This window comes from Netta rufina, assembly GCF_964035555.1.
Source record: "Netta rufina genome assembly, chromosome: Z".
NCBI lineage: Eukaryota > Metazoa > Chordata > Aves > Anseriformes > Anatidae > Netta > Netta rufina.
In genome coordinates this window covers 32,472,701-32,616,879 of record NC_140126.1, presented here as the reverse complement: position 1 = coordinate 32,616,879, position 144,179 = coordinate 32,472,701, and the positions used below count along the sequence as shown (strand labels likewise).

General features: G+C 39.7%; 3 protein-coding genes across 4 annotated transcripts; 1 reads left to right on the top strand and 2 right to left on the bottom strand.

Annotated features, from left to right (window-relative positions):
• Window positions 1–23,128: 23,128 nt before the first annotated feature.
• On the bottom strand, window positions 23,129–54,037 carry ACER2 (alkaline ceramidase 2). The gene is made up of 6 exons (XM_084305222.1): window positions 53,916–54,037; window positions 38,845–38,959; window positions 37,800–37,941; window positions 33,851–33,988; window positions 27,151–27,288; window positions 23,129–26,465 (listed from the first exon to the last, which is right to left on the bottom strand). Exons 1-6 carry the CDS (start codon window positions 54,021–54,023, stop codon window positions 26,279–26,281), a joined length of 828 nt encoding a protein of 275 aa, XP_084161348.1. The 5' UTR covers window positions 54,024–54,037; the 3' UTR covers window positions 23,129–26,278.
• A 2,044-nt stretch (window positions 54,038–56,081) lies between these two features.
• Window positions 56,082–60,745, top strand: RPS6 (ribosomal protein S6). Its single transcript, XM_084304676.1, has 6 exons — window positions 56,082–56,111; window positions 56,435–56,566; window positions 57,183–57,393; window positions 57,758–57,904; window positions 59,745–59,902; window positions 60,604–60,745. The coding sequence occupies exons 1-6, from the start codon at window positions 56,106–56,108 to the stop codon at window positions 60,697–60,699; spliced, it is 750 nt and encodes a 249-aa protein (XP_084160802.1). The 5' UTR covers window positions 56,082–56,105; the 3' UTR covers window positions 60,700–60,745.
• A 7,052-nt stretch (window positions 60,746–67,797) lies between these two features.
• DENND4C (DENN domain containing 4C) lies at window positions 67,798–135,796 on the bottom strand. Of its 2 annotated transcripts, XM_084305086.1 has the most exons (33): window positions 135,677–135,796; window positions 114,920–115,247; window positions 108,681–108,933; window positions 107,672–107,741; window positions 106,266–106,435; window positions 104,440–104,681; window positions 103,428–103,494; window positions 102,716–102,774; window positions 101,274–101,418; window positions 99,951–100,126; window positions 96,737–96,837; window positions 95,070–95,288; window positions 93,929–94,074; window positions 92,720–92,755; window positions 92,340–92,470; window positions 91,383–91,515; window positions 90,714–90,920; window positions 89,916–90,044; window positions 89,031–89,175; window positions 88,544–88,690; window positions 86,237–86,362; window positions 85,302–85,442; window positions 82,797–83,948; window positions 81,482–81,658; window positions 80,183–80,292; window positions 78,369–78,544; window positions 77,436–77,618; window positions 75,924–76,113; window positions 74,704–74,949; window positions 73,248–73,365; window positions 71,476–71,629; window positions 70,274–70,338; window positions 67,798–69,571 (listed from the first exon to the last, which is right to left on the bottom strand). In XM_084305086.1, exons 2-33 carry the CDS (start codon window positions 115,228–115,230, stop codon window positions 69,435–69,437), a joined length of 5,862 nt encoding a protein of 1,953 aa, XP_084161212.1. In that variant the 5' UTR covers window positions 115,231–115,247; window positions 135,677–135,796; the 3' UTR covers window positions 67,798–69,434. The 2 variants fall into 2 exon arrangements, with proteins under 2 accessions (XP_084161212.1, XP_084161211.1); XM_084305085.1 differs by lacking the exon at window positions 88,544–88,690.
• Between the last annotated feature and the right edge of the window lie 8,383 nt (window positions 135,797–144,179).

The following is a 144,179-nucleotide window of genomic DNA, read 5'->3' as shown; positions in this document are numbered from 1 at the left end:
TCATTGGAATTAAAGAAGAAAATGGGCCTCACCTGCAAAACACCATTGAAGTCCTGCAAGAATTTGCTGTTTTACACACAACCATAGCAAACCAGGCCAAACAAAAGCCCGCTTCCTCTTGCATAAGCCACCATGGTGGAATCTGTAGGGTAGATGCTATAGAAGTGCAATATGAGGATGGTTTCTTCAAGAACTACATGTAGACATGGGAAAAATTTTCAGCAAATTTCTGGGCATTTTAAAATTATCTATTCTACTGAGAGTTAGTGCTTTTGTGTAGTGCAGACAGGCTTTCTGTGCCGATATGCCTATGCTTATTTATTCAATAGATGTTGATGTCTGCATAATCCTCATGAACCATAAAGCACAGTGGGAGACAAAGAAACTTATCTAAATGTCATTTGATGTTTGTACTGGCAATGAACTTGCTATGTATTTTCCATATATGCTACTCTGAAGTAGTTTATGGTAACTGTCATTCATGGTACTGTTGTGTGTGGATATGAAGGTCCATAAAGAGGTAGGTAGATTAAACATGTGGTTAATCTATACTATAAGAAATAGATGCTTAGAAATATTTTTAATGTTTGGGCGTTTTTTAAGGGATTATTTCTCTGGTTGTCTTTTATTTCATTACATAATTAGAGAAATAGGGAAATACATTTTTTTTAATGCTTCTCCTTTCAGCAGTAATTCCTTAAGGTAGCATCTTGTGTTCCATCTTGGGTTCTAAATCAAATATGAGTCTGGATCAAATAGATTTATTTAATTTATAACAAAGAAATAATCCCTTCTCCAACAACTGGCCCACTGACATCCAGAAGCTTTCTGCCATTTACTTGGACAAGATACAGATTTTTATCCTAGGATCCTGTATTTCATAAATGCTCTCATGTAACACGCAGAATTGTCCTAGGAGCTATGTTCAAGGAGAAAAATTGCATTCACTTGTATTCTTGGAAACCATTTTACCTCTTGTAAATAACAATGACACAGCTAACTGAGAAAGAGGCATGCTTAGGTCCTCTGAGCTGTTCCTGAGAAGTTTGATGTGAGAACTTGTAGGTGAAGACATATCTGCAGAAGGTGATTGCCAGATTAGCAAATGGGATAGTTTGCACTGAATGGTGCAGAGTTCTGCTGCAGCTCTCCAACAGGGCTCCTGGCTGATGTTACAAATGTTCCTTCTTGGAGCTGTTGCTATCAGTTATGGTAGCAACTTATGTTGCTATCAGTTATCATTGCCGAGATACCAGTCATTTCCTTTGGGACTGGGGAGAGTAACTTCCAGACTGAATTTATACAATTTCTTGCACCATCAGATACCGAAGTCATATATGGATCACAGCCCCGTAGTCCAGACAAATCATGTGCACCTGCTGTGTGTTGCTAACTGACAGTGTACGGCATCTCAGGACTTGTCTGCCTGGGTGGGTGCAGGCAGCTTGCACGCCCTCCTTGCTCGAGCTCCAGCATGGCTGGACATAAGCCATCTCTTCTCCAGAAGCCATGTAACCACCTGAGCTTGGCGCTGAGCTGTGCTCCCAGCCAGCCAGATCTAAGTCAGCCCCAGCCTAGAAGCCATGTAACAACTTGGGTAGACCAAATGCACAGCTGGCCACATCGGTCCCAAATGAGCCATTAGCAGCCTAGGACAAGACTGAGTAAGAAATGATGTGAGTTGAAAATGGCAAATGAACTTTACATTCATGTAGATTTATTGTGAATTCACCCCTCATCAAATACAAAATCAATCTAAACTATGAAATTTGTATGCATTTTTAAAGATCTTGCACTTTACTACTTTTTTTACTTTTATTTTATGTCACATAGTTGTCTTAATGCAAAAAGAAGCCATAAAAACCCAGAAGACTAGCTTTGGGTTTCTAAATAAGGGGATAATTAATTTTAAGGTGAAGCATCCATTTCACATCTCTGTTTAAGGTATGATGTAAAATACTATCAAACAAATGTACAGTAAAGCAGGATCTGGTTTTGCCTTAGTGAAGCTGTGAGTAAATCAGAGGGAGTTTGCTTATACTCTTGAGATCCCCTGTGAGACTGTACAAAACACTGCACACTGCCTTTGCAGCAGGAGCTCAGTCCTGCCATCCTTGTTCACCCCAGAAGAGGGAATACAGTGGTCACAGAGTCAGGCCCAATGACAGAATTAAATCTTCCTGTCACTCTAATACTTTCTCCCACTGAGATCACTGTAAAGGAAATCCCTTGTATATTAGTGAGTTTACAAAAGTTGTATTATTTCTTTCACATCGTTTTTACAAAGAAATTAAGTATTTTAGGGTCAGGCTATATGATACTAATCAGGCACTTCTTTTAATCCCCTGTAAAAATCAAGTAATGGCAAAGGGATTTTGCTTGGTTTTCTCTTCATTTCCATTACCAAGATCTCTGTTACACAGTCCTAATTTTGCAGTTCTGACTCTGGGGAATTGACTTGTGTGAGTGAAAATTATTTCTGTCATAAAGGTGGCAAGATCAAGCCTCTGTATTGTCTTGTGAAAGTAATAGAAGCGTGTTATAATTGACAATCAGATGCTATTTTTGTAATAAAATTTTCTTAGCTTGATTGTTTCACTTTGTAGTTTTCATACTCTTCCATCTCTCATTTTCAACTTATTGAGAGAAAAATGTGAAGTCCCCCATTTTATTCATTTCAAACTTAAAATAAATAAATAAATAAATAAATTTATTACTGTGGAAGCTGGTCCAAGCAACCCCCAGAAAATTCCAGTTTTTCTCATGTGTTTGTGCTTATGGATCATCACTCACTATATGAAACTATCTTATCTCTAAATCAGTGTATTCTCTGTGCGTATAAGTTTGTACATAGTATGGAGGTTATATTTATTTGTACATAGGCTCTCGGAAATAATCCCTTCTATCAAAGGTCCTACTTCTCTCTATCTACAGAATGTTTCACTGTGTTGTGTACACTTTTTCACATAAATGTATGAACCTTATAATACTGATACAGAGTTCTTCATATAAGTCACTCTAAGTAATTAAGTTGTCTAAGTGTGGATAACAACAACAACAATAAACAATAATAATAAACAATAATAAAAAGACTTGACAGTCTTATTTTGTTCAGTATTTTGTCTTAATTGTTGTGGGCTTTCTATGGCTCTGAAAACAGTCTTTAACTGCATGCTCTGGGGTGAACAATGGTATACATGCACCGATGGGCTGAGGTCAACTGCATGAAGTTCAACAAAGCCAAGTGCCGGGTCCTGCACCTGGGGCGCAATACCCCAAGCAGCACTACAGGCTGGGAGATGAGTGGCTGGGAAGCTGCCAGGCAGAGAAGGACCTGGGAGTGGTGGTGGATAGTCGGCTGAATATGAGCCAGCAGTGTGCTCAGGTGGCCAAGAAGGCCAACGGCATCCTGGCTTGTATCAGGAACAGTGTGACCAGCAGGGCTAGGGAGGTGATCGTCCCCCTGTACTCAGCTCTGGTGAGGCCGCACCTCGAGTACTGTGTTCAGTTTTGGGCTCCTCACTACAAGAAGGACATCGAGGTGCTTGAGCGGGTGCAGAGAAGGGCGACAAAGCTGGTGAGGGGCCTGGAGAACAAGTCCTACGAGGAGCGGCTGAGGGAGCTGGGCTTGTTCAGCCTGGAGAAGAGGAGGCTCAGGGGCGACCTTATCGCTCTCTATAGGTACCTCAAGGGAGGCTGTAGCGAGGTGGGGGTTGGTCTGTTCTCCCACGTGCCTGGTGACAGGACGAGGGGGAATGGGCTTAAGTTGAGCCAGAGGAGTTTTAGGTTAGATGTTAGGAAGAACTTCTTTACTGAAAGGGTTGTGAGGCATTGGAACAGGCTGCCCAGGGAAGTGGTGGAGTCACCATCCCTGGAAGTCTTCAAAAGACATTTAGATGTAGAGCTTAGGGATATGGTTTAGTGGGGACTGTTAGTGTTAGGTCAGAGGTTGGACTCGATGATCTTGAGGTCTCTTCCAACCTAGAAATTCTGTGATTCTGTGATTTATAGCTACTCTTAATCATTAGCATTAAAGCAACAATCACTACTCTTTCCATGTCAGTGTCCTCTCTTGTGTGTGTACACATAGTGAAGAGAATATCTGTGTTACAGTGAGCTTAAAATCTATTTAAATGAGGAATTTTTTTTGTCTATGACCTGATGTGAATCCACCAGATATCTTCCCTGGAGTATATTGCCCCCTTTGGGCTAAGTTTCCCTACATTTCTGTACTGGCACATTTGCTTGCAGATTGTTTTGAAAGCAATTCTTCATTTCAACACCTTGTTGTTTACTTTTCAGTCTGACATCCTTGCAAGCTAAGATGTTTGCCTATTTTTGAGTCTGTGACTGGATGAATGATGCTTTTAAACAAAAGAATCTTCTTAATGAGAAAATCAGTAGCATTAAACATTTCCCATAATCAACATTTCCAACAACGATGATGTCACAAGTAATACAGAGTTGCACTCAGCAACTATATTTGATCAAATAGGCATTATTGCTTTCTCTCTTGTAATAGCCCAGAAAGTCTTTTTACACAGTGAATCAAGATATTTTTAATAAAGCACTGTGCAACCCTTAAAGGTGTGAAGCTCATGACAGAGGTCTTTAATTCATCTTCCATCAAAGACTGAAGATTTTTTATTGTAAAAACACAATAGGTTTACTAAAAGACTGAGTTGAGAATGGTGGTTATCTAGAGACATTTATGCCTGCCAACTGGGAAAAAAAAAAAAAAAAAAAAAAAGTCAAACACATCCTACAGAAATCTAAGCTGCAGTATGCCGCAAGTCACAGAAGCATGTGCGAGATGTTTTGAAATTTAGCTTGGAGGGGCAGAGTTTAAGGGAAAAGCCATGCTAGGTTTTATCTGCACAAAGAAGTGTGCCCAAACAGGTGCCCAAAGGTGTGTGCACAGATGTGTGTACATGTGCACTGGCCACCATGGGACTGTGTGCCTGTGCTGCTGCACCCCGCTGCTTGTTAATGTTTGATGTTGCTTCAGCTGTAGCCGCTTCTGAAAAAAGACAAAGGGTTTGAAATCCTTCATTACCACAGCAGGCCTTGATGACATAGGGCTGGTGGGAGCAGGGGAGGGAGAAAAATATGTTAATTCACCTCCTCAGTCCCTCCCAGGGGAAGGACGGAGAATGTCCTTGCCTTGTGTTTCCTCTTCTGCAAGCAAGTACTTCACTGCTTTGTCTATCATGTCTGAAAACAAAACAAAACAACAAAAAACTATGTTCGTTCACAATTGCTTTTTCATTTAGAAGGACTTTTCTTTGACAAAGAGAAAAATGATGTATGTTGTAAAACTAACTGCTTGATCTCCACTCTGGAAAGACTTCAGAGCTTCTCTTTAAAACAGGGAATTCCCTTCCTGTCAACACCTCTCTCAGAAATAAATATTGTGCCAAACTCTTGTAGAGAATAGAGGCTGTAGATTATTGCCCTAAAGAGATGTTTTAATCATCCTGTCATCTCCCTTTTATACAAATTTCCTTATCACAGTTTGTATAATATTCCTTTGTTGTGGGCAAGGGTTTTTTTTTGGAGCCAGATGATGAGATGCCTGTGATAGGGCCATAAATTTACGTTTTTTCCTCTGACGCCTCAAACTCAAACCAAACTTCTTGCACGCTAAATACAAGGGCTGCAGGCAGAGAAGTTCCCATTTGAACAGCACCAAGTCAGGCGCTTAAGCAACAAACCTCAGTTTTGGTGTCTTGGTGAGCCAGAGGCATACCCAGAGCTTTCGGTCTTCAGGGTACCTGCAGCCATGTTTCACTTGTCCACAGGCAATGATGAGTAACAACTCCCCCTTATGGGTCACCCCAAGCCACTACCATAAACACATGAAATCAGACATGCTTGTTCCTCTACAATGGATGGGTGCCTGCAGAGGAACTAGGTCAGGGCCTAGGAGGGGATCTGGTCTGCAGTCTGAGGCAGGGGAGGTGGGTGTGAGGTTTTCTCCCTGTACACTGTGTTGCCAGGCCACTTCACTGGACTTTCAGTTTCATGCTGTGTTGCAAGAATAGAGCAGGGTGCAGGGGGGTAAATATGAAGAAAACTGATAAGAAAATTACCAGTTATAATTTATTTCTAAAATCCCACTTCATAGACTGATTTCTGTCCTGTCTCCCTGCAGCCTGGTTTAATTGTATTGTAACATGCAGTTTGGTTTTCAATTTGATGACAGCAAAAACACTGACCCTACATGCTTATTTCCTATTTTTTTTTTTTTTTTTAACTAGGTTGAAGTAAAAGAAAAACTAATCCCAGAATTTTCTAACTGCCTTTGAACATCTAGATCGACTCTTGTTATCATTTATGGCCTACTTGCTCTGACTTGCTACCATGCCATGTTGCTGGTAGGAACTTGCCCCCCATGGTAATGACCAAATCTCTCTAATTTGGTATCTGCATTTTCTTTACTGAGGGGTTGTAGCATGATCCTTTGTAGCTAGCAGACACTGCTAGCCAAAGCTAACTCTAAAGAACTTGACTTAAGGACCTCACAACATGCAGGACTCCTCAGAGGAATTAGTTTTGGTATTGGAAATATTGGCTCATTTTTAGGCTAATATGTTGTATGTTTCAGCATTTGTGGCTCTGTCAGAAGGGTCAATAAACACATTTTTCCATAATATTTTATAGCCATGGCAGGAACAAACACAACGAAGCCAAACCTGCTCTGTCCTCAGCCCCATTTCTACTGCCCTGGGCCCCTCCACACCACTGTCATCTCAGCTCCCCACACTGCCCAGCATGATATAAATGCTGTTGCATGGGGGAGTCCCACAGATGAAGGCAGGCAATGCTCAGAGCATGAAGGGCTTAGGTCTTGTTTGCCTATTTTAAGGCTCAGGCAGTGGGAAGTGCCCTCGCCTAGAAAATTAAACCCACGGCCCTGGCCAAATGGGCATGAAAAACTCTTAGTGTAATTCAGATTCTGAGCTTGAAGTTTTGTTTTATTTTAAACTGGAAGTTTCAGACTTTTTCAGCTTAATTAGCATCTGAGGACACCTGTGCTTTTGTAATCTATCAGACTTCTGGGAGAAGTGCAGTTTTGCTTACAGGAAAGAGCCAAGCAAGGGATTGATGCCAACACAATACTCCTTCAGGTGCATTGCAGGCACTGCTGTCCTCCAGGGCAAGGCCAGTTTGCCCCAGCTAGCAGCATAAAAGATGACTATGTTAGCTGTCTTTGGTACCTCTTCATGGCTCTTACTACAGGGGTAAGGTCTGTAAACACCACCAGCCACCATGGTAGGAAAACATGGTAGGAAAACTGGCACAAGTGTTGATCTCTTGGTGTGCTCATTCATTTCACAGTGGGTTTGTGCCAAAGTCTGGATACCAATAGAAAGGAGGCACTACTTACATTCACTCACTGTTTCACCTGCTCTGGTGAACAGTACCACTCCTGGCTTATAGAAGAGAAACAGAAAAAATGCATTGGTGTAATGGTGCTCTGGCATTTGCTCTAGTTTGGCTGCTGCAGTCACAGAGCCCAGGATACATACCTTGTAAGCAGAAGAATCTAAGAAGGGGCAAACAAAAACAAACAAAAATCCACCCACCATCTCTACCACAAACTACAGCAGGAAGAGGCTGGTATGTTGACCTCGCAGAGAGGCACTAGTCTTAGGAAGTGCCAAGGCAGGTAGGTGGATTGTAGCACAAGCAGGTCATGTCCTCAGTATACGCAAGCTGGCTTATCTGGATTAATAACTGGTACAAGCATGGCTGCTCATTTTCTTGGAATTGCATTGACACCAAAGTGTCCTGCAGCAGGTGAGTTTGAGGACACTTTCAGGCAATCATCCCTACTGACAGAGATAATAATAAAACCTCTAACTCAGGAGAGAGCAAAGTGAAGCTAAGGCAAATACAGTAAGCAGGATAGTACACGTCTGTGTGTCCTTGTTCCAAATATACACATACCTTAGTGTTATAGCAGCTGTTCTCCTCCCCAGCCAAAATCCCTGCTGGCCTTCCTTGAAACCAAAGCATCATCTGGGCTCTGGGCTGTTTCAGTTCTGAATATTGCAGAGTAAGGACAATGATAGAGAGAACTGATAGACTATTTAATGCTGACTACACCTGCTAGTAAAGTGCAGGTGCCTAATCAAAGTTCTGGGTTCCTCCAGGTTTCCATTGCAGAGAGCAAACCTCAGCCCTAACACACACCTGTGAAGGTCTGTGGTTGGTGTTTTCCTTCTACAGTGACTTTCTTCTCCTGACCACAGTTTCCCTGAATGCACGTCACATAACTCAGCATATTCCATCACTTCCTCAATCGCACAGTGAAAGTCACTATACACCTGCAGGAGGACCCTAGGTGAAAACACACACATCATGCAGAGATGCATGAACTCTCAAAATGTAACTCACAACGTGCCAGCAGGAAGCACAGAGTGATTTGTCTGAGCCAGTTGTATCTGGAGGTGCAGGCCATGCTGATTTTTCCCCATTGGACTCCAGTGAGTCAGCAGCAGAGTCAAAAGGTCTTTGCTGTCTTTGAGAAGAAAGGACATGGAACTGTGTCATCCTTTGGACCCTACACAGAACTTGAAACAGTAAAGCCTCAATGAATCTCTTTTCCCTAGGTTCGAGTTGTGTTTTAATATGAATTTATTACTCTGAAGAACAAATACCTTTATCTGGCTCCAGAAAAGTCTGTCTAACCAGGAATAGGAGAAATTGCATGAGAATTTTTGAACTGAAATTTCACAGAATTAGGAGTCGCCATCTGGACATGTGAATATATTGATAGAAAGGTATTCTACATGCTGATGTGGAGGTATTTGCTGTGGGATAAGATAAATGTAATCCACTTTGTGATACTAAAATTGCAAACCCAAGCAGTGCACAGAATATCAGCCATTTGGGATATTTTAAGTAGTGCAAGTGCATGTTTGCTTCCACCAGCACTACAAAATAAGTATTAAAATATTTCTGTGCTTTATTGTATTTAATTCCCTTTAGGTGGAGTAAACCTCACCCTCAGGTAGCAGTGTCTTGTTAATTCACAGACACTCAGCCCATGTAAGTGGTGTAAGTGATGTAAGTGAAAGAAATTTCTGGCAACATGTTTCACATACACTGCTGTTCCTATATCAAGCTGAAATTTTCAGGCATTCAGTGTCTATGTGTTGCTTCCTGTGTATTATGTCCATCAGACTGCTGAAGGTCTAAGTATTTTCTGGTATAACTGTCTTGCTTAGCTATATTTTTTAGCCCGTGAGTTGTAGTACAGTGAGTTCTTGACGTCACAGCTCCTCTCATCTGCATTTATGCAGCCATTTAAATGAAGAAGCCATTTTTCATTTCATTTCATTTTATTTCATTTCATTTCATTTCATTTCATTTCATTTCAATGAAAGAAGCCATTTAAATGTTTGAACACTTGCTTTTTTTGTACTAAAGCCTCCTGCAGAGTTGCTCATATTTGTGAGTTGTGAGCATTTTTACTTTAGTGCAAAAGCCTCTTCTGGCATAAGAGAGCACCTTTCTCTGAACTACAGCAAGAAGGAACGCATAAGCCGATGGGACAGGAAATCTTGGTTCCCTTGCATTGGCCATTATCATCTTTCTACCCTGTTAACTGAAATGTAAAAGCTAATGCAGGACGAAAATGTAACAGACCAAACACAAGTATTTTCCATCTGCTTTATTAGGCTGAGATAGTTTCACACTTTAAAAATCAGATACTGCAGGAAACCAGTGCAACATTCTCTAAATGATAGGACACCCTCTGCTAAAACAGGTTTGAGGTAGATGGCATCTCTCAAATATAGCATTCCTGCTACCAGTGCCTCTTTAACCTGATACCATACACTCTTGTGCATTTCATCTTCCTTTTCATGGCAGCTGGTGAAAACCCATGACAAAAGATTATCTCTTGTCCCTGAGACATTTATCCAAAGAAACACATCGTGCATTTCCGTAAGTACTTCTTTTTACATTACTATGTCCGAAGGAAGGTCTTTCTGCTTTGGAGATAAAGAATGTTCTGACCTTAAGGCTGGAAAAGGGCTTTATGTTACCCTGACTGTGGGATGCTATCTGGGTCAGGGGCAATACTGGGAATCCTGGGATTCACAGCACAGGGAGGGAAGCGGGGGAGCATAATGCCCCTTGAATATCTCTGGAGAACCATCTATCTACTTTACCTTCAGTGTCTTTGGCCAAACAACAATGGGGAAAGTTTAGAAAAGAGAACTCAGAGATAGCTTAAAGCTTCAGAGAGCACAACTCTGCCACCTGGGAGATGATCACCCCACGGTCACAGACAGAAGGGGTCAGGGGGAGAACAACATAGCAGGGAGAGAGATGCAAGACGTAGAAGGTAAAGGGGGGAGGAGGGGGATAGTCCACCTCTTGTTGGATTGCTGCTTTCAGAGGTTGTACCACGTGTGACAAACACTCGCTAGCCAACAACACAGGCTCAGGAAAGGATCTTGGTGAAGTAATATTTTATTTGTGATTGCAATGGCAGGCATCTCGCAAACAGGAGAGCGCTTGTATATGCAATTTTCACACCTTCTATGCCCCGTTTCTCAATGCTTGCTCTCTTCCCTGGTTCCCCAGTGTCTGGGTACTACACATTTGCACACCGTCTGATGCTGGTCACTAGTTTCATACAAATATTATCAACCTTTAATACTTCCCTTTGTTTTTCTTATCTTTTGCAACCTTCTTACAGTTTTTAATGGCTTTTCAGCCTTTTGGTCACATACACCCGGTTAGTGCTTTTCCTTTGAATATCAATCTAGTACTTGTTTCCCTCCGTACATTGTGCAATCCCAGGAAGCAGCATGTCTGGCACTTCCTGTGCTTATGTTACCAATCCTGATGCAAAAACATTTTTGTTCCTACAGAAGAGAGCTGAAAACAAGATTAATCCATTAGTTAAAACAAAAGATTAAAAACATCCACGGATGAGTACAATTTGTCTGTGCAGTGCTTCTTAATGTACCAAAAGACTAGGGAGATAGTACATTGAGTTCAAATTCATTACTTTGCTGTAGGGAAAAAAAATCATCCTGTGGTATGATATTATGATATTGCTCATTTTATACAATCATTTCATCCTTGCAAGGTGTAATGAAGAAATATCCTGACAGTATGAAGTCCACTTCAGTCAAAATACTGGGGGATCAATAGGAAATACATTACCCAGATCTCTCAGTCTTCTCTGTTTCCTTTTAAAAAGTTCAATGATTTCTTAAGGAAACAAGGTGGGATACCTGTCTCTGAGCCTCTTACCATCAGGATTTTTTTCTACTATTTTACTCATTGGCTAGTTTCATTCAGATTTGACAGAATGGTGAAGGTGTTGAAGATAATGCAGTTCCCATGAGCTTCATGGAAGCAGTCACCTGAGGGCAAATGAAATGGTTGCTATCACATGCCTCTTCTTAAAATGAGGTGAAACACCTTCTGCACTATGAGACACGGAGAAGCCATGGAAGGGAGAATCAGAGACCTTACAAGTACCTTATCAACACAAAGTCTCTCATTTTGTGTGTAAGACACAGAACTACAGAACATCTGACCTTATCAGTTCACAGAGCTCCATTTGCTTTCCTTGTTTGTCTGGCTGGCTTGTACAGTGACTAAAGTCTCTCCTGTAACAGCAGTCCTGAAAGTAATATATGGGGCAAGGGACACTGTGAAGCATCAGAGGCTATGGGTTTGAACACATGGGATGTCTGCTACAAGTTCCTGCCCAAATCTCAGGCTGGCGGCTGGGGCAGGCACCACCCCAGAGGTGCACCAGCCATGGGCAGGTAGTATGGGGAGGAGGATTGATAGTTATCCCAGGTGATTTGGCAGTGCTGGGAATAAAATCAGCCTCCCAACAGGAAGCAATGTAAGAACTCCTCAACAAGGGGAAAAAAAAAACAGCTTGCATATCATGCTCCATTGTAATGTGTAACTTTTGGCCCACCCCTCTGCTGGTGCTGTACCACATACATCTGAGATGTGGTATGAACGTGGGTGGGTGAACCCACAAAAGTGTGGGTGAACATACATGAACATGTGGGTTTTTAAAGTACCATCAAAGGCTATTGGTTGTCAGAGACCTTTATTTGCTTAACAGGTTTCTTCAGCTAAAGTAGATGGAGAAACATCCTATATGTTAGGAAGCATTCTCTAACTCTTTATTTAAAAGACCATGGGGATTATGTTATGAAGGAAATTTAACACTTGATTTCTCTTATTGAAGATATCTGAAATAAAAAAAAGCAGAAAGATGACCTTTGTATCTGAATTGGATGGATGATGATATATTTGTAAAGTCATCCATTTTGGAAGGTTGCCTACTGGATTAATTGCCAGCCTTGTGATTAAAGTAGAGCCAAGCATATTTTGAGGGAGAAAAAAGATGAGCTCTCTCTCCCTAGTGATTAACTTCCATGGAAATGTATGGTTATCTGCCAGTCTCATTGGTTTTCTTATGGGTATCTAGTGGGAAAAGGATTAGACTCAATAGATGTTTATCGCAGCCTGAGGCTGATTGAATGTAGGAGGATCCTTGCAGCAAGTCTTCCCCCGCCAGTCACACAGTAATGGCTTCATGTGTTTGCATCATAAACCCTCACCAACTGAGTTTTTATTTTATCTTAAAGCCCAGCACCTCTTGCAGTGAGGAATGAATAATCTAGCTCACAGATTAGAAGCAGTCCTGTATGTTTTCAACAAACTCATTTTGACAACAGTGGCAGCACACCAAATTTAGCTCCAATAAACAGACTTCTATTTCCTATCTTGCCCTTGAAGAGCCTAAGAGAATTGCCAGATGCTTCCCCATGACTCTTCTAATTGCAGATTTGATTCCACGGGTACATCCCAGTGATGAAAGAAAGAGCACTGCTAACACTTAAAACCAGACATCCTCAACAAATGAAAATTACCACCACCTAAAACAACAAAATGCTCTCAGTAGTGCTCAGAAAGTTATTGCTAGACCCAACTAACCTCACAGACTGTATCTTAGTAGTTTACCATTCTTTATCTAGAAGCAAGCCCAATGAGATCTTTCTGAGGTACCCCTTACAGCCAGTTACTACAATTACCCTGTAGAGATATTCATACTGCTAGGTCTATTTATGGTTTTCAGGAAATAAAAATGTCAGACTCTGTCCTGAATGACAAATACATTTGAGTCATTTGCAAACTGTACCAAACAGACCATGAAAGAAAAATAATTGTTGTCAACTATTGCTTCATTTTAAAATGCCTTTCCAGTGGAGGAATAAAGAGAAAAGGTTGTTATTGCAGGTCCTATTTGGTGCTGATAAGTTTCATGTGAAGACAACAGAGACTCAAATGACAGAATATTTGTATGACTTGGATGGAACTAAAATGTCTGTCAGGCTTTGCATCATCCATCATCCTTCTTGCTATCTGAAGAACAGCAGCAGCCAGAAGTCAGTCATATGATTGATGATAAATCTAGTGCAGGTAAACTTACAGGTGGTGCTAAGGTAAAGGCAAAAGCAAACGGTGAATATTTTGCTGCTTGGATTTAACCCTCCACTGGTCATTTATTTAGCCAGGAACAAAAACCATTACAGCCCCCATAACTTTTTTTATTAATCACATGAAATTTCGAGTTCTCATGTTTGTCCATTCCCTACAGTGACATTTCATGGTGTGGGAGCAACACCTGCAAAATCACAGCCTCAGAGCAACTCACTTCCCCTGGAGCTGTGCTAGGGGGATCACACAGATCACACCAACGTTTTTGGAAGGTCACATGGAGTGACTGAGCTGTTTGTGAGGTGCTCAGACCCAACAGCAGTTAGCAGCTATGATTAGCCCCCCTTCCCCCCCTTTTCCTCGCCACAAAGCTAAACAAAATGAACAATACCCACACTTCCTATAGAGTCCATAAGATGAGATGTGAGAAAAACAAATTTGAATGTCTGCGTATCATGGTTGCTTTCACTAGGTGAGTGATGAGAAGCAACAAAACTATAACATTTCCATATTTAACGGGAGTGGAACATCTTCCAGTTCTGAAAAAAAACACAATCCTGTGCCATAAGAAACAAAGTATCTATGCTACATGATATACGCACTGTTTCATCTTTTCTATCAGCTATCATGCATCCTTTGTACTGTGGTAAATCTAGAAAGCAATGTCTCATCCATTCATTTCTGCTTTGAACTTGTAAAACCTATTAGATCTTTCTGTTTTTAAAACAAGGTCAACCTTTTAAGAAGCCCATTTGTACCATGACAAATAATTCCATACATGCCTACGTTCACCACAGTTTTCTGCTGTGTGAGTCATCCTACTCCTATAACATTTGGAGTCAAAGAAGGGAGGAGCAATGGTAACAGAGTAAAACTTGCAGATTGTTTCAGATTTTTCAATTAAGATGTCAGTCCTTTCCAGATAATGTGGTTATTGCTAGGTACAGCTTAAGCATCAATCATGTATTCCATTATGCCACTTCTGCCTAAAATAAAAAGAACACAGAGACAGCTCTGCACAGGGAGAGCCTGATGCAGGCTCCCACTGAATACTTTACCTGGCATGGTGGTTAATTTCAGAGCTACTTCCACAGTCCAGGGATTTTTTCAGTATTATTTTTCACAGTATCATGATGGTATAACCCACCAATTCAAGGTAAATGATAACAGAAAGTGACAGTTCTTGTTGCATTTCTATCCCCTCCACTTTTTAATCCAGCTAAGGCACTAAATGGGCTGAAATTCCCAAGGTTGCAAATACTTCTGAAGCATGTGTGGGTCCAATAAATAACATAGCTAATGCAGCATGTGGGGCCTTTTCTGTGATACACACATTTGAACTGCCACAAATGCCAGTCAGAGATGCTAGGTGGAAGGGCTTCTGTGATCTTGCCCAGTCTGTCCTCCACTCTGTTACATTTGTCATTGCTGCCTATGCTATAGCTTAGATTACTGCAGTTACCAGTGAGTTACACAGACAATGAATTGCATTGCAAACACCATACCTAAGCTTAGAGAAAGAAATCAACAGATAGTACACATCTCTAGTGCTATATAAGCAAGAAACAAGCAGTGGTTAATTAAAATTGTAAGAATTATTTGTTTATCTAAATGCTCAGTTTTATTAGAAAAAAAGTAATTGAACACCATAGTAAAACCTAGTCTTTGCATCTAATTACTGACCAGCTAAAATATACATTTAAAAATTATGTTAATTACTCTCCTTTATTGTTGGTAATTATCAGCTATAAAGCAACATTTTATAGGGTCTGAGGACAGACAAATTTAGACTTATTACTGATTCCCTTCCCCCTCCCCCGCCCCCCCAGTATAAAAATCAAAAGATTTAGCACTCAAAAAAAAAGGGGGGTGGGGGGTGGGGAGCACCTTTCTCTTTCTGTTTAGGCCCGGGGTGATCATTCCTTGTTGAGAGGTTTTTACATTGCAGCTTACAATATAATTTCTAGTGCTTTGTACACTCTGTGCAATGCTCAGGAATAGCCAGCGTGCGCCTCACCCTGCGCCGGGTCTCATTGCCCTGAGCTCTGCAGCACCTCTGTGCTTTACTGCTAATTGCAGTGCCCTGTCAGGCACAGCCCCAGCTCCACTGCAATCACAACTGGTTATTAGGCTATGTAGGTATTACCAGGCCTCTGAGCACTACAGCTACGAACTGCCACCAGTAACAACAGGTTAGAAAGTATCATGTGTATCCTGTCTGTATTAGTTTTCAGTTCCACAGTCACTGTAAAGCAGCCACTGGACAGGCAGAGAATTGAAGACTGAATAGCTGCTGCCACAGATACTGCCTTAGAAGCCAGGCCATAGCCATTTTATTTGTGCAGAGAGAAAGAGAGATTGGAAAAGAGAAGTTCAAAGAAATGTTGGATTGGACAACCACATATCAGGGTAACAAGCAAAACAGAATGGCAAGATTGGAGGAAAAATCACTGAAGAGTGAGTCCAAAGGACAAAGCTGCTGGGTCCCACAGCCTCTGTAAATCACAATGAACACTCTCACCAACATCAATTACAATGCTGTCTTCTTTTTAGCTTCCTGTATGTTTTCCTCTGTACTGCTTTTCTCCCTTTGTGCAGACAAGCTAAAAAACATAACCATTCTACTCTGGCGTGCTGGGCTCTTCCACTCCCCGGACTAATTATACCTTTCCCTCAGTGGAAATACATAGTGCTGTCCATCACAATTTGGGAAATGACATGAAATAAACACAGAGCGTGAAGTAAGCACTGAGCATTTGTTTGACAGATGTAAAAGATGTACCTGCCCCTTTCCTGGGTGCCTTGCTTCATGCCCTGTAAGGCATCGCTCCCTGTCATTATCTCTGTTCCTCTCACTTGTGTCTGTGGAGACGACTGCTGCTTTCCCAGTCTGCTGCTCATGAACTCATCTGAGTAAAGACACCCTGTGGTGGAAACCCGGTGCAGGTTTCCTTATCTCTAAACCTCTGATGTATGCACCTCATTTTGAGAAGGGCACATTCCTGCAGCTCTAAAAGAAGCATGCACTCTCTGGGAATTGATATCATGCTGTAATTTAGAACCAGGAGACAAGAGATGGAAAGGACTTAATTCTGAATGAGTGGAGGGACACTCAAACTCCCTGATGATCTGTCTGAGTTCTGTGCATGGATTGTGGGATCTGGATACATACAACTATCACATGAATATGATATACCAGTCCAGTCCCATTGGTCATTTGTTTTTCAAGGCACTGGAAGCCTCTGCTTCATGCCACCTTTCAAAAGTGGGACTGTACCTTAACATAGCCACACCAAAAAATAAAAATAAAAAAAAAATTCAACAGCTCCATGAATGCCAGGAAAACCAAAAGTTATGGCATTTAGAGATGGAGAGCTCAGGATGCATTGTACTAGCATTGCAACTTACAAAGCTGAAGACTTCTGACAAAACTCAGAAGTATTAAAGAGCATATATTGAGGGGCAAGGAGTAGGCGAGTAGGCTAGGACAGGTTATAGTCTTGTTCATGGGTTTAACATTTTGTTCTTCCAATGCCCCTGATGACTGCCAAGTGTTTACAGAAACCAAGATAAAACATCCTATTTTGTAAAACTGAAAAGGGCATGTTCCAGAAACAGATTGCTTCAGCCCAGGTGGTGAAATAATCTATTGTTTGCATTGCTACCTCTTGCGTTGACTTTTTCCAAATACTATAATGAGACTTCAGAGATAGCTGCCATTGCATGCTCCCTTTTTCTGGGTCAGGTTTTATTTGGACAGAAGAAGTGGATTTAGTTAAACTCATGTTATCCCTGCAACTATTTGTTTCTACAGGATGATGTAATAGGCATCACATAATTTAGTGAGTACCTTTGGTGATGTTTTATTTCCTTTTTCTTTCCTCTATTATTATTTTTTATGGTTTAATTTAGAAGATAAACCTAAGCTGGAATCTTCACAGACTTTGCCAGACTCATGCCTTTTACTATAGTTTGCACAGGTGGAAAATTAGCTGGCACATTAACCAGGGTGCTTCAGCACTCTTAAAGCTCTGACACAGCCAGAAATGTGAGTGCAGGACCAGCAGAGAGGCCTTCCCCCACTGCAACCTTCTTATTTCTACAATATAAACGTGTTGATAGTGAGACACTTGCAGTCTGCTTGTCCAGTGGTCCTTCTGTTCTGATTGGAACCAAGAGCAGATGTGGGTACTTGGAGCACAGCAAGTTTTGAAGAACAAGCTAGACAGGTGTTTTCCTGGGATACTTTGAAGGGCTGACTCTGCTTTTGAGCTGCTGGTGGTTTAGGTGACTTATGAAGAACCCTCCCGGACCTATTTTCCTATAACTTCTTGAAAGCAGACTTCATACATTGCTGTCTCAGTCAACCATGCTCATTTTAGCAAGCAAGATCAGCAAAGATTTAGCAAAGCAATTAGCAGAGATAGCCCAGGCACCCCAGTCAGCAAGAGAGACTACGCCACTCCTCTGCGGAGACACTGTGTGCAGCTGGGACAGTGTGACACTGAATCTGGTTATCTGTTTGCTCAGCACTCTATGATCACTGCTCAGTGTGCTGCCAGGTAAGCCGACCACGTCCCTGTAGACAGACGCATAATGAGCACATCACTCCAACACACTCGTGTGGAGAATCACAGTGCAGTGCTGGATGGGTTTCTCCAATAAAATAGGTCATGTTCCTTCCCCGCAGTCCTTACAATTCCCACTTCTCCTTTGAGTTTTTTCCTTTCGCAGTCTGTCTCTAAGCAGCTGTCTGCTTACGACTTTTTCCCTTTTACCTACCAGTAAGGCTGCCATTCACGGCTTGCTTCCCATTTCTCTCATAAGCAACTTAGTTTCTTATTGTCAGTGGAACAATTCCCTGAGCTCACAGTCATTTCCTCCACAGCCCTCTCTTTTTATTAAAATAATAATAATAATTGAAACTGAAATGTATTTAAATAAATTTATATTTTTTAAAAAGTCACAGGGATGTCTTTCAGCTCCTTATGGGCTCTTTAAGGGCTAAGGAGGCTCCTTCTGGCACCCTGCAAAAGAGGCTGTGAAGTTTCTTCTTGCCTGGGCAGCATGCGGGAAGTCCTGAGACAGCCAGAGCTCACCCCACCACAGCTTATGCTACCAGCCATTTGGGACATCAGCATTTGGGAGCTTAGTGAAGAGGAAAACCAGCAGTTAATATGCAGAGTGTCTCCAAAGGCTCTCCCATAGAATAAGAAGACGTTGTGCCAGAACCCAGAACCCAGCTGCACTCAAGCTGGCTGCCCATGCCTCTGAGTCTCTCCTGCTTGTGTCCACTCCTCCTGCCCTTCAGACTGGTGCTTTTGTTTTCTGCACACAGTTTGTTCACAACTTGAACAAACCAGGTGGAAATGACCTCTTTCCATACCCTTGCTAGAAATAATGGAGATCTAGGATCACAGGGCAATTGCAGCATCTAGCAGAGGATGATACAGGACATGAAATTAAATAACAACTGGAGGCATAACAGAATGAGAATTCAATCGTTAGTTCAGCAAAACCATACAGGCAGGCCTTTTATTTTTTTTACAGTTCAGTAATAATCAGGCCAATCAGATACTGGGTAATACCAGAGACACAAGGTAGGGAAGACAGGACAATGTCTGAAAAACCTGTGAGATGCTATGAGACTAAGCTTTAAACCTCATGTTTAATTACCTTATTGGGTATTACCCTATCCAATTGTCTTACACAGATCAAGATATCTTTATTAATAGTCATTGAAGTAATAAAACAGTTTTTGCACAGATGGCATTCCTCCAGCCTAGAACTTGTGCTTTCCAAATCTCTCAAGTCTGCTCTGTGAGGTTCATCTTTTTTTATAACCTATTCAGACAGAAAATACTGTCTCCCTATCTGCTTTTATCTTTTTATGTCAGTCTATTTTTTTTTCACACATTTGTTTTCATTTTGTACTTAAAACATTTACTGATAATGTATCTTTTATCACAAGACTTTGCCATGCCCTGTCTGCATTGCATTGTTTTATTCTTGACCAAAATGTTTTATGTTTTATCCAGTCCTGTTCAAGTAATTCAAAAAGCACTTCTAGACTCTTTGGATTCCTTGAATTCTCCAGGTTTCCTGCTCATATGAAGGTTATACAGAACATGAGCACTAAAACAACATTTTTAGAATTTTATTCTTGCTCTTGTGAGTTGCAGATATGTTCCTTCCTTTTTTTTTAGCGTGTATTAAGCTGGTTACTTTGTAAGCATAAGAATATGTATCATATAATTTATGTGATAAACAAATAATACATTTTGCAGGATTAACTGAATTAACAAAATCCATGAAAAAAAAAAATAATAAGGGGACTATACTTACTTTGGCATTGAGGGAGGAATCCTGACATAAACAAATATATTTGGGATAATGTGAAGAGAGACAGAACCATAGTACTTCTCAATATTTTGTGAGATGCTACAGAGAGGACTCAGAGTAACTCCTCTGGCAACTTTTCAAAGTTAATTGAGATTATTTAAGTAGACATTTTCAGACTCTGGTAGAAGTAGGCATAAAAATTAATGAACTCAAAGAATTCTAGTCAAACATATACACAAGAGACATGGTTAGCTACTAAGTTATGTAGGAAAATTGCAGATTTCAGATCTCATTTTAGAATTCTAAAGACAATGCAGAAAAGTAGGTTGTATACTTTAAAAAGGAGTCTGTTTTTTGACACTTTAAAAGCTGACACTGAGTACTTCAGAAAGACAAATGCTGTTGTGTCACAGACTGAACCAATTAACATATGTGATAATGTGACAGATACAATCTAGTTTCTAAGTTGGCAGTCAAGTGTGTCATGGTCAGCAAGAAGTTATGCCATACAGCATGTTTTCTCTCACTTAGTCACTTGGGACACCCTCTTCCAAATTAAATTGTGATCCAGGGGGGAACACTTGAGACCCCTAAAATAATTACAATGATGAATGGAGGAGTGCATCAGGTCTCCTGCAGTATGGGAAAGTATGTGGACTAAGTTAGGAGAATTCACGCACACAGAGGTCTAGTAGCCATGGCTGTGCTTACGGGAAACGGGCAGAAGCACGGACAATTTACAAAGCCCAGTCTCTCTGGAGAACACATATGCTCTTATTTACAGTTAGTAAGTCTGATTGCCCTGGCAGAGACTAAGTCCTCATCTACATCTCTGTCCACAGCTCATTTTCTGTCCAGCCCGCGTACATTAGCATAGAAATGAGTGGGAAAACATTTAGTTGTCTCATTCCCTGGGCTGCCACCAACCACCCCTGGGACACTTCTTGTCCCAGGGCAGGATCAGCAGCTATGCCTATGACCTAGAAGACTGTTTCTCCAACTGCTCCTTAAACATCTATCTCCATCAAGAGAGAGAAGCTCTGAGCCTCCAGTCACTCTATCCCAATGCCTTCTTCACCTCATTTCTCCTCAGGCCCAGTCTGTACCTTTGCAAGCTCCCTTCTGCAGACTTACAACCCGTAAAGGCCCACCTCACACTGTCTTTTAAGGGTGACTGAGCCTATTTCTCCATACAGGCCAGGTTCCTCCAACTAATTCTCATTGCTATCCTTTTCCAGACACTCTTCAGCCATTTCCTGCTTCCTTTTGAAGTTTGGTGTCCGTGAGTAGTCCAGCTCCCCAGTCACATTGTAAAAAACTAACACCAGGCAGAGGGAAAGGATTTCTGACTGATTTACAGGTCTGATTTTCTCCCAGTGATGTTGTATTTTTTTCCTTTTTAATGCAGTGATGTCACATTGCATTATATTTGGCTTCTGATTTACTAATCCTTCAGTTTCTCGCAAGAACTGTTCCTTCCCTAGTTTTTCTGCAACCAGCATTGTTGATGATGCCTATATATAATCCTTCACTATTACTCAATTTTGATTTATTTTCTACAATTCAGCAAGCTGCATTTGGATTGCAGACCTATTTTTGATGGTGCTCATGGATCTTCCCAGACTTCAGTTTACCAATACCTTCCATGTGGTTATTACTGAACGACTAAAGGCAAGCTGACCAAAAGATCCTGCTGAATGTCACTTGACACCTTTTTCTGGCTTGATAATAGACCGCTGAGAACAGCCCAGAAGCAGCCATCGAAACAATTTCACACTAATCCACAGAATTTTCATCAAACCCAGATTTTCTAGCACTTTTATAATAACATCCTGTCAAACAATGCTAGAAATCTCATCAGTGTCAAAAATCTAACGTAATACTGTTTTCTTCCATAGTCACGGGGACTGCAAATACCCTTTTGCAGAAGAAAACTAAATTAGGCAGACACAATTTGCTCTTGACAAACTCCTACTCACCTCCTTGCTATATGCTGGGAGTTTGCAAACAACATTTTTTTTTTTTTCATTGTTCCTGAGTTTGCAGGCACAGAAGGCCTTTATATTTCTGTCTTGCTCAGCTGGCACTGTGTTTAACTGAAAGCCAGAAGGGTGTATGGTGATCTAAGACTTTCGATTGTCCCTTTTTGGGAAGCATCTGAAGATGCTTAAAGATCCTCTTAAGATTGGGGAAAACAGCAGGTTCCTGAATGTTACAAAGAAGAAGTTCTGCCATCTCTGGAACACAAGCCTGTGAAACTCCTTCCTACAGCTCTTTCCCATGTGTAACCAGTTAGGGATGCTGTAAACTGATATGAGCTGCAATTAAAGCCCATCCAGAACCTGAACATCAGTCTGGTTTCCTCCCTGGGTCGGTTTCTGGTTTTTAATAACAAGGTTCATGGGGCAGCTTGTCTCACAGGCCTGGCTTCTCTACCTATTTTTTTTACACAGCCCATAGGAAATTATCTCTACAGCTCTTCTCTCTGTCAGATTTGGTCAAAATATGACAGGAGCTCTGAATTTGTCAGATAAATGCAGTGTTCCCCTTCTTTCCACAAGAAACAACATCAATAGTTTCCAGACAGAGCAGGCTGAGTGACAGAACAATGTATGAGCCAATCCACCGGGTGTTTGTGACACCTTGCCAACTACAAACATCAACCGAGTGTGTAATGTTCTGGAATTACAGCTACACTTTCACAACAGTTTCAAACTCAACAGTGGCTTATGGGGATCCACAAATGTTTCAGAGAAGGTTTTTCTGTGGAGCTGGATGAACTTTGGTAACAGGGAAGCAAGAAGGGAGAAGTAGGTAGAAAGAGCATTGTTTCCCTAAGTTGAGAGCACTATCTTCGGTAATGAATGCTGGAGATTTGCACTTTGTTCTCTCAGACTTACTCATTCAGGCACACTTTTCCAGATTTGTGTTAATACGGTCCACTCATTTTTAGATGTTTCTTGCTACTCATCCCAGTTGCAAGTGCTTGCAAGTGAATCAAGTACTTGTTCTACTCAGTGATTACTTTGCTTGGCAAACCGATTTTTATTTTTTATTTTGCCATCTAATGCAGAGTTTCTCCTCCTCTAAACTGTTCTTACCTTTGTGAAAGAGAAGTTACCCTCACTATCGACCATCCTGCTTCGAAGTATTATATTGGCAGCTGCATTCCTCTCCACAAACATGATACATGAAAAGGCAAACAGCATTTGTTCTGAATACGATTTAATGTTGCGAAGTATTACATGCTTTCCACAAATATTCAGTATACAGACTTCAACTGAGATGGAAAACAAAACAAAATAAAACAACCCCTTATATACTATTTACTGTATTTTTAGTAACTGTGAATTGGGCAAGTGTTTGCCATTGCTTGAGAGCTAAACATCCTTTCTTAAATACTGTTAAAGCTTAACATTCAAGGAATGATGGATATCACACACCAATATACAGAACCTACATTATGCCCAACACATTACTGCATCCCACTAGTTAAACTAAAATACTAATTGAACCTTTCATCCAGGAACCCAATCGCTTCCCGCCAGCAATGGAAGAAAGAATTCCAGGATTTTAAAAGCTGAGGGTGCAGATACATCACTTCATACTCCAGTATAATATGGCTACTTGTGCGCTTCTCTATTCATCTGTATGATCAGGGCAGTGCACAAACCCTTAGTGTGCCAATCACATACTTCTTTGGGTACTGATGTTATCCTGAATTGGAGCCTTAGTCCAAAATATAATCTCTAAAGCTGAGAATCTGGTAAAAACTGCGTGTTTTTTTCTTTTTGGAAATAAAGGTGGCTTCTGCCAGAACATTTAAGTTAATATTAACTTAAGGTAAAGTGCAATAACTGTATCTAAAAATGCTGGACTGCTGTTACAAAAGAAAAACTCCTAATCAGTTCTACAGTGGAGTTCTGCACAACAGATAGAGACGTTTGTTAACAGAATCTCTCTGAACAATATGAAGGTTAGAGATCAGTCAGTAAATATGCAGGAGATGATTCTTGGCTTGTACCAGCATACATTCACTTCTGCAGTAGCTGAATGCACTGCTGCCATTTTTTAAGTTATAAAATCACTTATTTGTGAGCAGTAAGACTCTAAAGGGCAGAAAACAGCAGTTGTTAGGAGGTGGATTAGAACCCTTTAAGTCAGGTTTCCTTCAGATAAAATATTAAGTAGGAAGGCTCCAGTCATTTTGAACAGTACATACATCTGCAGTTACTAATTCCCCAAACAATACTGAAAATAACTTATTTATTGTAACATAATAATTTAATAAACAATATTGCAGAAATCTTACTCAAAGTAGGGCCATGTCAGGCAACCTTAACTGGGTTCCAGCCAGTAAGCCTATCTGTATAAGGTTCTCATCATAAGATTAATACCTGAGAAGTGTTTGAAACTGAGCATTTCATATTTATGGAGAGAGGAAGAAAAAAGGAAAAAAGCAGCTGTCTTTCAATGAGTAGCAACCATTACTGTGTGAATTGTTACAAAGTTTGTTTCATACAAAAAGTGTTCAAAAAACACATTTCTCCCAGACAAATCTACTAGCAAGTGGTATAAATTTTCATTGTTCCAGTGAAGTAAACAGATTTGACTGCTTTTGTGATCCATTAATCAATCTGAGAGTAGGCTACTTACCCGCTTTGAAGTTCTCAAGAAGTTATCTTTACTAACAACTTGGGTTTAAGTGTAATAGCATACACCTCAGAAAACATACACTTGTTTTCTGTGCATAAATTTGAATACAAAAGTTATCTGAAAGTTTTCACAATGCTTGAAAGGCTAATTAACCCTAAAGTTCTTGTTAAAAGCCATTTTCCTAAAGATGATACTGTATACAGTATGTTTTCACACTGAGGAAAAGTAAGTATAACATGAGACTTACTAGCAAAGCACAGAGGAAATATTATTTCCTGGTCTAGTACTCAAAAAAGAAATAGCACTTTACTAAAGATGTACATCCAAATCCTTAACCTGCTTACAGTTCTGGTATTTGGAGGAATGTAAGCAGACCCCATGTTCTCCAAGACTGCAGCTGTTACAGCTACAACTCCTAAGATTTAAAAAACAAAACAAAACAAAACAAAACACACCTTCACTTTGCATCATTTTGTTATCAGACCTAGTGTTAATAGCTTGCAAGAACCATAGCAATTCCTGAACCTCAGTCTCAAAGTACAATATTAAAACTGGATCTAAACATCCCTTATCTTTACAAAACAAGCTGAAAACAAACAGAAAACCTGAATCTACTATTCCTTTGTAGGAATGCCAGACTGAATGTCACATTTCATCGATTATTCAAATCTAATTTTTATCTTTGTTTTTAAGAAGTTATCTACTTGTCCTGGTTTCAGGAAATTAACTCTGTCCTAACTGAAACCAGGATACTACGTTATCTACTTTTCCCTAAATATAACTAGCAGAGCACTGGACTATTGTTCATGTCACTTTGCAAAACTTTGGTGAGAAGTTAACTCTCGAATTAGACATAGAGCTAGGCACATAGGAATCTTAATAATTTAACCACACTGTCTGTCAGTCCTTGCTGACCTGTGCTCTGATGGAAGTTAATCCTCACACTTCCGTGTGAGTTTCAATGACAAACTGAAGACCAAATGTGTCGGCAGAGGTAGAAAGGGATTTCCATAACATTCCTGTAAGAAGAAAATATGCAGTATACAAATGTCCACAGATCAGTGGAAATACAGAAACTTTAAAACCCCCTGAATTCCTATTTAGTTTTAGGGACTGAATCTTCTGTCAGCTATTTTCACTTTTACACTGCCTAACTGCACTGATCCAGATGCCCAGTGATAATCACTTTGCACAGGTCTCCTGCTGTACTTGGGGAAACAACCACATGCTCTGTGATTCAAGCTGATGCACACACACCCAGCCTCCCCATGTTACCCTCCTGGCTGGGAGGAACATGTGCTCTGAGCACACTCTTGTGGTTGTGTGCAAGTACATCCAAATGAGAGCTGAGAAGGACACAAAGATGGCATGTAGGCATCTTTGACAGACTTCTTTTACAAGGAAGGCCTCGAGCCAAGAGTTAACAAAAGTAAATCAAGCACCGGAAGTGACCTACTGCAGAAACATCATTTCTTGACCCTGATATTTGGAAATAACTTTCATCAAGTGAAATGCTACATTAAAAACAAAGTGCAAAATAGAGTCAACCAGAGAAGACCAGAAAGTTGTTACTTTAGTGTTCAAGAGCCTCCACCTTCCTGCAGTCTCTCTCATCTCCAGAAAGAGGGGAAAGAACACACTTGCCATGTGTTTCTATGACACCTGGAAGTGCTGCATATCTGAAAAAGAGGATAAAATACAACCCTATTCACTTATCATTATTTAGATACTGTCTGTGCTGGAATGTAAGTTGAAAATCCATCCCGTTCTGTGGCTAACTTCATGTGATTTTCACAGCTGACTTCTTGTGCGCGCAGAGGAGGGTGACGTAGGGAACGCCGATGAATGCCCATCTCTCACTGGGCCAGAACTTTATGACAGGGCCCTGCTCAGGGATCTCAGAGGCAGCGTCAAAGTAAGCGAAACAGACACAGCCGAGGTACGCCGCAAGGCAAATCAAAATGTGCCTGAAAATAGACACCCCCCCCAGAAAAAAAAGAAAAGTTCAGTAACATGAACAAAACTTCAGTAAAGCTATCAAACACATCATTATTCTTTAAAATCAGTCTGTCCTTCACCTTCTTCCCCAAATCCCCCATAGGGCTGTTGCATACCCTTTGCCTGCAGGCAAAGAATACAGAGAATAAGGAAAACTACAAAACCCTAGCTTATCCTCAGTCTAAACCGTCTGCAGCTTTTTGGTCTCTTTCCACCTTACAGAGTTGGCCACAAATGCTGAGATTCAGCACTTTGGATAAGAGACCACAATTTGCTGGATGATAAAAGAGAAAAGGCATCAAAGCCATTCACTGCTCCCACTTCATACCCAGCTGCTAACAGTGGATGTTTGAGCTTTTATAGTCTCTGCTCCAGCTGAGCAGTGCTGTAGGATTTTTAGCAACCCATACGGCAAGGAATTCAGTTGCAATTAATCAACTTAGTGCCTGTAGAATCTGATCAGGCCGAAGAGCCTCCTAAATCTGCCACCCTGGATAGTGTGAGACTTGCTCCTGGCTTACAATTTTACCAGTAAATCTGTTTAGCGCTAACCAGAAATAGCCACCAGCAGCCTACGCACTCAGCACAGAATGGTGCAGTGGTGAGGACCTGTCACGTATGAATCAAACTGTGGAGTTTATGTGCAACGCTTACCATACACAATGTAAATAGGGGAAGTTAAACGAGGACCAGATCTCACAAAAAACTTTGTCACTGATCCAGCAGAAAAGTGCTAGCATCCACCAAAGACCTGAAAACAGACCCAGTTTGTACACACGCAGGTTTTCGCACCTGAGGAGAAAAATGCAAAGAAACTGTTGTAAAACAAAACAAAGTTTGCTTCATGCTGTTTGGCTGTATGCATTTCAGAAATGGGATTTATAAAGCCTCACACTCCTTTAAATGGCTCCACTAAAAATGTCCTGAAGAGAGTCACTTTATTTGCAATAAATATGACTCTGATACAAGGCACTGGTGAGGTCACAAAAGAAACATTTTAATCAGCAGCTGTGTTTTGGGTGTTGTCTTAAATACTGGGCAAGTGGTGGGCAAACACTGAAGCATTCCCATACTAAGGAGATAACGTAAGAGAACAAGAGATTAGTTACGCATTCTGTCTGGTAACAATCAGCCACTCAGCAAGTGCTCAGATTTGTTCACATTCTGTTTCCCATTGAATTTTTACTATAAAAGATTGGCAATATAAAGGAACTGGATGAACTGTTGTTTTGTTTTGTTGGTGGTGTTTTTTTTAATTGGTTTGTTGAATTTCCCCCCCCTACTATGCAGCAGTTCCAGAGAACTATGGAATAGGAACCTCTTCCCAGAGGACCCAAACAAGCATGCTTCATCAGGTGGTGCCAGCACCCACAACTCACACAGAATTCCTCACAGTGCCTAAGATGCAGTGCTCTCCTTCCACAAGAAACCACACCCGTTCACACAGAGGTACACTACAGAGACAAAGAGCACGGTCACTTGCTGTGGTCACACACAGCATGGCCTGCCGTTGATCATCACTAAATAAAACAGATGCAAGGCTACCTGCACAGCAGTATCTGTGTGGCAGGTCTACTCAAAAGCTCAGTTTTATTCCCCGATAAGATGCTTTGTTCTTTCCCATGTCTTGGAACTATCCTAAGAAATGCACAGCTTTGCTCAAAGAGTAAAATCAAAGCAGAAGAAAAAAGGTTATAAATATAATCCAGTTCCAGAATGCTATTGAAGTCAATAGTCTGATCTCTACCTACACTTGCTATTTTGAGGTTAGGCCTCTTGGTGCCACTAGATGCAGCTCTGCTGTTACTGAGATATATAATGCAAAGCTAGACTGGGATGTGATGAGCACTATGTGCTCAGCTTCCCTACCTTCTGCAAGAGCAAAGCTATGCTTTGGGGTTTTTTCCCATGCTTTTTGTTTGTTTGGTTGGTTGGTTTTAGTTAATTGTTAAACTCCCAGTGATTTTCCCAGGGATCTGTGATCCTTCCAGTGCTACTAGACAACTCATGCTTCAATGAACTGCCCTTCTCATGTCAGTGATGTATACAGTAAGCACTCCCAAACCTACTAATCGGATGACAGAGTAATTTGTCTAAAGTTACTTGTCTGAGCTATATATCAAGTGTCAAGCCAATCGGCCAGGCAGAATGATAAGGAAAATTCACTGGGGGTTAGAAGCCCCTGCCTTGTTCTACATCCTAACAGGAAAATAAGTCAATGCCAAGTGCCCCACAATCCCAACCTCTGTCCCAAGGTCCTCAGGAGGGGCTCCTCTAATCTGCAGCTGTCTTCTTACACCTTTCCCAAAAAGTTATTGAGAATGTTTCCATGTTCTTCTCCCATGCTGATTTACCTCACATGGGAGATGAGCGAAGCCTGGCAAATTGATCCTATAAAGGAACACCTCACCTTGTGACACTCAGAAGCAATCAAAATGTGTACCTCTGGAGCAGTGGGTAGGAATATGCAAGCACTTCTTTATTCTGTGCAATGCAATGCTATTTATGGTCCCTGATCATCTTTATATGCAACTGTCCTTGACATATGAAAAATGCAGTCTTCTCATAGCACAGCACAGCACAAACCAAAATGCTCTTTGGTTCTTCTTTTTCCACACCAAATATTTGGCAGTCTGAAATCTGTTGTTCTAGTTTGATACATTCACAGAGTTTACAAGATTTTTCATTACATCCTTCCTCAGGTGTGAGATGCTCTCTTAATTACTTAGTATCAAGCAGCAACAAGGATACCGACAATGCCTCCTGCCTCTCTGTGGTGGAAAAACAGAACTGCAACTGCTGCCATGGCTTTGCTAACAGAGTCTAGCTAGGCATTCAGATAAATCAGAAACACACACGAAGTACTCTGTCCAGGAACACTTTGCAGCCAGTGCAGCAGTCTACATGGCTACGATGTATTGCAAGCTAAAAAAATTCTGCAGCTTCTCCCACCAATCTACTGGAAATTTTTCACTCTTGAAATGCTGTTTCAGTTGACATTTTAACAGGCATTAGGGATTAAGAAACTCCCAAGGGTGAGTGGGAGGCTCCTTTTTAGGTAGCAGATTAATAACAAAAAAGCTACCTGCTACTTAGTGATGTTGACAAACTAATTTTCTCCAGAGTCCTTTGCACAAGCTGGCTTTAAGGTCTGGCATTATTTATAGATGGCTTAAGAAGGTAATGACACATTCAAAATTATCGCAGCTCTTTATTTATTAGGTTAAAAAAAAAAAAAAAAAAAAAAAGCTTCAACTACTGTCTAAACTCTAATCTCCTCCAGAAATAGATATTACAATAGTTGTTTCCATGACAAAGACACCTACATGACTTCCACAAAAAAAAAAAAAAAAAAGTATTTCACATAGCATATAAACCAAAGTGACTTCTTTCTTGGAACTGAATTTTGCTAACCATTTGACAAACAAAAAACACACCATTAGAGGAGACAGGGCTGGCCCACAATAGCTTCAAGATAGCTTGTGCTGTGTACTGTAAAAAAGGTATCTTTCTTCCTCCTCTGAAATAGTAGTTTTAATCTTTAAAGGCTATAAAGAGCAAGAAGAAAAGGATAAGGAGATTTTTGAGTTGCATATGAAGTTCCAGAGCACAGATACAAGAATTCTTCCTCTTATGAGGCAACCCAGTAAGAAATATACCCACAATCTGGCACAGTTTTATAAGTAAAATTATACTGGTTTACTAATCCTCCTGCCTTTCAAAAAGTAAAACTAGACTGCTACTCAGGGCAATTCTGCATTCTGACAGAGCAAAGGGTATGTGTACTGAGAAGCCTTTTGTGTGTATGTAGCCTTTCCTGGACTTGTCTGAAGGATATAAACAAACATATGCACTTGCATCCTATTTAAGATAAGAGGCTTGACCTCAAATAGACAGCTCCTTTAGTCAGTGACCATGCCTGCTAACATCTGAGTAGTTTGAATACCAAGAAGAGAGAACAAGTACCCTGCATGGTTCAAAGAGTTCAAGGTTGCAAAGGAAAAATGAAAGCTTATTGAAAGAAACTTTCCTATCACAAGATCAGGTATAGAACTGGTATAGACTGTAATGACAGGTCAGTACCACCATCAGGAATTGCAGTTTATTTTTACAGCCTTAAAACACCAGCAGGGTGTGCTGGAAAACACTATTCTGAGGAAAAAAAAAAAAAAAAAAAAAGTCAATAACAATTAGCTGAGCACAGATTGTTAATCTGTGCAATACTGCTGGGTTTTCTGTGATCACCCATCATAGAGTCTTCAGCTCCTGCTGTAATCATACTTATGTGCTGAGGAAATGCATGCTAACAAGAAAACTGCAAAGCTACATACCTGCCACTGTTTTTACCACAGTGAAGAGAGGCATTGCAAACACTACCTGGACACTGGCAAGACACAAACCAGTCACTTCCTTTACTTCTATATAGACACTGACAGTGATGTTTGAAAGAAGCACTGAAATGGAAGCTGTCAGCTAGGGGTCTAAAAGTGCTGCTCATCCTGCTGTGCATAGATCTATGACATGCTCCTACCCTAGCTCAGTCTAGAAGAAGCTAGACCACAAAAGCCTGCATTTTCGTTAGCCTCTTTTGCCTACACAATGAGCGGTGTTCTCTGTTTTAACACAAACAGCCACTATTTAAATACCGGAGCCTCTTCAAACACTGGTGTACCCCAGGCATTTGCTATATGAGGGTCTGTGCTGGTGCACACTTCCAACAGCATTATCTTCCAAAGTCATGACATCCCCAACAAAACATACCAGCTCTTCTTCACACCAGTGCAGTTTCTGGATGTTAACAGCTTGATTTTGACACAGGTATCTCCATTTACACCCTAATAATGGTTTTGAACTTTTAACTAATTTAACCTTCTAATTAAGGGAAAAAGATAACTTTGGGCAAGCTGTGACAATGAAGTAGGGTTCCTCCACACCTAGATATCTAGTAGGAGAATCAAATATGAGCAGACAGACTTCAAGGTAGGGTGAGCCTTCACTGCTCAAGATTCAGATGCCAGCTGAGCAACAACACCTTACTGTCTGCTCAGGGAGATAGTTACACACCTGATGACGACCCACTAAATCACACTAATTTGATGATACTATGATCTCCGTTGTTTGTTGGCTTGGACCTGCAAACAACAGGATCCACACCTGCTTTCTCCATGATCTCATCCCCTAAGAGAGCTCAATATTTTTCTATGAAACACATGAAGGGATCTTTTTTTGGACAGAAATAAGAATGAAGTGTTAGAATTTCCTTGTTTTTCAGGAGCAAGTGTGCATTTAACCACCTTTTGCTGTTTTGATCATCTCACATCCACAGTACTTTCAAGCAGGGTGTCAAACCTACTAGTTCTGCATTTAAGAGCACAATGCTCCATAGTTACAGCAGTCTCTCCTCACCAAGGATGAATGAGAGGCAGAAAATTCTCATTTGAAGACAAAGTGCTTTTGATTCACTGAAATTCTGTACCAGATTTACAACAGCCTAGAAAGATAACACCACAACAACGTATTAGACCAAAACACCAACTTCAGCAATGAACAGAGGAAACTACTCTGAAGGTTCTTTTCCTTCTTTCCCAAAATAGCTTTCACAGACTAAGATCCACTGTAGTATGCCAGGATTCATATATGTAGCCCCCTACCATCTCTGGTAGTGGAGAATAGGAGAATCACAGGCATTTTACATAACTAATGTTATCTTTTTCTTCTGAGAAGGAGATGAGTCAATCCCTCTGGGTTTACAAGAATTTATCTCATTTAAATTTCCCAGAGAACAGCATGGCTGTTCTCAATCAAATGTGTAATTATTTGCCTTTTACATTTAGAAATTCATCAAGAAACATCATAGGTATTAAATCATCTCGATACACAATTGGCCATATGTCACTCTAGGTCCCTTTGGAATCATGAGTTCAGAAGGTTTCTTTGTGCCCATAATTCTCAAAAAAAACAGGTAAACTCCACACATTTTAATGACCTTCCACAAGTTCAGTGAGTTTCAACAACAGAGTCTCAAAAAGCAAGTACATGTAGCCATATGAATTCCCAGATATGATCCAATAGCATTTAAATTATAATACACTAACCATTTCTCCTCTCAAGTTACTCAGGAGCTCACGCCTCAAAACCTGGACTGTAGCGAGGTCACATAGATTGCTCACTGACACAATCAGATCTTCTACTGCTCTGTCAGTGGTTTCCTGCTGCTTTCATCAAAATGAGATGCCTCCACTAGCATCTACTGACTTTCTTCTCCACAGCTAACTTCTGTGCTGTTTCCCAAGTTTCTCTGACAACAAAAATAGCTGCTGCTTAGCAGGCCATCTAACAAGAAAAGACTCAAGAACACTTCAAAAAACACATTACTAGCAGAGGCTTCCACTCCATGGGGAAGTAGTGGCAGCACAGGGAAAGGTGGGAAACAGGAAAAGTTCCCTGTTCTAACAAAAGCAGTTAGAATGTGGGCATTTTGTCCCACTCGTTTATTTCAATGGACATTTACAGATGCAGTGTGTAAGAGAATATCCCAAGTTGGAAGGGGCCTACAGGAATCACAAGGACCATCAAGTCCAACTCCTTGGTCCACACAGGACCACCCAAAAATCAGACCATATGTCTGAGCATCATCCAAATGCTTCATGAACTCCAACAGGCTCACCTGGAGACCTCCTCCAGGCCACCTTCCCGGAGAGCCTGACTAAGTGTCTGACCACCCTCTTTATGAGCAACCTTTTCCTAACACCCAGCCTGACCCTACCCTGTCCCAGCTCCATGCCATTTCCTCAGGTCTTAAGACCAATCTCAGGTTCTTCTCAATTTGCATCCTGGTTTCATGACAGGTAGGTATCCTCTGCAACCTAGTGATTATGTTTATCTTTGTTGGTCTGACACTACCATATTACCTGTGTTAGAAAACAAAGTAGTGAAGACTCACAATAAGCTTTGAGATCTGGCACATCTTCCATGCATGCTTGAGCCTCAAACCCTGTTCCCTCCACTACCCAGACTGTGATTATCTCACCCCTATGCAGACTTTATGTCAGAAAAGCTGTCACTGAAACAAAACTCTTGCCATGATTCCACAATAAATAAACAAATTCTGGTTAGAACAGGTCACAGGAAGAGATATGCTGCAAGAAGACAGACAATATCTGACCCAGTATATTCATCTACGGAAAAAAAAAAAATCCTTGCCAAAAATGTCTGACCTGGCAGAGCAAGCTTATACCAGATCTCTGTGAGGGTGCTCTGCTCTCATAAGCACCGAAGCCAGATCTACTCTATAATCATGTGGTAGCCTAAGGACCTCTGAAGACAAAACTTTAGTCAGGAGAAAAATACTCACCTCTTCAGCTCAGCAATGAGCAAAGCTGTGCAGGGAACGCCCAGAGTCATTAGTGAGATGTTGTTGATGGCAGGCTTAATGAAGGCAAGGCAGGTAGTAACTCCAGACAGGACACCCACAGCAGCTTTAAACCTGCTCCTGAAGAGTTTTGGTGTTTTTTTGGGGGGGAGGGTAGGGGTAGGGGAGAAAAAGTGTTTTTAATTCCAAGCTTTTAATTAGTAAAACTAGAAATCTTAGTATGACTCTAACAGTGTAACAAAACTTAAGTTTCTTTAGGTGTGTTCAGAAGGTGCAATGACTGTGCATACGGTGCACGTGGATCCTGCATTGGCTTGTGTACATACAGCGTTAATGATATAGATAAATCTTTTCCAGGCTAGTCTTCTGAAGCAGCCACGTACATGTATACACACACATGCACAAACAGAAACTCACATTAATCACTGGTTTCAAAACACTAAGGTCCCATTCCCATTTTCCTTCTCACGAAAGAAGACAAAAACAAGACAATTTCTGTACCAGCACTGTACTCAAAACAGTTTTGTGTTATCCTTCTTCATGCTTTCAACATTGATTTTTAGGATTGTTTTTTATTATTATTATTATTATTACTAATGTCCCAGCTTCTAGAGCCAGGTTGCAGGCTGTTTGGTATATTCGTCGTATAAACAAAATCAGTTATGCCACATATAGACAGCCTGACAACTTTGAAATTAAACATATATTAATTGTTTAAAATTCAAATTTGGAATTTAAACAACCCATTTCTAGACTGTGGCAGGACTATGGCAAGTAGAGGTTCATCATGCTGTCCCTGAACTACAGTCCCACAGCTGTATAAAACTAGTTGATGTTGAAGGATGGCTCTTCTCTTCTTAGGTCTAAGTTTCAAGTAGGGTCTCAGCATATTTGTGCAGCGCCATTCCCTGGTCACCAGTGTCATCACCCTCATGTTCACCAAGCTCGTTACATGTACATTTGGCTTTAAAGATTTTATTTTTACTGGAAGGCAAAAAGTTACTTAAGTAGGAAATTTTTATCTGGTGTAAGTGCCTTCATGACTGAGGACACCACAAATCAGTCATGGTAGATGGTAACACTTTCAACATTCAAAATCTGAGTGTGAAAAGGATGAAGAATGTAAAGACCACAGCTGAGAACAAAGGGCAGGTATAATTCTAGAAGAATGTTAGGCAAAGCAAAACATATAAAAATACATATCACAGCATCACAGAATTGTCTAGATTGGAAGAGACTTCCAAGATCACCTAGTCCAACCCCTGACCTAACACTAACAGTCCTCCACTAAACCATATCCCTAAGCTCTACATCTAAATGTCTTTCAAAGACCTCCAGGGATGGTGACTCCACCACTTCCCTGGGCAGCCTGTTCCAATGCCTAACAGCCCTCTCAGTAAAGAAGATCTTCTTAACATCCAACCTAAAACACCCCTGGCACAACTTGAGCCCATTCCCCCTCGTCCTGTCACCAGGCACGTGGGAGAATAGACCAACCTCCACCTCACTACAGCCTCCTTTAAGGTACCTGTAAATAGCAATAAGGTCGCCCCTGAGCCTCCTCCAGGCTGAACAAGCCCAGCTCCCTCAGCCGCTCCTCGTAGGACTTGTTCTCCAGGCCCCTCACCAGCTTCGTCGCCCTTCTCTGGACTCGCTCGAGCACCTCCATGTCCTTCTTGTAGCGAGGGGCCCAAAACTGAACACAGTACTCGAGGTGCGGCCTCACCAGAGCCGAGTACAGGGGGACAATCACTTCCCTAAACCTGCTGACCACACTGCTTCTTATGTAAACCAGGATGCCGTTGGCCTTCTTGGCCACCTGAGCACACTGCTGGCTCATATTCAGCCGACTATCCACCATCACTCCCAGGTCCTTCTCTGCCTGGCAGCTCTCCAACCACTCATCTCCCAGCCTGTAGCTCTGCTTGGGGTTATTGCGCCCCAGGTGCAGGACCCGGCACTTGGCCTTGTTGAACTTCATGCAGTTGACCTCAGCCCATCGGTGCAGCCTATCCAGATCCTCTTGCAGAGCCTTCCTACCCTCGAGCAGATTGACACACGCACCTAACTTGGTGTCATCTGTGAACTTACTGAGGGTGCACTCGATGCCCTCATCCAGATCATCGATGAAGATATTAAAGAGGACCGGCCCCAGTACCAAGCCCTGGCGGATGCCACCAGTGACCAGCCTCCAACTGGACTTGGCTCCATTCACCACGACTCTTTGGCCCCGGCTATCCAGCCAGTTTTTAACCCAGCAAAGCGTACGCCAGTCCAAGCCAAGAGCAGCCAGTTTCTTGAGGAGAATGCTGTGGGAGACGGTGTCAAAAGCCTTGCTGAAGTCAAGGTAGACCACATCCACAGCCTTTCCCTCATCCACCCAGCGCGTCACTTTGTCATAGAATGGTCATTTTATCATAGAAGGAAATGCAGAGAAGGAAAATATATGTGCTTGTGTGTAAATCAGACCTGTTCTGGGTTAGGCTTTTTTGCCACCCAGTAAAATCCTTCCTCTGCACACTTCAGAAAGGAATCAAGACCTTAAGAAGTAACCTCCCTGACAGACTCTAGGGAGGAAGTATTCTGAGAAATTTAGGATGAGGGATATCCTTCACCTCATCTCAGTCTTTTTATGGATCTGTTATAACCTGGCAGATTATTATTTACAGTTTTACAACCAAGTTCAAAAGAAACAGGATTTCACCCTAGAAATGCTACTATTCCTTTTAAAAAGAATACAGCTTAACTTTGTGGGCAATTCTACAAATCTACTAAGTAAACTAGCAGAAGGTAGTGATAGATTACATACAAGAATTCCTTTAGGCTTTTGAGGAATAATTTACATGCAGTCTGAAAAAATATTCAAGAGACAGAACTGTCCTTTATTTGAAGTATTTGAAGTAAAAGATATTTTATCTATCTTATAACCCCAGTAAAACCCATTTGCCTCTTAAGCTGCGGGGGTCCAGTGATAGCACTGTACACCATTAAGATAGCAATATGCAAAAGTGCTAAATTCACACTAACTTGACAAAAGCATTAGACCACAGTCTGTACACTGTAATTCAACATACACTTTTCTCAGTGCAAGTTATTTTAATGAATAGTCAATACAGGCACCAACCTTCCCTACAGACCCCTGACCCCAGCAACTTCTAACTGGGTATATGTCAAGGAAAAAGAGAAGGGAAAGAAAAAAAAAAAAGAAAAAGACAACAATAGTATGAAAATGCTAGAGGTATAAGCCTTAGGCCTTAGCAGTTTTCAGAGGGCAAGAAATTGGTGATGTGATTCAAATGTCTCCATTACCTCAATTACTTTATGCATAGAAAAGCATTAAATACAAAGGTTACAGCATACATTTTTGGGGGGAACAAATCTTAAACAGATTCTTTAAACTGCCTATAAGGCTTTTTATTTTAACTCTGCAATAAAGCAAAATCCCCTTTGCAGCAACAAGAGACTTCTAAACAAACACCATGTGTAGCCTATACTTAAAAACTACTTTTAACCACTGGCTTAAAACTTAAGATGAAAATTAAGCTGAATTCCATAGGTTTACTCATATGTACACTCTAGGCTAGATAAAAGGAAGAGAGAAAGCAGGTTTCTGTTACCTTATTTTAGCTGCAACAAACTAATAGTATAACAAACTAATCATATAAATGTGTCTTTCAAGAATTAACAAGAACAGACACTTCCAGAGGCAATGAACTCCAGAATCTGAAGGTATATGGCATAAAATACACCACGAAGACTTGTAGACTCAGGACTTCCAAAGAACAAAATGCAATGTAAGCAACTGGAGGAAAGTTGAGTGAGAAAGATAGTGGCAGCAGTGGTAATGTTGGATGATCACTCACTATCATTACACGCAGGTTTATGTGAAATGTTTCAAGAGATAGGAATGTGTACCACATCACATGATTACCTGTCATTCCGAAAAACTCTTGGTAGGTATCTCCTAGGGAACCACATGGCAAGAGCACACATCAGCACCCAGAGAATAGCCAGCTCATCCAGCATCTGGCCCAGGAAACTGAGGGTGGCATGAAAGTAAACAGACCCAATTCCTGAAAAAGTCAGGCAAAAATTACAATCAATAGTTAGTGTTTCATTACATAGAATGAAAGCTCATGATCAGGACTGCATAGCAAATGGTCGATACCATTTGGTCAAGAAAAGGAAAAAAAAAGTCACCAGCTTTCCTAGAAAAGCAATCCAAATCATGAGCATTTCATATTAATTAAAAAACAAACACATTACAGAAACAGAAGCTAAAGATGTCATATCCTGCTAGAAAAGTAAATGCAAAAAAAAAAAAGGTAGTAAAGTTAGATGCAAAAAAAAAAAAAGAAAAATAATAAATTCAAATGCTTCTTCTGAATTTTCTCAATAGCACAAGAAAGGATAACACAAATGTGTAAAGCAGTATGTGATTATGTGATGACTTCTCTGTGATACAAGTTTACAGGTGGAAACTAGCTCACTTCCCCGCAGGGCTTTGAGTATCCCTTTACAAGTTCCGAGTGTTTTTAGGATTGAAAAGGCCTAACAATTTCCCATCTACAAAATGGGTAAACTTTTGGGTCTACTATTAAAATCTCTTGATACACAGCAAAATCTCTTATCCTCTCCCGTTTTGCTGAGCACTCCCAGCAATCTTGTATTCAATAACATCAGAGGATGGAGGGTCAGTGCTGTTCTAGAGTAAGCCCGGATACAAGTAAAAGAAGTTGTTCAAAGGAAAGACCGGAAGGGAAAAGAACTAAGGTCAAAGAACCCTCCAACCTCAAACTGCAAGAAGTGTTTTCCTTTCAGAAACTACATGTGCTCTAACTTCAAGCAAGTACAAGCAAACTCCTCTGCAGACGTCAGTGCTTCTTTGTTTTGCAGCAACAATCATGCGCAAGCAGGAAAAACTAATTTCCTCTCAGTTCGTGCACACACAGACAAACAGAGACTAATCAACTTACCGACCACAACTAGCAGAGTCCATATTAAATATATTCCACTGTTGAAGCAGGTTGCATATTGACGGAATAAGCACATACATATGGGTGGTAAAACAAAAAACAACACGTTGCTTATCTGTGAAAATAAAAAGTACCACAAAGACAGAAAATTAGCAAACATTTAATATCTACAGACTAAGACATCCATAAAAATACCGTCATCCAATGATGCCCCAACTCAACAAATTATGGCCCTCAGTTTCTGTCAAAGATTAAATGTTTTTTCAAAGCATCAATACACTTTGTTTAACTTTATTAAACTAATAATAGCATAAAAACGATAAGCAATGTCAAGTGTGGTTAGTCACATCTTTAAATCACCCTTCCAGTCTATTCCCTGAGCAGTTTTAGTGAGAATATACACATACTTGGACTGTTGTAATTCATGAAGCCTACAACAGCAAACAGGGAAATCTAGCAAGTGAACTCTCCACTCAACAGTTGTCAAATTCAGCATGGAAAAAAGGGGGTAGTCAAGCTTTGTTGAAGTCAAGTCACTGAAAAATAGCTATGGTCTGGCAGGTCTGAAATACAAAGTTAAGCTAACAGAGTTAGAACCATTATTTTGTAGGGTAAAGAAAGCCTGAAGTTGTAAATGTTTTTACACTTCATTTTTTCCTCTTGGTTCTCTATTACATAAACAATCAAATATGACTGAAAAGAAGTTATAGGAAGGCAAAAAGGTAATTCAGACCACTGCTAACTGTTTTTAAATTTAATACATAAGACTGGAACAAAGACATATTTCCTCTTGCTTACCAACAATATAAAGCACCATTCTTTAGCTAGAAAATGCTTTACCTGTGATTACCAGGAGCTGTCACTGCAGTATTATCTAGTTCTCTCAGTAAGGCACTGCCTGTGCTGAGGGCCAGCTATGGCCCGAGTTTAACCAAGCAGCCATAGAAGACTGCACTGCTGCTTCTCAATGGAACAAGGACAAGGGTGAGCTCCCGGACATTTTCCAATTTTTCCGGACATTTTCCCAGACATTTTCCAATTCAATTTTCCAGACATCTGTTGGGTAAGCAACTTGGCCAGGCACGCGCAGTCCAAATGGTTCCTACAATGCATTGAAGATAATTTTCTGATGCAGGTGGTGGAGGAGCCAACGAGGAGGGGGGTGCTCCCGGGCCTTGTCCTTACCAACAGGGATGGGCTTGTTAGGGATGTGAAGGTTGGGGGCAGCTTGGGATGCAGCGACCATGAGATGGTGGAGTTCAAGATAGAACTTGGTGGAAGAACTAAGGCTAAAAGCAGGATTGCTACCCTGGACTTCCGAAGAGCCAACTTCAACCTTTTCCAGGACCTGCTTGGGAGTATCTCATGGGATAGGTTGCTAGAAGGCAAGGGTGCTTGTGGGAGCTGGGCTACATTTAAACAGCATTTCTTCCAAGCTCAGGATCAGTGCATCCCTAAGAGTAGGAAATCGGGGAAGGGGGGCAGGAAACCTGCGTGGATGAGCAAGGAGCTCATCGATAAGATCAAAAGGAAGAGGAAGGTTTATCAAACGTGGAAAAAGGGCCTGTCCTCCCAAAAGGAGCATAGAAGTGTCAGGGCCTGCAGGGACACGACAAGGAAGGCTAAAGCCCACCTAGAGATGAGGCTTGCAAAAGAGATAAAAGATAGTAAGAAGGTTTTTTTTTTTAAGTACGTAAACAGTAAAAGGAAGACTAGGGATAATGTGGGTCCCTTGCTGAATGAGGGGGGTGTCCTGGTAACAGGAGACGCTGAGAAGGCAGAGATACCGAATGCTTTCTTTGCTTCGGTCTTTGCTTCAAGGACTCCCCCCCAGGACTCCTTGACCCTGGAGGGAGGAGAAAGAGTCTGGGAAGTGGAGATCTCCCACCTTGTTGACAAGAGAGTGGTCTGGGAGTGTCTGAGAGGGCTCAACGCACACAAATGCATGGGTCCTGATGGGATGCATCCACATGTGCTAAGGGAGTTGGCAGAGGTGATTGTCATACCACTCTCTATCATCTTTGAAAGGTCCTGGAGAAAAGGAGAGGTGCCTGAAGATTGGAAGATAGCCAATGTCACTCTGGTCTTCAAGAAGGGCAAGAAGGAGGATCCGGGAAACTACAGGCCAGTCAGTCTCACCTCTGTCCCTGGAAAGGTGTTGGAACTTGTTCTGGATGCCATCTCCAAGCAATTGGAAGAGAAGAAGGTTATGAGGAGCAGTCAGCATGGATTCACCAAGGGAAGTCGTGCTCAACCAACCTCGTTGCCTTCTATGATGGCATCACCAGCTGGGTAGATGAGGGGAGAGCAGTGGATGTCATCTACCTTGACTTTAGCAAGGCTTTCAATACTGTCTCTCATGACATCCTGATAGTAAAGCTGAGAAAGTGTGGGATAGAGGAGTGGACAGTAAGGTGGGTTGAGAACTGGCTGACTGGCCGAGCTCAGAGGGTGGTGATCGGCGGCGCAGAGTCCGGCTGGAGACCTGTGACTAGCGGTGCTCCCCAGGGGTCAGTGCTGGGTCCAGTCTTGTTCAACATCTTCACTGACGACCTTGATGAGAGAATAGTGTGTGCCCTCAGCAAGTACGCCGATGACACAAAGCTGGGAGGAGTGGCTGACACGCCAGAAGGCTGTGCTGCCATTCAGCGAGACCTGGACCGGCTGGAGAGATGGGCAGGAAGAAACCAAATGAGGTTTAATAAGAGCAAGTGTAGAGTCCTGCACCTGGGAAGAAACAACCACATCTATCAGTACAGGCTGGGGGATGACCTGCTGGAGAGGAGCTCCAAGGAGAAGGACCTGGGGGTCCTGGTGGATGACAGGTTGGCCATGAGCCAGCAGTGTGCCCTCATGGCCAAGAGGGCGAATGGGATCCTGGCATGCATTAAAAGGAGCGTGGCCAGCAGGTCAAGGGAGGTGATCCTCCCCTTCTACTCTGCACTGGTCAGGCCTCATCTGAAGTACTGTGTCCAGTTCTGGGCTCCCCAGTACAAAAAAAAAAAAAGACGGATCTCCTGGAAAGAGTCCAGCAGAGGGCCACAAAGATGATACGGGCCCTGGAGCATCTTCCCTCTGAGGAAAGGCTGAGAGACCTGGGTCTGTTCAGCCTGGAGAAGAGAAGACTGAGAGGGGATCTCATCAATGTGTATAAATACCTGAGGGGTGGGGGACAGAAGGATTTGGCCAACCTCTTTTCAGTGGTTTGCAGTGACAGGACAAGGAGTAATGGCCACAAAATGGAGCACAGGAAGTTCCACACCAACATGAGAAAGAACTTCTTCATGGTGACAGTGACAGAGCACTGGAACAGGCTGCCCAGGGAGGTTGTGGAGTCTCCTTCTCTGGAGATATTTAAGGCCCGTCTGGATGTCTACCTAGGCAGCCTGCTCTGAGGAACCTGCTTTGGCAGGGGGGTTGGATCCAATGATCTTTCGAAGTCCTTTACAACCCCTTCAATTCTGTGATTCTGTGATTCCCCAGCCTTGGTTTCCTCACAGTCGCCATGCCTATCCCAGGCACAAGACAATTATTGCCAGCAATATTCCCCTAAAATGGACACGTAAAACAACTCTGGGATAACAGCACTCCTTCGGGACAGATCCCCTTTTCTCAAACACTTACAGACTTTTACTGACATTAACAAAAATCTAATGGAAAAGCATTCATGAATGGCATACAAAGAAGGCATTTGTTCATTCAGCTACTGTCCACCACTCAACACAGTCTCAGCCAGTGTGAGAGTAGAGGCTGCAATGATTAAGACCAACACGTCTCATTTAACATTTGTGAGACTCATCACATCATACTCCTAGCTGGCACTCAAAATGACAATAACTACAGGAGCAGTTTCTCAGCGCTGCCTACTTCATGCATCACACCTTCCCTCACACTAAAGACACCTCCTCACAGACGAGCTGCATTTCCTTCAAAATTCTTGGCTAGATTTCATTCAAGTGAAATATGAAATACTTAGAAACATCTATAGTGCTCAGTTTAGAGCTGAAATATCCTACATCTTCTCTATGTAAAATAAAGCTAGAGCAGCCGCTAGATAAACAGCAGGGAGAAATTTTCCTGTCGACAGAAACCACCATCTTGTTCTCTTGACATTTTAGCAAGATCACATCCACAGCAGCGTGTGTCCTAATGCTGCATGAAGTGCACAGGTAATTCCACTGCTACGAGCACCTGGTTGCCTGGCAGCTGGTTGCGAGGGCAAGAGAAGGGAGAGGATGGACAGAAAGAGGACAGAAAGATCGTGGCTGCTTTTGTAGACAGCAGGCATGAGGCCTGCCACAAAGAGGAGAAGCCACCACGCTCTCTCCAGGTGGGCCACCAGTCAGCCTGGGAAAACTCCAGCAACCACTGGGCTGCCCTTCTAAACCAGTGAAGGGAAAGGTGAAATCCTTCTGCCAGTTACCATCTCCTACAGCTTGTTTTGTCAGACAGGTCTCCTCACAGACCCACATATTTTCACAAGGGGCATTCACGCTGCTCAGCTTCGGACACCTGGCTTACTCTGCCTGTCTCTCCGACTTCTTTAGCCTGTGGTAAAAGCTGCCCACTGCTGCAGGGAAGGCCAGAGCCCTACCAATTTCTTTCAAGCCCTTTCACAAACTGTCCTCTGATGAATACTCTCTCCTTTTCCGACAGCTGAAGAAGCAGGAAACCAGCCTCACAAACCAGATGGGAAAAAGCCATCGGGGCACGGACTGATGAGCAGCGCCACAGACTGATGAGCACCTCCCCAGCAGCAATAAGAGGACTCCTCTGATGGAAATCCTTCAGCCACCAAGGTGGCAATTTCTGCCTGCATAGTTCATACATTAAAGTGAACAAATTGACAGGTGGGAGGCACCTGGCAATGCCAGAGTGCAGGACACAGAATATCCCTGAGGAGACAAGGTGAAGAGCAAAGAGTTATTTATAGAGAAATGTTCTAAGGCAGATTTTAAGAGGCAGATGAATCTGCTTAAGTCACATAAAACCTACATGTTCAACTGATCAGGCTTAGTCAAAGCACCTTCTATTCGCATAAAAACTACCTGTCTTTGTGCAGCAGAGACCTACAGCAACATCTGGAATACAGTCATAGACAACAATTGTAGTGTTTTACCTGCATTTACAAGCACAAAGTGGTGTGAGGAATGTTTTAACAATTCGTGTCCATAAAGAACAATTCTGTTTGAAATGTTTGAATCCTGTCTGCCTCTGGGCCCTGCACTGGCAATTCAATGCTTGAACCACAGCTGCAGTGTGTCCCAGTCTCCCCCTCATTCCTCATTCTAGCCAATTTATCACTTCTTAAATTTATGAACCTGTTTGCTTTTGTTATTCCGGACTTCTATTTCTAACACTGCTATAGATGTGTCTGTGAATGGCTGGGGAAGAATGTTTTAATTACCCGTGTGTCTGGGAGTTTCAGAACAACTGATAACAACTAGTGACTGTTATGGGATACTATGTGGATCTTTGGTATCTGGTTAGGGGGGGGCCGAGAAAGAAGCTGAAAAGCGGCTGGGAGACAAGATTTGAAGAAGGTGTTTTGAAGAAGGTGTTCTGTAAACTTGGGATGGTGCCCAGTAAGTACAAAGGGGAAGAGGAAGACTGCGAGCCTTCAGCACGGAAGACCCCTAGAGACCCCCAGAAGAGACCCCAGAGGAGACTGCGCATGCTCCAGTAGGAGGGACTGCACCCCGGAAGCTAATTTTAATAATCTATTTTTTTAGAAGTAGTAATGAATATGTATTAGTCTAGGAGCATAAAAATCAGCTGCTTGATGTAACTGGGGTGCGTCCTGATGGAGCGGAGACTCCCGGTGCACCCAGCGCTGTTTGCTTACCTCTATTCCTTTATATTCTCTCAATAAATCCTATTTTTATTTTAATCCTAATTTGAATCCTGAGCCATTTATAACAATTTGGGGGCTCGTCCGGGATGGCTATAGTTCCTGAATTCTGATTTAATCTAGGAGGGGCGCCCCACCATTTGGTGGCTCCTGTTTGACTCAGATCGGGACTAATGCCATCCTGAACCTGAATAAAGGTAAGCAAAGAATTTGATTTTTTTGAGCTCCCTTGCCGGCTGTGTTTTTGTGCCCGTAATTCTGCGCGCGAAGATCCGGACGAAGACGACAGGGTCGTTTGGATACCGTTCGGTTGGATTCCGGTGTCCGGAATCGAACCGGATGAAGACGACAGTCGTTTGGATACCGTCTGGTTCGATCCCAGACGAAGACGCTTGTGGATACCGTCCGGTTGGACTCTGGACGAAGACGACTGATTCGTAAAATACCGTCCGGTTGGGTAAAGGTACGGTTGCCCGTGTTTGTGTGTGAGAGTGTAACTGAGACTTCTAAAGTCAGCGTGGAGGTCTTTTTGTTTTCTCACCAGTTCTAATCTCCTGTCGGGGGGGGCTGGGCTGGTGAATGGAGTGATACGTGGGTGGGTGATAGGTCCTAAACCCCCTGCAAGACACTCTCACTGGGGGCAACCAAGGGCTGTGGGAATTGCCACTAGTAAAATTCCCGGATGGGTCAGATAAAATCGAAGACCAAGGACCAGAAAGGGAGCAAATTACCAGATATATGACCAAAAAGTCCATTATGAATAATGATTAGAAATTGGAACAATAGGGGCCCCAGAAAATTAAAGAGTAAATTGAAAATGATCCAGTATTATATGATAGAATGACCAAAAGAACCCTTAAGACCCCATGTATTTTGATCCACGGAGGACGGGGTCTGTCAGGCTTTAAACATTAATAGTAGAATACCTGTGGATCCGGAAAAGAGCAAGCTGAAACAATGGAATTAGAAATTAGAGAGCAATTGATTAAGAATGAATATGTGCTGCATTTGTGCCTGCACTTATACCACCAGATAACAGGAGCCTCTCGGACCCCGAGAACCAGATCAAAAACAACCTCATGGTTCAGATTTTAATCAAGGGGTCTGAGATAAGGAGGACTGTTCACAAAGGGACAGGTTAGGAATATGTATATGTATAGGAATGTTTATGTATATGTAACTCTTTACTAAAGCAATTTGCCATGTTAGGCGTGTACGACTTTGGTGGGACTACCCGCCCCATGCTGCATGGAACTGAGTAAACATACCTACTTTACAATCTTACGGATTGTGGAGTCAGCTTTCTGTGAGCCAGGCAGGAGACACTCTGCTCGGCTGTGGGATCGGCTGCAGCGTGGACACCCCTAGGTGCACCCTGAGCGTTTTGCTCGGAGGGGACTCCACTCTCGGCTGCTCACCGCAGGAGCAGAGATCTCCCGAAACTGCAGACAAACGGTATGTTTTCAGCTGCTGGAGGGATACTAACTGGAGTGTTAATAATTGTATGTGTTTTTATGTATGTATTTTGTGTTGAAAGTATTTGTGTAAGTGTAAGGGTTTGAAACAAAGTGTTACAAGTCACTTCACGAAGAACACAGTCAGAGACAATACTTGTTTGGTTGGTTTGGTTGGTTATCATTCTAAATTATATTCCTGTAGTATGAATGAGATGTGCTGGAGGCCTCCGTGTGCGATTGTGCTGTGTGAGTGAGACGCAGCGTTGCTGCAAAGCGAGTGCAGAGTTCCGATCTGTGGTTCTGTACTCTCCGCAAGGGGAGTGGGCAGAGATGAACGAAGTGCTTGACAGACTGAAAAGAAGTGCTGTTTTATCCAAGTTTGAGTGGTGGTGCCTAATATATGGGCCCGGTGTATCTTGTGTATCTCGTGTATCCTATTTTTGCTCTTAAATGTTTTGACTGTGACAAGAACAAGGCAGGAGCATGATCTGACTCTACTGGTGCTTTCGGCTGTGCTTCCTGCAACATATGAGGCCCGCACAGGCCGAGACCTGGACTCGCTGAGACCTGAACAGGCCGAGAGACTGGAGCGGCGCCGAGAGACTGGAGAAACTACAGAGGGACTACCGCTGGATGGAGAGAGCCCTGGGACGCTGCAGAGCCACGGACGGCTCTGAGAGACAAAGAATAGACCTGACAGAAGCTGCAAAACGCGGGGAAATTGAAGTAATTGCGGAACATCCGAGATCGAGTTGCTACGGGAGATCAGAGGCGTCAGTGGACACCGGCAGTCGACTCTCACCGTGAGGCGAGTCGGCACAGAGCAGAGGGGCGGACATCAGGACCCTGCAGCCTGTCTGACGTAACCATGGAGGCAGCGGCAGCAGCGGCTGTGCTGCTTCACTCTAGCATTCTTTTTATAAAAGGTTTATCTTGCAATGCAAAAAGGACTATTAGTCCCCAGATTGGTGTTATAACCATTACTAATGACGACTTAGCTCTATTGCAGGGCAGGAGTGCAGAGACGCAGATTACACTGCCAAATGACCACCGGCAGGCTCTTTCACAAACCTAAGGTTGCAGCTGGCACTGCCTGCAGCCGTATAGCAGACGTTACACTCTCTTTCCTAACTAGTAATCATGTGTCTCATCCATTTGTGGTGAATGGTCAGTGGCAAAAAGAAAAGGAGGATGCCACTGACACTAACAGCATGGGTAATAGGAGTAGTATAAGTGACACAGGTGACGGTGCGGAGCGCTCTGCCTGTTGCTCACCTTCGCCTGACAATGTGACTTGTATCTACAAGAATGTATCTACAAGAAGTGGCGATGTGACAGAGATCCTTATTGTAAGGATGGAAGTGATGAAATTAACTGCCCTTCCTGGACCTGCAGGCCAGACCAGTTCAGATGTGAAGATGGGAACTGTGTCCATAGGAGTAGGCAGTGCAGTGGTGTGAGAGACTGTCTGGATGGCACTGATGAAACAATGTTATTCAGTGCTCTGGACCTGGCAAATTCAAGTGCAGAAGTGGAGAATGCATAGATATCAATAAAGTGTGTAACCAGCAGAGAGACTGCAAGGACTGGGGTGATGAGCCCCTGAAGGAATGCAACATAAATGAATGTGACTGTCCAGCTGAGTTTGAGTTTGTAAACAAGAGAAACTGTGGAGGTATTGATGAATGCCAAAACCCTGGTATCTGTAGTCAAATCTGTATCAACCTGAAAGGTGGCTACAAATGTGAATGTAGCCGTGGCTATCAGATGAATCCTGCTACAGGAACCTGGAAAGGGCCATACGGCAAAGCAAATTAGATAACTGTTATTTAACTTGTCAGAAGATAAGAAAGTGTTTCAACAAGCAGCCATGGGAGGGAAGAATCACTGAACCCCCGATGTGAGGGACTGTACCTTGTTTTACTGACTACTGAAACAGCTGTGAGAACTGCAGAAAGGGACCCACGCATCCAGAATAAAAGGACCAGTAACTACTGAAACTTGGAGGGTTGAGTCCGCTCCTGGGAAACTGAAACTCAAGCTAAGGGAGAACTAATATTCTGGCAACGAGGCTCTGCATGAATGAAGGATGCTAAATAAAGGGGACAAGCCTAAAGGGAGAAAACGGAGAAGGCAAGACCGGGGCAGGACCCTCCACTGCGGTGTGTATGGTCTACCGAGGGAGGCAACCCCTATGGGTATTGACTGCCGAGTGAGAGGGCCTCGACCGGACTTCTCCCACACTAAGATCAGGTTGTCCCGAGAAAATAACATAAAAAAACCTTTTTTTTTAAACCTATATAAAATTGTGATTCGTTTTACAGGAGCTGGATCACCCTGACAGGCCGAACGGTAACACAAGCCTGAAGTGACCCTGAAAGCGGGCCTAACTCCTTGACTGAAGGCGTTTGCCTATTATGATCCAGCTACGTGGGCAGAAGACAGATCCTGGGACTATAGGACCCCAGTATATATACTTAATAGAATAATTAGGTTATTAGCTGTAATAGAAATAGTTATAAATGATGAGAACTGATTTAAATGAGTTATAAAGATGAGAACTGCTTTGTATCAAAATTGCCTAGCTTTGGATTATTTACTAGCACAAGAAGGAGAAGTCTGTGGAAAATTTAGCTTTAGTAATTGCTGTTTAAAGATTGATAAAAAGGGTGTTTCTTCCTAGTAACTGATAGAATGTTATGTTCTGGTTTAGGATGAGAAGAATGTTAATAATATGCTGGTGTTTTAATTGTTTTTAATTGTTACAGAGCAGTGCTTACACCAAGCCAAGGACCAAGCCAAATTCAGCTTCTCACTGTCCTGTCAGCAGGCAGGCTGGGAGGAGAGCCGGACTGCTCGGGGTTAGGTTGGGCATCGGACAGCAGGTGGTGAGCAATTGCATTGTGCATCACTTGTTTCGTACACATTATTACTAGTAGTACTATTATCATCATTATTGTTATTATTATTATTGTTATTATTTTCTTGTTTTTATCTCAACTCACAGGCTTCACTTTCCCATTTCTCTCTCCCATCCCAGAGAAGGAAGGGGGGGAGGTGAGCGAGCAAACACAAACCTGGAAGGATATGGAATGGGATTTATTTTCATGGCTGCCTGGTGGACCATGGGTTAAAAGAGTGTTATTTTTATTGTCATGTGGTGTAATTATGTTATTGTATATACCTTGTATGATACCTTGTCTTACATTATTAATACACCGGGTGATAAATAGTACATTTGTAATAACTTCATTAAAAAGGGAAGGGGATATGTCAATTATGATGTTTAAGAATTGGACCCTCCAAGAACAAACTGATGAAATCCAATTATTAATAACAGAAGAGACACGAATTGGGGATATTGAAAAGAAGATAAGGGATTGTGAGGAATGTTTTAACAATTCGTGTCCATAAAGAACAATTCTGTTTGAAATGTTTGAATCCTGTCTGCCTCTGGGCCCTGCACTGGCAATTCAATGCTTGAACCACAGCTGCAGTGTGTCCCTGTCTCCCCCTCATTCCTCATTCTAGCCAATTTATCACTTCTTAAATTTATGAACCTGTTTGCTTTTGTTATTCCGGACTTCTATTTCTAACACTGCTATAGATGTGTCTGTGAATGGCTGGGGAAGAATGTTTTAATTACCCGTGTGTCTGGGAGTTTCAGAACAACTGATAACAACTAGTGACTGTTATGGGATACTATGTGGATCTTTGGTATCTGGTTAGGGGGGGGCCGAGAAAGAAGCTGAAAAGCGGCTGGGAGACAAGATTTGAAGAAGGTGTTTTGAAGAAGGTGTTCTGTAAACTTGGGATGGTGCCCAGTAAGTACAAAGGGGAAGAGGAAGACTGCGAGCCTTCAGCACGGAAGACCCCTAGAGACCCCCAGAAGAGACCCCAGAGGAGACTGCGCATGCTCCAGTAGGAGGGACTGCACCCCGGAAGCTAATTTTAATAATCTATTTTTTTAGAAGTAGTAATGAATATGTATTAGTCTAGGAGCAAAAAAATCAGCTGCTTGATGTAACTGGGGTGCGTCCTGATGGAGCGGAGACTCCCGGTGCACCCAGCGCTGTTTGCTTACCTCTATTCCTTTATATTCTCTCAATAAATCCTATTTTTATTTTAATCCTAATTTGAATCCTGAGCCATTTATAACAGTGGGAGGGCTCTCCTTACCCCCTAAAAAGTAGGAAACACGTACAATGACTGGTAGAAGGGACGATGTAACACGAGCAACTCCTCTGGGGACCTCAGAGTGCTCTATACATTTTCTGTTTTTAGCCACAGTTAAGTCAATGAAAGGTATCAATGGGGTGAAAAGAATAAAATAAATAAATAGATAGTTACAAACTAAGGAGTGTGAAAGAAACACTTTTCGTTTCTACAGCTCAAACTGACCGGTGAAATAAATCAGATTAGGTAATCACAACATATAAAAGTTAGGCTTGAAAGTCCTTATTCTGCCTAGAAACAAGATAAAGGAAATATGACTACTTGCCACACCTGTAACAACGCAGGTTTATATCACTGAGTAGATAACAAAGGAATGCTTCTGCCCTGCAGCAATGCTCTTCTGGCAATGAACTCCTCCTGTTCATGCTAAAGTAGTGCCTGCAAATCCAAGACCCTGCCAACCTGGAATTTGGCCATGATTTATACTCTTTACAGAGGCCACCACAAATATTTCCTATCATTGTAAAAGCCGAAATAATTCTGGAACTGAAATTCTTTCCTATTAAGTTTACAAAAACAAAACAAAACAAAACAAAACAAAACAAAACAAAACAAAACAACACATGATACTCATGTCTCTCTTTCATCCAATAGCTTAGTTCTGTTTCTTATATTCTATACATAGTAACTTCAAGTTATATTCAAATCAGAGCTCTGGAACACTTCCAAAATACATAGCTTAAGTTTTCTTAGATGCAAGTTCAGAACCAAATAGGTCAACATCAGAACTGACCTGCTGGTTTTCATTCCCTGGTATCAGCTCAGCTCCCTACAAGAACCACAATCCTAGATATAATACAACCATTAACACCATCCTTCCAAAGCAAGTGAGGCACTTATCTCTGGTTTCAGAAAGTATTTTGCATATGAAATTTCTGACCTAACACATGATTGGCCTGTATGATTTGATAATCTAAAATAATTTGATTATTTGATAACCTAAGAACAGGAATACTCCCAATTTCCTTTGGGATCTGCACAGGGCAGCAATTCAAAATTACAGTTCTGGAAAAAGGGCAAGTAGCCCATCAATAAAAGTCCATCCTCTGGCTTTACACAATTCTGGGCCTTTAGTTTTAATTTCCAGCTATCTACTTGTATGAAAGGAATATAGGACACAGGCCATAGACAGAACGCCAGAGCCCAGCTCAGATCTTGACCACATAATTTTGCTCACATCTGGCCACAGTCCCGACTCGTGATGTTTTCCGCAGTCCTACCAAAGATTAAGTATTATTTACTATTTGGTAAGACTCACAGCCAGCAGCCGCGTCATTCAGCCACTAAGGCAACGTGTAGCACGACCTCTCTGCGAGAAGGAAGCAAAAACAAAGCAACTCTGCAGTGAGATTAGAGGCTTTACATCTTCAGCTTCTCAAGAGCATGCCACTCACAAATGCTGGAAGGCTGCTGTAGTAAAAAAAATTCCTCCAGAACACAAGAATGCTCTTGCATTCCGAAGACAGTCCAGTATTTTTTTGAAAAAACATGTATCTCCTTTCTAGTAGGGAACAGAAGAGGAATAAAAACACTGGCAATTCTCTCTTAAAATGGAAATTTGGCAAGAAATGTGTATAAAATGCACAACTGAATGCAACAAACTGAACTGCAAAGTATGAGCTTCAGTGTTAACAGAATAATGTTACATTTTTCAGGTGTTTAAAACTAAAACAATACCTTTTTTTTTTAATTTTTATTTTTTTGCAATACCCCCACAAGCAGTAAGTTCTTTTAAGCACATGGAGGCAGTTGTTCATGTTTTAGAGTAGGGTTACATTTCATCAGGATTTTTTTTTTCCTAAAATTAATAAAAAGAAAAAGCTGGTCTTCCTATAACAACTCTTTTGCATTATGAAATATCTCATGGTCTCTTCACTTAGAGTGTGTAACATAAAATCCCATCACACTAATGTATGTTTTCAAAAATTGGTATGATCAATTTGTACAAAACCTCCGAACAGCTATTCTCCCACTGATTTAATCCTGGTGAGCACTTTAATTTGCTTTTTAACTACATCATGTTAAATTTATGCAAAATGTTAAGACTGGGACACAGAAGAATAATTAAATTGATCTTTCTAAATACATTTCAGATAAGCACAGTCCTGTGCTTACTTGTATACTGTGTGAGACCACAACTACAACTCTGACCTTAGCTGTGCCAATTTAAAATGCAGATTAGCAAGGTTTTAATCTACAGCTTCAAGACACAGATACCAGATTCAGGTCTGCGGTGGAGTCCATCCTGAAACTTAAAAAGGTTTTGAATCAGAACTGAGGCATCTCAGAAGGAATAACATTCAGCCTCCCTTTTTTGGTGCCTGTCAGAGCAGGAGAAATCTTCCCTACTGCCCTGTCAGCATCTGTCTTTTTAGGATGCTGTCACACAAGCCCATCAATACACTATGAATCCAACAGCCTTAATGTTCAGAATCTGCAAAGACAGAAGTCACACGATAACTTCACTACTGAAGAAAGGTGAAATACATCTACCCTCAACACAGCCTCTCTTCCACACCCCTTTGGTGTACAGCAAGCTGGTTTGTACATAGCTGCTTCAATACCAGGGGCTTCGGGGCAAACTTTTCAGTATGTGTCTCAGTGCTAATCTGTCTGGAAGCTCACTTATTCACCTGGACGTGCCTGCAGCTCCTAGCATTTTGCAAGCTTCTTTGCCACAGCTAATCAGCTCCGCACAGTCAGAAGGATATCCATCCCCCTGCATAGCCGGCTCCAAAATGCGTCACTTTCTTCAAGAAACTTCTTGTTTACCCTGACCTTTTTCCTCCCTTTGTTTTTGGTTCTTGCATGGTGACATCAAGAAACAAAGAAAGCAGGCAGTTTCCCCCCACACCCTCCAACCCCTCCAGCAGCACACACACACACACACACACAGAGAGAGCACTCCCCATGAGCAGCACTCCAGGCATCTTTTTCTTTCCTTCGCTGTAGCGCAGCGCTACCATCTGATGCACGCGGACAGGGAAACAGCTTGAAAGGGAAGGAGAGCTGAGACAAAGATGAGATTTGGAATAAAAATAAAATAAAATAAATCAAAGGCTGTTGTGATATAAAACACGGACAAAGCAGCTGCTGCCCCAGCTCCCTGTTTGTGCGCCCACCCGCCACCACAGCACAGCAACCCCGGAGCAGCCGTGCCGGGAGGTCACTCGCAGGGCTCCCTCCTGTTGATCGGCCCTTCACGGGCAGCCAGGCTGCCAGAAAGCCGGGTGCATGATCTCACTGCCTGGCGGAGCCGCCTGCCAAACTCCCGGGTACACAAACAAGGCGCACCCTGCTCCAGGATGCTGGCCGCCGGGCAGCCCGGCTCGGCTGCGGCTGGCAGCTCCCGGGCTGGCAGGAGGGGGCTCGGGGGTGCACGGCGGCTCGTTAGAAGCAGCGCTAATTACCCCACCGCCCCCGACCCGCCACTGCCCAGCGACCCACACCCGTGCAAAGGCTGGCACCCGGGGTGTGTGACCGGGGTGTGAGGCGGTCCCGCACGCTGCCCCCCGGCCCCCTCGCACCGTGTTGTAGAACTCGGCGATGGCGGGCACGATGGTGTAGTTGTCCTCGCACCAGTCCACCTCCGAGCTGCCGGCCCGCAGCTGGTCCCACCACAGCAGCGTGCCCATGGCTCCCCGCCGCGGCACGGCACGGCACGGCGAGGCGGCTGCTGCTGCTGCTCTTCCTCCTCCTGCTGCTGCTGCTGCTTTATCGCCTCCTCCTGCTGCTCTATCGCCGCCCCCTCCTGCTTTATCGCCGCCTCCTCCTCCTTCTCCTCTCGCCCCGCGGCCTTTTGGGGCCGGCGGCGCCCCGGGCTTGCGTGAGGCTTGGCCGGGGCCGCGCTGCCTGCCCCCACGGGGCTCCCAGCAGCCGGCTCCTCTGTGCAGCCCGCCCGGCCGCCTTCCTGCCTGCCCTCACCCCTCCTTCCTTCGTCTGCACTGAAAATGGGTTCCAAAGCAGCTGGCAGCTCCTCGTCTTCCCCTGTGCTGTGTTCACTCTGCACGGGTACTGACTTTTACACGGTCTACAGACAGGTGTACTGGAGAGGCAGCCAGCTGGGTGCGCATTTCATCCTCCGTGAAACATAAAGGCTTAGATATAAAAGCTCAGATTATATTTTTATTTCACTAATTGCCTTCCTGAGAAAGGTCACTTCCAGGTAACCTGCCTTCTTTCCTTACGCAGGAGGTGAGACACCTCACACACACACACACAGAGGTGGCTGATGGAGGCACGCTTCCAGCCAGCCGTCTGTCCATCCCCCTGTTCACCCAGCAGTTTTGGACATAACAGCAGAAGAGATCAATCAAGCTTCTGCTACCAGCTGCTGCCATCGAAAGCCCGGAGTTCCACCATGCAAGAACTCCCGGAACCAGGGCAACATTTACCAAGAGTTCTGCAAGGTTGTCATTCGAGGAAAGTTTACCTGATTGGAAGCTACTCGATTTATAGAAACACAGAAACACCTGCTCTTCTCCTCCGGAGCTGTGAAACATCACAAGTGCAAACAGTAGTGCCACTTTGTGCTTCAACAATGTCAACTGTTGCCACGTTCAGTTCTAGCATGGATGTTGTGGTGGTTTAACCCGGCTGGCAGCTCAACACCACACAGCCGTTCACTCACCCTCCTTCTCTGGGATGGGGGAGAGAAATGGGAAAGTGAAGCCTGTGAGTTGAGATAAAGACAGTTTATTAAGACAGGAAAATAATAATAACAATAATAATAATGATGATGATGATAGTACTAAGAATAATAATGTGTACGAAACAAGTGATGCACAATGCAATTGCTCACCACCCATTGACTGATGCCCAGCCTAACCCCGAGCAGCTGGCTCTCCCACCCCGGCTAGCCACCCCTGTGTATTGTTCAGCATGACCCCAGATGCTATGGAATACCCCTTTGACCAGTTTGGGTCAGCTGTGCTGGGTCTGTCCCCTCCCAGCTCTTGCTGCACCCCCAGCCTGCACACTGGCAGGACAGAGCAAGAAGCTGAAACAACCTTGGCTTGGTGTAAGCACTGCTCTGCAACAATTAAAACATCGGGGTGTTATCAGCACTTTTCTCATCCTAAGCCAAACATAGCATCCTACTAGGAGGAAAATTAACTCTGTCCTAACTGAAACCAGGACAGTTGTTTAGCCTGGAGTCTCTACGACTCCATTGTTTGTCTTTAAGTGAAAGAGGCATTTTTCTTTCTTCAAGTAAAACTGGAGAGAACAGCCATACTAAAGAGTCAGTGCAGAGCTTTTGAGCAAGTTTGCGCAAAATTTAACCCCGAACCCCCCCCACATAATCCTACGACACAGACACAGGCAGGGTTTTTCTCTGGCCATTTATTAGCACACTCGCACAGCGTGTGAGGGGAGCTGGGGGCCGGCCTCTCCTGGCGGGTAACTGGTGGTAAGGACTGGGGAATGGCCTCGGGCTGGGCCAGGGCAGGCTCAGGCTGGCAACGGGAGACTTTTCTGTCGCCCATATTGGCCCCGGCCCAGTACCACCGAGCGCGGGTCCGCCAAGAGGGACAGGCAGGGCCGGAAGCCGCCTCCTCCGCTGCCAGCTCCTCTTTGCCCCGCCCCCTTGCGGGCAAACCGCCGCTCGCCATTGGCTCCCCGCCACGGCGCGCGGCGCTCTCGCGAGGCTTGGCGGGTTATGTGCGGGCGGCGGGCGGAAGTGCGGCCTTTTCTGTCGGCGTCGCGGCGAGGGCAGGATGAAGGCAAGGCCGCGCGGCGGGGGCGGGCGGGCCCGCGCGGGGCCCGCGCCGCAGACGGGCCCGGCGCCTGCTGGCGGGGCGCGGGCACCGCCCGGGGGGGCGCGGGGCGCTGCGGGGGGCTGCGGGGGGCCGGATGGCGGCGGATCCCTGGCAGGGCCGCCATGGGGACGGCCGCCGCCATGGGGGCAGGCTGGCGGCTGGGCCTGCGGCTGGGGGCCGGCAGGGAGCCGGGGGGGGGGGGGGAGCTTGTGTGAAGGGCTGAGCTTGTGTGCAACGCGCGTTGTGAGGGCTCGAAGCTGACCGGCGCTCTCTGTTTGTCCGGTTAGCTCAACATCTCCTTCCCAGCCACCGGCTGCCAGAAGCTGATCGAAGTGGACGATGAGCGCAAGCTGAGGACGTTCTATGAGAAGCGGATGGCCACCGAGGTCGCGGCTGATTCTCTTGGTGAGGAGTGGAAGGTAAGGATCCGAAGGGCGTGCCAGCCACAGCCAACTGCTTAAGGTGCAAAGCCATTTCCAGGGTGTAGCTGTAGCATTTTAGGGTATTTGTATGGTGCTGGTTTGAAAGCTTCTCTTAAAGTACATACTGAATGCATTCTTCTTAATAAGTTAATTTCTGCTGGTGCTGTCTCCTCAGAAAAGAAAATAAAAGCTATTTTTCTCATTTTACATGTGTATTCATAACCCAGACTTTTATGTTGAATGCATATTTCTGGTTCGTGATGCTTATAGGCTTTGGTTAGGCTTAACGTTAAGGAGAAGAAAATACAAGGATGGATACCATTTAGTTTGATGGATCTTGCACAAAATTTGTAATGGTTAAGAATTTTATTTTTGGATATGCGTTTTTAAGAGAAGTAGAGTAAATGTAGATCATATCTTTGCGTGCTGTGTTTCATGTCTGTGTTAAACAAAAATCTTGAACTGTTGGCGTGGTGTTGCTTCAAGAAGCTCTTCATGTCTGCAGTAGTAGTGACTTCTGAACCACTGGCACAGCAGCTGTTCCAGACAGTGTGTTGTGATCTCTCCATGTCTGGGAGTAATAGAGATAAGATGTGTGTTTCTGTTTTCTCAGGGCTATGTTGTCCGAATCAGCGGTGGCAATGACAAGCAAGGCTTCCCCATGAAGCAAGGTGTCCTCACTCATGGACGTGTCCGCCTTCTGCTCAGCAAGGGCCACTCCTGCTACCGCCCCAGGAGAACTGGAGAAAGAAAACGCAAATCTGTCCGGGGCTGCATTGTTGATGCCAACTTGAGCGTTCTGAACTTGGTCATTGTGAAAAAGGGTAAGAGCCTGGGTGAAACAGTCAAAATGTAGAAATAGGCACCAGGGAAGAGCCTGTTTGCCAGAGTTCTGCAGAATGGGAACTTCACAGTCTTAGAGTGAAAATGTATCTTGAAATCCCTCTTGAGTGTTATGTTGTAACTTGAAAACTGGTCACTGGTTTCTGAAATGTTTTCATTGCTGCCAGCGCTACCATTGCATTAAATCATCAAAGCGTAGTCAGGGTTGTCGATACTGGCAGGTGTACCCCAAGGATTACCTAGTATTTGTTTTTTATGTATTTTAAATTCAGGACTGTTGATGAATTGAACAGGTGGTTAATAGATGCAGGATTTTTTACCATGTTTAAACTCATTCTCTCAAAGGTGAAAAGGATATTCCTGGGCTGACAGACACAACTGTGCCTCGTCGTCTTGGTCCCAAGAGGGCTAGCAGAATCCGCAAGCTGTTCAATCTCTCTAAGGAGGATGATGTCCGCCAGTATGTTGTGAGGAAACCTCTGAACAAGGAGGGTAAGAACTGAGACTTCCTAACTTTTGCCTTGCTTTCAGGTACTTTTCAGCAGAGAGGTGTCAAGTTTTCTGCATTTGTGGATGAGAAGTTGACACTAATGTGTTTTCCACTTTTCCATCCTCCATTTCACTCTCAATCTCTTGGCACGATTTATTTTTAAATATTTTATATACTCTGATGTTATTGGTGGTTCTAAGAAAGATTGAAAAATAATTTTAATAGAGTGAGGATAAATCAGGGATAGAATGATAGAATGTTTTTGAAATGTTTCGTAGATTCATAGGACCATCAAGGTTGGAAAAGACCTCCAAGATCACCTGGTCCAACTATCCCCCTACCACCAATATCACCCGCTAAACCATGCCCCTAAGCTCCACGTCCAGCCTTTCCTTGAACACCCCCAGGGACAGTGATGCCACCACCTCCCTGGTCAACCTGTTCCAATGCCTGACAGCTCCTTCTGAGAAGAAATGTCTCCTCATTTCCAACCTGAACCTCCTCTGGCACAACTTGAGGCCATTCCCTCTAGTCCTATCACTAGTTACTTGTGCGAAGAAGCTGAACCCTTGACTTCCTTTCAGGTAGTTGTAGGGAGGAATGAGGTCTCCCCTGAGCCTCCTGTTCTCCAGACTGAAAGATTCATATTATGTGGACATAGAAAACAAAATATAGAGCAGGTATTGGTAACACTTTTCCCCCATGCTTTTATGACAGCTTGCAAAACGAGCTGTTCTTGGGAGGTCAGTGTTCTGCTGTCTATCTGTCTCTTCTTGCAGTGTTTAATGTCTGGTTCTGTTGCATTTGATCAAAACATGAATGGTGAGGATTTTTAGAAAGAAAGACTCCGTTAAATGCAGGCACTAAGGGAAGTTACTGGGTAAAAGGCTGCGAAGAGAATTTTTTTCCATCATAGGAACCATACTGTCTGCTAAAGAGCGCAGTCCTGGTCGACTGGTGCAGACAGTTGCTTGTCACTTGAGTAGTGAAATTATACAGATGTTTGCATTCCTGTTTGATTGTTACGGAGTTGTGGATTTGTTTTCTGGAGATGAAACTTGAAAGTCTACGTAGAACTCTGAAGAGCTTTTTAAATCTGGAAATGCAGTAGCTTGGTCTGAAAGCTAAGTGATGGCTTTCCACATTCATTAAATATTTTAGGACTATGGGAAATGATTTAAGACAGACTTGCTGAGAAGCAAGGAATTTTCACAGAACTGGAGGGAGTTAAAAATGCATTGCAGTTGTGTAGCATTAACAAAACACAGTTTTAATGTCTGACAGTAACTGAATCACTTCTTGAAAAACCTGTTCCTGCTGAACCCTGTTTAAGTATGTAGTATGCTAAGTTATGTTCCGCTTGCTGTTATGGTGATGTTCTCTTTCAAGATAGTTAGGGGAGGAGGCTTAAGGTCTCTTTGGAAGAAATTTTGTCATTTCTGCCTTTCTACTGAGAGACCTCAGTGTGGCCTTTCAATATTTAAAGGGGGAATATAAAAAGGATGAGTAAATACTATTTTTATTTTTTTTTTCAGACATATGGGGTAATGGTTTTGAACTAAAAGAGAGGGGAGATGTAGGCTAGATGGTAGGAGTAAATTCTTCATTGTGAGGGTGGTGAGGCACTGGCACAAGCTGCCCAGAGCAGCTGTGGATGCCCCATTCCTGGAGGTGAGGTGTTCAAGGCCAGGCTGGATGGGGCTTTGGGCAGCCTGGTCTGGTGGGAGGTGTCCCTGCAGGGGGGTGGAACTGGGTGGGCTTTGGGGTTCCATCCAACTGGATGATCTTTGGGTTCCAACCTGGGCCATTTTGTGATTCTACTGACTCATAAGTCTATTCTAGGCAAGAAACCCAGGACCAAGGCTCCTAAGATCCAGCGACTGGTGACTCCCCGAGTTCTGCAACATAAGCGCAGACGTATTGCGCTGAAGAAGCAGCGCACTCAGAAGAACAAGGAGGAAGCAGCAGAATACGCCAAGCTCTTGGCAAAGAGGATGAAGGTATGTGCACCCCTCGTAACATGGCTGTTCAGAGTATCTTGCACTCTAGAAACAAAGGGATTTGATAAACCTGACTGTACACCTAAAATGGTACTGTAGTTAGCTGATTCTGACTAGCAATACCTGAATGTGAGCGTTCATTTTTGCCAGTCCTGGAAGAGTTGAATTAATAGGTCTGGTCTGTGAGAGCTGATTTTGAAGAAAATAATGGACAGTTACAGCCTGTGACAATGATAACATTTTTGTGGTAACAATTTTAGTTTAATTCTAGGTTAACTAGGGTGTGCGAGCGTGTGAGTGATTGTGTAGAGGAATTGCATCCAGTAGCTGGCCTGGATGGAAGGTAACTGGAAGGTAACTTGGCAAGAAGTTGTCTTGAACCTAAAGCAGCAGTGACTGCAGAAGCAATACTGTTACAATGTTTAGCATGGTACTCCAATGTTTTGAGACTCGTGGACTGTAATGGAATGTAGACAGAACTCCTGTATGTTCTGAGCTTGCATCAGTATTTTTTTCACTGCAGTTTTGGACACCGATGATCTGGATTGGTTAGAAATGTGTGTCGCTGTGGGTTTGGGTACTGGTAGCATTTCTTTGGTCTGGGAAGAAGGGAAGCTGGATTCTGCTTTAATGAGTGAAGGACTAAGAGCTTGATAGCATCTGACACAAGATTGCTCATTTCATGCTGTTTTGCTTTTCAGGAGGCCAAGGAAAAGCGCCAGGAGCAGATTGCTAAGAGGCGCCGGCTTTCTTCGTTGAGAGCTTCTACATCTAAGTCTGAGTCAAGTCAGAAGTAAAGATGTATGTGAAAGTAAAATAAACCCTTTTTGTGGTTGAATTTAACTGAGAGTCATGTGCGTGTTGTTCCCAGCTTTACCTTAGAAGGAAGAGCAGCCCAGACTAACTGCATCACCCAGACCTAAATGGATCCATAATCCTTGGTCTTGAATCTGTTCTCTTGAGAACTTGCAATGCATGTTCATGCTTTTTGTGAGAAGTTCCAGTTTGTAATAACTGTACATACATCCTGATTCTTAGAAGCAGAATTTACCTGCAACAGCAAAATCTTGTATTGTGGTTATGTAGTGGTTTAATATTTTTTTGGTCTTAAGTACAGGACAGTGTTTCCAGATGAGGAAGGAATACACTTGGCTTGGTACTGAGCATGTGATGGTAAAAATCTAAAGTCTGGGGATTCATAGAGTTAAGTGCAAGTATTTTGCCATTGTGCTTTTGAAGTTAATACTGAATACAGAGAATGAGTAAGCGGTCTACTAAAAGGTTTGCTGTAGCAGTTTCACTCAAGGGTAAATGCTAATAACCTGCATGTATTTAGAACCCGTTTTGTGGAGATTTATTAGGCTGGTGGGAATTCTATGATTTAGGAATATATAAAGTATTGGCGATGGATTAAGCTGTGTCTAAATAGATTCTTAGGTGCTCTTAAAATAGTAATCAGGATCCACCCCAGTTCTTTGTTCAGATAAGTTTGTGCTTCTATTGCCAATACAGAAGTTAAGAAACTTTAATTTTCTTGTGTGCGTAGCGAGGATATTTAAGCTAGGACTTCACCTGACTGGAAACAATTTTTGAATATCTTGAATGTGGAATCTGAACTCTGTGAAATGGGAGTTGCTGATCTTGGATGAGGGTAAAATTTGCAATGAAACAGGTGCATGTGGCTGAAGTCTCAGACAAAGAAAATTGCACAAAGCAGTTAATCCCAGCTGCCAGTCAAACTTCTATGACAGCTTGACTGCTCAGGTGGAAGAATTGTATGGACTATAATTGATTTGTAATTGGAAAAATGTAAGTAGAAAGTGCAAAGTAAATTGGGTTAACAATAGTATTTAAAGCACAAGTTAAATAAGAATGTTGGCTAATTTCATAAAGTGAAGTATCTAGATTTTAGCATTTTACATAAAAACCAAGCTGATAATTACAGTGTGTGTTTTTTTTTATGGAGGCCATGTTGGAAGGGTCACTTACTTCTTGGTCTTCCAAACCAGAGCAGCTGGTGCCAAAGTTCGGTTAGTGGCTGAAAAAAGGTGGTGGGATGCTGGCTGTCTTTGTCAAACTGTCCTTGAGAACGCATAGCCCTGTCAGAGCCAGGAAATTCAATTCTTGTAATACAGAAGCAGAGGCATTGTTATTTAGGCCATCAACAGCTCAGAGGTTAATGAGATACAGAACGTTGTCTGCGTGCACTTGACAGCTTTGCCACAGTAGGATCTGCACTAAAACTCTGCAAGGCCAGCTGCTGTGGGGGTCTTCTAACATCATAGTATGGAGGAGGGGATCCAGTGCACCCTCAGTAAGTTTGCAGACAACACCAAGTTAGGTGCGTGCCTCAATCTGCTTGAGGGTAGGAAGGCTCTGCAGGAGGATCTGGATAGGCTGCACCGATGGGCTGAGGTCAACTGCATGAAGTTCAACAAGGCCAAGTGCCGGGTCCTGCACCTGGGGCGCAATAACCCCAAGCAGAGCTACAGGCTGGGAGATGAGTGGTTGGAGAGCTGCCAGGCAGAGAAGGACCTGGGAGTGATGGTGGATAGTCGGCTGAATATGAGCCAGCAGTGTGCTCAGGTGGCCAAGAAGGCCAACGGCATCCTGGCTTGTATCAGGAACAGCGTGACCAGCAGGGCGAGGGAGGTGATCGTCCCCCTGTACTCAGCTCTGGTGAGGCCGCACCTCGAGTACTGTGTTCAGTTTTGGGCCCCTCGCTACAAGAAGGACATCGAGGTGCTTGAGCGGGTGCAGAGAAGGGCGACGAAGCTGGTGAGGGGCCTGGAGAACAAGTCCTACGAGGAGCGGCTGAGGGAGCTGGGCTTGTTCAGCCTGGAGAAGAGGAGGCTCAGGGGCAACCTTATCGCTTTCTGTAAGTACACTAAAGGAGGCTGTAGCAAGGTGGGGATTGGACTATTCTCCCACGTGCCTGGCAAAAGGATGAGGGGGAATGGGTTAAAGTTGCGCCAGGGGAGTTTTAGGTTGGATATTAAGAAGAACTTCTTTACCAAGAGGGCTGTTAGGCATTGGAACAGGCTGCCCAGGGAAGTGGTGGAGTCAGCATCCCTGGAGGTCTTTAAAAGGTGTTTAGATGTAGAGCTTAGGGATATGGTTTAGTGGGGACTGTTAGTGTTAGGTCAGAGGTTGGACTAGGTGATCTTGGAGGTCTCTTCCAACCTAGAAATTCTGTGATTTCCACAAGCCACTTCTGTTATACAGCTATTTCTTCAAACAGAAAGGTCTTTAGGGGTCTAGTATTATTTTTACTAGGAGATTAGTGAAGTAATTGCCATAGAGGAGGGAGTCTGAAAGATCCTCAATTGTGAAAGAAGGCCTGAAGCACTTGGCCAGTTAACTGGCAATTTCTACTGCTTAAATTTCATCTCCGCCTGAAATGTATTTACTTTCATTTTGAACCTAACCCCACAACTATGATTTGAGGCAGGAGGTGCACCAGCATCTCTTGCAATCTGCAAGAGTCCATCACTGTGAAAGCACAACTCTACTTCCTCTACTGCAAAGTCACTGAAACAAAAACAGAATTCCCAGCAGGTGTTAAGCGACATACAGCTGCACACTTGCTCCCACCCACCTGGTCAGGGATGGATGCTTCTCCTGGCCTGCAGAGAGCAGCAGCTCTATCAATAGGAAGCCAGGATCCTTGACTTCCCTTCAGACAAGGTTTCTGCCTGTGGTGGTTTTACTGTGCTAGGCAGTTAAACACCACAACTGGTCTCTCACTCCTCGTCCTTAGATGAGGAGGGGAAGAAGTAAAGAATGACTCACTGGTTGAGATAAGGATAATTTAACTAAAGGGAAAATAATTACTGAAGAAAGATTATTATTAACTAAACAATTTAAAGGGGGAAAAAAAAGGAAAGGGAAGAACAAACAAAACAAATGAAGGCTATGTGGAAGTGCAGAGGAAAGAAATTACTCTCTGCTTCCCACAAATGAGCGATGCTTGACCACATCCTTGAAGCAAGGCCTCAACGCACATAGCCGCTGTTTGGGAGGAGGACTGACGTTTTCACAACGAGAGCCCACCCCTCCCCTCTTCTTCCTGTTTCCTCCTTTTATTGCTGAGTGTGACACCACATGGTATGGAATATCCCTTTGATTGGTTTAGGTCAGCTGCCCTGGTGATGTTTCTCTTCTCACTTTTTGCCCACCCCCTAGGAGGGTTAAAGAGAGTCCTGATGCTGTGCCAGCACTGCTCCGTGGCAGACACAACACTGGTGTGATAACACTGCTGTTCCAGCTACAAGTGCAGAGCACAGCACTGTGTGGACTGCTGCAGGGAATGTTAACATCCCAGCCAAACCCAGTACGCTGCTTCCAGCAGCCCATTTTTCATTTTTTTCTGCCTTTATTGGTCTTGCTATGTGTGTATGGCTCACTTGTTGTGCCTTGGAGCCATCCTCTCTCATGAATGAAATCTGCCCAGGACAGTCCTGGTTTTTGTCTTCCCTCTGCCCCGTCTTGACTGCTCCAGCTCTTTCCCACCATTACAAATTTACTGAGATACTCTGCAAAACAATTCAATGAGGCAGTTGAAAGTCTCTGGTTTTGCCCAACTACAAGCTGAATTTGCATTTAAGATTAAATTCTGTCAAGCAGGTACGGTCCAATGGTAAAAGAAGCTGAACAAGTGAAATTTCACAAAGGATTTGTACATACTTTATTTTGTGAAATACAATAAAAAATGTTTATTCCTCTAGAATATCTATACAAAATTCAGAATATGCAGAGTGCCCTTTTAATCTCAAGCAACATTTGTCACATGTACAAAACATTATAGAAACACTCATTAATCAAAGCACAGTAAACGGATGCCATTTTTCAACAACTCAAAACAGCCTCTAAACCAGTGCAAATTTTATTGCATTATAGAAAATTCCCCAACTCCATAAATTCATAATTTATTCACACCACATCCTCTCATCCTCATGACAGTTTATTTTAAACTCCTAGGAGGAGTTTAATGTGCTTCTATAAACATCAAACAATTCCTTTAATTTGCACCAGTGATTGATGCAGACTGAAAAAAAGGTAAAACAATCCTTTTCTTTCACCATATGCACAATGATATACAGCAGAGTAGGAAACAGAACTACAGTCCAATTCAAAAGTTGAGTTTTAAGATTTAGAAGTTACAAGGGTGTTTCATTTATTTTTTTTAAAGGTCTATGAAGAAAAGCTGAAACATAGAAGGCACTGTGAAGTTTTTATTAGTTAAAAGAAGAAAAAAAAAGGTATAGTTCTGCAAGGTGTCCAGCTTACCATTTAATGAAATAAAGTTACCTGCACTGAAGTAACTTCGAAAAGAGAATGAGTGGATTCTTCAGTATTTAATAATTTGTTTAAAAAATATAATTTCTATGATCTAATTTAATATACACTTTGAAAATATGAACCTATGTTGCAGTTATTCAAGGGAAGCAGTAAATTCAAAGGAAGGTGTATTATTCTAACTGCAGCAATACAAAAAGCCATTAATTCACAGTTACAGTGGAATAAAAGTACTCATTAACATAAGTGCAATGTAGCTTGAGCTTAACCGATGTGAAATTCCACTAGTACTAAGACAAAGTTGTTTGCAAAACAAACTGAGTTTAAAACACACATGCTGCTTTCAATACTTTCTATCAAACTTCTGTTTTCTAAGCTTGAATTATATAGAATGTGAAGACAAGATATGACTGTAAGTAACATACAGATGTTTCTATTAACATGTGAAAGCTGGTACCTTTTACTGTGCCAATACTGCAGCCATATCAGTCCTCTATGCACACCGGGGTTTCAAAGTTATTATAGGTTGGCAATGTGCCAGAATATATTCACAATAAAGAATCTTTCAGAATCCTGATTTTAAAACCTTAAAGACTCCTATTTTTTTGTTGTTTTAATTCTTAAAAAAAAAAAAAAAAAAAAGGCAGTTTGACACGCAAGTTGTACCTAGCTTTCATAGCTAGGGGAAAGGTGCAAGATAATATCTTCTCAGCACGACTAACGAATCAAATGTTCTTAGGGCAACAATTCAAGGAAGCTTCTCTGTGATATTAGTTATTCCAATACAAACTTTCTGACTTCTTCGGCTTACTTGAAAGTTCATTAAGAGTTTGCTCCCACATATGTACACAGTTTGGTTTGTACCCTTATTTTGTGCAAACATCACAGGTTTTGAATGGAATATTGATCTATGACCATTTTCTTCAAGTTTGTAAAATATGTTCAAAAACCCAGCTTCTCCTTGAGCGCTAGCTGCTAAGTAGCTGTCAGACTATACAGAATATTTAGAGGCAAGGATGCTACTTTTTCTGCTTCAATTAAGAGGAAAACAGAATCAAGACCAAGTTTATCCACCTCCCTCCTCCCCAGTACCCTTGTCCAACTCATTTATGCATTATGGATTCGAATAACCAAGATTTGGATTACCAGGAACAGGAACATTTGTAGGCAACTAAATTATTCCTACAAAGCCCAAGTAATTTATGCTTTTACTAACTGCAGATAACAATGTCTTAGACCTTTACTGTCCCATGTTCAGAAAGACAGGTGTTTGAAATGAACTCATGCGAAGCTTTTGGAGACTTTTCCCCTCTTTAGTTTTAAACAGATTCTAGAGTGTATGGGTATTGAGCCATGATAAGCACTTTCCTTCAGCACGATTGTAGTGCTTTTAGAATTTGAATTAGAGAAGTCTGCATCTCACAAATCTATCTAGGAACACCTGCAGCCTCCACCTGGTTGTAGGAGACCTAATAGTCAGACGGAGGAACAGGAACTGCCACCATGCACTTGCAAGGAGAGAAAGCAACTTAACAAGTAAACAGTTGATTCCCATTCCTTTCAAATTTTTGTGAACGTGTCTTGTTTGTGGTGTTTTGCTTTCTTAAAAAGAATCTCCTTATCATCTGAAAGATAACTAAATATTTTCAGAATTCTCCTTTTTAATTTTAATTATGGATTTCACTTGAGAGCCAGCTGAGTAACAGGCTATTGAAAACTACGCATTAGCAATCAAAATTAAAAATATTAAGTGCTCACTTTTGCCTTTACGTCTATATTAAAAGAGTTAGTATCAGTAGGCATTTAATGATTTCAAATAATTCCATGCAGAACTTCTACCACTCTAAAACTGAGTTACATACAACAGGAATAGAAACTAATTTGTAGTGTTCAGTAACATCAATACACAGGAGCAAATCAAAGCAAGTTCAGCCATCTTCAAAGATGACCTGAAATCATGCAGGCATCCTTTTTCCTCAGGTAATATTGTTTTCTTTCCTAGTTTCCGTATGTATGTACTGTAAAGCCTGACATTTAGCACTAGATGTAGTAGACACACTCTACCCTGTCTGTTTCTACTATACTATTTCCCAATTAATCAGTATTTTCATCACCAAGTAAGAAGGTTGTTTTAAAATTAAGCTTTATTACTATTATTTATTTCTGTATTACTTACCACGGTGTAAAAACAGTCTGAATATCACCAGTTATGTAGAACAGGACTTACTGGACATATTTTTCTTTTTAATGAGCTGGGAGAATTAAGGATCACTAAAACTTCATTCCTTGTAAGTTGAGTCACAATCATATGGTTGTTTATCCATTCAATACTCAAAATTATTTGTGTATGGCTGTACATTTAATGTCAGTATACAGTTATAGAGTGAAATTTGCCCCTTTTTCTATGTAGAGGAATTAAATAGGAAGAATGCTTCAGAGAAACATTTTGTTTAAAAGGATGTAACTGTGCATGTAAATTATATAAAAGGAGAAGATTAAGTATGAAGAATCAGGCTCAACTCTTCCATTGTGATATAGGTCTGATATCAGCAAGCAACCGTTCATAAACCCCAAAGAATAAAGAACAAAAAAAGAAGTCATTGTGTTCTTCACTTTTAATTGTTGAGACAGCACAATATTTTAATCAGGAAAGAATCTGTCCAGGCAATATCCCCAGTATTAACTTAGGATCGGCACTTTTAGACAAATGCAAGGAATCAGTCTATTATGCAAACATATTTTGTCACAAATAGTGCAAATCCTTTGTTTCATTGTTATAAAAAAATGCTTTTGATGTTTTAGCTGGAAGTGGTTTCAGACAAATTTTCATCCCTCATCATTTTCAAGAATAAAAATCTTTAAGAAAGGCTAGTATGAAGTAAATACATTCATACTCAGATGGGATTATAGTTTGAGCTATGCTCCTTTACCATGCTACCAATCTTTCTCTTCTTTCTCCAAGAATCATTCCATTAGAAAAGCCACTCAGTTAAATTTCAGCAAAAACAAAAAATGGAATAAATCTTGTCATATTTCTCAAGTAACAGAAACATTTAAACTGTAGACCCATGTCCAGGCTCTTCTTGCCAAGGATACGATTACTGTTGTACACTAAATATGTGAGGTGAGAAAGCATCTAGTTTACAAGATGCAAGCTAACGATGGATTTATCATCTCTTCAGATCATTCATTCAAGCACTTCATTTGTGTGAAGTCACACCTTGACGACCACAATTATAAATACGTTTTAATTGAAATATTAAATTTGGACTAATCAGTGCAAAACAATTAACCCACAGGCTAGCATGAAATCATGGGGGAGGGCAATAAAGAGATCAAGGGAAATACATTTTCAAAGCATACATGCATACAGTATAGAGCATAATGTTTTCAGACAGCATCTGTTTGACAAACTTTCTCTGAATACTAATGTCTAAGTTTCCTGTGTAACTTGTAGAAAGCCATTCATTTCCAAGCGGCTAATTGGAGAAACCTATAATTCTCTTGCAGAAAACATCAGTATGTTCACAGGATCTTCAATTTGTCAGGATAGAGTATATAGGAAATATGAATGCAAGTTTCTAGATTTTATGACTATAGACATACATTACGAAAAAGTGAAGTCAAAGATCATTTTGAATACTGAGTGGGACAAGGGTCAGGACAAGGGTAGAAATTTTAGGTGCTGTGATCTGAAAAAGGCAACTTCATTGCAATTTCCAAAACAAGGACTCAAATATTTACATTCATACATATATACTGCACAACAATGCAAAAGGTCATTTTAAAGAAGTACTGAAGTACCGAAAGAACCTAAGCATTATGCAGCAGGAAAGGTCTTTCACATTAAAATACACAAATATTGAAGGCCCTTAAGAAAGTCACCAACTGTAGGCTCCTTTTTAATTATTGCCTTTCTGAACAGCTTGAGATTCTGGGGAAAGATTTGAGGAAAGAAAAGAACAAATACATGCAGGAAAGAAATTGCAGATAAATCATTGAAACCAACTCACCCTATTAATATATTTTAAAAACATTTTCAAATCCTTTACACTCTCTCATGAGATGAAAGACAAGGTTATATGCTGTAGATCGATGAAATCACTGACAAATTGCTCAGTTATCACCTTCTAGGATTCAAAAGTATATGTATATATATATATATATCCCCATACTCCTGGTTTGTTCACCTACTTTTGTCTTGCAGAAGTTTAGTTCTGTGCTTTCCTCTTTTTTATATAAAAGGTGCTCCAAAGTACTTCCTACAATACTCAACTCTGCTGCTTGGTGGAGCATCTATTTTCTGCATCTTTTCAAGATCATCCTTTGGTAGATTTTTATGTGCAAGTCTGTATTCACTATCAAAGACCTCTGAAATAGAAAGAGCATTGTTGAAGTCATTTAAGAAACCATGTACAGAGAACAATACTGTTACTACTAAAATGATTTTGGTCATTTTTATATAATAAAAAAATGATTATCTCAAGTTAACTGAACTAGGTACTCATTTGTTTTGCTTTTTTTCCCCCAAAAAATACCACCTCTCAGAAAACTCGAAAAGCATTTTCAGGCTGTAATGTCAAAAAGCATTGCAGTGGAGGCCCAAACTGCACTGTGTGACTCCAGAATATTTCCTATCAGATGCCACAAGGGAATGGAGTCTCCCTTGTTTGCATAGTGCTAAATAAATGCTAGAGTAGGGGTCAGCAGGAAGCATTGGCAAGCAGGTGTCTAGAAGACACAGAACAACACTACAGGGTACGTGGGTCAGAGAAGATAGGCAAGAGTGGGAGCAAGTTTTCAGACATAAGGCAAAGCTTTAAGGTAATAACCTTTGTTTAAAATAATTACTTATTTTATTCAAAGTGGAAATTAACATCCCCATCTGGACTAGATTTTCAGAAAAGCAACACCTATGACAGCAAGGACCTTTTCTCTAAAAATGCAGTAATTGAACAGTTACTCATCGATCAAATGCTGAATTTCTTCACTAGTTTTCATACAAAGTGTACACATATTTTGTACACATACCACATTATTATTGTTATTATTATTACTACTACTACTACTTACCGATGTCAATGTTCTCTCTTCCAAGAGACACCAGAGAGAGGAAAAGGATTTCTCTGTAAAAACTCCTAGGAAATATTGTGAAGGATAAATCAGTGGAAAAATAACTATTCACAGTTTAGAAAGTCACTGTTCAAGAGGTTAATCTTCCATTGTGCTCTTTCTGTAACTGTACTGTTATCTTGCTTGTGGAGAAAGTAATTGATCTACATGATCAGTAGCTTAAAGTTTTTTCATGCCTGAATATTTTCCGTAACATGGGAAGTTATATTAACCCCAACTCCCAGCAGTTACAATGACTATAAAATCTCCCTGCCAAATACACCACAGAAAGCCTCCAGAAAAACAAGAAACGTAAAATACAGCACTAGTTATTTATTAACTAATTCCTGTCTGAGGATTAAGGACAGAGAGCAGGCTTATTTCAGAGATCAGCCATACTTTGTTATTTGTTTCAGAAAGCCATGATCTATCTCAGAACTGGTACTACTAAATAAATGGATATTAAACCTTTCCTTGTGGAACTGATAAAGATTCTTCTTTACGCAGATTAGTTCTTTTGTTTGTTTGTTTTTAGTACTTACAAACCACAGGAGCAAAGATTAACTTTACATGATTGACTCTTGAACAAACCTTGCATCTACAGTAATTTACTCCAGACTACATGCTTTTGCATGAAAACCTTTTTGAATTACCGTGCAGATTGCAAGATGTACAGCATTATTTACAAATCTCAACTTTGCTTGTGGATCCACTTTTATTAGCTAGTACTCCAGATTGGTATAATTTCCATAGCTGTATTTAGGTTGTTTGGAGAACATTCCAGGTACTGCAACAGGATGCTGTGCACTTGGACTTAATCTTCTAGGTGTGGAAACAACACCCAAGTCTATGTAATCAGTACCCATGGTTTGTTTGTTTATTTGTTTTCTTTTTCTCTTTTTAATTAATTTTAAAATGCTCACTTTGATTAAATAATCATATTTATCCATTTGATTTGGATGAATTTTGCATCTGGCAACAGAATACATTTTTTTTGTAAACACGGGGAGTAACAAATATTTACAAATAAACACAGCATTTGGTAGACGCAGAAGATACTGAATATTCCTCAGAAATCCTTATGGAATTATCATTTTGAAGTGATTATGGTCTGATCTTACTTAACTTTGAGTGGGAAGCAAGAAAAAAGATAGTCCCTTTACCTTTGTCGTTTCACATCTGGCTTAACATTCTGTAGAAGGAGGTGGATTGGTTTAACAACATTGTTGTGTTGAATGCTTAGTTTGATGTTCTCCAATAAAGTGTTCACTGCCTGCTGATCTTCTGCCACTGTGGACAGTCTCTTTTCAGAAGAATCTGGTAAACGTAGAATGGTAGATTTTTAAATTAGCAAGCACAAATTCACTTCAAAAATGAAATATATATAGAACCTCTATTCAATCTACAGAAATGTGTTACCTTTGTCTGCTTTCCTTCACTACAGAAGTGACAGAACGCATCAAGTATTCCCATATAACAAAGAAGTACAAGAGACTGAAGAGACTCTAGCTTTGGATGTTACCTGTCATAGTTATTAGCTCAAATAAAAAAAAACTGTACTTAGCCTTCTTAGAATGAACTTTTTATTTATTTATATGCAAAGTAGAAAAGAAAAAGCAAACACTTGCTTTTCAAACATTTCTTATCAAAGCCTTTCCTGAAAGACACTTGCAAATTCATTGATGATAACTTTGGGTTACACATTGAAATAAAGTACAGTTGCACCAAATGAGAAAGAAAGTGATCAAGTCATTTACCATCATGATTTGTTGTTCGCATTCCTAGTTCTAGAATAATACTATTATTTTTTAGAAAATGGCTCATGAAGATATAAATTCCATTTACTGGCAAAAAAAAAAAGCTACAGATTAGGCAGTAAGCACATGATGCGTAAATGAAATGTAGACTTAGCCAGGAGCCTAACCATGTTGACTTGAGAGTTTCATAAAATTGTCATTCATTATGGTTTTCCAAATACTTTCTGTAGAGCTGCTCTGCAATACTACTGCAGTTTTTTTTCCCCCAGCACAACATTTAAAACAGGCCTATGTATATAAATGCATGTATTTATGCATTTTCAAGTCTAAGTGCTTTGGGTCAGCTTTTCATATATTATACTCAAATTAATATGCTTCTATAGAAGTTGAGGAAAATACATCTTATTCTGTGCTCTTGAGTAATTTTCTGATCAGCCTGCTTAGTTTTAGGACACTTTGGACAACCCATTTTTAATTCCTTAGAGCAAGAGCTAACTTTTAGCCTGGACTTTAAAAGTCAAAATGCAGACAGAGAAATTAGGTCAAAGGTTGTTTTTTTTTTTTTTTTTCATTCGTGTGGTTTTTTGTTTTGTTTTTGTGTTTTTTTTTTTTTTTTTAACTGATAGAAGTAAAGGTATCTTAAAGTTCTCAGGAGTTCTCAGAACCAGTCTGCCACATGATGCTTTTTCATCCTTCCAAACCAAACTACACTAGGCAAAGGCTTTCTTGGATATTATTTTATGACAGCCAAGTAGGCTGTCAAATGTACTTATTAATTGGACTTGCAACCTTTCATTCATTTATAAAAGTACAAGGTACTCTTCTGTAGTACAGTCTTTTTCTTTCTGTCTGTACAGATACATTCAGGTATTGCGGTGAACAATCAAACTGAGTGAAGATTTTTTTTTAAACAACAAATCTAGAACAAATGCTTCCATCCTGTTTGTAAGCATATGGCATATAAAGAACAGGTTACATATCTTTTCACACAGTTCGGGAAAATATCATAACAAATAATTTGACGTTGAAACAATGTTAAGTACCTAAGAGACTGTAGATGCTTCACACACTAAAAAGCTTTCCAGCTAGGTGGGTGGTATACCTTCAGACACTACAAAAAAGCAGTTTCTTTCTATAAGCTCTCTACTCCGTTTACTCATATCATTTATTTTACTTACTGAGATTTCTCCAAGATATATACAGAGGCTCCCCAGGCTCTTGGTGGAGGTTGATGTTGTCCCACAGAAGTTGTATGTATACTAGCTTGCTATCTTGAGCAAGAGATGTCAAAGGAAGCTAAAAACATGAGGAAAGACAAAAAGTTTAAAGAACATACGTGCACACTTATTGCTCAAAAAACTATTCTTATGCTCATTTTGCAAACAAAAAAATAGATTTACTTCACTTATATGGAATAAAACAAATAAGAACAACTGATGTCTGCATTTTCAGGAGCAGAGTCACATACATTGCAACATTTAACAGCCTCTTCCAGTCTAGCTTGATGTATGAAGATTGCTCAGTTTTCTATGTGTATCTGCAGAAAGTATTTGGTTATGTATCCTGAACTACTTTTTGTGAACTAAACATATTTCTCATTTTGTACTACTTATTACAGTCTTAGTGTTCTGATTTGAGTGAGTCTTGATATGCGTAAATATGTGCTCATCTGTCCAGCAGCTAAAACAGAAACTGTATTTTCATACTAATATGAACCATTATTTCCATCATAAAACATCTGTCACTCAAAACAATAGCTCAATTTTTACAAAATACTTAAAAAAATATAAAATTAAGTGCCACTGGAATCACTAATACAATAAGAATCAGTGGACAAGTATAATAAGCCAGTAGTGTATGAATTTAAAGTAGTAATCACAATTTCATGTCCCATCTTGTGATTTTCTCTGCTAATGCATTTTATTTTTCCATATGCTTTAGATTTTATCAGTATTAGTGTTCAGCCACATTTCTTAGAAAATTCTATGGCACACTCCACAGTAGGTTTTTTTTTTAATACGTATTAGTTTTGTAAGTTTATAAGCAGACAGTAAATTATTTATCACGTGAGACAAATACAAATAGTCAAGGAATTTGGCATTTACATACACAATTCGTATAGGTATATGAAAAACATCTGTTCCTTAAAATAGGGAAGACAAAATATTGAAAAGATAGCATTACTTATTTTATTCTATTTATATAGCAGTGAAACTCACTGAAGTCTGAATAGCAGAAAAGAACAAAGAATCTTGCCCAAGAACTTGAAAATTTTATGTACCAAATTATGGCAGTCCACAACATGTATTACAATACGTTGTAATCTGTTAAATCTCCACAAACATATCTTGTTTCCTTCAATGAATCTACTCTGGCTTTTTTTTTTTTCTTTTAAAAAAAAAAAAAAAAGAATAGCTTGACTAGAATGAGTGATGTTTTCACTCTCTATCTTTCAAGATTCTTTTTGGAAAACAAGCTTATCTGCTAGTAATATATTAAAAAAGACAGTAACACATAATTTATTTAATCCAAGCTACTCAGAAGGCACTTACCTATTTATTTATTTATTTTTAACTAAACCCTCAAATTTAGAAGTGAACATATTACAGTAAGCTAACACAAAATGTCACTAACCTGCACTCCATCATTACAATGTTCAGATGTTAGAATGAGTCCAGGTAAGTTGCTAGGTAGGTCCAACCGTCGGAAATACCAAACTAGGTTCCAGAAAATTATGGGATGCTGATTAATGAATTTGGATGTATGGATTACTTGCTCTCCCTCATTTTCCAATAGTGATTCAAGCTCCTTACGCAGTACCAAAGGGCTCAAGTAGGGTACAGATACAGGGAGAGGGTTAGGTCTTTTTATTAAAGGATCCTAAAAAAAAATACATTGAATATTATACAGTATTAATATATGATATATAATATATATAATATAAAATATAACATTAATCTATGGTATATGGTATTAATATATAATATTGAATAATTTCCAAAATCAAATAATTTTTCTTGAAAATGCCCCATTGCACTATCTGTTTGAAATTTGGAAGAAGCCTCTGGAAGTACTGAATACACATTAATTTTAACAGCATCAGTAGCTTTGACTGCTGAGGTGTTTCTTAACTTTACAGAACAATCACTTAAGCTCACCTAACACTGTCTTAGGTGAAAAAGAGAAAAAGAAAATGCAACTTGTCCCTGACTACACAGTTTGAAGCTACCTAACCCTGTACTAAGCCAGTGGCAATAGATACAGCAAAAAAGCATCCAATTACATTATCTATGAACTGAATCACACATACATGATATATTGAGAGAGCCTCTTGCGAATAAAAAGCTCTACGAAAAACGAGGACCTCCGTTTTACTTGCACGAATAATGCAATATTCTCAGTATGTCCTCTTACTTTCTCCCATCCAACCCAGCAGGTAAACCTTTTAGAATATAGATGAGAACTAGAAGTAAACATGTGAAAAAGGAACAACCTTTCACTCATTGGACCAGTCTGCTGTCTGCACTATTTGGTGTTTAGCCTGCTGTAGAACTTGCGTTATTTTTAAAACAAACTTCCAATTTAGAAAAAGACAAAGAATAGCTCAGTTCTGCCACAGAGAATGCTTAAGATTAAGCAGCTATGTTTGTACCACGTACTAAAGAAGCAGACCTTGGAACTCTTTTAGACAAAAGTAAGCCAGAAGACACCAAGATTTCTTTGTTATAAGTATCTGAAAATTAGGCTTGACCATTTCTGTCCCCAAAATATTGGACAAAGCCAGTAGAAGAACTTTATTCATTGTAAGTTCATTGTATTCAATATTTTGCTGTCAACTGAGTGTACAAACTTACCACAACTTCTTGCAAACTATTTGGAAGACTAACTGTTGAAATGCCATGAGATGGTCTCTGGGAAAGATCAATGTTCTGCAGTGGACCTCCAACACTGTGGCTCCGAGTTAAAGACACTCCCCTTTTTGGTGGATTACTGGTAGATGTCTTCATTGTTCTGGGATCTTTGCTCTGTTCTTCAGCCACATCACTATTTGGATTTTAGAAAAGAATATGCTAATATGAAACTATTCAGCATTCCTTCAGCAACAGGAAGGAAGCAGACAACGGCTGCCAAATAACAACACCAAAGCAGGTTTCTCTATCAACAAGGAATAGTATTTGCTCAGTTAGCTCCACAGTTTAGGGAAAACAAAACAAAATGCCTTTCAGATCAACATGGCCCTCACACCAAAAAAAGCAGCTGAGTGTACTAAGGTTACTAAGACTTCCGTCTGAAAAATCTGCAGTAATATATATAGGCACAATTTCTCTGCTACAGCCTGTGCTTAGAAAAATACCTATGTAGATTTTGTTAACAGACAAATATCATCCTGTTTTGACTGTGTTTACTTCATTCTTTCCTTCACGTTTATTTTCTCTGAACGTTACTAACAGAGCAAAGATGCTATAGGGTCTCCTGGATTGCTTGAAGTTAGTCTGTTTTTTTGTTTAAAAATAAATAAATAGATAGATAGATATACAATATATATCTATATATCTATATATGACACCAGAGTTAAGATGTTAACATATGGCAAGTTTACCTTTCACTTAAGAGCATTAAAATTTAGAGCATTAAAATTAATTGAAGTTTTAATAGCCTAACAAAGGCCTTACCTAGAGATACTCAAGACTTCCACACTGAACAACGATGAAAAGAACCTATTCCAAGAAAATGTCAGCAAGTCCCAGCAAAAGCTTCACAATTCACGGCAGCAATATTTCAGTTCCTTTCCAACAAAACACCTTCTCCTCAATGCTTCTTTCCTTAAACTGTTCCAAAATACATGCTGTTTTTCTGAATTTTAGTTCTTTATCAATATTATTTGCCATAGAACTTGCACAATTCAAGTGTTGATCGCTCCAAAGGCTGTCTCTCAGAGACAAGTGTTGCAACAAATGTACTTATTTTCCCTATTATGCAGTGTCTTGTGTTAGATTCTAAACACAAAAGGAGGAGGAGTAATGCTGGAATTTCTGCATGTCTTTTAAAGGTGAAGGTGTTCTAACAGCACCGAGTAGAAGTTTTACCTATTAATAGCAGGCTGATATGAAAATTCAAGATCTTTATTTCTGCAGATAGTTCTATCTTTAAAATGTACTCACAGGAAATGTACTCAACTTACATGAAATTGATAATAGCATGATTACATGGGCAAAAAAATAAGCAAGGAAACAGACAATCATCAAGTTACAATTGGATTTCTCCAACATATTTAGTGCTTAAGCCAACCATCACTCTAGACTAGAGCAGAAGTATTAAAACTGTTGATACATTTCTGACAGAATTAACAATCCTGTTTTACCTACCTCTGCTCAGGTGCAGGGCTGGTTTCTTCAGCTATGGCATGGCTGGACTCTGGGTGATCAGAAAAACTGATCAAGTCAGCAACAGCTGGACTGGACAACAATTTCTGTTCCAGAGGATCCGTGGTTAATGGAGTATTACCACTCTGTAAACTATCTCCTGAGGTACTTTGCTTCAGGAAAAAGCTAAGTTACAACATGAATGGGAGAGGAGGGGAAATAGGTTAAGATGTAAGCATAGATCCAATTAAGTTAGTATTTTCCACAGTTACTTTCAAAAAGCAGAAAAAAAATAAAGAAACACAGCATTTAAAAGATTGAAAACAGAACACAAACTTCATCATATTCTCTCCATGGCAACCTACGTAGGGACAGTAAATGAACACATACAGAGATTGGTTCCACGAAATAAGAATGCCTGCTTTGGAGGTATGTAGTTACAAGGGAACTTAGATTGTAATAGCTCCCATCAGTAACAATATATCAATATTAATATTGTAACATAGAGACTAAAAACTATTACTGACACAAAAACCAGGAACATAACTTGTTTTGCAAGTTTTTTGTTTGTTTGTTTTTACTTAAGTACACACACTACTGATGTTCTGTTTCAGCATTAAAGAAACAAAGAGAAAACAGACTTAATACCTTCTGTGCAGTAATGCTTAAAGAAAATACAAAAAGAGTGGTAAGAAAATGCAACCATTGTTGTCTTTTGGCTCTTTTATTATGAAACTCAACAGTTTACCTAATTTATAATTTCCTTCAGTGCAATCACAAGTGTTGCACAGTTACAATTTTAAGAACATCCAGACAAAAATACTGTGAGATATAGCTAAGAATACAGAAAAGACTGTACTGCTGTGAAATTGTTGAAAGAATACAACCATGTACAAATGCAAAGGTTGAGAAAGAAGATCTGTAAAACACACTAACCTTGCAGAGCCACGTAGGTCTTTAAATTCAACATTAAGTAAAGGTAGGAAGGTACTTTTACAAAAAGGACAGGTAGTGTTCAAGTTTGAATCATCTGGTGTCCATCCAGCCATGATTTCTTCATCATAAACCAAAGCACCACAAGCTCTACATTGAGAGCAGCTTGACATCAATACCTAAAAACAGCAAACAATGAATGCTATCAGTCTTGTTTTAGGATTCCTTTAAAACTGGCTTTATCGGCTTAATATCTACAGGAGTTTAAAAGGTTAAGTATCAGAATGCCAGTCTGGTGATGTGAATTTATCACTGCTTACTCATCATACTCAAGAGTTACCTTTTGCTCATAACTTTCACTGTGAAAGGCTAACACTAATCTTTTTTGGTTAGATGTTCTGAAAGCTGAAAGAAGTGTTACAGAAATTGTTTAAGTAAATAACTGTCTACTTTTCTGCAAAAGAAGTTAAAAAGAAAGCTTTATAGTGGAAAAGAGGGAAAGGTAGTTCTTACCTAGTAAAAGTCTCATTACTAAACTAGCTTAAGAACTAGAGAAATGGCACTCTGAAAAAATACTGTAGTAGCTGAGAAATGGTTTATTATCTATCTTTCAACTTTCTTTTACTTTATTGTTTCATTTTCATAGGAAAAAATAAAAAGCACCACAAAAACCACAATGACAATGTTTTAGACCAACAGCAGCATTGCTTTTACAATCCAGTATCCCTTATGTAAGGTAGTGCAGAAGTTTGACAAGTCTAAATCTGACAATCAAACAAAATAAAATTACATGGGACATAACAAAAATAACACTACTGAAAGTGATTAAAGCAAATTAAGTGACCATCCCCTATGTTTTGTTTGTTATTGTTTTTTTTTTGTTGTTTTTTTTTTTTTTCAAAATTTGAAAGCATTTGCAAGCAACAACTGAAATAGAGTCATTATTCTAACACCGAGTACTGTGCTTGACTGCTTTTTCATAGCAGCCTTTATGGTACTGTTTTAGATTGGTGAGCAACACAATGTTTTTAATGCAACAACATTTTAGCTGTTGCTGACCAGTGCTCACACAACACCAAGGCCTTCCCCCCACCTTAACTCTGCCACCCCAGCAAGCAGGCTGGAGATGGGGAAGAGGTTGGGAGGGGACAGAGCGGAAGACCTTCCATCCTGTATAATGTCATGCTCACCAAAGAAAACTGGGCGGGATGGGGTGGGTAGTTTTTCCAGGCAGCTGTAGCCTAGCAAGTGCTGGTCTGCTGGTGGTGAGTAACTGAGTTTGTATCACTTGCTTTTTGTTTTATTTTTCTTTTTTCCTCTCCTCTATTCATTTGAGAAATAATATTACTTATTAAATTATCTTCATCTTGACCCTCAAGCTTTTTTTCTTGCCTCTGCCCTTCCATTTCCCCCCTCTAGCCTAGTAAGGTGGAATGAGTGAATGACAGGGTGGGGAACTTATCTAGTATGTGGGGGTCAATCTACCAAGTTATCTAGTAACAATACATGATTTTCCAAAGGGGGAAAAAAAACTTGAAAGGAGAAAAAACTTGTTTTCTCCTCAGCTTCTACTGCACTTTAAGTTTTAAGTTTTTCCTGAATTGGCTCATCTCTCTGAGACACATAAAAACATTTGAAATGCTCTTTTTCTTTACAGCTACTGTCACACCTTCAGATAAAAGTATCAAGCCTCTCTACAGCAGAAAAATGCAAAAGTTTTATTATGGAAAATCAAACTACAGCCCAACTAAACATAGTTACTCCATGCAGACAAATCAAGTAATTATATCTTTCACTTATGAATTTATTAATCTTACCTCCATTGCATAGTTCTGGAAAATGCTGGATAAACTAGTATTATGAGAAGAGCTGAGCTCTGACTTCTCAGAATCTGGAACTTTCGTACTTCTTGGGAATGAAGCTTCACCTGTACAGAAAAGAGTAGTTTGAGTCTTCATTCAAGGAAAGAACATTCCAGAAGAAAACCAAAATATCAGATTTTTTTTTTTTTTTTTTAAATCAAGACAAAGCAGTAACAGATCTCAAGAGACATATGTAGCTATTTAAATTCATTGATATTACATAATGTAAAGATATCATTTTTGTGATTAACATTCTAAATCTATTTTTGTCTAAAGAATGCAACAGACCGGTAAAAGTGAATAAAATCTGAAAACACAAAGAAAGAACAAAGAACAGCAAAGAGCAGTAAGATTGCTCAATATATATACACTCAAGAAAAGCTGTTCAATATTTAAGTTATGTATCCATATGTACATAACAAACAAAAATAACACTGACAGAGACACACAGTACCACATATACCATTACTGTGATTAAGTATTCTCTGGCTTATGTTGACATAAAATAAACAACCTATCTTTGGTAAGTCTGGTATTAACGGTTATGAGTTTCACACAGAAGAAGGGGAAAAACAGTTTGAATACCAGAAGGAAATGGTTGGATTCTGTTTCAGGAAGCAAAACTATCAACATTACTTCTTCTGACAATCACAGTTAAACTTTCATTTTCAAACTCACTGACAGAGTCCTCCTGTCATGAAGAAAGTTCTTTTGCTTCTTCATGATAGTTCTATCATTAGAGTGCTACAAAGACAGTTAAACCAAACCCCAAGCTGTCCTGCAACACATTTTCCTCAAATTACGGATCAAATTTGACTGGAAATGATAGATCTGCTTCAACCAGTTTTAGTGCTGGGAACATAGATGGCGGTTTGGCATATATTCAGCATTTGTTTACCTTTATCAATTCAAATCAAGTATGCATCCAGTAACTCCTATTCCACATTAATGTGGATGTGCTGTTTTTGGAGTTTTGGTTCTACCTCCATTACTAGGCAACTATTTGCAGTTCTTGAACACAGAGGAAGTATTTTACAGTTCAATGCCTGTAGTTTTTATCAACTTTTTATACATTGAAAGAATAGATGCATTAGCTATTTGCTACTGCAAGAGAAAAGTACTTATAAAATACATATAAAAATAAAGTAATTTCACATTATCACGCCTTCCACTGTATTAAATATATTTTTCAGACATAACAATTTCACCTGTTTGTTACATTATAAACTAAAAACAAAGGTAAAAAAATCTCACCTGCACTGTAATGCTGTCTTCCTGCATCTCCACTGCTGCTGCTGCTGCCAAGACTAGTAGTGCTTTGCGCAAGCTCATTCGCAATTAGTCCTGGGACTCCAGATCTTGATGACAGATTATCCCCTAAAATATTATCTTCAAAACCAGCAGGGAAGTTAAAGTCTGGTCGACTGTTTTCTTCCTTTAACACAAGAAGAAAAATAGCATTTCTTTTTTGTTTAGTACTTCTAGATCTATTGTTTTACTTCCATCTTTACTCTAAAAATTAAATAATTAAAGTAGCAGATTAAGACAAAATCTTGATGTAAAGATTTTTTTTTATTATTATTATTATTTTTTACATATAAGATACATTTAGCCAATCCCCCCTGAAAGAGCAGATATTGGACAAAACAGAAGGATATTGGAAAAATATCCTTGACAGTTAGAATACTCAGCTGATGATCAAATTCAGAGACAAATATATTTTCTTCATGACAGGAGAAACAAGGGAATTATGCATAAATTGTGATATGGAAGACTGGCACTTCACAAAAGAAGAGGAATTATCAGGAAAAGAAAAAAGGTCTGAGTTCAATTCTGAGGAAAGATCTTAAGATAGAAATGAAATATACCAGTAGATCCAACAGTGACACAGTCACTAAGACACACAGGAAGCTATAAAATAAAACAATAAAGATATTAAAAAAAACAGGAAGTTGTGGATATGGGTAAGAAAGAAAAAATAAATAAAAGTTAAAAATAAATTAAGGGGATTATGATGTGCCCTTAACAAAAATTCTAAGGAACAGATCAATATAACGAAGATACTCAGGAAAACCTAGCTCATGGGAAAAAAAAAAAAAGTACACCAGTTGAGTTTTCATTGTCATAGGCCAAAAAAGTGAAGAAAAATCTTTTCTACATTTAATAGAAAAGATAGTAACATCAGTTACATCTGTTTAAAGTAGAAATAAAGCTGAACAGCTGTTTCCTCTCTTCTCATCTCTTATGGAGATAGGGAAAAGAGGAAGAATTTGAAAAAAGGAAACAAGAAGCTGTCTAAACAGCCTGAAGAGAGAAGACAAATGCTTAGAGAGCAAAACACCAGATAAAGGGGTTTATCAGATCAAAACAGACACATCAGATTTAATCAGATTAAAACACACACACACACACACCAAGCACGCTTACATAGGAACTGCAACATTTTCTTTCCAAATACCTGAAGACCAGATCCAGAACTCATGCTGTCCTTTACTTCTTTCAGCTTTAATACTATTTAGGAAGTAGCACTCTAACTTTGTCTACCTTAATTTTTCATACTGAAAAATACTTGCCTCATCATCTGAGTAGTTATACACCGAAGTTACAACTCCCCACATCTTACTGGCCACATTAGCAGCCTGTTTCATGCCTGATTTCAGAACATCCATTTTTGGTCCAGACAGTATATTGTCTAACTTCAGATTGGATAAAGTCGTTACAACTGATCCTAAGGAGCCATGTGGAGAAGAACGACCCAGTCCTGTCAAAGATGAAGAGCGCTCCTTCTGAACCCGTGGATGCATTTGTTGTTTTGGTCGCCCAGTAAATGTCTTGGATCTGGAGACAGAAGGACTTCTGCGATTTTCATAGGACTCAGACGATGGTGGTATGGAATCCAAAGGCAGGCTTGACCTCCGCTCCTGGGAGTGACCAGGTGTACCAGGGGCTTCTACTTCCCTACCTGGCTTGTGCAGTTCCATGCTGGGAAACTTACTGCCTAGCGGGTTCTTGAGATTCATATAGCTTTCTATTTCATCTGCCAAATTGCGCGCTGCAACTGGTGACACCAGCTTTTCCTCTGGTTCAGGGAGTCTTGGTTGGATGCTGTCAGTAGCCAGCAAAGATAAAGGATCCAAGCCTACTTCAACATCTTCCCTTTCGACAGGCTTAACCACTCCATAAAAGCTATTTCTTTTAGGAGTTGCATCTTTGGATTCTGTTTTCTGTTTTTTGGACTCAGCTAACTGTTCAGTGTTCACTTCTTCCACACTGGATGCATTTTCATCTCTTCCGTTCTCAAAATGCTCCTGCCCTTCCCCAGGTTCTTCCAGCACTGGTGAAGTTCTGTGCTCTAATTCCCAATCACTATCAGTCACACGACTCCAAGAGCCACCTTTGCCAGACACCTGCTGGTCAACAGCACTATCAAAACTGTGGGATTTATTCATATGACAAGGTGAAGTTTTGGCTCCAGACAAAGCTGCTGTTAAAATCTTGGCATCTGCTCCCATCATTATCGCTATTTCTCTAGAATGCAAGTCCAAGCTCCCTTTTTTCAGCAGCATTCCTGCCCTGCTTTCACTGCTGAAACTGCAGCTTCTCTCTGAAAACAGCTTCTGCCTCTTCTGTCCTTTTTCACTTATTTTCTTTGTAGAAACATCACCAAAGACTACATCTTCAATTGAATCCTGAGTTATGAATAGCGGGCTTGAAGCAGTTTCTAGAAGAGAAAAGGCATTACATATGGTATACGTAGCCATCAAGACTGTTTCTTTCCTGAAGTTATGTGGCCTCCTTATCACTGAGAAGACTGGGGGTGCCATAAATCTCAAAGCATCAATTAAAAAGTTTAACACTGATACTATTAAGTTATTTTACTGGCTGCAAAGGCATTCAGCAGATGAAAAATCCTCTACTCTTTTTGACTCTCTGAATGAAAAGTTTTCTGGCTTCTACCTCCCTTCCACATGCCACCTCAGAGCAGAAAGTAGGTACTACATCCATGAATGAAGAGAAATTATAATTAAAGATATACTTTATTTTTTTCTCTCTCCCAGAGCTACGTTCACAGATGTATACATCAAACTTCATAGTTCATTCAGGTTCTGAATATAAGTATCCTGTGTGTGCACGACACAGAAGCATACTTTTGCTTACGACATATACATATGTGAAAGAACATAATATCTTACATATACTGAATTTAACTAATCCAGTAAATGTTCCCATTTACCCAGGGCAATATATGCCTAGAAAGCTGTGTTACCCAGGCAAAAAGGCTGACCTTAATTATCTCTGTAAGGGGGGTATTTCTATGAGGATGCCAACAGAGGACCAGATGCACCATATCCACTGCTTGAGAATGCTTGAATCTGATACTGATGCTGCTTCTTGACAACTCATTAGTTTTCATAATGGTCAGAAAGGTTCTGAGTAAGTTCTTGTCTGAGACTTATTGCTCTGCTATCAAACTACATGCCAACTGCCCTCTTAAAAGTCTCTGCTGTTTTGTCACTAATCACTGAAGCTGAACTACATTACCTTAGTTAAGGACAGGCACAAAGGTACGGAAAAAAAATATGTGCCCCAATATTTGGATCTCATATATCCTTGTCTTCCTCATCATAAAGATCCAGAGATGTAAATAAATGTTATATGTCACAAAGAAGATGTGTACTGTTCCCAGATTATACATTGGCAGCAAGCGCCACTGGATATATAATAGAATCATAGCCATACATGACTTGTCCAAGATCAATGAGGTTTAGGTGACCAAAAGTCAACCCTAATTCTCCTGTTTTTCTAGTATATTACCAAAATACACTCAGTGTAGTATAAGAAAAATCTTGATTTCAATCTACTCAACCGTAATAATTTTCAACCTTAGAGTCCACAGGCACTTTTTAAGGCACCTAAAAACAATAATAGTGGGAAAAAAAAGATAATGGTGGAAAGCAAATGTTTTGTAAGACATTTGCACCTCTTTTTTTTTTTTTTCCATTAAATAGAATCTAAGAGGTTAAAAACATTAAGCTCAAGACTTCAAGAAGATCTTCTTCACCCAGTGACTCACCACCACTGTTTTTCCTTCCACTGCTATCAAAAATACCAGATGGAACTTTGACGATGCTGTTACCCCAGGAAGGTGTGTCTGTTGGACTATGAGTCTCTATATTCAGCTGTTTATTTTCATCAGATTCCTGAATGCAAACCTCTAAAATAAAGAAAATGTGAACTTCAGTTAATTTAACTAAATAACTATATTTACACTGTTATTGAAAACAAATAATCAAGCACTGTTCCCTTACACAGTTACAATTTAAAGAATCAATCCTACCAGGTACCTCCAGTATTTCCTGGAAGTAGTATCTCGTGAGATGACAATAGGTGGTATTACAGAGAAAGCGTGTAGCTATTCACAAGGTTATGGCATGTGCCAGCTTCATCCTTTGGTATATTTTTAGCTAACCGAAGTAGAGCAGTGACAGCAGTTCTCGGTTTTGTTTTGTTTTGTGCAGGGCTATTTGTTTAATGATAATATCAGAGGCCCTAATAACAAAGATATGAAATAGACTCAGTAATGAAAAACAAAATACAGAAGAACTAAGGACAAAATCTGAAAAGAAGACAGGAGATGATCATATTTCCTACAGAGGGGATGAGCTTGTAGGAGTAAGTAGTGCCTCTTATTAGGCTAACTGGTAGAGCTTTAAAAATGTTCATGTGTTTAAATATAAAAATTAGACAAATGGAATATAAAATACTGTATGTCCTAGCGCATCTCCAATTTTTTGATCTATATGAAGTTGGTCAAACAAAATACTACTTTTATGTAGATATATTCCACTGTTATTATCTAGTATACAGTAGAAGTCCAGCAGATTCTATCATGCTGAATTTTGACCTTGACAACATTATGAATTCAATGCATTAGTTATTTATGGTAGTCTAATGGATGAAGTAAATTTATTTTACAAGTCTTCGTCAATATAAACATGAATACTTAACCTTCTATTAGCTCTTCAGCTTTAGAAGAAATGTCTGTCTCCATTTGTGTTTCAGTTGCAAGAAGACTATCTCCGTCATCCTTTAAAAGTTCATCCTTGGATCCATAGCCCTGGTCTGACTGACCACCTGTTCAAAAGGAATGCAAACACTTGCCTCCAACTTCCTTTCTAAATTTGTTGTTTTTCAGTAAGAAAGTAAGTTATTTGCACTGAAATTCATTCTTTCATTCTGTTTTGCCACAAAAGTTCAGGGTAAGAATCACCAAAATGTCTCATCTGTGTACAGATCTACTTGGTGATGTTGACAGCAGAGACAAATAGAGTTTTCAATGCATATTTTCTTTTAAAATTTACATTATATTATTGTGATATTACAAGTGTTATCCCCCCCGAATAGTACAGTGACTAACTAATTTTCCTGCAGTGTGTCTCCCTTCATTCCTTTCCCCTTTCAGTAACATCAAATATTTCATTGCTGTGCAAGCTAAATTCTAAAATGATCTACAAAAGTTACACATGTACAACAGTAATTAAGTCAGCTTCTAACAATGAATACATCCATGAAAACTATTCTGCTATAAATTGTGCTACGCCTTTGTGCCAAAGTACAAACTATAGAATGTAACAGAAAAAAAGCAAAAACATGTATTTTAAAAGAGGTGTTCCTCCATGACAGCATTTACACTTGATATCTATAACTCATTCTTTGAAAAAGTAAATTTTTTTTTCAAAAAAATCTACTAAAGAAACAATCAAAAACCACTCTTTAACTTTTATCATAAGTGATGCTGTACATGCAAAAATACACAAATACTATAAGGGACATATCCCACAGCGGCATGTTAAAACATGCCTCAGCTTACCTATTACAACACCTGACAGTATTTAAAAAGATCGAAGTATATGTTACTGAGTATTATATGAAAGGTATTAGAAGGCTCCATAAAACTTGAAAGACAGACATTATTTATCTAAAGTACATATTATCACTTATTTTTTTTTTTTTTTTACCAATGCAGAGCAAACAGACTTTTTAATTTAATTTTTCTAAGTGGTCATCAATAAACAAATTTGTCTACTGTGTAAGATAACCTTTCATACACATAATTCACTCTGACATTCTTTGGTCCTTATTTTCTCCCTATCATCAATTCAGTGATGTTAGTCTCTGTGGTTTGCACTGAAGTGAAAATATCCTATCAATAAATGGGCAAATTACCTGCAGAAGTAATATTCAAGGGTAGAATTAAATCACACGTGCATCCAAGGCTTCACACCATATAAAGTCTGCACCCCACACCATGATAGTCAAGGACAAATGCAGCACCCGAGAGACAGCAAAGAACAAAAAGCAGAGCAACAAAGAGCAGAAAGAAGGAAAGTTCAGTAATCTAGGCAGGCATATCAGATGAAGAACAGGAATCAGACTCAAAGTTATCTTTAAAGGAGGACTTGAGATATTAAATATCATGAAGAATGTGCAAGAACCATTTGTACAGTAAGTATTGAGGTAAACAGAAAGGAAGCTTAGTTGAGACTGTGCATAGGTAATATGTAATCAGTACTAAGGCAGACACTAAGAACGATGAGTTTTGTATTGCCATCTCAAGTAGTTAACTTTCTGTGCACTCATTTCACTCCAGTTTGGCCTAGAAGAGTGCATGCCACATTCAGTTTTTCCCCAGCTTATCAACTGTCTTTCCGTATGTACAGGGTGTCTTATGTGTGGTTCTGATCATTTTTGTTTTCATTCTCAAATCAGGAAAACACTGGTGAGAAGCCTGAATATGGCTTTTAGAAGCACGGTTTACTATGACCAAACGTAACATACTAATTCTAGAAATGCAAATTAGACCATCCTGGATCAAAAGATGATCAACAAAGAGCAACATTTCAAAACATTACCTTCTAATCACCTCAGCAACTTTCACTCTTTTCCTTTAACACTGATGAAGATTTTACTCAGACTATTCATTTATACGAATAAATAATAATACGCAGAAATCAAAGACTTATGTCAGAGGCTTTATACCTTTTATAACAACTAGCACAAAAAGTAAAGTTCATGAGACCACAGCAAGACATTTAGCTTAAGAGTACTTCTGCTACTGTTCACTCTAAATTATAGAAGCTGCATGAACTGTGGTAAAGCAGAGACTGTATTTCTTCACATAGATCAACTCCATGCTTCATTCTCTACAGCCTCAGAAGGGGAACATGGTGGCAGTGGAGGGGAAATCAACAGGAAAACAGAAAATTTTTGCCTTTTGGGGGATTGTTAGTAGTGAAACCCAGCAGAATCTAGTACCTGTGCTAGAGTGATTATCATTGGAATCAAGCCTGACTAAGTCACTGACGAAGAGAGTGTGCTCCCCACTGTTAGCATCATTAGAACTATCCACGCTACCATGGCTCACCATGTCCCCATCACTTCCACCCGTGGTATTCCGCAGAGCTAAAGACATGAATGAGAGCTGGTTAGTAAGAGAGGATTTAAAATTTCAGGTTTTCAAATACATCTAGCCTCTTCAGACAACAGTAAATACTTTTGCTTGCACATATAAAATGAGAATATGGAATTATAGCAACAGAACTTAGACAACTCATTCTTCAGCGTAGGAAAAGACATTGTAAGACAAACAGTCTCAGCATCAAGCATCAAGTTGACTATTATAAATTTATATACATTTAAGAAGGGTTTTCTACTTGTAAAAGCCAGAATGTTAGGTGCAGTCCTTCAGAAAGCAAATCATGCTCTTGTTCAGCAGAAAAATTAATTTCACCTAACTTATTACCTGATATCACAGGTACTCGTGGGCTCTGCGTTGCTTTCTTTAGGCACTGCCTAAATTGTGCTGTGCCGCGAACTACATTTCGTACCTTTGTCCACAGAAATATGCCACTGCGGTTACTGCTAGGCCAAGGAGACTCTAAGACTGCCTACAGAGAGAGACATTGCAATAACAACAACACAGTAACAAATTTACACTAAGAAACACAGTACAGTGAGAAGCTTCTCTTTCCATACTCAAAGGACATTTCCTGCCAACACTGTGAAGTAGGACAAGTATTAGAGTTTTAGCTGTTCCCTTTTATCCTACAGCTGTGGATACACTGGCTGAGTGGCAACTGACTATGCATCAAGTTTTCCTTAATTAAACAAGATGGATCTTATTCATCTGATTAGTGTATGGTAGGAACAAAAGACCATAGTAGAGACTCTTCTCCAATTACTTTTCATACTTTACTATGAATTTCCATTAGAAAATTACAGAAACATGGAAGCAAGGAAAGCATGAGGCAGCTACTTCAACTAACCTAAACCCAACCTTCATCACTCATGGATCCTGCTACCTTAAAGGATACAACTAGGAAGAGATGGCTGTGACATGGAAGTAACTAGACAGGTTCCAAACCTTGGAAAGGAAACACTATAAATGTATTTCAACAGAATTGTCGGTTAGACAAACAGCACAGGAATGTAAAAGTAAAAAATGTAAAACCATACACTGTAGATCAAGTCAAGTGTAAACTTGTCTGAACTGCTGGCTTGCCCAACAGAAACAGCAAATTCAACTGAAGAGCTGTAACGAACAGTCTTCAAATCATGCTATAGAATAAAGGGAATAAAAAGGCAAGTGAGACATTGGTTCAGTATCTTTTGCCAAAATTTCTTTTACCTTATTGTAATAGCCGTAAGTGATAGCATTTGGCTGTATTCCAGCATTTTTCATTTCAAAGAGGACTCTCACGGCCTGAACAGGCTGACCCCACAGTCCACAGAGTTGCATCACAACTCTGTAGCACACCTGACAAGATACAAAAGTCCATAGATTAACAGATGACAAGGATTTTGAAACTGTTTAAGCTCTTCCCAAACTTCACACAAAAGGGAAAGCCATATGAAAGCAGCTACTCAACCAACAGCCAGAAGAGGGAGCAAAAATTCAACAGGAAACTACACAAGCTGAAATAACACCAGGAGTCACACACAAGTGCTTATTTTTTTTCCCCACTTGGCTTTTCTGTTTGCGAAATAAAGAAGGGAAGGAAACACCCACGCAAAAAAGTGGGATAACTTGCTTCTTTGTGTTTGCGTATATTACTGCAAGAATGGAATGCTGCACACAAATCCATTATCCCTTCACTTCAGTATGACTGCAGAGCATTAATTCAAAGCACATTTTAAAAACAGAGATATTCAAGAACTGCCTTCTGGAAGAAGTCTGGGAGAAGATGAGCAACACTAAGTTGGATTACATGAGTAAGCTGATACTATGTCAATGATAAGAAAAAAAAAAAAAAGAAATATTTCTAGTTTTCTGAGTTGGGCAGACTTTTGTAAGACCATTTTGATGTAGCTTTAAAACAGGTCAGACTGTGAGAATGCTTAACCTGCTGTTGGTGGTGAAACACACTATATTTGCACTTTGTCTTCTGCTCTGTGTTCACAGTAATGATATTTTATTCAGACTTGCCTCATCTAGTGGTTCCACGTCAGTTTTCCTCATTTTAATTAGAACATCATATGCCTGCTGCAGTGCTTTGACCTTGGGATGTGCAACTCTGATGTAGGCTGGCAGACAAATAAACCATAAGCTGTAACTGTGACTGTAGAGACATTTAGCCCACTGTGGGGGGCTTACATAATACTTCTTGGCTAATTTATGGGCTGTTTTTATTTCCTGTAAGGGTGAAAAAAAAACAAAGATGACAAAGGTGAACAACCAGAGCCTAGAAAACATTACTAACTCAGATACTAAGCTATTAAAAGTAGGCATTTAATAACAATGAACAAACACTAAACTGCCATTCTATTCTTAGCACCCTCTTTTGAAGGTTCTCCACAAACAAAAAATAGCACCTGAATTATGCCTTCCCCCCCATTTTAAGCATTCATTTTAATTTCATTTTGTTTTATACCATGGCCTGAAGTTTAATGACTAGTTTGATGGTAAACTTTTATCTCGGATGCTAATCTTTTGCTTTCCATTTCTTTTCCTGGCAAGTTTTGCTTCTCAATAGTTACACATAGACTTAGTTTCCAACAAAGTAATTTGTAGTATAAATATGCAGCAGTAATTTTTATCAAAGCAGCTTAATATCTTTCAGTATTAACATGGTGATTATGGTAAGATTTATCTGACCTGTTTTGTCCTCTTTGCCATGAGTGCTGGACTATTTGAAATGCTGCTTCCAGCTGGGTGTCTGCTGAAGGAGAGCTTCAGTTCCTGAGGCCTGTCAAATAGCTTGAAATCTAGTCGTGGAAAGTTTTTGTAGCTACATAGATATATATATATAAAAAAAAAAAAAAAGTAGGGAAAAGCTTTTTATGTATCTGCTGAAAGCCTTACAAAGACAACTTGCATGCAAAGAACTGATAAACAGGAAAATAAAGGAACCAGGGGATTTACATGTATGTTTATAACATGATCCTTTTAGTCCTGTTCACAAAGATATCACAAAAAAGAAGCAGCCTTGGACATTAAATCCCAGTAAACCATGGATATAAGAACCAGACCACTATCCACACCACATAGGTTTGGGAAGCACTGATGATAATTACTAACAACAACAGCTGGAAACAGACTTCTTTGCCTCCAAGAAAGAGCAAGAAAAACATAACCACAGTGTGTGCAACTCCACACTTCCTGCATAGGGCTGAAAAACACTGAATGGAAGAAGTCTGAAAAGTGGAAAGGGTGTTTTTCTCTTTTGGTTCATGAGTTGCAGATCAATAGTACTGGGCAAATCCATTACCCACCCCCTGTCATTCCTACCCTGGAACAAAGACAGTTCCTACAAAATCCACATAAATGGCTCAAGGAAAGATAGACATTAAATACACGTAGCAAAGCATTACTACAAAGTTGGCAAGTAGTTACTAAAAACTACAACCAAAAGCTACTTGCCCTCAAACATGCCCACACAAAATACTTCCAGGCCTTCAGAAACTTACCAGAGTCCAGGCAGATCACATCTTTTTAAAGATGTCCTTACCATCTATTAAGGTGAGTCTTGTGCCAAGCTGAAATATGTGCCCCGCTCAACATCATAAGAGTTCCAATACTCCAGTTTCTCTATGTTAGTTGATTGAACTGTACCTGTATTTCGGTGCTCGGTCTTGTCCATCATCAGGGGGAGGTTCTGGTGGCATTATAAACACTGTGTGTTCACTTTTTTGTGACTCATCAAGCTCAATCAACCGTGCATCTTCAAAAGAATCTGCGTCAACCTGAAAGGAGAGTTTGTAATCTGAGTCCTGAGTTTAGCTTTGGGATAAAATGTACATTTTAATATTAATTATATTAAAGTATATGTAAAAATACACTGTTTCTGTTCTTGATTTTATACATTATGTGTAAGCACAATATATAAAATGTATCGTATTTGTTATCAATGCTCAAATATCAGTTCTACAGCCCTGTCTCTTCACTTTTATTACACAGTAAATTATCTCTGAACATACTGAGGGTCAAAATACCTTGTCTCCTTTTTCTGTTCCTTTATCTGGAAAGAGCTAGGAAAAGAGAAAAAAAATCAGAGTTTATTCTCAATGGAAAAAGATCCTAAATAATTCTATTACAGCCATGTGTTTTACTGAAATATTAAATGAGTAATACCAAGTATTCACACTACTCTGGAAGCACTTTCTTTTTCAAATACCTTGCTGAAAGCAAGAAGTTATCAGAATGCTTTCAATCTGTTGACACTATGGACTAAATACAAAACCTTAAATCTATTAAAGAAGCTTTAACTTAGCTTAATTGAAATAAACTGGTTTTTGCATATATTTTCACTATGACAATTTAAGTATGCAACACATTAATAACTTGCAATTACTTTAAGTTATCAACATTACTAAACAGAGCATAGTCTAGACACATACTGTAGATGCACACCCCCTACTTGGCATAGAGAAAAATAAAGGCAAGGATACTTTGAAACTTTTTTTTTTTTTTTCCAATCTGCTTTAAGTGGTATTTTGATTGGAAACAATACTGAATCAACAAGTTATTTGCACAGCTTAGTGCAAAAATCAATGTTCTGTCCAGAAGGGATCATATATATGCACATAAAAAGTATATAAAAACCGCTAGCTCTGAAATTTTATCTTGTGAACCTGTCATTTTTAAGATGTAGTCATAAACCTAATAACCTATGTAGCCTAGAAACATGCTGAAGACTTGGCTTCAAAAAAAACATGAATGGGTTACAGCAATCTTTCTCATATAAAATACATGCAATGAAATGAAGTCTTATCTTTGTAAATCAGTTTTGACCACAAGTCTGAGCACTAGGCATATTTTTATGTTTAAAGTTTATCATGTGAAGTTTGTCATGTGAAAAAGAACACCACAGATGGCAGTGGTAGATAGTCTAAATTAGAGTGAGGCAGATTACTGTTTAAAAAGGAAGATATAAACGACATTGTGTTAAAGTGTCATGAACTGGTACTTTTCACATTCTCTTACAGCTTGACATCCTGCAGGGCTTTAATTACAGACTCCTATATTAACACAGAAAACTATGACCATGCAAGAAGACAAAGGAAGAAAATAATTCAGCAATAATAACCAAAAATTCCAGTCTCTCACACTTGTTACAGAGGGTAGCTGCCTTTACAAGTAAAAGGCAGGACAATTAAAAAAAAAAAAAAGAAGCATATAATTTAATTTAGTATGTTTTGCACCTTTTCTATGCAGTCATCAAAAAATGCCAAGCCAGTATCCTTGTCACTCACAAAACTGCACTCTTCAATAAAGCTGCTGAATATCTGCGTTTTGGTGAGATGCGTGTAGAACTTCGTATAGGCACGGTCTCTACTTTTTAAAAATCCTGGTTAGAAAAAGAAACACAGAAGTAAATAGTTAAAAGTTCCATAAGAAACTATACTGTAAAAGTGTTAACATAAAACATTTACAGTGCTAATATATAAAACATTGGCTTTATTAGTAAAAACAACTACTTATCACTTGCATTCAGAAGATTAAAATAAACTTGTTTATGTAAGATTTCTTCCACATAGTTAACAATATATGGCATGCAATCATCCCCATGTTATCACAATCTGTTTGCTGATTTGTTGACTTATTATGGACAAAAAAGGAGAATGTGACCTCATTCATTAAATGCAGAAGCATTTAACATTTTAGACAATAATAAAAAAAATCCCCTTCCACTATTCTAGAAGTAAACATTTATGATTTTTCAAGTGTTTAAATAAGAATCCCATCTCAAATCTCTCTTCTAGATAATTTAAAACAAAACAAGAAAAAAAACACAAAATACCCTCCCACACAAAAAAAAAAAAAAGAAAAAAAAGCAAACAAACAATCAAACAGACAAGACAAGCCACCAGTGACATTCTATCTGGCATTCAACTGATGAACAGATATGAAAAAGTCAAAGTGATATGGTAAGTGATAAAGTGAAAAAAATAAGATGACCTTTACCAACTACTGTTTTGTTATGTTTCTGAACTCTGCCCAGTACTCTTTTATTTTCCCATTTATATCAAAAACATTATTTTGCTCTTCATCAATGGGCTTCTGCCATTTTTGCTCCATACAAATTGAGAAATATTCTTTAATTCCCAAGAAGTGCCCTTACAGAATGTGCCACGAGAAGAAGGCATCCCCCTACTGAAAGACAATTTTTCTAATATCAAAGTTGTTACAAAATGGGATTCTATTCGTGTGTATCAATATTCTAATCAACTTCAAACAGCTTGATTTTATATAACTGCAATTCCAAATATTGCCAAGAGTTGCACCAAAGGAAAATTTGGGTTAACTCCAATACGATCAGCAATTTATTTCTCTCAACCTCACCTTGATGATCAAACAACGAATCAGCAGCAGTTGCTTTATTTGAAGGTGCCTGAGTGATTGGTTTGAGGAACGTTCTGTAACCCTTTAAAATAGATGCCATGAAACGTAGAAAAGCTTCCTGGATCTCCATCTCAAGTTCTGTCATCTTCTTCTGCCACGAGAAATCTGCCTCGATAGGAGTCATCTCCACTGCTGAGCCTTCTGGTGCTTTCTTGTGAACTAGCAAACAGCAATATACACAATCCTGTATTAAAATGCAGCATAGTTGAATAGAAAACATTTGCAAGATATTGAATATGATTTTTTTTTCTTTTTTATTTCCCGTATTTAGAAATTACCAACACTGTAAATAAGTTCTCTTCTTGTCCAGTTATTACTTTCCAATTGATCTGGCCCATATAAAGAGTAGTTATTTCAGGAGTTGCTTATGTGTTTTTCTAACTTATCAAGGCTTCTGTGACCTGAGAAAACGAGCATTACCTTAATTTAGATTTTGCTATCACATTCCCAGCTAAACTCTGTCTTTCAGTAACAGGTCAACACAAAGGATTCTGTTTTCCCTGTTCTGCTGATTACTTAAGATTGCACATCGAGGAAAAAAATGTGCTTTAAATTATTTTTCCAGTGACAATTTTAACATTTTTGTATACCAAAGGATGGAAAGAAGCAGATCACATAAAGAGTTTATTCTTGGACTTAGAAAACAACAACAACAAAAAAACTAGCAGGTACTGCTTCACCTTTGAACACAGTTACAGATTTTTATTATAATATAAATGTAAATAGTAATATAAAATAATACTGTTGAAATGGGAATTCAGTCTGCAGCATTTACACATTAAGTAGAGTATCATGCCCTGCTGATAAAACCAAAAACAAAACAAAAGTTGAGGTTTTCTAACAGTAAAGGCAATCTGGAAAAAAAAAAAAAAAAAAAGAGGAAAGAAAGAAAGGAAATTAAGGCAAGAAAGCCCAACTCCTAATTAATGCATTTTCTGTTTTCATAGTTTACCAACTTTTTTTTTTTTTAATATCTGTTGTATACCCATGAAGCTATCATTGTCTCCTTTATAAATACACAACTGAACATACTCTGAACAAGATTGTCTTAAAGATCCTGTCTACAGATAGATAGAAGATATACCTGCAGAATAATTTAGTTACAACTCTGTTCTTACCTTTCCAAGCCATTAGTATGATGGTCAGTTTTTCCTCTTCCTTTTGAAAAAAATACTTTCAACATTTTGCTACTGGATTTTTTTTGTAGGAAAGTCAGTACCTGAGATATTCAACTATATCTGCACAATACCTGGAGTATTGTGCAGTATCTTACTCAAACACTTATTTCCTTTATTATTTTTGATCAGAACAGTGAACATTGTTTATGCTGAGACCCAAATGTGTTTCTGTTGAATCTTTGTTTAAATATAACTTAATCATTACTAAAGGCTGAAAATTCCCCACTTTGAGGAAGTGACAACAAAGAAAAAAAGTCTAAAAAGATTTACACCACGTTACCAAGAAGTCCTTACATTTATACACTACTTATAAATTATAAGACCTGTAGATGTGTATCAGAAAATTTAGTAGTTTTCTTCTAATATTTACTTTCCCTGCTTTAGGCAGTTTCTGTTCTTATCCCTTCCCATTTATTTTAGATATTTCACCTGCTGCCAGCTGTGGGTGCAGTTTCTTTAAGGTGCTGAGCAGACTTTTACATGGCTTCTTAGGAAACTGCTTCCAGTTTGTGCTCTTCTTATCATCTGATCTAAAACACAGGGGAGGATAAAAGGATATATAAAATACAGACCATATAGAAAAGAATAGCTTCCATTGGCCTAAGTTAATTCATTTTCAGAAAAAGGAAATCATTTTGAAAAGAAACCTTGTCACTGTCCCTATTTGTCAGAAATAATAAATATAATAAAATGGAGTGACATTAACTCAGCACTTCATTTCCTCAGAAAAGAGCAGTATAAATTGACTTATGGGTAGTTTTCTCCATTCTGGAAGGAGGATCTATATTGAGATCTGATTTAGAGTTTTTGGTTGAAGTTTCACATTGCTGAGTTTCTTCTCAGAATCTATACCAGTCTCACTAATATAATCTGAACACATTAATCTGTATATGGTTATTAGTTTAGACTATTGTAAACTTGCTGTTCTGCTACTGACACAAATAAAGGCTGTTTGCCACTACCACATGAAGTTAAATTCCTGTAAAATGCTGGAAGACCAGTCAAGTAGCTCTATGCTCATAAGCTTTATAGTCACTGTCACATGTCTATGACAATTAAGTTCCCAATTTCAGCTTCAATCAAAGGCTGCCAGGAATTAGGAAGATTGGAAATTCAGTTTACAATTTGGAAATTATGTGGTTGATTAAATAATGGGATAAATTGGTCTGAAGGTATGCTCATCTTTGTCAGAGGAACAAGGGATACAATGCCAGACCCCATTTAACAGATGAATATAGAGACAGAAGGGAGAATCACAAGAACTCCTAAGCTCGTCGGAGAAAGAAAGTGGAACAGAATTTCCCTAATATGGTGTAGAGCAAACTTTGATGCCACAAGACCTAACCAGTTATTACTATTTCCGCTGATGCTGTCACTGTGACATCGCACTTAGCATCAGTAGAACTGTTTGCTCAGTTGGCACAGACACATAGCTTCCTTAAGGAGGAAGTATACATTAAATGTATTAAAAATAAAATTAATTAATGAATTAAAAAATAAAAATAAAAATGCATGCTTGCAGATATCATCTCCTTTTTTTCCCACCACAAAAGCATGCCTACAAACAATATAAGCAGTACTGTTCCAAAAATGCAAGAAAAAAAAAACTATTATATATAAGAAAAAAAAAAAAAAAAAACACCTCTCAAATTTGCACCCAAAAAGGCTACTTTCCTTAATGAGCTTTTGATGTTAGTTTCACAGAGATGGTTGAAAACATCCAAGAAAAGACTTTAAGGAAGATGCTGAATGAATAAAAGACATTCAGTAGTTTTCGCAGTAAATGAAGTTTTAGTCTATCATAAGGAAGATACCAGCAAACTTGGCCTAGAAAGATGCCAGTCAGGCAGATTGATGTACTAGAAAACACTGATTTTTTCATGTTATTCTTCTACTATGCAGAAATATTTTACCTACATGCAGTTTACCTACATATCTCCAAAATGGAGAAATATCCTCATTTCCAGGTTAAAAAAAATACCTCCAAGTTTTATAATGCAGGTACCAACATCTCTCATTTACTTGAAGTCAAATGTTGAAGATGTTCAATTCCTCTTAAAGTCAAGTAAATAGCATAGATTAAATATGTCCAAAATGGACAGCAAAAGACAAAAAGATCAGTTAGCCACTGAAACAGAAAAGGACTTAAAAGACACTAAAGGAAAAGGTGCCAGAATCTTTTCAGTTGTAGACAGATAAGACATCAGCCACTGGTAGATTTTTAGTTCAGTAACTAGTAGCCAACTTTATCTTTCTATGACTCATTCGAACAGAATCTTTACTGTCTCCTTTCTCTGCTAAATCTACTGCCTTACTCCAATTCTTTTTTTTTTTTTTTTTTTCAACCCAGACATCAATTTCCATTCTTCTTATGAAAAAAAAAGACATTTTTCATTGCAAAAGGTATCTTCACATAAAGTTATCTTCCTTACATTTCTTTCACACATAATTATTCGTTTGATGGCACAACACTTTACATACAATGATGAAAATGTTTTTTGCGATGTTTTTATTGGGGACCCAGGAGAAGAAAAAAGGCAAATAAAAAATATGAATACAATCTACTCTGTTGTTTACTCTTTTCTTTGATGCTACTAATCACACAATACATTTCAATAACTTAAAGGAAGCATTTGATTCAGTAGGGCATCATAGGAAGGGTCCTTTTTACGCAATGAAAAGCATGAAAGCTTTCAAGTGACCCATAGATCAAATGACTAATTTTGATTCGAGTTAGTGAAAATGAAATCAAGAGTTAAAGTGACACGAGATGATTTAAGACTATATTTTCACACAGAAGAGACACGCATTATTCAGTGATGTTCACCCTCAGATAGCTTACATCCCTCTTTCTACTTTTGATCTAATTACTCTAAATGGAAAAGAATTTATAAATTTAATAAATCATTTTAAAATCAGGCATTTACAATCCCATTTAGATTTATCACAGAAGAAATTCATTCTAGATTAGCCTCTCCTATAGAAGTTGTAAAGAAACCCTTCATGCAACACTTTATTTAAGACAAGCATTCAAAACATAATTAAATGAAAATATTTTAAAACAAATATAGGCAATACAAAAAGTTTTGCTTGATTGATCTCACTGAGAAGTCAGCTCCTGTAACTTAATAAATTATTTTTATTTCATTACACTAACAAAAAATGTCCTGAATTCAAGACAGCTTCAAAAGCTTCATGAAGGGTCCTGAAACTCTCATGTTCAAACCCGATATTCAATGAACACAGGCAAATCAAATCCTCAAGTGGTGAAGCAAGGTGAAAATGCATAAAATGGTGGCACAATAAAAATAAACTGTTCTTCCTCTATTCTAGCTTGTGTCCCATTTCCTAAATAAGCAGTATGAGAAGTGAAGGAAAAAGAAAACAAACACACATTATCATTTCAAGCAACATCTGCAGCACATTATTTATTTTTTAATTTTATTGGCAACCCCCAAATGCTGACCCTTGCCTTAGTGATTTTCAAGTCTCTATAAAGCATTAGAAGCGAGATAAAGAACAGAGGACAGGCAGAAACAAAACCATATTTGACAAAACAGTTTTTAAATAAAGTTTGCTCTCTCTCAAGTAGTTCAGCAATTTCTCCATCTACAGATAGATATAAAAACCCCATAGAACTTACATGTACACCATGTTTGTGTCTAAGTCAATGCACACAATGTCCTGTGGTGGATCATACAGATCAAAATACCGTGAATCAACTCCAACAATAAATGGAACAGGTGCACTGAGTACGGTGGCCAGAGACAAAGGACATAGGGGGATATACGGACATTGCCACTGAAATGGAAATATCATCTGAAGGAAAAATGAAATGAAACCGATTCATTAAAACAGGACAACAGACCTTGTACAGCATAAAACAGGTGTGAGGAATGTTTTAACAATTCGTGTCCATAAAGAACAATTCTGTTTGAAATGTTTGAATCCTGTCTGCCTCTGGGCCCTGCACTGGCAATTCAATGCTTGAACCACAGCTGCAGTGTGTCCCAGTCTCCCCCTCATTCCTCATTCTAGCCAATTTATCACTTCTTAAATTTATGAACCTGTTTTCTTTTGTTCCAGACTTCTATTTCTAACACTGCTATAGATGTGTCTGTGAATGGCTGGGGAAGAATGTTTTAATTACCCGTGTGTCTGGGAGTTTCAGAACAACTGATAACAACTAGTGACTGTTATGGGATACTATGTGGATCTTTGGTATCTGGTTAGGGGGGGGGGCTGAGAAAGAAGCTGAAAGGCGGCTGGGAGACAAGATTTGAAGAAGGTGTTTTGAAGAAGGTGTTCCGTAAACTTGGGATGGTGCCCAGTAAGTACAAAGGGGAAGAGGAAGACTGCGAGCCTTCAGCACGGAAGACCCCTAGAGACCCCCAGAAGAGACCCCAGAGGAGACTGCGCATGCTCCAGTAGGAGGGACTGCACCCCGGAAGCTAATTTTAATAATCTATTTTTTTTAGAAGTAGTAATGAATATGTATTAGTCTAGGAGCATAAAAATCAGTTGCTTGATGTAATTGGTGTGCGTCCTGGTGGAGCGGAGACTCCCGGTGCACCCAGCGCTGTTTGCTTACCTCTATTCCTTTATATCCTTTAATAAATCCTATTTTTCATTTAATTCTAATTTGAATCCTGAGCCATTTATAACACAGGTAAGTTTGTTACATGCAGCAAGTTGAAATTAAATTGCTAGAAACCCTGTTACACTGTCAAAAAAGTGTCTTCAACTTTGATCACTTGTTTACAGGACATTTCTTACTTATCTATGCAAAAGCATTGATCACTTCAACAATTATAGTAATTACACATGCTAGAGTGATTTAACTAAATGCAATTGCTAGGAAAAAAATGATCATTTAATGCAATTATTTTAACTTATAAAAGCCTCATAGTAATTATGGAGTTTCCAACATTTTCCCTTGCTGCTGTACAGAACACCTTGTACTTACAGCTACTACAGCTTCAGCAACTCCTGTCAATACAGCTGGTCTAAGAGAATGAAGGAGGATCTTGCCTTCTAACAATACAAAGAGTAGCAGGGTGGCACAGTTTTCTGGTCCAAGATTCATGAGTAGAGTACTGAAGTCTGCTCCACTAAGGGGTAAATGGAAAGTAGAGAGGGGGAAATAATGTTACAGGATTTAAACATTAAAAGCGAGAGCGAGGCACTACTAAATTTCTAAGAGCTGTTTGGACCTACAAGTTGAATAATTCTTAGATATTTTATGTGTGGTAATAGTAGTATTTAATAGCTAGCACCTCAGTGTGAGACTTGTACTGCAACACAAAAACGTAAATTCAAAAGTACTGTTACAGAAACATATGCCTTAAAATGCTACTGTGTGGTTTATGGCTCTCTCACTTATGCACAAGCAGCTTGTCTTCCTAACAGTAACACAGACCTAACTAGTTATCACCTAATCCAAGCACAAAAAAACACTAGTAGTTTCATAGGATGTTACCTCAAGCAAGAATAATGAATTACAGTATCTATTTTATCTTAGTATCACTATTTTAAATTCTAGTACTAGTCAAATAGAAAATAAATAAATAAATTCAGCATTCTCATAGCAACATGCATTTAGTTTCTACAGTTTAATCTCCATTTCATTTCTTTGGAAACCATACAGATATTTAGGAATTTTAATGACGTCTGTAAAAGTAGAAGAGGGGTGTAAAATCTGTCCTTATAATGCTAATTACATGTTACTTTGCAGTTTGATGGCTAGCTGCAATTTTTCCCTTAAGTGGCTGAGCAACAGCTGAGATTTAAACATTGGATCCTTTTGCATATACAATATTATATATGATAACATTTAAGGGAAAACAACGTAAAGAAGGGTGATTTTTTTTTTAATTAAAAGCAAAACCAAAGCAAACAAACAAAAAGTCATGTCATATTCATAAGAAACTCTAGCCTTGTAGGTGTTATCCAAAGAGACTGCATCAAGCCTCATTCACAAATATTTTAAGTTACAATTTTGGATTTTCAAAGTGTTTGTGCACTTGGGCATTTATTGATTTCACATAACTGCTTAACATAAATGTCTCCCTTGGAACCAAAAAGGGATAAACAGCTCAAGATAACAAGAAATCTATCTATGGTATTTTTAAAAAAGTCTTTACTGTTTATATTCTAAAGATGGAAGATACTTAAATACATGTATTATTTCCTTACAGCTTCCTTTCTTCAGGATAATCAGTAATACCATTCTTTCATAAGGGACAGGTCTATGTCATAAAAACAACACTGTCTAATATTTCAAATACATATTGTGCTGTTTATAAAATCTAATAATATTGAAATAGTGTTTGGCTTTCTTCTATGCTTCATTTCTATTTGTCTTGGGATGTCTCAATTACAATGCGTTTAAAACATTGATAATGATACCTTAGTGGTAGTGGTGTAGAAACTGGCTGAGACAATATTAACGCATCATGGGCAGAAAGCTGAAACACAAAATAATTCATGATTGGCAAGAACAATTCCAAAGTTAGTGAAGTAAAATATTCCAGTGTAACCACATATCCATAATATAATAAAATGCCTGGCAGACAGAGTCACAATGTCATAAAAGAAATGTGAATCAAAAAGGTTTGGAGCTTTTGTTCACTAAGTCAACAGAGCTTGTATTAGTCACCAAAATAATTCTCAGAAGTTACAAGAAACTGTTTATGACTCATTGTTGAACATGTAGCTACTACTAGGTGATTAAGCAGAGATCACAAGAGACTGCCCCAGGGGACTAACATATGAACCACAGTAGTGGACAAGTGAAAGAACGGTAGAAAACAAACAACCCCCAGTGGCACAGAGCAAATGATGTCCATAAAATGAAAGACCAATATAAGGCAGAAATTTCAAAAATGCAAGTAGGATGCTGCTGCAGTCTGTACCACACAAAATCTGAAATAGCTTCCTTTGCTAGGTTAACCCGGGTTTATATCCATGTAAGAGAAGGCTATTCCACCCATCTCCTCCCATCTCCCTTCCAGCAGCTGGATATTCAAAGCTGAGTAAAAAAACTAATAGAAGAATCCAGGCTTTCAAGGCAAAAAGGAGTATTATGATAACTAAAAACGAAAGTACATGTTTTGCCTACCTGCACAAGAATTCTTGGCCTTTGTGGTGAAGGGAAAGGTATATTGTGCATAAAATGGGATATGTGCCTGAACAGAAGATAAGATGTTAGAAAACCAGCACTGAGAACAAACAAGGACTGAAAACAAAGTCACATTTTGGAATTTGTACATCCCATATGTTACAGAAGTACAGTTACAATTTATTTACTGTTTTGATAAGTTTAGGAGCCTGTTTACACAAACTGAAAGAAAGAAGCCTCACTCGCTCACATTTCACGAGTGAAAATTAATAGTGGCAGCTTCATATATGCATGGAAAAGGTAAGAACACACTGGCCATGTAGGCAAATCATGTAAAAATCTCTGGTAGACAATCTTCATTTTACACGATTTCTCATCAGGCTTAGCTAGGAGAAAGTATACTTAGCTACCAGAAGTCCAATGCAATTTTGAAGATAACAAGTTTTCAGTGAATGTTTATGGTTGTTTTTTTTTTTGAATCCCTTACAATGAAAAGTATCCTCTATAAAGTTCATATTTTTATACATACATATATATGGGGCAGGGAAGCCAGGAAGGGAAAGGAGTGAGGAAGCAGAAGGTAGAAGAAGGTAGAGGGAGTGAAACAGAATTCATCTGCAGTTGTTGCAGTGCTTCAATATGGACACATATGCACTGCTAATGAAAAGAGTCCTTGTGCTTACATTTAATAACCTAAAACACAGGACTGCAAGCACTGGCATGTCTCTTACAGCTCAACCATTTTCTGTGTCTAACAAGTTTAAAAGGAAGTTACACAGGCTTGAAAAATTTTAACAGAAGAGCAATGGTAAAAATCTGCAAAAGCTACTCTTATTAAACAGAAGAAACTACAACTTCTCTCAGTGCAATCAGTAACGATATAAGCTGCACAGGGCAACCAAGATAATGGTGGAAATACAGTACTTATGGAAGTGTGACATATATATATCAGATGACCACTTGAGCTGATATAACCATCTTTACACATTAGCTTGAAAGATGTTTTACGTACTTTTCAATGGGAAGAGGATGAGGTCCAGAGACAGACAGTTTGTAGATGAACATCAGGAATTTTCGAAATGCTTCAAAGAAAGGCCAATGTGAGAGAAGGCATATACATTTATTAGAATTGATGGACTTGGAAGTAACCACTTTCCTCTCTACAGCTGTCAAGAGACCCAGCTGCAATTGTTGCTTTTCTGTTAGCAGCTCCTGGGGATAAGGCTCATAAAACTGAATAGCAGCACCATAAACCTAAAAAATGAAGAAACACAACTGAGCAGACTTGGTATTTAACAGAAGTTTGGGTTACAGTTTTTGAACTATCCATAAGTCATTGGTGTTTGCACACATAGTACAGTGGTTTTCTTAGTAGCTTGTGAAAACTATTTTTCATTTATCTAACATACACTAAGCACCCTTATAAAGGAAATATTAAATATTTTGGACTCTTGTGCCTCTCCTCCTTTTTGTCATGGCACATTACTCAAAGTATTTGTACTCAGTAAAATGAAAGGGAACGAACTAAACTGCATTCCATAACAAAACCCTACCTATTAACTGTTACTGGTCAAAAAATCACCTCACAAGATGACTGTATGCCGTAACATTCTCTTATCTTTACCACATTAAACAATGAAAAATATTTTAGCTTTGACTCTATTTTAATCAAACTAAACAGGGACCAATCATTTCTAATATTCTTTTATTATTTGCACAAGTTTCCTAACTGACTGAATTATTCTAGCAAGTTAATTATTCTAGCAAGTTCAGCAAAAGGAGAGCAGGGAGAGGTGGGTACCAGAGCATATGTTATTTCTGTGCAAAATACTGGCAGCTACTGTATTCACCCTTGCAAATGAAGTATTAGTACCTTGGAACAACACTTTTTCTTGTTTGGCCATAGAGAAGTATATAAACTTCTCTGATGGGGGACTGAGCCTGAGCAAAAGTTAAGCTGTCATCGTTAACGGGGCCAAACTATTGTTTATTAGTCACAGACAGCTAACCACATATTACAGTCACTTACTCCCTTTTGTAGTTCACACACTGTGCACAGTTGGCAAGTTGAAGCAACAGCTGAGAGACCGACCTCCAAAAAGCACTCCCTTCTTTTACCAGGTAGTGTTAATCCCGTAGTCTTTGTCTGCATATAGCAGACACTAACTTCTTACACGTGGGCTGAGTCATGCAGCACATTTTTGTTGCCTGTGGGTGCTGCTGGGCTCTGTACAGATTCCACAGACTTTTGGTGTTTTAATTTTGTAAGTTTATGTGAATTCAGACAGCATCACTAGTTGCAGGAGATCACCAGTTCTTGACCACCTTTCACATACTGCCTCTCAGCTAGTAGTTTTCTGTTCTTCTGTTGTTTTCTGGTACCATCTTCCTGCTCATACACACAGATACCTGCATAGCCCATTCAAACAAATTCACATGGAACCAGCTTTTGATGTAATCATGGGAAAAGCACAACTACTACAACATTTCTAACACATGGTAAGTGAACATCACCTTCACATGTAGGCTACATTTCTGTTGCTGGGAAGTTTTCTTGAAAGAACAGAGGAAATCCATCCCTTGTGATTTTAGGTTTCCTAAGCATATAGTTATATGGTTCTGCATATATGGTTCTAAACAGCACAAACTCTTTCATCTATTTCCTGTTTTGGTTTACCTCTGCCTCATAAGAACGCTTAAGACATACAAATTTAGAAGTGAAATATTTAACAATTTCTTTAGTACTATTTGTCAAATACAGAAGAGATGTTGCCTATTTTATCTCCTTATCAGACATCTAAAGTAAAAGCAAAAAACAGTCACAATGTGCAGCCATACCTTTTCTGCAGAAGAACAGGTCAGTACAAATGTTGAGAACACTGGTAGTGGATATTTGGTTTGAGGGTCCCAGCATTCAATAGTAGCTCCCATAGGAAGGCAGAAGAGAGGTACAGATTCTGACAATGGGAATGACTCATAGTTCTCTTGAGGGTATCTGAAAATTAAGCCTTTGTTATGGGAGAAGGAAAAGTTAGTGAATTTGCTCCAGAAGCCCTAAATAATGTAAGCTATATATTTTCCACAATATAGAGATATATCTGTTGCTTATCTGGACTTAATAACTTAAGATTGCATCCACAGAAGAAGAAAAAGTCTCTCACTTAACAGTGAGACTAAATCATCCACATAACAATAATTTAGAAATTGTACGTGAATACTGAATACTGCCTTTCAATAACAGGTCAATTACAAGTACATAGTAAAAGCTTATTACTGAAGATTTTGACTTTAAATCAGTCAGGAATTACTTGTGGTATTTTAAATGTGCATTGAAACAGATTTTATTACAAAGAAATTCCTATGAAGAAAGAGCTAATTATCTATTGGAATAGTGGTACAAGTATCTCCACTGAAAATAGGATGAATTAGGTCTGTATTTTCTGCTGAGTTAATGTGTTCAGTCTTAACAAATTGTTACTCCATTTTCAGAAGTATATCTAAGTCTTGCTTGTAGAAAATGAGTCCACAAGCATCAGTTTACTTCTACTGTTCATCCAACTTTTTAAATGGTACACTGACTTTGTTATTCTATGTGTTTCACTTCTACTTAATAGCTTACTCTGTTGTGTTTAATGCTCAGCAGAAACTCTTTTGGAAGTTTTTCTTTATTTCCAGAGGAAAAAAAAATCTGTGGCAATGCATTAAAAATTTTTAAAACTACAGAAAATCTTTATTTTCCTTTAAGTCTCTCTCATTTATTGTTCAGAGTATTTTCACTCTCCCTTAGTAAGAAAGGAGTGAATAGGTTTGGAGCTTAACAAATTGAAATTTCCAATTAAAGATATTGCATTAACTGTGAGGCATGAAAGGAAATATGAATAACGTTGATGGGAATTTTCAATTACTCTTCCTTCTTCACCACCAACACAAGACACAAACTATGAAATCATTTGTTACATCTGAAACACTTGCTAGACTTTTCATTGAAACTCCTAAGCCACCTATCCTGTCATGATACACCCTGAGTTAATACAATGCAATGCTGTTTCTATTAAGCTTTTTTTTTTTCCCTGGAAAAAAGCGATGAGAGCAAATGAATTAGAGGAGTTGATTTCAACTGAAATGCTCTAGGAAAAGAATTTTGACAGACTATGCTCAGCTTTTAAAATTTTTATTTTAATTCAAGGAGGTATCCGAATCTTTACGTTAACATGCTTAGACGGTTTGCTTCTAAAATTACTTACCAGCTTTATACGCTATGGAGTTAGAAGCTGGCACAGACTTCTTATAACAAAGGTATACACTGGAACCCCACTGAAAGACACAAATTTCATCTTGGAGCAAACAAAGACAACAGCAGGCACCACAGAAACCAAGTATAAGTATTTAAATATACTCCCACTTACAAATGGAGCAGAAATTTAAATAAAAAGTGTTACAGAATAAAATTACTGTTTGGCTGCTGAGTGTGTTTAACTCAAGGAATGTAGAAGTCACCCTTTCCACATTCTTAGAGATTATAGATTTACATAAAATAATCATACCACCACGCTATTCTTTGATTTATTTCCATGTAAGTATAGAGAAAAGTGAAGCAGATTGTTTGCAGCTTTCACATACCACATTTTCTCGGTTATATAAAATCAGACACTTACAGGAACCTCATCACTGGTAGTGAAATTCTAAACACCTCCAGTGTTCAATTAATTCATTCATTCATTCACTGGAAGCCTTTAATATACTTTCATAAACTATTTGCATAGTTTTTGTGCAGTTTGCCTACCGTTTGAAAAAATCGTATACTTCAGCCTGAGAAAACCAAACACAAACCAGACTAAATACAAGCAAACATTTAAAAAAAAAAAGATAAGCAGTAATTATCATTCTTACAAATCTTTGTAACATGGTCTTAATAATAACAAAGAAAAATAAATTTTGTTTCATCCTATGAGTATTAGCATCACCAAACAAACAAAAATCCTAGAGAGTACCCAGACATGAATATGCAAACTGAAGTATTAATCACTCCTTAAGAAAATTCCTAGTACAACAGGAAAAAAAAAATCAGTGTAACACATAATACAAAACTGAAGTCACAAGGTATATAGAATGAAACAATTATGATGCAGCCAGAGAACACCATCTTAACAGTGCTAGGAAAAGTTCAAAGTGCTCCTCCTGTTTGTTTTCTTTTGTTGTTGTTTGTTTGTAATTTTTAAAAAAGGTAAAAATATTTAACATTTAAATACTCACCATGCCACAATTTAAATTCTTATCAACTTTGCAGAATGTATGAGGAGGGGTTTCTCCTTTGCTGGTAACAATAACACAGATATCTGTCACTGCCAATGAATTTTGAGGTCGTATTGGAGGAGCCCTTCGATATGTGATAAAGATCCGCTGAGAAGACGTTGAACTATTGTTAACATTAGCACAGCGACCATAAGGAGTAGCCTGAATCACCTCACAGCCTGAAATGATACGTTCCTTGCCTTCATACAGAACTCTGCAGACAGGAAGGAAGCAAAATATTACACACATTCAAGTACATATGAAATTACTTAAGCAAATGTACAGAAATAGTCCACTCAGTGGCAATTGCCTAGCACAACAGATCTGAGTATTTCTTATAAATTATTTCCATCACTTCAAAAAAAATTAAAAAGGCAATAACAATAATAATAAAATTAAAAATTACAACAATATATGCAAGTCTGCTTCCCACATCAGTTTCTGGAGGGAAAAGAAAAACCAGTAAGGATTTATGTTCATAGTTTGGCTAACATTTCTTAGTCTACAACAAAAAATAAATAAATAAAAAACAGACACACAAAAATAACTTTTTGGACTACAGAAAAGGAAGAAATAACAACTACAGTTATTCCTGTATTCCTAGAAACCAGAATACATGATACATGCCCATACTGCAACATTTACATGTTATCTGGATTGTTTTGGCCAGAGCACTAGCTTAGATCTCTATATTTGAGGGATGGGGCATCCACAGGTTCTCTGGGCAACCTGTGCTCACCACCCTCACAGTGAAGAATTTTTTCCTAACATCTAATTTAAATCTCTCCTCTGAAAATTCCAGAATTTTCAAAGTAATATACCACAAAGCTTTTCGAAACCCCTTGAAGATTACTGACCATCTTTAAACTATAATATAAAAACATGATTCCACAGAACAAACATGTATCTTGATAAACAAAGAAAAAGAAACAAAGCCATGTGCAGCTGTCAGGCCTCCTTCATTCAGGTGTATGCATAGAGTCTACTATGTAATCTCTTCACATCACTGCCTCACACTAATGACAAGTGGAGACTGATCTGTTAATACCCCATGTCAGATTCAGTTAAAACACATTAAATCTAAATAAAACTGAATTAAAACTCAATAATTTAAAGCTATTCCAGAACCATTTGTAAGCTGACAGCTTTTAAGAAGGAACATCATATTAATTAGACAATTCCAGCAGTTGAGTTTAAAAGGTTTACAAGTACTCTCAGAGAGATGTTTAAAGACTGTAGAGTTTCATTTGTGCAAATACTTCTAAAAGCTAAAGGGCTGACCGGTTTTAAAGGCTGCAACAGTTCAATCACCTCCTCTCAAAAGCAAGAAAAAAAAAAAAAGCAGCCCTCATCGCTACACATACACCAACACAAGTATTAAAAATGTACCATTTCCCGACCTCACACATAGTAGGTAGTTTAAAAAAAAAAAACAAACCCAATACCCATGGATCATTCAAAATAACCAATGTTTTTAATGATTCAGATCAAAACATTCAGACTGACACATGAAATACTTAACATGACACCCTATACATACAAATCCTCAGTATGAGAATAAGTTTGCTTCTACTTGTTTCAGCTTCCCAGTGTCTGCCTTCAGATTAATTAGTACTGATCAGGATAAGGTTTGTTTCCTGCTTCAGCTTTTGTCCTCATCTTCAGTGCACCTTACTTACTACTTCTTTCTATCAACTTCTATTCTACAACATATTCTATCAGTAAAGTTCCAGTCCAAGCAAAATATCACCTACAGTTTCCTCTAGACGTTAGGTCTTTAGGTCCTAAGCTGTCCCAAGTACCCTACTGCAGTTGCCACACTAGTGGGTTCTAAGGAGCAATGGAAGACGATGGCTATTGAGAACATCCTCCTTTTGCTCGTATGGTCTCTGAACCTCAAGTTCACTTTTTTTTCCTAAAATATATCTCTAGTGAAAAAAAGCATTTGCTCAATCAATATTCCCATAAACACTTTCAGAAAGCAGTTACACAGAATGAGCTGCATCCATGGCCCAGAACCACTAACTACCTAATAAAGAAATTTAGTATTTCTTAATTTGCACAGTGGAAGTAACCTAACTTTAAACTTACTCATTAAGGGAAGAACCTCTGCATTAGACAACAAATCTAAGACTCTCTCTTTAGTCTCTTCTATAGTAAGTGTTACAAATAGCAAAATTACTTAGACTTTTAAAGCATTTTTCTGTCAAATTTAAGAAACAAGTTCTGTAACTCCCTCCTATTCCTATCAACTGATACTCAATGCGGAGAGATCTTTTTGCAAAGTCCCACTGCACCTAAACTGAAGCAAATCTCAAATCGCATTTTTCCTGACATTCCAGAAGAGGCAACAACTATTTGGAAAGAAAGTAACAGAATGACTAGTAGCTGAATTATTTACAGGCATATAAGCTTAAAGTACTGAATTTTAGAGCTATACATATGAAAAGGATCTTAGGGATCATTATCCTAGGATCAAACCTTTATTCTCCCAACTAAAAAACAACCACAGCAAATGCAACATTCAGAGGAATGGCACACAGTTTAACTGTGTGCACGTGAGCAGCTGCAACAGGAATTCACTACCAGCTTACAGGTCCTTCAGCTTAAGAACCAGCAGAAGAATAGGAAGGTCTGGGGATAGGAGTGAAAGAGGGTAGAAGGCACAGAAACACAGAACACAAGAAAAATGACAGAATCAGTGGAGCACACTCTCATCTCCCCCCTTCCTCCAAACAGCATTTGTTTAACCTGTTTCCCTAAAAATAGCCCTGAAAAAAATATATATACATACATTTATCAATAATTATTTGAATACTTAAACTGCAAGATAGCTCTGCTGTAAAGATACATATTAACCTATAAACACATTTATTTACAACTATGACTTGTATATTTTCTATGTAATACCATAAGTGTAGATTTAATGTAAGCACTTACATTTATATTCATATGTTATTTTATAAGTAGTTGTATTAAAGCAGTATATGTAACATTTACATAAAAGTTGTTTGTATATATACATATATAGGCCAGTCAGTCTCACCTCTGTGCCTGGCAAGACAATGGAGCAGATCCTCCTGGAAACTCTGCAAAGGCACATGGAAAATAAGGAGGATTGATGACAGCCAACATGGCTTCACTAAGGTCCCTTCGAATCCAAACCATTCTATGATATATGTATACATATAAACAGCATCTAACTATGGATTTGACCCTTTTAAGGGATATAATCTTCCTCTACTTACTATATCCATTCAGCATGTCAGCTGACTTAATGGATACTTAAGGTTCAATGTTAAAACATCATTTCACACATTTTTTTTTTAATTAAAAAACAAGTATTAGAGAACAGAAGAAATTAGCCTTCAGACTGTACATTTGCCTTGCTTATACTAACTCTCTTGCCCAAACTCCACATTTATTTGAACATACTGAAGTTTAGAAAAAAGTTTGCTCCAACTATCTCTTGAATATAGTTGCAAAACAGCAGGAGCAGCATGGGAAAAACATTCATACGCATCATTGCTCAGAGAGAAAAGCCTGCCATTATTTGTTAGGTATAACACCCTAACTAGATCTGTGTAAAACAAAATATAGAATAAATGCTACTTGCCAAACACAACAGTTTTCCACCCATCATTTAAAACAGTGTATCTGCCCAGGAAGCTCATAGTCAGTCAACTATTTCCCTGTTTCACTTATCAGATATTCCCTGTGAAACCAATTCCAGCATCCATTGTAAAGTTCAGGGGGACATGAAAACACACACGCACTAGCAGAGTCCCTTCCATAAAGGCATATGCTGGAGACTACTGGTTTAAGTATCACTTTTAGGAATTACCCCTCTACTAATTTTTCCTCATGTTAAAACCTTGAATTACATGACAAAGTTCATAATAGCTTGCTGAAACTACACGTTCAAATCTCATTATAACTGTTATCTTGAAGTTTCAGTCACACGCACGGAAAACAACTACTTTAAAATCACTGTTTCACCGAAGAGTATTAGAACACAGCTTAGACAGCCCAGATGAAATGAAATTGGAATATATGAGGTTAATTATACAACTCGAACCATGATCCTCAGATCACAGATCTCATCACATAACTTATTTCATCACTATGATTTCACTACTAGTTTTTTCCAGACTTGACTCTACTTGTCAGCTGGCATTCATATACTGGAGGTCAAAAGCAGAGCATGTAGGCGTTGTGCTTGACATGCTTAAACTCACAAACGAAATTAAGTAAACTTACAGGTTTGGTACAGGCATATTCTTTACTTTACTTTTCAGTGCTTATTTAATAAGGAAAACCACACACCTTTCATAGTTTACCATGATTGTAGAAGTCATGATCCCTCCCTCCCCCATCTTCTGTTTTCTTTTTATCCAGCAATTCTACATCATCCTTATCCAATCCAGAGAAGTAACGGTTCTATATAAGCAGGTCAAACAACACTGCAGTGCTTCATGAGTTGTTACAGATGGAGAATTACCTCAAGATGCTAGTATCACAAAGTATAATCTTCAGTGCCTCAAGATTTTGGGGGATTTTTTTGATCTTGCTCCTGAATACTCATATTTAACCCACTATTCTGTAAGTAATAAAATTAGTTCAGAGCTTCAAGGTCCTCCGTCATTTACTAGGCACTAAACTTCCAGTACTCTTAATGACCAACCACACCACTCAGTCACATCCGCTCTGCTTTTTTTTATTATTATTATTTTCTACAGCTTACCAGTCTAAATTCTCATTTTTCAATAAAGAAACTATACAGATATATTAATTTGATAAAGCCTCAGGTATATTCATCTGACTTCAACAAATGTCCAAGTTTATTAAGCTATATACCTCCAAAACTATTTACAGAGACACAGATGTTCCCAAAATTACTTTGCCAAAAGCAATTGCAGCAGCAACTTGCAGCCAAGCACACATGTAAGATAATACGGAAAATTGTTGACATCTCAAGAAAACAAGAGACAGAAAATTTATATTCAGATCAGCTCTACTGCTAGTACTGATTTCAGAGCTAAGAGTTACCAAATTCTATAGGAAAAAAAAAAATATAGCTTTATAATGGAAAGACTAAATCTTTTTTTTTTTTTAAAAAAAAAGAGGAAAAAGTCTTCAGCTTTTGCAAGTTGCAAAAAGCAGTCTCAGACACTCTAGAAATGGGCATAAAAGACTGCAATTTCAGAATTAAAGAAGTTTTGGAGATAAGTAACAAACAGATTTCTCCATTCTGAAAGTCCACACTGAAAGTTTACCAAATTAAACCACAAGTTCTGCTTTAGACTTCATGGAAAAAAATGGTCACATTTCTGGAGAAGGACAAAAAGGTTTTGATTTATTGGTTATGAGAGTATAATCATTAAGAATTATTGCAGGTAATCACAAGAAAATGTTAAGTAATTTCATGGAATTTATAAATACCATGGACATGTTGTTGCAATACAGTAAAATATATTTCAGGTTTTCAAATACAGCATTAGTAACTCTTCAGAAACTCACGCATCAGACAAAAAAATGTGGTTTCTGGAATACACATCTGATTAGAGTTGTCAAGAGACTACATAATCAATCAAGCGTTTGCAGACAATCATGTCAGAACTTGTAAGCAACCTCAAAAATACTGCGATCTGATAGTAATGCAGGCTACAAGATCCTTCGTAAATGGATAATTTCTAGATCTTTATTTCAGTGTTCTACAATTTTTAAGTGGCATCTATCAATCACCTTGAAGTGAATTTCACATGACAGTATTTTAGTTGCCTTCTCAAGTCATCGTTTCCAGATGAAACATTACAGTTTGGGGTTTGAACTATACCATTTCTATACATCAATTTTGTACTATTTTCTTACCTTTCATAAAACTGCAGCAGAGAACTTGATTTCTCATATTTTATTTTCTCCATAATATCTTTTTAAGCTAAAACAATACTGTATAATTTTAATCTAAAACACTAATTCCTTCTAAAAAGCAAGTTCACCAGAAGACTGACATGTTTTTTGAACTTATTTCCAAATGAAAATGCTACATGGACATAAACACAATAAACAGTATATATTCAAAATGCATATGCTTTCAGAAGCTTTCTCACATCTGTTTTCAGCATCATCTGTGAAGAATAAGATTTGATCATAACTGAAGGAGTAGTTACGTTATTGAAGTATAGTTACAAAAGTCTCACCCAATGTCAGTAAGAGGTGGTTTGTCACGGCCTCTCTTGTAGCAGAGAAAAAGTTCAGGACTCTTAAGACTTCCATAGTTTAGGTTGGCTTGAAGGGCTGTAGGGGTAGCTTCGACACAGGTATATCCCTCTGGGACAGTTTCACCAGCTGATTTAATGATCACAGCAATGTCAGTAATTGGAGCCTTTGGACCAGTTGACTTTGTTTCCTGGCGGCTTATTTCTTGGTCCAGGAGAGTTGCAGTATCTGTATCAGTGAGCCCTGCCACTACAAAATAGTCAGCCACTCGTGGACCTTTGTCTTCTATCATGGTTATGCCAGTACTTCCTGGAGAAAACAAAGAGAAAGAGATCAAATAGTCTGCTTTCAAGATAAATCCCTTCCCTAAACAAGTATCAGAATTTGAAACATTTAAAGAAGGTTCAGCAAATCAAAAAATTCCATATAGGCTTTAGAGATTTCAAGAAAACTGTAGGGAAATCCAAAACAAACTTTACTTTATGCTGCTCAAAAAGATAACTTTGTAATTTATTAGATTCCAGTTGAAGTGCCATAACAGACACGTTTTGGCAAGAATAACATTAAGTTCCTAAGTTTCTTCCTTCGAAGTTCCTAACACAGCAGCTACACAGAAAATTGCTTGGCATTACCTATTAGACCATTCAAGCTCTTCACAGGCCTTAAATTAATTCACATACCCCCAACTAAAAGCATCTCTATTTTTCTGGCATTACTTTGCGAGTAATTCGACTACAGAATCTTGCCTTTTTTTCCCCTCCCCTTCAGAAGACAGAACAATTCAAAGTATATGCTTACTAGTTTATCATCTGCACATTTCATCCATTTTGTTTCATAATTTAGACCTAACAGCACAGTCTTGAGACATTCAGCTGTCAAGTATAACATCTGGAAATCATTTACAGAAATCACACATCCAAACCCACATTTCATCAGCAGATCAAGCTGTACACATCATTGCTCAGCTGCACATTCCAGATCTGGAAAGAGTTCTCCCAACACCCAGGGATGTTCACTAAGCATCTGATTTTAAAATAGGCAATACAATTTTCTCTTAACAGCAGAAGTGGCTGACAGACTATATTTAAATTTCACAAATACAATTACAAGTATTGGATTTCATGAAATAAATATCCTTTTAAAAGCCGACTGAGAATTATTTAAATAACAGCTGCCAAGCAAAAACCTGAATAATGCCATACCCCTTCAGTGAGGCGGGGGACACCTTCTTTTAGATGCCCCAATTTCTGCCACCAGATTTCTGGGGATCCCATCTATACAGGTAAACAAGACCAGAAGTCTTGGCTTTCCTCTTTGAAAACAAGTCTGCCACAACTCCAAGGTCCTAGCTGCCAAGGAGCTGTGGTCCATGAATATTACTCATTAAGTGCATCAAAAATGAGAACTGTCTCATATTTAAAATATCCTTACTGCTCTGATAACTGCAGAAACACTAGCCTCCATTAGCAGAAAGGTGGTTTGAGGAAGAGAGTATAAACCTATTCTTTGCAACGTGCCTTCTCCTCCAGTTCCTACTCTGTTCTTGCTGAAGTCATATAGGAAAGGTATCTTTCCTCTTTGCAATTTACAAGATTTCTAGAGCTTGTTATCAAAAGCATTGATTGGACAGCTGTAGAAAAAAAATTAAAAAAAAATGAGTTACTCATCCTGCATGTTTACCAAGAAATGTTAGCATAAGAATACACATATAAGGCACCAACCACTATATTGCAAGGTGCTGTAGAACAAGATGAAGGGAGGGATAAGCCATTCATATTCATGCAAATTTAAAGTACATCTATACTGTGAGTAACTCAATTTTTGGCTAACGTTGAAATTACAACTTTTCAAATCCATCTGAAAGAATGAAGCCTACACACCTTGTAAGACTTCTCTTCTGTAATATTTTCCCACAGTAATTCTTACATTGACTCAGTATTCTCTAAACACTTTGGTTAACAGCTTTTACAGGATAATCCATAAACACACATCCTGGGAAGAGACGCAGAAGTGTTTGACCACCCTGAAAACGGGAAAGCCATGGTACAGTACTAACATGACTGAGTTCTCTGGTCAATAAATAAATAAATATATAGACACTTATCCATATAAATACATGGATGTATAATCAACAGGAACAATGTGGTGTGTTCAATCTCACCAACTGTTCTCTGCCTGGGTCTCCTGAAGAACAATAAGATGACTCAAAAGCCGTAACTCCTTGTTAAGCCTCTGAATGACTTTCAACTGCACAACTCAGAACAGTTTATCCTTCTTACCAACATAAACAACATTAAATCAATGAAAAAGCTCTTTACAGGTAAGTAAATCATCATGAAATAGGGGGATTAATGGCTTCAGTTTAATCTCACGTAAATTAGTGCTTCCATTAAAAAAATCTCTCCTCATACTGCTACTGCTCACTCCCATCTTTACTTTCGACCAGAACCAGAGTTTGTGCAACCAAAAATGAACTGGAACAAGAACTACTCTGGCTGAACACTAACGAGGCAAAGACTGCTTAGGGTACAACCAGAGCAGCTCTCCAGTGATTCACCATGTCAGCACAAACAGCAGCGTAATGCCCCTTTCAGCAACAGCACGGACTTCCACTGGATTAATCATAAAACTGTGCAGTCTAAGATATTTCAGTTTACCTCTCAGATGCTTGGACTTGTTCATAGATTTATAAAAATAAATAAGGAAATAAACCAACCTCTCCCTGCTCCCCTTAAAAGAAGGGCAAGTCCCGTGCCAGAACATCTCATACTGTGGAAAGTACTGGTTGCACTTGACATAAGTGATACCAAATTACTGGAACATGATGCTAAAAATAGCAAAATGGTTGGCATCATCTAAAGGGTTTTACTAAAAACAAAATTGTTGTTAAAGTGATCCAGTCTTTTACTACCCACTCCAAGTTCACACACCTCAGTACGAATTTGTATTTTTCTCTTAGCCATAGTTATGTTTTAGTTCACAGAAACTCTCTGTAACATGTGGCAGGTAGACGTCAGTCACCAGACAATTCAGCTGAGAAAGGGAAGCCTCTTCTGTCAGCACAACACTGGGGGAGTTTTCCAAAATGTTCTGAGACGCTCACAGCAGTTCCTTTCCTTTTCCACGAGGATAAGTAAAGTTTCAAATAAGCACTACAACACAGCTCTTCCAGAGCATATTATCCTATTTCAGAGAGATTTAAAGCAACAGGATCTCTCAAATGAGACCTTGAATATATAGCTCTTAATTAAGCCATGGCCATCTTCTTAAATGCAAGATTGTATAAATGTAAATACATGCTAAGCTACAAACTACCAGACAGCCACCAAAACAAACAGGAACAGATCTTCAGCAGGCTTCAGTTAGTCTGAGAATATTTTGCTTTCTGAACTGCAGGGAAAAAAAAGTATGACTTGTACGGCAGCAAGATGAATTCACTGCTATTTTCCAGTATTTTTGTAATACTTCACACAAGAATTGGCAGGAACACTACTCTCATTTGACAAGGAAACAAACATACTTGCAAAGGACCTTTTATCATAAATATTGTAGAATCATGACAACTTTTCCCCACTGAAATTTCAAAAGATGCTGTCCACTATCAGTACTGTGATGTACAGAAACTTACTCACGCAAGGCCAACAGGAAAACTTGTAACCCTAAATATCTAGTCATTTTTATTGACATCCCATTCCTCTGCAAAACAATACATAAATAAATAAATAAAAGATACCTTGGTAATATCTTGGTGTTGGATGGAAAACAATGGAAAAAACATGGAAAAACAAAGTGGTGTTAAAAGCCCCTTATTTACTCTTTTCTGAGAACACTATTACCTCCCTAGAAAAATTACTATGTATAATAAACACAAACTGAATTTTAAATTTTCTTCCAAAGTTTATTTTGTACTCAGTAAAAAGCCTATGAAATTAAGTTGAACTCTGTTTTATAAAACTCTGTTTCAAAATTCAAAGCAGTTGTCCCCTAGGAATAAATGAAATCAGATTAGTAAGAGCCTAACATCTGAGAGAAAAGAGTTTTAGAGAAAAGGCACATGCAAATCTTCCAGCAACCGAAAAACTCAATTCACTGCTTACTAATGCATTGTACTTCTGTTAATTAACACATCTTTGAAAAAGCTGAAGACTTGTAAGATAGACCAAATCTTTCCCCAAACCTACCACCTTTCCCTTCATCACCCACATGAAGAGCCATAACTGCGATATTCTTGACCCTAAACAGCATGAAGCTGCATCAGGGGACATTCAGACAAGTGTTAGGGAAAGGTCCTTCACTGAGAGGGTGGTCGGGCCCTGGGACAGGCTCCCCAGGGCAGTGGTCAAGGCACTGAGCCTGCTGGGCTTCCAGAAGCGTTTGGACACTGCTCTGACACATGGTCTGATTTTTGGGTGGTCCTGTGTGAAGCCAGGAATTGGGCTCAAGGATCCCTGTGGATCCCTTCCGACTCAGCATATTCTACGATTCTAAATCACAAAAACAAAATGACAGCTTTTCAGCTTATTTTCAATATAATCAAAGTCCAGAAATGTCATTAAATGAAAATACTGATGAACCGATGGTCAAAGAATTGAAAGTTTAAAGACATTTCTGCAAGTGATAAATGACTAACGCAACTTTGCAATCTATTTACTTCTATCTTCTTTCAGACGCTACCAGTCTCCAAGAACCACAATGAGTGGAAACTGCTTACTATTTACAATTTACTCAATTGTAAATGACTGAAGAACTTATAAAAGATGGCATAGTTTCCTCAAAACAGAAAATATTTTTGTAACAAGACTGCAAAGGAAATAAGTTTCATTCCAGACTCTAGAATAACTTCAGCATTTTTTGTGGACTGTGGTTGAAAGACAGATTTTGAAGGGAATCAGCCTACACAATTAAGAGTTTTAAGCATAGATGTTAAACACAGCTCAGGACTTCTACACAAATGCTCTGTCGTGTAAACGAATTATACTTGGCTATTGGCAGTAAACAAGTTAGAAGAAAAATGCACGCACATTCTATTCTCTGGATTTGTTCCTAAAATGAGCTGGCTTAAAGATCAAGAAAGATCAGGATACTGAATTCACTAAACTAATTTAAAAGACAGAGACTCTAGTGGTTGGATACAAGGCAGCGTGTCAGGAGGTCATCTGCAACACTTGGAAAATTTGCTGGCTACAATCCAAGTACGAGAGAAAATTTAGTATGCTTTTTCAACCACTGCACTAGGCAAATCTTCATAGACCACACAAAGACTACCATAAACAACCAATTACCCGGTATAGAGCTTAAGCTATGTAACCAAGTCTTTATTCTTGTAACTTCTCCATTTCCAGTGTACTAATCAGTAGGGAGAAAAGATATGGGCAGTTTATTTACCTTTATGAACATTCAAAAAGAAATGCTCCTTGCTGTAGTACAGAAGAGGGAGAGATCTGGTTATTCTTCTTTACTCATACAGTGATTTCTTTTATCTTGTGCTGAGAGTAATTGCTACGGAACAGGAAGAACAATTTGTTTCCCATTTGTATAAAAGAATCTTCACTGATGCTTCTTAAATTTCAGCTTTATACCACAGCAACTAGTCCAGAATTTCTTTTAAAGAGTCTCTTTGGTAATGTTCCTGATTCACATTAAAAGCCTTACAGCAAACACACACATGAGGGAGTTTAAATATGTAATCAGCAAGACAACCACTCTTCTTGAAGTAAAGTGGCAACAGCTACTCTAGAACTGAAAATGGAAAAGAGGTACAGATAGGATGCACTAACCCTTCAGCTTTCCCCTGCTCCTCCATTTCAAATGCCAAAATCTTTAAGTAATATTTCACAGCAGCTGTAAAGATAAAGGGTTGGCAATATTTGTGTGAAGAAGTTACTTTGGACAGGAGAAGTTAGAACCTTAGGGCCTGAACTTAGCAAGTTTGACCGCCAGCGAGGATTTGGACACCTAGGAGTTTTATCTCTAGGGCCATTTATTAAAAAATAAAATTTAAAAAAAAAAAAAAAAAAAAGCAATACAGTTGTGAAAGGACTGAAACTACCATTGCTTATAAAGTGTGTACTAAAACTATAAATACAACTTTTTTTTTTTTTTCTTTTTAGAACTTCACAGAGGTGTAATTGCATCAACAATATTGCATTGACAACACAATATTGCACCAACAGTACTGCTTTCTTCTGTTTTTTAAACTATTCCCTAGTTGTATTTCATAACCCCAGAAAGCATACAGTGAAGGCAGTTCTTATTGTTAACTGTATTCAAGAAAAGAGAATGATTGCTTTTGTTTTATGTGCCTCAGATTTAGTCTTTCTTTAACTGGATTTTAAGAGGCAGGAGCTAATAATCAAAGTCACTTGGAAAAGCAAACAGGAATGTAATCATGGACTATACTTGGCAATCCAAACTTGTTTGGATTTTTATTTTTTTTTAAACACAAAATACAGATGTGATTTTAGCACACGGATGTACCCACGTAAGCCTTAAGTGTAAGCAACATATGCAAAGAGTCACCAGTGCTGCAGTGTAAGACCCAGAACGTACTGGAGTATACACAAGTTCCGAAGAGCTTGCATTCCTGCTGTTTGTCCATCCCAACATATCTTCACTAATATCACTCACATCAGCATGCTAGTCCATACTTCGCCACTTCCAAGCAAGCCCATTTGTACCCAGACAAGCATACAACTCCAGCCCATACATCCAAGTTTGGTACAAGTTTGACAACATAAATCAGGCCTTACACGTGCATCACAGATGATGGTTTAAAACTACTACAAAGCAAAACTGGAATATTAAACAATGTTGAACTAGTTCATCCTGAATGATGCAGTGTTATCAAACACTTAAATGTCATTAGCAACACATAGGGAAATCGTACAGACATGTCTCTATCAGTTCTTCAAAGCACACTTTACTATACGTTAAGGACACACCACGTCTATTAACAACAAAAGGTAAAGTAACGCAGCATACCATTAATACCGACCAGGACTAAAACAGAAAAAAAAAATGTAGTCCACTGCTTATTAGCTGCATACAATCTGCAACAGAAGAAAAATACTTCCTAGATGTGCATTTAAAGACTCTTTTTTTGGAATGCATAACACATTGTCATAAATCATGAAATGTAACAGCAGTTGCAGTCTCTTGATTAAATCGCAAGATCATTTAAAAATCTAGAGTTGCAAAAATAACTCTGTAGACATGCAATGCCCCACTTCTACCTGTCTTAACAGAACCAGCTGTGGAACAAGAATGGTTGCATGTCACCCGAGACTGGGTCTGAACATGCACATATGCAAATAGCGGGCCATTCCTTCATAACAGTTTTCAAGTAAACATTTGAGAATGTAATGGTTGCACAACTGAAGGACCTTACAAGCTACAAGCTGATTATCTCATAGAAGTCTATGTTAAAATGAAAAGCAAATTTAAGGACAAGGTGAAAGACAAAAGGCATGTCCATTTAATGAATTATTCTTATGGCATGGCCTTTTATCAGGTAATTGAACTTCACCCAGAAAACAAGTTGGGTCCAGGTCTGGTACCACAAGTAATAAACAATGGCTTTTTATGCTAGATTGCTGGAAATTTGAACATATTCAAAGGAGAACAAAAGTTAACTTCATACTAGCTGGTTGTGTACCTGATTGTTTTCCATGCATAAAATTCAAGCATAAAACAAATGCAATCAACTTGACAGGAAAGTCTTCTAAAGCCTTCAAAGTAGATTAGGGCATTACACTATGAAGATAACAGAAAAATCACATCAAACCACCTCTTGTAAAAAAAAAAATCCTACGGAAACAAAGGCACCAAGCCTAGAAACAATTAGATCAAACCTGTCTTCTCTCCCCACCCTCACTTCTAGAAATAAGTTAAGCAACATAGTTCTGCAAACTGGATGTTTGAGAACAAAACCCCTTTTGTGTTAAGCTTCTGAAATACTAGAAAATAAACTGCACTTTACAACTTGATGAAACACAAAAACCCAGCACCAAATTAGCAGACATTCTTAAAACCCAAAGACCAAAGGTTAAAACACCACAGGTGGGGAAAATAATATATATATTTTTTTTCTACACTTTTAGTTTTCATAACATTTAAGATGGCTATAGACATCAAAAATTCTTTAAAACTTCACTGGGGCAGGCATTTGGTATCTCTGGCTATTATTGACATTTTCATGAGCACCACTAGTAAAAAATACTCCACTTGTATAATGGGAAACAGGTGCCTCTACTCTTCCAATGTAGTTTTTCTTTTTCAGTTTCAAGCTTGGCTTGAAATGAGAGAACAGCGTGCTTCATATGAAGAAGGGATGGTGAGGAAATGAACTTAGTTTTGTAAATCCACTAGTGTAATAAGTGATAATTACCTAACTCGCTAGTTTTGTGAGGCATATATATTCTGCCACTGAAGCATCAATTTTATTATTGAGAAGTCTAACAGCTTTTCTGGCCTGTTTTAGGACTAAATAGAAACCATTTAAAATAATTTTACCCTTGAACAAAATATATTATTGTTCTTAATTACCTTGAATTTTCCTTGGATTTTTATTTTCCTGTCCTACGTGCAATTCCTTGGATTGCTTTAACAAAAATAATCAAGAGAGGGAGCTAGTCACAAATTTTCAACTATAATAAATTGGAATTACTCTGTCGAGACAAAAATAAACTACTGAAAACATTATATTTGAAATAAAAACATCACATTTTTTTAACTGTGTTTTTAGTCAGATTTTTTTTTTGAGATTGCCAGCAAAACCAGTTACTGTTGCTGCAAAACTGTGAGCCAATGATATTATGATATATAAGCTTGTGTCAAACACAGCAATGCTTTCAAAGTGAAGTTGTGCAGTAACAGCTTGAACAGCTATTTATGAATTACAACTGACTGAAAATGACACTCAGTTAACAGATCCTGTGACCCAGGACGGTCACAAGCGTGAAAATGCCACTCAGAAACATCTTACTTTGACGGGGAGGATTGGGGCAGTAAGAAACAAAACCTACACCAGTCTCTCTCTGCCATACTCTATAGTTCATTTTTTCTATTGAACAGTAATTCCAAGTTGTCCAGTGGTATAAAAATTGGAGTGGTTACAGACTGCGAGGCCAAAACACAAATTCTGAAGTGACCTACAGGGACTGGAAGAGAAACAGCTGGAATCAATGAAAGCAAGTTTGGTACCAGTAAATGAAGATCTATTGCCAAGGACAGAAAGCAGAAATGGAAAAGATGTGAGAAGGGAAGAATGATCATCAGCAAGCAGTTCAGCTATACTCATTTAATAAACCAGTCTCATCTTGTTTTATCAGTGTTGTATCCAAACTGTTCTTTAATGTAGCAGAAAATAACTACTCCAGACACTGGGCAGAAAGAGTCCAAAAGAAAAAAGTAATAATAAAAATATTATAAGAATATTAATAAGAAAGATAACAATGCTAGTTCTCAGAGCAAGAAAAGTACATTATAAAATGTACTTACTGCCCAGTTGCAAGCTTTAAAGGTTAGCCATGCTCAGTTTTATGTAATGACTGAAACATCTGCAGCCCTGGAAACATTCTTTGTTAGAGAAGGCTTTCTGTAATTGGAAACTCTGCTGGAGCAAAGCCAAATATAGTAGCCTGAAACAAAAATAAAACAGTAAAGAAAAAGTCAAGAGACAATAGTCCAGTGGTTAAGTGCCCTCTGGGAGCCCAAAATCTCCTAGACTGTTTTTCTGGTAGCTTCTTGGGCCTTTTTTTTTTTTTTTTTTCCTCTGAGCGGGCAGGGCTGGACTGCATTTTGTTTTTGAGAAATCGAAAGGAGAGAGGAAAAGATGTTCTGTTTCAAAAGCATCTCAGAGGTCACCCACAAGTTCTGTTTACCAGGCACTTGAAAGTTAAGTATTAGCATTGGAACTATTTTGCCAGAATCATCCTTCAATTTCATTTCTGCTAATGGTCCACAACACGATCAACCAAATGCTTCTTGAAATCTCCATAAACAGGGCTCCACAGACCTAGAGTGTCTCTTTCACTGGCTTTGAAGGAACACTGGTTTCCTCGTTTTTATCTTTTGGGGAAAAAATGCTGCAGGAGGCTGTAGACTGTCATTCTTCTCTCTCGATCTCTCCTCTGACATCTTTATCGCATCAAACACAAGCTCCTTCGTCCACACTTTCAAAGCTTCAGAGCCTATCCCCACCCCACTAAACACCCCCAGTTATCAAGAGGATGACTCACATTTCTATTTGGCCTTTGACGGCAGCCTCAAATCACTCAGTTTCACGTCAGCATTTTCATTCTTTCTCTGCTGCTTTTCAAGCTTGGCAGGAGTTTATTAACACTTCAGAAAGTCTGTCTTTTAATCCTCTTGCCAATTCCTCATTAAGAAACACTCTTTTGCCAAGATGGCTTGAAAAGGCCCAAACCACATGCTTGATAGAAGTTAGAATATTCATGTCTTTTGTTTTATGCTTCAGCAGTAAGGAGCCCAGTGGAGGAAGTGTCTTTCTGTTCTTCATGCAGCACCAGCCATATCATAATCTTGATCTGCAGCATGGTTTTGCAGTGAGGGTTTGCACTAGCACATCTGCAGCAAGCGCGGAAGGAGTATGAGCTAGGCCTCAGAGCGACTCCTCTGCAAGGTGACCTGTGAAGTGGCTGAGGTAATGAAGTTACTACAAACACACAGCGTGAAAAGCTTAGGCAGGCGTGTAATGCCTGAAATCGTGTGCCTTCAGTTTTCAGAACTGCTTCCTGCATTGTCAAACGTTGTAGCAAAACCTCCTGAAGATAAGCCCTTCGTTTAATATTTAACATATTCCTAGATAAATGATAGTAAAAAAAACGGATCACGGCAACCTCAGGAAGTACAGTAACAGGCAACAGTCGCCTCTCATGCTTTTTCTAACTTATTTTGAAGGATATTCACGAGAAGATCCATGCAGCCGCACTCCAAAACTCCAAAGGCCAGATGAAAGGGACCAAAGCCACCCAGCAGATATGAAAGGGATCTCAATATTAAAAGTATGGAAATGGAAAAACGTTTACAAATAAAAGTCATCAAGTAAAATGCGTACCTTCAAAGCATACATTAGAAGTGACTCAAACTCTTCATTATGACTGTAACTCATTCTCCAGAATAAACATGAAAATATTGCCAAAGTTCGTTCTGACAAAAGTAACTTTTATTCACAGGCAAGAAAGTTATTCTATGGAAAATCCGATGCATATTTTCTCATTTCTTTTATGCTAAAATGATCAGTCACTTGTGAGGCAACAAAAACATCTAATTTCTACCACAAAACCAAAAAAATCTTTTCCCCCTTTCTGAATTCTGCAATATATTTTAATAAACGTAGACTTCCATCTCTTGAAAGCCCTTAGTTACTAACCCTTGTTTCTTGTTGTGCTCAGTTATATTCCTGAGCATATATTCAGGAAAACAGAGTATTTGAATCCTTTAAAGCCTGAGCATGTCGCAGACGCAAGATTATTAGAGTTTTGAAATGATGCTGTTTATTATACAAACTCCTGAAGAAAACAGTTGTGAAAGATTATGTATTAGAAAGATACTACTACTTGCACAGATGAATGTATCAGTAAATATTTTCCTCAAGCAATTAAAAAAAAAAAAAAAAGCTGTTGAAGAACAGCAAACAGATTCTGTCATTAAATCCTATCATTCAACAAACAGCAAGTAAATGTGTAGGTTGATTACATATATTTTGACTTTCCTTGTAATATTATCATCTAACAATCAAAATACCTATGCTGTATTACTCAGTGGTGGAGTTCTCAGGCAAGACATCTACAGGAAAGTGATTTTATACAGACTTTAAAAAAGTAAGGTTGCTTAAGTCGGATCTTACAAAGAATATACCAACACACACAAAGATCAGGGAAGAAAAGATAACTTTAAAATAAATCAGCCAACATTACAAGCAGTATCCAACGTATCTGTCTAAAAATCTGGAAAATATCCATTCAGAGAACCTAGAAGTTACACATGATAGGATTCTGAAAGCTAAGTTGGTTATTAAGTCATACTCTATTGTGCACAGCGTGGATTTACTGTTTAATCCTGTTGTGCCCCTCATACTATTGTTATTACCCTATTTGAAATAGCTATTTCTGTCAAAGTTTAAATTATGAACTTGTCTTTAAAGTGCTTATGTTAACATATGCACTCCTATTTAGAATGCTGTTCGTGCATGTTTTTATGTAGTAAGTGGTTTAGTAACACATTAAGAAGAAAGGAAGCATCTCCCCTTAGAAAGAAAAAAATCTGTTTTGTTTCCTAAAGAAGGCTACGGCAATTGTGGATGTAATTTACTATTGCCAGCATTTATATTTCTAATTAAATCATCTTGGAAAGGTCAGATTCAATTTAGAGAACCAATCTCTCTCTTGTTTTTCTCAAGGCTGATAAAAAATTCAAACAGACAACCTTTCCCAAGATTTATTTCCCCGCACAACTCACACAACAGCACAGACCCATCACTAAAGCCAATGCCTGGTTGCAGTGGCATACACACAGGCATGAGGCTACATTCAGGGTGGACTGAAATTCAGAATTTCTCACTTTGCAAAATCCACCATGCAGTTATTTAACATATTACTGTCTGCAGTAAGACACAGGTTGGCCAACAGTTACATAGTGAGAGCATTTCAGTCCCCGCTCAAAAGAAAGGAAATCACACAGACCTCAGTAACACTGTTTTAATGCTTTCAATTCTGAGATTTATTTTTTTTTTTTTTTCTTCTCGCTCTGTCATTTGTTGACAGGGTGCAGGCAGCACCAACACTGAGCACTGACAAAAAAGGAACACAGATAGAGTCATCTGCAGTAACTTTGAACTTAACAACCTGGACAACTCAAAAGTGAAGTATTTTAATGCAGATGTTCAATCCAGTCCTCTCCCCTTAGAGGAAAGTCAACACAGAACAGAGGTGTGAAAACTCCTCAAGGATTAAAAAAAGCTGGGTAGGATGACTAAATGTTCACAGCAAAACCTGAAAAATGTTTTCTTCTGCAACTCAGAGATTTCTGTTCAAGACAAAGTCAATAACCACTGAACAAAATACACTGCTGAATAACACCATAGTTTTTTGTTTATTTATTTGTTTGTTTTAAGTGAAGGGGAAAATAAATAAATATACAGATAGATAGATCACCAGCAGTATGATCCGTCAAGTTTGTCTCAAGTATTGTAGGCCACTTTTCAAGCTTTGGGGCCTTTACAGCACAGGTAAAATACCTCCAATGCCAACAAAGAATTTTCACTTCTGTCAAGCAAGCATACCAGTTCAGGATGAGATTTTTTAAAAGGTTCAAGAGACAAAAGGCATTTGAGGCTCAAAGTATAATTTTCTTTCTCAGATTTGTTCATCATCTGGTTCTACAGCTAGAAAAGCAGTCTAAAGTTAGAGGAACAACTTATTTATAGATTTTTTTTTTCCTCCAAACAGAATCACTTAGTTCAGAGAGATTAAGAAGCAAAGGTTTTGAGGTTAACAGTGCAAACAACATACGTGTACTGTGAATCTCACAGAAGAAAGGATAAAAACTATAAAAATGACTATGCGCAGCATTTCTTCTGTTTTCTTTAAATTAAACTGAAATGTCACATTAGTCATTACATTCATGGTGAATGAGTCATCATAATCCAAAGGAACTTAAGGCCTTCACATGTAATTATCTTACAAGATGACATCTACAGCAAAAGTATATATACCACGGTTTGAAAAAGACACTGCCTTTTTAAAGAAAGCATGAGGCACACACTAGGTGTTTTTTGAAAACAGAAACTCTTTGGATTACCTATTCCTGCACAACTTTCTCCTTCGTTTATTAAGCCTAATGCTAATGGCTTAGTTTTTCCCTAGAAGAGTTGTACCAGCGTAGCCAGAAGTGAAAAAAAAAAAAAAAAAAAAAAAAAGAATTATTTTCAGAGACATACAGGTATTATAGTATAAGCCCCAGAGCAGGTACACCACCGTCAGCAAAACCAATTTTTTGTTTGCAAAGCTTGTTTCTACTTATGACTTGTGATTTTCTTGTACCAGTAAGGCTTCGAGTTTGCTTATGTAGTTTATTAGTATAGAAGACATTAATGATGCTCTTCTCCTATTTTATCCAGAGAACAAACAAACAACAACAACAACAAAAAAAGATAGTGAGAATGACTACTTCAAGCCTAAGGTAAAACCAAGAGAAATAAAAAAATAAAAATAAAAAGTTCAGTAAGAATGCATCCCCAAGATTATGCATAATTTTAAGGTCAGAAAAAAGTCTAGTCTTTCACTGATGAGTCTAACTGCGAGGATCAACTTCAAGAGTCAAATTAACGTTGTATGGGTAACTGGTAGACTTGCTTTACCTGGTTTAATCAGAACTCTGAGAAAACAGTCACATACTTATGCAGTTAGGAAGTTCTCCCTTTTATGTCCTGCTTACCCTCTAATATTCAGAACTGCAAACAAACCTGGATGAGGCATAATGCGCCAGTAAAACATTTTAAAATTCTACTCAGTTCATTAACAAACCACATCTATACATCACAGTGGATCATGATTTAGAAAGCTTACAAGCAAGTGACTTTATTCTTCCTCCTCCTGCTATATCCAAATTTTAATTTGTAGATGTTTCTGGGACCTGTTCAGAAAAGAAAACCTGACCTGAAATGGTTAGCTTTCCTAAGTTCCTTCTACAGGACCTGGAAAGAGAAGCTTCAAAGGATAATTCAGAGCAGCTACAGTGAAGCTTATACTAGAAATTGTTCCCTAAGAAGTAAGCTGTGAACAGCAGAGGAAGAAAGGAGACAAGAAAGATGGGTCTCCCTAAACTAAAATATACTTCTTTAAATATTCCTCTCTTTAGTCACATCCTCAGTGTCTTCAAAAACTTAACAGTTGTAAGATACATCCTTTACGTGCATGAAACATTTCTCAGGCTACCCATACCCTTGTAGGGATTTCATCTGGTAAACATACAGCATACTTTCAATCACTTTAGGAATCTTGGAAAAGATATCATCTGTGCTTTCAAAAAGAAAACAAAACACACACACAAAACTCAGTACAGCTGGGTTCACACTACCTTCAAGCACAACAATTTTCTGCCACTTACATCCAGATATCCATCAGTTTATATTCTCATTAGGGTCATTCACTACTCAAATTCATTAGGGCCAGTTACACTCAAAATGTAATTGGAAGAACTCAAAACGTAAAGAAAACGAAGACATTGGTCTAAATTTTTCCCTGATCTAGTCAAGCTGCTGCAGTTACTTCCAAGGATGGCTGGTCAATCAACTATCGAAAAAACTGGCCACACCTGTTTGCAGATTTTGCAATAGCCCCATTCAATGATTAGAGTAACTGACTGAACTACCTGTTGCTGTGACTCAGCAGTTTGCCTTATGTTTCCTTTCTATAAGTCTCTATGAGATGAAGACAGACATCCTGCAGAAATTTCAAGGCTTAAACATCTAGATATAGTTTGCCTCGATTTCTTGATTTTCCTGAAACATTAAGTGCTTGAATGTCTTTTTCATCACATGCTGCTCCTAACTAACTGCTCTCTAGTTGTTGTACTCTTCCCTACATTCAACCACATTTTTACATCTTCTTATAGCAGAAAGAGTTTCCACATTATAGAGACAAGACAGGAAGACACCTTACTTGCAAGATTGAAACCTACATCAGGTTTCTTATCTGGGTGAGAATCTAGTTTCTTCCCCAAAGAACAACAAAGAAGGCTAGAGCCACGCTATGTGACACCAGGAATAGCACCGCTGGGTTAGGAGGGAAGTTTTGCTTTCACCAGTAACACAATGCCCCAACGCGAAGGACTCGCAAAGGGGAAGAGGAGCACTGAAGAATGCATCAGTGACTGGACTTCAGCTTAAGCGTTACTGATCAAAGACTGTAATTAATTAGAAAGGCAAAAGCTATCACTGAAATGAGTAAGTCTGGGGAGAAAGAAAAAAACATGGGGTTCTTTGCCTTGCTAGTGAAAAATAGCTATTTTTTGTAGTAGAGCTGCAATTCGTTCAGAACTGGAAAACACGTTCATTTCAAGAGGAAGAAAGCTTCAACTACTTTGGAGACTTGTAATTGTAAACTCAGCTTTTGCTGCCAGAGTTGAACAGCTTAATTTGCAAGTCAATCCCTGATTTACACTATTTGTAACATCTTTTAAACAGAAAAGCACAGGCTTTTGGTTGATGTTTGAAAAGCATCAAGTCTCTTTAGAGACGTTTTTGAGAGCAAAGGAAAGGAACTGTAATGTCGCAAAATGAAGACAGGCCAAAGAAGAGTCCGGCAGAATTGCCTCAATGTATTTAACTGAAACAAAGTAAAAGGAATGTTTCATGAGATGCAAGCCAACCTTATTCATGAAACTGTAGGTATATTTTTCTTGTTCTCTGTACCAACAACCCTGAGATTCTTACTCTTTACTATTCAAAAAAGAGTCACATGCATAAGCAGAGAATAGCATTATAATCTTTGGTACTCTAAAAAACATCTTTAAGTTTCCTGTATGCCAAAGCCGACGGTAAACATCAGGACCCCAGATACACCCTTGAAGAACATTTAAGAGAAACACAGGAGTACAGCAAGACATTAACCAAGCCTCAGCCTTCTGCTCTATCCCACTTTGGAACGTACGCCCCAGTGTATTCCTAAAACCTGAGAATATGTTCGCATGCACATATTTTACGACAGAGGTAGTCACAAGAATAACTAAACAACAAGCAGTCCCACTCCACCAGAACCTATTTCACAGCCCAGAAACTGTCTTGAACTCACCTTTTCAGGCTCTAACAACTGTTTGCACAGAAGCCAATGTCAGCCTTCAGCTCCACGACTTTGCAAAAACAAAGCATGGTCATTCTCATCACACAAATGGATTTTTTCCAGCAACAGTAATTCTTTACCACACAGGAAAAAAGCAGCATCACATTTTTATATAACCAAGGACAAGAATTTTGCATATCAGAGTTTGTGAGAGGGATGATTTTTGTAGCAAGACGGAAGCTAAGAAGTAGATCAAAGTCCAAAGACTTCAGCTTGCAGTCTCACATAAGCACTATATGAGGAAAGCAGGTCTTGTGCTGCAGTGTAGCAAAGTGATTCTCATTTTACAAATATGATTAAGCAGTAATGGACAACTACGTGGCAATTCGCATAGGAGGCAACTTAATAACATGACTGTGAACCCCATTTTTAGAGCTTGTCCACATCAAGATGTTGAGTATCTTGAATATCATTCAAGACAGTGACATGCTTCAGGTTGACAAGCAAACACAAGAAAAAAAAAAAAGTTCCACCAGCCAAATTTCTACAGCACAAATTACCTCTGAACAAAAAAGAAGCCAAGTTAGAGGTTACAGATGCTTTTTGCTGCCTTTTTCCACTCAGAACTGACTGCAACAGGAAAGGAGGCCCTGCAATGTGAAAACAATATATAGACTACCAAAGACATTAAAGTTTTCACACATACTGAATGCTCTATGCTTGTAGCTGCCACTGAAATTTATCTGTAAACTCTACGAATAAGAGAGGCTATCTTTTACATGACAGTCAAAAGACTACCTTAACTTCCTCTTGAATGTTTGGCAATTATACCTTTCCCACCTCATTCTGCTAAGACTTTATTCCTTCTTTATATTTAAACAAACACAGATCTGCACATCAAAGCTACCTTTGGAACTTGTTTGTCCTTAAAGCATACCAAGGCTGAACTCCAAACACACTTCTCCAGTGGTCAAAGACAGACCAAAGAAAGACCACATTTATACAGATTCTGTTCCAAGCACTGTATTTCAACAATACGTGCCACTGCTACTCGCTATGAAAATCCATACATGTTGAATCAGAGGGATGCTATCCATTTTGTTATCTGTATATCCCAATTTTGATCAAGTTAGATGGTTAGCACAGAAGGAAACATCTTTACTCGTAAGAGATTACAAGAGTTAATCAGAAAGAAATCCAATACACAACCTTTGATTATTCAAACACTCAAGCAAGAAAACAAATGTGCATGGCCCAAGATCTCATTACAGTTACTTTAACCAACCTTAACCTAAGAAGAAACAGCCGAATGTAATGTTATCCTTATCCATTTATATTTAAGAAAATGTCCATCTTAATTTATAAGCCAATTAAAAGAAAATGCAATTCTTGTTATTTTTACAGCTATTACTGCTATGCGTGCTAGTAACCATTTTAACATAGATATCTGAAGTATCGTATATTGGTTTCCCTCCTGGATTCTTCCATTGTACTACTGTCCTGGTTTCAGTTAGGATAGAGCTAATTTTCCTCCTAGTAGCTGGTAGGGTGCTATGTTTTGGATTAGGATGAGAAGAGTGCTGATAACATGCTGATGTTTTAATTGTTGCAGAGCAGTGCTTACACCAAGCCAAGGATGTTTCAGCTTCTTGCTCTGTCCTGCCAGTGTGCAGGCTGGGGGTGCAGCAAGAGCTGGGAGGGGACAGACCCAGCACAGCTGACCCGAACTGGCCAAAGGGGTATTCCATAGCATCTGGGGTCATGCTGAACAATACACAGGGGTGGCTAGCTGGGGTGGGAGAGCCAGCTGCTCGGGGTTAGGCTGGGCATCAGTCAATGGGTGGTGAGCAATTGCATTGTGCATCACTTGTTTGTACACATTATTATTCTTAGTACTATCATCATCATCATCATTATTATTGTTATTATTATTTTCCTGTCTTAATAAACTGTCTTTATCTCAACTCACGGGCTTCACTTTCCCATTTCTCTCCCCCATCCCAGAGAAGGAGGGTGGAGGGTGAGTAAACAGCTGTGTGGTGTTGAGCTGCCAGCTGGGTTAAACCACTACAACTACTCAAGACAGAATGCATTATCAGCATATCAGATTTTTACCACTGGAATGGTAAAAAGCAGCCAGCCAGCCAATTATTGAAGAACTTATTAAAAAGACTTACAGTCATCATACATAATAAAAGTATATGCTATCTAACAGGATTTTGTGTGTGCGTGTGTGTGTGTGTTTTGTGTTCTTTGAGACAAGCATTTGAAATATATGCGCTAGTCTCGTTAGTCACTTAAGTTCGGTTATAGTGGCCTTCAGAAAAAGTACAAATTGTCATTTTCCAAACACATATGAGGTAATTTGCATTCCATCATTATTTTTCCCCCTAAAGCACAGAGAATGTTTACTCCCTTAACTTCTGGCATACTACATTTAAAAGAGTGATGCAGAAACTTTCACTAACCTTGAATTTGGTAAACACAAGAAAAGAGCTATCAGAGGTAATTAAAAGCAAATAGCTTTCTTTTTAGCAACATCTGCAGGCTCAAATTTAGCTTGGTGAGCTATAAGTCACAATAAGCCCAGAAAATACTACAAATACAGGGGAATACGAGTCCCTCAGAAGTTCACACAGAAGCAGCTGAGAGGGGAAAAAAGCAGAGAGGCGGTCAAATCGAACACGCTGTTTGTTTACAAGCTAAGCCCTGGTGTGGCAGGGCTAAAAGCTTAGCCACGGGCGTTAAGTTTGGAGCCAGCGCAACGGCCCGCGTTGGGATACGCTTGACCACAGCGGGTCCCCGGAGCAGCAGATCCCCGCAGCCCAGGCATTTGATCTCGGAGCGGCCTGGGTTGGCAGGGCCCTCGAAGATCGCCTCGCGCCAACGCCCGGTGTGCGCTCCCGTACTTCTGCCCGGGTTCTGAGCCCCTCCTGCGGCAGACGCATCAACGACACGTGAAGCGGTGCTTGAACCTTTGGGAGGGGGACGCTTGGCGCTGACAGGCGCCTGGCTCAGGCTGCGAGCCGCGGACAGCCCCGCGGGCGGCCTGCCCCCGCTGCCCCCGGCCGGCGCTGAGGCAGCGCCAAACCGCGGGGCCCCCCCGGCCGCGCCGCTCCCGCCATGACGCGGTGCCCGCCTGCCAGCCATGGCGCCGCCCGCCTCCATGTCGGCGCAGGGCAGCGGGCAGCCCCCACGCCGCTGCGCTGCCCTCCTTACAGCTCGGCCCCGCGCACAGAGCCGGGGGGTGCCCGGGGAAGGGGGAAAAAAAAAAAAAAAAAAAAAAAATGGGGAAAAGGAAGGGCGGGAGGTGCCCGCGGGGCGCTCACCTGCGCCGCCGGCCACCTGCGCCCTCCCCGCGGCGCCACCGCCCCGCCGGGGCGAGGGCCGGGCACGGTCCCGAGGGACGGGCGGCCGGCCGAGGGGGAGCACGGGAATCGGGGATAAGAGCGAGGGTTTTAACAGGAGAAAAAAAAATAATAATAAAAAAATAATAATAAATAAAAAATAATAATTAAAAAAAAAAAAAGAGCCGAGAACACGCCCCCGCCCTCCCCGGTGCAATGTCTCGCCGCGGCGCAGAAGCGCTGCCGGGGCAGGAGGAGGGAGCCGAGCCCTCGCCGGGGCTGGGGGAAGGCTCCGCGCCTCCTGCCCTGCCCGGCCCTTCCCTTCCCTTCCCCTCCGCCGAGGAGGAAAACCCCGGAGCGAGGGGCGAGGGAAGGGGCTGCGGGGACGGGCCGGGCCGGGCCGGGCAGGGCGCTCTCCGCTGCGCGGCCGGTGCAAGGCGGGCACGGCGCCGGCTCCGCTCCGCTTCGCTCCGTCCCGCCGCCTGTCAGGCCCCCTGCCCCCCGCCTGCCCTCCTCCTGCCCCGCTGCCCGGCCCCCCCGGCCCGGCCCGGCCCTGCCTCCCCTCCCCTCTCCTCCCGCGGCCGCTCACCTGCCCGCAGCCGCCCCGAGGGTCGCGGAGCCTCGCCCCGCTCCTGCCGCCTCAGGAGCAGCCGGAGCCGCCGCCGCCGCTCCCGCCCGCGGAGGAAGCGGCCACCATCTTCCCTTCTCCCCCGCAAACGCCTACAGGCGGCTCCAGGGCCCGCCCCGAAAGGAGGCGGTGGCGGCGGCGGCCGGGACGGGGGAGCGGGCACGGGGCTCGCCCGGAGCCGCTGCTGCGGACAGGGGGCGCCCGAGCCCTGAGCCCCGAGCCCCGAGCCCCTGGGCCCGGCCGCCGCCCGCACGGGCCCCGCAGGGCGAGGGGCGCGGGGCCCCCTCGCAGCCGGCGGCCAGGTCAACCGGCCGGGTGCGGGGAGCTTGCGAGGGGGGTGCACACGCCAGGGTCTCCCAGCCCGCAGCCGGCTTTCCTGACAGGATAAATCAGAATTGTCCCCCCTCAGATAGCAAGCCAAGGGCTGTGCTGTACGTAAAAGACGAGTCTTGTAAAGGCAGACTCCAGAGCATACCTGTGTTGGAAGTGTTTGGGCTATATTTGAGCAAAGATGCAGCCTGCTAACTCTGATTTAAAGATGCAGAATAAAGATTTATATTCACATCCACCACAAAGGAGGGTAAATCACACAAGCTACAAAATCATGAATATTTCAGTAAGTTTTCTTGATTTCCTATTTACAAAACCTTGCAGGGTAGGAAGGCTCTTGAAGATTAGGACAAGCCTTAAAGTATGCAACAACATACCTGAACAGGCTTTGCATTCATTATACTGTTATCCATGCTGTTATTTCCCAACAGATACTAAAAATCTAAGAAAATACACAAACTAGAGCATTGTTGCTTGAATATTGGTGCTGAATACCGCAGATGTGCACTGACTACTTACACGCAGTGCACTTTTCTAGCTTTAACAGTTTTTTTGTGCTGACATTTCAATTATATTCTAAATAGTCCAAGAGGAGTAGTACTAGAGTTTAAAAGCATTCATTTCAGTTTTCCGTCTAAGGTTGTGTCTTTCGAGTTAAGGGCTAAGCCTTGTCTTGTAATGATTACTTTGCAACATTGCAGTGCCAAATTTACTGCAAAATCCACTATGCTGAAGGAGGAGCAGGGATGTAATACTGTTAGACTTGCTCATCCATACAGTCTTGAAGAGACTTCAATCACTCTAAATGTGGAGTAATTTCACATCAGTAGTGTGGAAATAGAAATGTTGTTTTTGTAGAGTTACATTGTTTAGAGGAAAGGAATGTGGTATTGAGATATGCTTACAGTGATAAGAAAGCTTAGCAGGCGACCTTGTAAAATGCAGGCAACCAGATTTCTTAGAGCAGTTAGGTGAAAATCAAGGTGTTAAACCAAGTCAGATGAGTGAAGAAACATTACCACTTCAAGCAGTGAAAATGTCAAAATAAATTTGAAATTTAACAGGCCGGCAACTGAAGGCCATGCATTGTTTGTGAAGCATCAGATAGATTGTGAACCTGGATTACCCCCTCAGTGGGGAAACAGGGGAGGGTCCTGTCATCAAAAGGTATATAAACTGTGTTTTGGAACTAGTAGGTGCGCTCTCCTGCTTGTGGGGCGCCTGCCATTGCAATTGTAAATAAATTACTGCTTCACTGAGATCTTCACCTGAGCCTAAGATATTGGCTATGGAGTGTTTCTCACAATTTGGGGGCTCATCCGGGAGCCAGTCACCTACCGGGGAGCCCCACCGCCACAGCAGCAGGAAGGCATGCCATGCTGATTTCAGCAGTCCTGTGCATTGACGGTGGCAGTTCTGTGGAGAGCTGACAGAGGGCCCGAGTCTGGTTAAAGAGGCAGGATCCGTGAAGTGGTAGGAAAAGGAAGAAGGTAGGCACTCCAGGTTTTGAGAACTGATCTGGTAACTCTGTGCACAGACCAAGGTAAGAAATATTAAGTATTGCCTTGGGGGGTCGGGTGAGACTCTGTGTGATGTGTGATTGAGATGCACTTTTGTACGAAGCGAGTGTGGAGCCCTGATCTGTGGTTCTGTAGCTCCGCGAGGGGCACAGCTGGAGACGGACAAAGTGTGAGATAAGGGAGAGAAAAGAAAAGTCTCAGGAAATTTGGTGTGCGGTACCCCTTGCACGGTGAAGTGCTTGGCAGTACACCCCCATTTTCCAGAATTGGAACGTTAGTTCCCTTCCTGCAGGAGGGAAATTTCTGTAGCAGCACACTGACAAGGGCTAGGAAAAATGGGATATACGAGTTCCAGGGGACAGGGAGATATCCCTGGGGGAGTGCCTACTGACAGTTCCTCCTGAAGAATGATAAGAAATGGGAAAAATAATCTCAAAATTAGAGGAGATGATAAAATTAAAAAAAAAAAAAAAAAAAAAAAAAAAAAGTTAAATATTGTGTATCAGTCCAGACAAAAGAACCAATTAAGAAAACAGCAGCATTTTGGCCAAAATACTTCCCCCCCCCTCCTTACCAGCAGAGAGGTTAGGAGTTTTAAGGAGATGAAGTCTTTAACTGAGGACCCCATCAGGCTAGCTGAACTATCCTAGGGCCTAACTTATACTCTTGGGGGGAAATGATGTCTATACTAAGCATGTTGTTTACAGGGAAAGAAATGGGAATGATCAGGAGGAGAGCTGCTGTACAAAAATGGGAAAGAGCTCATCCTCCAGGGTCATACCAGCAGGGCAGAAATACCCACTTGCTGATCCTGGCTGGAATAATAATAGTCTGCAACACAGAAATCATATGAGAGACTTGGGGTCAGAATGAGAAAGTAGTTGGGGATGAATCCTAAGGACCCAGTATCCCAAGGGCTCTTGAAAGTTCATTTTGTGATTAAAGCCTGGCAAGATACACAGAAAATGCTCCAGAAGGTGGGGGAATGTAGTGAACAGTCACTGGGGGCCCTCCTGCAGGAGGCCCTGAAGCTGTGTGTCAGGAGGGGAGATGAGAAGAAAAAACAGGGAGCGAAACTAATAGTATTGACAGTGTAGCAGGTAGTGAGACAGAGGGTTGGAAAAAAGTCTTCAGGGGGAATCAGAGCCAGGATGGAAAGCAGAAGAAGAGAGATGAAGGAATGGCAGGCAAGGAAGGCTGCCTGCATTGCGGCCTGAATCCTAGCAGGGACAGGCTTTGAGAAGATGTTTTAAGTGTGGCCAGGCTGGCCACTTAAATAGGACTATCTGGAGTGGAAGAAGGAGGAAAGAAGGAAAATGGGATGAAATATGGCATAGTGATATGTTGTTTCAGCATCCTGGAGGGAGAAAGGTATGGAATTAAGTTGGCCAATGACTGAGCCTTTGGTGAAAGTACAGGCTGGAGAAAGACAGAAAGAAGTGTTAAAAAGGGTTACTGAAGGTGTTAAAGGTGTGGTATGTAGTGTTTGAAGTTGAATGAGCAGGGAAAGAGGATGTAGGCATTATCTAAGTAACAGTCTAGAAGTTTTGCTATATTTGCTGTGGTGTTTGGTCAGTTTCCCAAGTATCGGGAAGGTGGGGGGGGGACAGCCTGCTCCACCGGGGGCCTCTCCACAGGCCACAGGGGGGCTTCAGCTCCAGCGCCTGGAGGGCCTCCTCCCCTTCCTTCTGCTCTGACCTTGGGGTCTGCGGGGAGGTTTCTCTCCGAGCTGCGGTTGAGCAGCAGGTTTATGTTTGTTTGTTTGTGTGTCTTCGTGGATGTGCTCTCACAGAGGCCTCACAGAGGCTCGGACTGTGTTGCTCTGGGCAGCAGTGGACCCCTTTGGGACTGGATGAAATTGTCCCTTACCTGCCATGGGGAGGCTTCCGGATTTTTCTCGTGGGGGATGCCACTGCAGCCACCCCAGAACCTTGCCACCGAACCCAATACACTGGGGCAGCTAGGTCATTACTGGCCTGTAAAGTATCAGGGATTAAATTAACTAATGAAACCCTAAAAGTGATGGGGGTTTAAGGGGCTGGGATAACAGTGCCACTTTTGGGGGATACCAAGATGAGGCTAGGGGATAAAATGATCACTGGGCAATTATTGTATGTACCCAAGGCAGGGACTAACTTGTTGGTAAGGGATTTGATGATGAAATTGGGCATTCAAATAGTAAATTGTTAGACTGGAATAACGCTATTATTATTGGGGTGTTCTCGAGCCCTGAGAGCAAACATATATTCACCTCTGACTGGAAAGACCCTGAAATGGGGGTGGAAGCAACAATACAGATGGACAGTTTTACCTCAGGGGTTTACAGGGCCATGGATTTATTTGGGCAAGTTCTAGAACAGATTTTGGAGCAATCCCAACCTCCCGAGGAGGCGTTATTGTTACAAATACGTAGAAGATCTTTTATTGTCAGGACAGGAGAAAAGAGTTGTGAAGGAAGCTACTAACAAGCTATTCAACCTTCTGGGAAAGCAGGGCTTGGGAGTATTGAAAAATAAATTACAATATGTAGAAAGAGAAGTCAGGTATTTAAGGCATCTAATGTTTGAGGGAAAATGAAGAATAAATCCAGAGAGGATTCAGGGAATTGTTGACAACTAAGAAAGAACTAAAAAGTTTTAAGAGAAATATTTTTTTAAGGAATCAGGAGTCACAAAGTCTGAAGGAAAATGGATACTCCCTGATGGGGAGTATAAACTGTGGGAGAGAAACTGTATTTTGGAACTAGTAGTTGTGCTCTCCTGCTTGTGGGGCACCCGCCATTGCACTTGTGAATAAATTACTAGTTTACATCTCAGTGAATAACCTCGCCTGAGCACAAGTTATTAGTTACAGAGTGTTTCTCACAGTAGCATTACTTGTGTCTGAAAAAATAGGTGGGAACTGGTTGAAGTACACGGCTCACACTGGTGAGTTTCCCTTAAAAAACTATTCACCTTCGATGAGTGTCTCAACATTTGAGAGTTTGTGGGGATTACGAGAGACATAAGGATCCCTTTATCCCTTCTGGCTGCACATTTCCACGACCTCACACCAGCTCTGACAGTCACCAGAACTTGCAGTAAGCCAGTTCAATTCACTGACAGAATAGGAAACTCAAAAGGCTTTTTTGCTGGGTTAATGGGTTGAATGTGGTCCCCAAACAAGTCACTGATCAGCAGAACCAGCATGAAAAATAAGATGAGCATCCTTTTGGTAGCAGTGAGCCACTGTATTGTTCGAGTCATTGTTAAATTCCACCCACTCAAAGGAGAGAATGAGGCCAAGACAGAGGTAGCTAATTTATGTCTTTTTATGCCTCTTTGGCCCAGACAGGTAAGCTCTGCTCCTTGTAGCTAAAAGAATTTTTCCAGAATATTACGAGTTTCTTGATTCATCATTACTATTCTTTAGCAGGATTTAGCACATAATCTAAGAATCAATGGTCTTTTTGTTCAAGAAATAATACCTAGTAGCATGCATGTGCCAGACAGCTGCTGACTTATGCTGAAAAAATCTTCCTTTATTGCAAATGATTCATATTCATTTTCAAGTAGCACAAAATTCCCAGTTCAATGAAGGTCTAGATAATTTTCAAGTCATTTCAATGAAATTACTTTAATCTGCCACCAATTGTCAAATCTACATCTCCAGAAAGACCTGATTTTTAAGACTTATTGGAGCAAATAATACAGTTACTCTATTTGCCTCTGACATGCATAGATAGGGGTTTAAGCAGATTGAGACTGTGATATGCTTACTCAGAGACCTTGGAAATAAAAATACCTTCTCTTTACATATTCCTGACTAAGCACTTGATAATTTCTTCATTTCATACCTGGTGGATGTTTTCATTCTTTAATCCTGTAGTTGCCTCTACAGTCTTATGAACTATGTCAATGACATCAGTGAACACTTGATCTCTGGCCTTTGCAACTGTCCTATGGAGTAGAAGTTTTGTCCAGAAAATGGATAAGGAAAATGAAACAAATGTCCCAAGCAGTTGTGCTAGCTGAGATCTGTTCAAAGAATGCTTGAAGCAATGCTGTCACTGTAGTATGTGGAAGATACTAATCATTGTTTAGTTTTTGAAGAGCTGTTTAAAACAGAAAACTATGAGTCCAAGTGTTTCATCTTATTGTACAGCTGGTTATGGTTTCACAATATATTGCTAAGATTGTGTGGTAGGGGGTAGAAGCTGAAGATTCACATGCTCTTTCTGGCTTTAATCATTTAATCAGTGACATACAGAGACAGGACAAACATACAAATATTATCACACATAGCTCCAGCTTAAAACATGTATCTGATTCACGGCAATTAAAAACGTGACTGTAATTGAGAATTCCATTTCAGCAACTCCATCTGTCTGAAAGCCACCATGTTGTAGGAAAATGTCAGAATTTTTCTAGTTGTCACTCTGTTGCAAGGTCAAAAACCTAGTTAGACAGGATTGTCTTGTTAGAGAGGTCTTCATAAATACCAGCAGTGGAGCTGACAGATCCCTTTCTTTATATGGTCTTCTTTGAAGAAATAACAGATGCTGCTTAAAATACTAGTCTAAATTCAGGAATACTTTAAAACTGTACATTTACAAAATCAAGTTATCTTGATCTTTTCTGCATAAGATGTGGCAGGACTTCTTGATTTTATTTTTTTATTTTTTTATTTTTTTTTGTCTACATAAGTATTTCTATGTTTATTTATTTATTTATTTATTTTGAAATACATGGAATTTTGAAATTCCTTTCAAAGCTTTCAGTTACTGTGTCTCTTCGTCCAGCCTAGAAGATAATGGGTCTTAAACTTGTGTTCAAAATGCACGTGATTCCATTTTATTATTTCTAATAATGGGTACTCAGTAACTGAAAAATAGAGATTAGTCCTGCTAAGAAGTATTGAGGATAGAACCTCTTGGTTTTGGCAACCCATGGGAAAGAGGGTTTAAAATAAGCATGAGATTCTTCTCATGTCTGTTTCTAGGAATCTCCATTGTCTGGTCTTCACTGTTAGCTTTTTTTTTTTTTTTTTTTTTTTTTTAGCATACTCCTGGATAAGCTGTTACACTGCAGTCACTTCTCTCTACTCAGCTGAATGATCCATCTGGTGCTGAATGCTGAGCCTAACCATTCAGACTCAGGTAGTGAAAATGCACTGTTTTTGTAAGTACGCTTAGATTTATGATTACATTACTTTTAATCTATCATTAGTTGCTCAGATAATCAATCCTATACTACTAGAAATATCTTTGGGCATAAGTTTTGTTTTAAATATTGGGTTGGTTTATGCTAATTCATCATGTCTCTTGCCTATTTAACCTCTAGGTGCTTACTGAGGTCCTATTGGCCATGGTTAGTAACGTAACCTCATTTTGAATTTCATTTCCAATAAAACACTTTTCCTGGAATCAGTTGAGTACTGTAGACCCTGAAATTCTCATAACCTAAGTCTTCATTGTGTTTGCCAGAATAGTCGTCAAGGATAACTATTCCTGTTCTATTTGGATGTTTGCTATAAAATGAGGACAGCAAAGACGGTTGAACTAGGAGACCATGAACTTGATTTGATTCTCTTGCATTCACAATCACATTATATACTGTGTGATACAGGTACAAAAAATAACAGTCAAAGTAAGGAGAGTATTCTAGTGATTCATATTAAACAGGGAATGTTGATGATCTGTGGCAGAAAAGGTTTTCAATCATTGGGGGATACTGTTTTGTGAAGATATCTATTGGTAGTTTGTACTGAAAAGGGCAGTGTTAAAGAAAATGGAGGTACAGGATAGTTTAGAGATGTTATAATTTCAGCAGAGTTTATAGAAAATATCTGCAGATGTCAAACATCCAGACTAAATGATCTTAACTTGCACAGTTTATCTGGGTTGACTTGATTAGAATAAATAAGTACCTTCACAAAGACTAAATAGGGTTTTATTTAAATTTATATTGTTTTAAATATATTTTTAAAATTTATAAATTTATATATTTTTTATAAATTTAATTTTAATAACAAGAAATAATGGCTGGCATATAATGGCATACAAATTCAGCTGACAAGTAAGACATACTTGATAAATCAGGCATATTTCCTTGCTGTATAATAATAACAACCAATAGAACCAACTGAAATGATAGATGTTTCCTTTCTGGATGCTTCTCTGGAAAGCACTGTTTACTTCTATAGTCTAAGGAAAGCAAAATGAGCTAATGATTTTTTTGGCTTTGGCTTTTTAATGATTTTTTTTTATCATTAGCTACCAACATTCAGCTCAATTATTTTGAAATAGAGCCTGCCCGACTAGCCTTTTGTTGGTCTGGTGATGACTGATTGGAATTGCATAACACAAAGCAATATCCATTTGTTATTTTATTTATCCTTAACAGAAGGATGAAGGGTATGTGTGGAAGGCTTTGTAAATATTAATATCTTGTTCCTTGTTAAGTGTCATGGATACTGTTGGAAATGGGCACACTCCTAGAAAACTGAACAAAACAGAAAATGACATGGGAGCAAGTAAGCAAAAGCATCACCATTTATACTGCTGTGTGATAGTTAAACACTGATGGGCAGCTAAGCACCACACAGCTGCTCTCTCCGCCTCCTCAGCAGAACAG

Coding starts and splice junctions, on each gene's coding strand:
- ACER2 (XM_084305222.1), bottom strand. CDS start 54,023: ATGGGCACGCTGCTGTGGTGGGACCAGCTGCGGGCCGGCAGCTCGGAG. Junction 37,942..38,844: donor GACTCTGCTAGTTGTGGTCG/GTAAGTTGATTA, acceptor TGACTTTTTCAG/GAATTGGGTCTGTTTACTTT. Junction 33,989..37,799: donor AGAGTTTTTCGGAATGACAG/GTAATCATGTGA, acceptor AAAACTCTTCAG/GAGCAGGTTTAAAGCTGCTG.
- RPS6 (XM_084304676.1), top strand. Junction 56,567..57,182: donor CTCTTGGTGAGGAGTGGAAG/GTAAGGATCCGA, acceptor CTGTTTTCTCAG/GGCTATGTTGTCCGAATCAG. Junction 57,394..57,757: donor CTTGGTCATTGTGAAAAAGG/GTAAGAGCCTGG, acceptor ATTCTCTCAAAG/GTGAAAAGGATATTCCTGGG.
- DENND4C (XM_084305086.1), bottom strand. CDS start 115,230: ATGATAGAAGACAAAGGTCCACGAGTGGCTGACTATTTTGTAGTGGCA. Junction 94,075..95,069: donor TTCGTTGTTTGATCATCAAG/GTGAGGTTGAGA, acceptor TTTTCTAACCAG/GATTTTTAAAAAGTAGAGAC. Junction 76,114..77,435: donor AGCCCTGCACCTGAGCAGAG/GTAGGTAAAACA, acceptor AAATCCAAATAG/TGATGTGGCTGAAGAACAGA.